Below are 144,179 nucleotides of genomic sequence, written 5' to 3'. Positions count from 1 at the left end.
GGGAACATATGTTTTAACCATTCGACGACAACGCCGCCAGTCGTGAATATGATCTGATATATGGGTAGCAGTAGTCTGTTTAAAGTTGTTCAAGAGCTCTGTCCCGGTCTCGTATCTGATAGGTAACTGGAAGTGGGTCAAAAAGGTAGTGGCTAAAGTAGTGAAGTTACCGAAAGAAGCTCTTGGTAATTCAATGTACCATTTAGCAGCTGGACCAGTAAGTGTTCTTTGGAAAAGACGAAGTCTGATTGAATCATCATTCAAACTATTGGATGACACCATAAATGAAAGGTCATAACATGATTCGATGGGTCTTCTCCAAGATTTTCATTAAACTTCAGAATATTAGATGGTAACTTATGCGGAATGATCGGCCACCAAGGTGCATATGAGATTGGATCATTGGTGAGATGGTTTAAATCTGGTAATTCTAAAGTTTCTACGAATGGAAATTGTCGATTCAAGTCAGGTTGAGCATACCCAGGATATGATGGAATTGCATGTGCAATAGGTCTTTGCAGACCAACATAGGGCATTTGCATTTGGTAACCTTGGTATGGTTGTTGAACAAAACTAGTATAAGGTGGTTGTTGATAACCAGACTGAATTTGTGGTTGTCCATAACCTGCAAAGCCTTGTTGCCCGGGACCTTGGTAAACTTGATATTGACCAAAACTAGGTTAAGCTTGCGAACCAAGTCCAAACTGAGGTTGGAACTATTGGAACTGGGGTTGTTGCAATTGCAGTAGCCACAGTTGTTGAACCAACTGTTGTTGCCCAGCAATGAAAGGTTGACCAGGTTGTGAATCAACTATATCAATGTAAGCCTGGGTCAGTCCAAATAAAGGTATACTAACCTGAGGTTGTTGCTGAACTCCAGAAACAAGTGGTTGTTGTATAACAACTTGAGAAACTTGAACCTCTTGACTTGAAACTTGTGGTTGCAAGGGAGAAGGATTAGTTTATACTGGTTGAGATACAACAGTTTGAGCTTGTGATTGTGGTACAGTAGTAACAACAGGTGTAGTAGGAATAGTTGACACAGTTTGCATTGGTTGTGCTGGATACACAAGCCTTAGTTGAGTTGGCATTGCTAGTTGCCATTGACAAACTCTAATTCCAGGTTGACTTGAATATTGTGGGAAATTACCATATGGTTGTCCTCCGGAATAAGGAGGATACGATGAATAAGTATATTGCTCTCCATATGGTGGCAATCCAATATTTAATGGATACATAGGTCTTTTTTGACCAGATTTCCCAGCCTGATACTGATGTGCAGGATCAAACTGTTGAGTTCCCATTAGAGAGAACCAGGCAAAATTCTGGTTGAGGACATGGGTGATGACCATGGTGCAAAAGCAACCCCTGAGTGGGTTCCTGACAATGATTGGTAACCAATCAAGACAGACGATTCACCATACAGGTGCGACTCAGGTGTGGTAGAAAACATCGAAGGAGTTACAACAGAAGATTCTGCTGCAATTGCATCAAATGATACAGTCTCGGATGTTTAACGGTTTTTCAACCATAGTTAACTGGCCCAAAAGTTGTCCTAAAGATTCGACAGGTACTTGAAAGGATGCAGGATCAGATGAAGCAAAGTAATCAGGAGTAGTAGGGTAAAGATAAAGCCCAGTTCCAAAGTGAAACGGGGTTCCAGGTGTGGAATATGCTACTAATTCATCCTCTATGGCAATCAAATCTGAGGGGTAACAACTTCTGAATGCCAGAATTCAAAGTCTAGATGTTTAGGTAAATGAAAAACAGTTTCAAAGGGAGGCTCCTAAACAACTTCAAGTTCAAATGTAACTTCTATTTGAACTGGGATAGATTTTGGATTAACTTCTGGTTGAACTGATTCAACTTCAGAAGCACTTTCTTGTTGAACAATTTCAAGTTGAGTATCAACTTATTGTTGGACAACCTTGGTTACTGTTTCACTAGGAACAGTGCTAATGTCCTCAGGTAATTTTGAAACTTCTTCTTTAGGAATGAATGTACCAGAAATAGTCGAAGTAACTGGAGTCTCTATAGCTACCGAAATAAATGTTTTAGGTAACCCGGATGAATAACTAGGAGTTCTTGATGTACTAGACTCAGTTAAACGAGACTGCTTTGTTCGAATTGGTGTCGCTTCAAGAGGCAAAGGTGGTTGCCTTGCTGTTCTCCGCGAACAATGAGGTTTGGGTTGATGTTCCTCCATGATTGTTGATTAATTTTATTATAAAAAAGAAATAAACAAAAAGGAGTAACTAGGCAAAGTTTTACCAGGCAACTATGAACTGCAGAATACCTCTTGGTGAAACAAGGCGTACGGGCAGGCAATCTCCCTGAATGTTGTGTTCGATGTATCACATTTGCAAGGTGACCGACTTGATTACTTAAAGATGGATAGCAACCTAGTGTTTTCCTCCCATATATATCCGAAGGTACGTGGAGGCCCAGTCCGTATAAGCGTTGTCTAATGCAAAACCACACAATGAGAGCATTCCCATATACTTTACGTACTGTAACACCGCCTTATATACCCAAAGGTACGTGGACGAGCTACGATATACTCACATACGTGGAATGAGGTATCACACTCGAGATGTATTGTAGACAAGTTAGCGATAGCTGCTTGGTTTAACAACACCAGAACACATCTCTAGCCTAGAACCACTAAATGTTTTCGTTAATGACAATGCTCCATTAGGTAAATTGATGTTTATTTTAAGTTGATCTTGCTTAGGAATTTGTCTTTCAAGTTCACCATGTGATGTATTCTGAAATTCCTAGGAATGCAACTATCATATAAGCATTCTTTCCACTCAGTTTTAACAATGAAAATCCTAGCTACTTAGGGATAGAGCAATCAGATTTCTTTTGATCAAACAGCAAAGAGCACAATCTAAATGCAAATTCTCTACACTTCGTTTTAGCACACACAAACTCTTTTCAATGCAAGATGCATGTATTTCTTTTCAATTTCCCTTAATGTGAATCATTCAAAAAGGAAAACTAATGCACAAACGATCAGTGAACTCTTCTCACAAAAATGACGATTTTGCGACAATTTCTTTTCAAGGAAAGGAAGACTCTACGACACTTTCATTTTCAAAGAAATGAGGAATTACGACACTTTCAATGAAAATACTAATCATATGCACATATCAACCAATCGATCTTTTATGAATGAAGATTTGACGACAATTCAACTTTCGAAGGAAAAGATGATTTTACGACACTTTTTTTGCTATAGATCAATCAATTAAAATTAACTTTCAACTATAGATTGAAAATGACATAGTAAATACATAAGAAACATTTATCAATCCTAGTCTAAGTAGGGCCAAATTAAGGAGATGAAAAGCTATTTTCAGAGACAAAACATCATTGACATTCAGCAACTTATTCAAACAAGAGAAAATTGGCAAAAACTTTCAGTTCCTAGATGGGAAACTGACCCTCAAGGATCAACGTAAGCAGCAGTTATAGACAGTGCGCTGAATCGCACTGGATCTATGCGAGAAGTGCATTGCAGCGCACTGTGTCCTTCATTGGACTGAGCTGGTGACAGTAAGCCATTTTGAAGGCAATTTTGACACTCAATTTTCAATGAAAGAAGACTGAAACTCAATCAACGACCACAAGTACAGTATGTAGAAATGTCTTAAGAGGCTGATAAGCTACTAAGGTGGATAATCGGTCCCCAGTGGAGTCACCAATTTGTTTTAGGAAGTTTTAGTGTTCTTGGATAAACACCTAATACCTCTAGACTAGCAGCGTAATCTAAAAACAACAGTACAAAGCATTCTCTACCTTTTCTATAAACAATAGATAGAATAAGAGAACAAAGAACCTACTTGTAGCTTCCGCTTGTTCCTTATCTCCCTTGACTGATTCTGTTGCTCCTTCCTGTACTTAAGCCACTTGAGAAGTACCTGCACACAGACAGAAACAAGAACCCTATCAAATCATATAATAATGATCTACTGATTAAACGTAGCATGGAATCAAGTACATGATAAACATATGAAAGCATCAAAAGACAATACAAGCATATGGAAAAAGCTTTGAACACTTTATTAGTGAAAGGAAGAGTTACAACTCAATTTGTTCGATTTTGCATCACTCTTCCAGTTCAATCCCATCCTCTCCTCACAACAAGCAAGACACTTTGACATCATTACAATACTTGCAATCAACTCAAATCTCATATCAACAGCGTCTCCCTACAATTCAATAATTTCCAACCCCTGATCACTTAGATGAGTGATCTTTTTATAGGTGAATAAAGGAAGTTATGCCATCAATGGTGATAATGAATGCCCTCCTAAATTTAGAAATCAGTTCCATGGAAGAAGGGATAATGAGATTGATGTTCCTTAACTCCCTTCCTCATCCAAATGTGAACTCAAAGGAGTGGGTAGTTTTGAGAAACTTCTAGAGGCACCTAATGGATAAGGAATCTTTCAAACCCTCACGGAAATTCGCTCAAATTCGCCCAGTGTAGGCCAAATAGGGACCAAGTGCGTTGCATAGCACCTTGACAGTGTATGGTTTGCATTGCAGTGCACCCTAATGAAGGCCTACCTATGCTGATCTTCTTAGAGGCAGTTTATGGATGTTTTCAGTGATGGAACTTCTTGGGAAGTGAGGCATTCTGATGTTTAACTTCTTTAGGGCATGTAACAACTGCATTAGGGGTTGATGGGCCCTAACATTATCGATCTGTAAGTTGGGTCTGATGTGCCCAAATGGATTCGTAATAGTCGAGGAGGCTATTAGAGATGCATATGTGTGACTAGCTTGTTTGCATGCATTTATTGAAAGTGTGGTAGATGTGTTCTTGCCTTTGAGGTTTCTGAGCAGTAAGATGAGAGGTAAGAACATATGCATGAATTTGACATATTGAAGTGGGCTTGGCCTCATGAGGATTCAGGGCACATAGGATTGCATTGCATGAATAGTGAGGAAGAAAAATATGGTGCCCCAAAAGAAACTAATCGTGGAACTAGAAGAAGACAAGGAAGAAAAATGAAGAATCGGGAGTTGGGAAGAGTAACATATATACAAGAGATCATCTCAAAGTTGAAGTTGAATCATCTACTTGGGGAGTAACACCTAAGAAGAAAGGATCATGTAAAGTTTCTCAACAGAGGCCAACCTCCCTTGATTCATCTGTGTTGGGTGCACATATTAAGGAGGTGGAATTTTATGAACCTTTGATCTCGTAGACAAGCCCTAGAGTTTATATCCCATTGGTATCAGTAGGGGAAGGATATTAAGGCTTAGGAGAAGGACAAGGGGATATATAAGAACATGATTTAGAATCAAGTCCAGAAAAATGACCACTTGATCAATACATCCTAGATTTAGGCAATGCTATGAAATAACCTGTTAACCATACTGTTACAAAAGGTGTTGCAAAATCATTAGGACCACCCGGATAACCTAAACAGTTCGAGCAACCTAAACAACTTGAACATCCTTATCAACCCCCATCACCAAAAAGAGAGCAAACTCCTCTGTTGGTGGAACGACTTGTAACAGTTGTACACAATCCTCAAGCTTCTAAGCACAACCAAATGGCAGGTAGATCAGTTACCACCTTTGAAGTCCCCATTAGAAATCTCAAGGGGCAGCCCCCAATGAAGAACATCTCTTTCTCTACACTGCCTACTTTTTAGGATACAATTACAAAAGATCTGGATACATTTCTCTTTGAATTCAACGTCCTCTGTAGGAGTTATGATTACACCACCAATGAACATAAACTAAATTTGTTCCTGGCTAAATTAAAGGGAGTTGCACTTGGATGGTTTATGGGACTTGATGGGGCATCCATTACTCCTAAGATGGGGTGAAGAAGACCCTTTTAGGAAAGTATCAGGACTATTATCATTCCATAGATTAGAGGGAAGAGTCATTCAAGATCACTCGAACACCATATGAAAATTTGGAAGAGTATGTTGAGTGCCTTTAGTATAATCTGCAGTGATCTCAGCATAGTAATATGGATAAGGAAATAGTTAAAATAATTTTGATCATAGGAATGTGGGATGACTACCTTCACATGATAAATCTCATGGGGAAAGGAGATACATCCAAGGAATCTTATGATGAAATTATTCAACTTTGTCGAAGGATTTATAAAGGATCAACAAGAAACAAGACCATGGCATATGATGCTTCTATCACGATTCTAAAGTGAGCTAATAATGGTTAATGGGGCAACACGAGCAAAAATTAGAAACCTACTAGATAATTTTAAAACTGAAATTATGAGTTTGTTGTCCTCTCAGCTCAATGTGTTGCAAGCAAAGCAGAAAAAATGGAAATAGAGCAATATTTGGCGATGTTATTCTCTCAACACAAGGAGAAGTATTCTCTAATGGAATGTCCAACTAATAGTTGCAATATATGTGAGAGGGATTATTCTACGGGACAATCCCCCTCATTACCTGGATTAAAAGCAATCTATAAGGAGATAGGGGAGGATACTAAAGTAGCCTATTTTATTGGCACTAAGAAGCCTTGGTAGTCTAGACCATCATATATTGTGCAATAACCCTTCTCTTCTTTTAATCCTTGTTCTAGTATGTATAGTCCTCGACAAATTCCCCAGCAATTGCAATACCCAATAGTTCCGTGGAAGCCACCTAAACCCACTTTGGTTCAATACCCTGCACCCTAACCTCAATGGCCTTAACCATGGCGAGGTATTGTTTTCCCTAACCAAATGTCTATTCAGATCCTAATGCAATAGCAACATTTACAACTTCCCTCCAATGTACATAAGAGTGGTCCTCCATTACATCCTTAGTTACATGTACAACCTAACCCTAACCCCGATAATAAGGTAGTGCAACAAGTTGAAACACCAATTCTCCCTACGTATTGTATCTCACCTATGGAATGCAATGAAATGCAATGAAATACAATTATGTTTTGAAACAGTTGATAATACTCGTGAATTTGTAACAACTGGTGATATTGCTAACACCACTTTAACATTTGATAATACCTCTGATGTCACTGTAACAATTGATGTTACCCTGATTGTGAGACCTATAACAACTACTAGTAATGAGACTTCTTTGCACCCCCCTTCTCCTGAAAGATTAATTGAAGTCAAGAATACTCCTCAGCCTGAATCTGATTTCTCAAAGGAGTTAAAAAACTTGCATGTATGAATTCCTTTACTTCAAACAATATGGGATGTTTTAATTTATGCTAATACAATTAAAGACTTATGTGTCAAAAATCCAGGTAGAAAACCTTGGTATCCCCTACTATACATGATGTTAGGGGATAATATACTTGTTAAATATGAATATCCTAGGAACACAGTAGTAGTTGTTCATATTGGAGGGACAACTCTTCCAAATACCATGATTGACTTAGGAGCAACAATTAACAAAATAACTAGGGAAACCGTTGAACTACTTTGGTTTACGAACTTGAGACCAACTCACATTATTTTAGAATTAACAGATAGGTCTAAGATCCAACCTAATGGAATATTGGAAGATGTTATTATTTCAGTAGATTCTTGGTAGTGCCCAGTAGATTTTGTGGTGTTATAGCCTAAGACACGCCTAGGGGGACATCCTCTGATTTTAGGCAAGCCATGGCTAGCGACTGCAAATGTTTTATTGGATGTAGATCTAGGTGCATGGCCAACTTTAATGGTAACACTACCAAGGATCATGTTCTTTACCCTCTAACTAAACTAAGTTCGAGATGTGAGAATCTTTTATGGTTTGAGTTTGAATTAGAAGAAGTTGATACATGTCCACTACTCATTGTAGGAAAATTCTTGCATTTTAAAAAAGAGTTTGGGTATGATATTATTAAAAACTTTATTAATAACCCTTTTGTTGTTACACTATCAACATATTGGTTGTTAAGTTCTGTGATAGACAAATCCAATGAGGAAAATACACTTGATGGCTCTGATATATAATAAATACCTACAACCCCTAGTCTTTAGGGTGTTCTAGTGTAAATAGATCTTGGGAAGACCTTAAATATTAACCATAATTTATCCCTTGTACAAAAAGAGATATTAGTGCAATTACTAAGAAATAATAAAGAATCATTGGTATGGAGTTATAGGGACATAAAGAGTATCCATCCTACTTTGTGCACTTGCAATATCTACTTAAAGGAAGGATTTGGGATTGTTTATCAACCTCGACGCGGAATGAATCTAGCATTGAAAAATGTAGTCAAGGAGGAACTTCAAAAGATCTTAAATGCAAATTTCATCTTCCTGATTTCTGACGGTCAATGGGTATCTCCACTTGTTATTGTCCCTAATAAAAATGGAAAGTGCAGAGTCTATGTGGACTATAGGGAGTTGAACAAAGCTACTCAAAAGGACCATTTCCCACTACTCTTTATTGTTCAAGTCCTAGATTCTCTGTCTGGTAAAAAAATTCTCTCTTTTTCTGGATGGATTTAGTGGCTATAATTAGATTCAGATTGTTCCGAAGGATCGAGACAAAATTACCTTCACTTGCCCCTGGGGTACATTTTCCTAAAGGTTCCTACCTTTTTGACTTTGTAACGCATGTGCAACCTTCCAACAAGTATTGTTAGGAATCTTTGTAGATATGGTCAAAACTTGTCAATAAATATTTATGAATGACTTTACAGCCTATGGGGATGAGTTTGATGAAGCCTTGCACAACCTTGACAAGGTACTTGAGCATTGCATACAAACCTACCTTTTTCTCAGTACTGATAATTGTCATATGATGATGACTGAAGGCATTGTTTTAGGTCACTATCTCTCTGTCACTTGTATACAGGTTGATCCAACAAACGTTGAGGTAATTTTGAGAATTCCCACTCCTAAGACATAGAAGGAGGTACATAGTTTTTCGGGGTAGGAATATTATTAATATTATTATAGACGATTTATAGAAATTGTTGTCAAGATTGCATTGCCATTGTTTTCCTTATTAAAAAAGGATAAATATTTTGCATGCACTAACAAGTGTAACAATGCTTTTGCAAAGTTTAAAAGGTGTATAACAACATCTCCCATTTTACAAGTACCTAACGAGAATTTGACATATCGCATATCCATTGATGCTTATGATACAACCATTGGAGCTATGCTCGCCCAACAGGAAGAGAATAAACCTTACACCATCTACTATATCAACAAGAACTTGACCCCTACATAGGAAAATAATACAATGACATAAAAACAGTTTCTTGTTATTATTCATTCTATCAACAAATTCATGAATTACATTACTGGTTACTAGAATTTTGATCCAGATTTAAACAGGAACGCAACAAATTACAGAGATAACCATATACACAAAGATGCAGCGGAAATAATACTTCATTTCATTAATGGAAAATACTGACATATGCTTACAAACAGAAATGGCAATAAACTAGCTAGGGCGATGGTAGCTTATCTCTGAGAAGAGATGTGATGGCTACATGCCTCTGAACTGTTCTGAACTGTATTACAATGAGGCTCGAAGGCCTATTTATTGTTGAGAAACAATGGAAAACCCTTCACATACCGAAACCTAACCCTAGAAGATGAAACGCCAAATTGTGGGCCCCGTTTGGGTAAATTGGTACATCAATTTCCCGGGGTCGTAACTTTGGCATACGATCTCCGTTTGACGCGTACGATAGCTCGGTTGCCCCAGAATTCCAAAAAAACGTCGTTTAGGGCCTCAAAACGGCTCCGGAAGTTCAGGACCCGAAAAACTGCTAAAAATAGTAAACTGTGCTACAATTAAGGAAACTGAAAATGCTGAGAAAGACAATGGTGGGGGTCCAGGTGGACCTGGCAGGTGGCCACCAATATCCACCTGGATCAAATTTTGTGCATATTGACCACTCTACTATCTAATTTTTAATGAATAATCTAATTATGAATGCCAAGTTTACTAGGTGGTTGTTGTTACTTCAAGAATTTGATATTACTATTGTAGATAAACCTAAGAGGGATAATGTTGTTGCAAATTTTCTTTCTAGATTGACTAATGTTATTGGTGATCTTCTTGTTGAAGATTCTTTGCTAGATGAGTATTTTTTTGTAGTATCCACTTATTCACCTTGGTATGCAGACATTTCTAATTACCTTGTTGTAGGAAAGCTTCCCCATCACCTTTCTCCCAGGGAAAAGAGAAAAATTATTCAACAAAGTGCTTGGTATTTTTGGTTGGATAGTTACCTCTTCCACACTGGTTTTGATAACAGATCAAAAGGTGTGCGAGGGAGGAAAATATTCATGATATTCTCAAGGCTTGTCATGATGGGCGTTGTGGAGGACATTTTGCAGACATGATAATAGGTCATAAGGTGCTTAAGATGGGTTATTTTTGGCCTACTGTGTTTTCAGATGCAAGGAAATATGTGCACGGGTGTGATAGTTGTCAGAGGATGGGTCAACCTACTAAATCAAATCAAATGTCATTACAACCTCAATTGGTGATGGATTCATTTGAGAGATCGGATTTAGTTTTTATGGGACCAATTAATCCTCCATCTCAATAATAGACCTATATTTTGGTATGCACAGATTACGCCACCAAGTTGGTGGAAGTTGTCATAGCTCAATCTTGCACAATTGAAATGTCAAAAGTTTTGCAGGGAAAATCTAGCAGGGGACCAAAATTCAAATGATGCCAAGTTTAGAATAAAAGGCATGGTCTTTGAAGTCTTCATAGCAAAACATTCTTGGGCAGATTCTAAGCCTTAGCTACATGGGACTTCAATTGTTGAGCCAATATATCCGACTAGTTGAATGGCCTCCCATCACTTACCAACTCGTTCAGTAAGACTTACCACCCTTTAGGGAAGGTCTCTGTGCTCTCTTGACCATATATTCTGTAGGCAAAGATGATCAAGAACTGATAATCCTTCCTGAGGGAGTTCGTCTTATAAACATGGATGGGTGTATGTCTAAACTTTGACGACTCTTTCACCCTACACTTAACAATGTCTCTTGTCTTCACATAGCTATGGGTGGCATAAAAGAGTGATTCCATGTGCTTCATCGACTCAGGAAAGTGATACATTTGCTGAAAGTCTTCTTCCCTGAAGGTAGAAAGCTTCCTCCTACTGGCACTAGTCAATGTCATAGTCTATTCATCCGTATGTTAGACAATCCAGCTGATGATGTCTGCACACAGGAAGGTAGGATATCTGCATGCAACCTTGTATAAAACTAATTGTTGGATGCTAATATAGACTTCTTGGTCCTCCAAATCTGCCCCAAAGTCTTTTGCAAAAGTATCTTTGCTCTGTTTCCATGTCAATGTTGTTCTTTTCTCAATAAACAACTGAGTATCTGCATACAAGGGTAAATCATCTGATATCTTGTCAACTACTTCCCCAACACTACTCTCGACGGTTTCCTTTGATGCAACTCTCTTGGATGCCATGTTAATTGTGACTTCTCAAGAGATGCTCAACAATTGTTGTACCTATGGGACAGAGAGGACACTCATGGAAAACAAATGTCAGTTAAAAACCAAAACAACTTCAAGGCAAGCTCAAGCAGTAAGTCGAGCTCTTGATGTGAGGGATTTTTTAGTTTTGATTAACAAGGGTGACTGACTAACTGTGGGAACTGTGCATTGCACAGTCCCACCAACCAAGGTGGAAGCCTAATGATTGGAACTGCGTAATGTGCGGTTAGGCCTGGGAAAAGGTATGGGAGAGACTGCACATTGCACAGTCTCAGTGGCCAAGTTGGGAGTATGGCTCCTGGAACTACACAGTGCGTAGTTGGAGCCATATTAGGCTATGCTTTGCTCAATTCCACAGGCCAAGCCAGAGGCTTGAGCTTCCAGGTTGTGCAATGCAAAGTGAGATTCGGGTAAGGGAAGCCCCGATCTACCCAAGGGAAGTGTGGAAAATAAGAAGATTTGAAAGATAGTGTGAATATGAGTGCAGATCTGACTAAGTGTAGATGTATGCATGTGAAACAAGTGCACCAACTGATTAATTAGAAGGAAAACAAAGAATGTGAGGAGAGTCACCGCAACGACAATCATTGGTGCAAAAACAGGAAAACTCATGCAACACTTGAGAAAGGCAATCTATAACTTGAAACAACACTTCTACAAGTTAAAACACCAACAATCATGCAGAGAAACAAGTGAAACAACAGTCACACAAGCCAAACAACAAAAAATGACAGAAAAAGCGGCAAAAGACGACAAAAACAAAACTCACCCATAAAAGTGATGACGATCGCACTGAAGGTTCCTTGATCTCCTCCTTGGGAATGCTAGAGATCCAAGATCGAGTGTGAAAATGAGCTCTAGCAACGTCGATTAAATAGATTTGGACAAATTAGGGTTTATGACGCACACGACTAAAATCAAGGAAAAAGTGACACTTGGTGGAAGTTTATAAAAATAGCAAGCGCCTCCTTCGAGATACTAAAAATAGATCCCTATTTTTAGGGATGTTTTTCTTTTCTTTTTTCTTTTTATGGGGAAACTTACCAAGCACACTAATGGGAGAGACAACGTAGTTCCGAGAACTGGGCAACTTTCCCGCTCAATGCACTATGCAATTTCCGAGATCAGTGAGGGTTGCACAATTTCTAGGCTCAGTGTTAGGATTCTCCCTCATGACTATGCATTTTTTGAGCTCAAGGCTCACTAGCAGTCAATACTGCACAATTCCTAACAACAAGGCTAATTACCCTCAAGAATTGCGCAGTTTTTGGGGCAATTCCATAACTATTGTGGGACCAAGTGGGGAGATCAACTTGTGAGTTAGAAAATTAACTAAGTAAGCAAACACAAGCCAAAATGAAAAGGATAAGTCTCAGTCGAAGCATGGATACCTTGATCAGTACAAGATGAGCTGTTGGGGTTAAGGAAGGCTCTAAAATCGAAGCATAGGCAAATTTTCGGAGGGTGTTTGTAGATGCTACAACAGACTCCAAAAGTTTACTTCTCCTAGTAAATAAAATCAGGTTGAAACTCAAAAATTCCCAAAACTCAATCCTTAATGTTGTGTTTTCAATTGGTGCCCTTCAAGCTCCAATTAAGGCACTCCACCTATCTTCTACATGAAGACCTTATCGTCTTGTCAAGAATCGAGCCATATTTTAATCACTATGCATGAACAAAAACATTGATGAGTGGAATCTGAACATTCTCTTTAAACCCATCTTTCACGGCTCATACAACTTCATCTTGAAGTTCATTTGTTGAAGACAAGCTTGACTTTCCATCTTGGAAATCAAAAGCAATACAATGCATGTCATGCACTGAAACAAATTTTGTTTTACTCTCCTCAAACTGTGCCTGTACATAAAAGTACTCTCGATGAAAAATTCAATGCCATCATTGGCTTTGCCTACAAAAACATAGCCATTTCTTGTACATTCTTAAACAAAGATTCTATTGACAACAACTTTCATCTTGAACACTTGTATCAGTGAGTACATGAAAAACTATAAACATACTTGAACAACAAACACTATACATCTCAAAATTCCTTAAACATTTGGACTTATAAACAAGCAAACAAATAACATGTCAATGAAAAACATACTTGTTGCACATAGTGATTATTCTTGGTCACTTTTCAAAATTACCCAAAACAGGTAACGACAGCAACAAGCATTTAAAATTTACAAAGCAACAAACTATACAAACAGTCTACCCAATCTTTGCCTCAACTAGACTTATGGGTTCTCTTTTTGAATCTACTTTTCTTTGAAGGTTGCCTTAGGAACGCCGCAAGTCCTCTTTGCATCATCTTGCTTCCCTTGCATTAGTTTGCATAACCTCCTTATCCTTCTTAGGACGAAGCTTTGGATGTAATTTCCAACATCTTGCATTCCCATGCCTATGCATCTTGAAATGGGTACAAAAGCACTTTATCTTGCTTGTCGATAAGGAAGTCCTCAAATGTGAAGGAGATTCATCATGCTTGATGCCAACAATATGATCCATTCTTTTGACCATTACCATGTGTTGCTCACAAACAACCACACAATGGTCAACTGCATCATAGAAAGTGCAAGGATACATGTCCCATAAATAGTCAAAATTACCAACATTTGGAAAACACCTAGGAGATTTATACTTGTCCCTTGGGCTGCAACTTTGACGATGTGGATTGGAAGATGACATGCAAGGTCCTTTAAAGCATTCACATCTCTTAGGAGACAAATGAACATTATCACCACCATCTTGGTGTGACATATCATCCTCTGATGACTGATTTGCCTCAAACCGTTTAGAGAATTCTCCAAACTCTCTTTGACCATATCCCAATCCTTGATATTTTGGTCTCTCTTGTACCATGATTGGATTAGTGATCCCTTGGCCATTGATGCCAAGGTCTCCTCCTTCATAACCCAAATTAGATAGTAGTGTCATACCAACGCCTCTAGTATGTTGTTCAAATGCTGCAAAAGAGGTGTTATGAACATAAATAAAAGGATTTGAACTTGAGATGCTTATTAACTCCTCGAACTTGCCATCCACCTTTTCTACTTTAGATTTTGATGACTACTTGGTAGATGACTCTAGCCGCCCACTCTTACCAACTGACATATTATGAGAATCTATGAGATGATTATAAAATGCACATGCATCATTTTCCTCATAAGGTCCACAACCTATGCTTGAACCATGCCCACATATTGGCTTCACTTTAGAGGTTTCCTTTGTTGTCACTGGAGTGGAACTTTCATCAAATTGTTCCTCAAGAACATGCTACAATGTAAGGCACATATGCCTCTTCTCCTCTTCATCCATTTCAAGTATTCTTCTCAATTCAATGTTCTCCATTCGAAGAGACAAATTCATCTCCTCAAGCTCTTGGAGACTCTTCTTGCCCATTCTTGCAACTTGGTCAAACCTTGCTCTAATACTAATTGATTTGAAATTGGAGGAGAACTTCTCCTTCCTAAAAAGTGATCATTCTTTGACGCTTTGCAAGGAAAAATGGGTCTTATGACAAAACAATTTTTCAAAGGTCTATTCAAGGACTATGAGTTATTTTTTCATGTAAAATTAAAACATTAGCAACATCCCATCATTTAACTTGCACATGCATTCATGAAGAGCAACAACAAAGAATTTGGTGACAGAGTTCACCCCTCTTGGGCTACATCTTCGGGCCTGCCAACATAGTTAGACCACTCCATATATTCAGTGAAAAAGAGTACATAAAGTTTGTTGATAAAACAAGTGGTTAGTTTCCCCTTTAGGGAAACGTTCTCCTGCAAAGAACTCTCATTATAAATAACGTGAAAACCTACAGTCACTCATGAAACCATCAACAATAAAAGGTGTCTCCTATAAAAACCTAGTACTCCATCTGAAAATGAGCATACATGAGCATACAAGTACTTAAATTCCACATTAAGGTACAAAAGGAGAGCTTTCCTTAACAAGACATAGTGAGAAAAGACAAAATGAGTTGCACCCTACAAGTCACAACTGTTGCAGTAAATTTATGAAGGTAAGAAAATCCATACAAGACCTTCTCGATGCTCAAACACCTTAAATAACTGCTCCAAAAAAATGATTGGTCCATACACCCATGGACTTGAACCCGCAAAAAGTCTCTTCAGCTGTGGTCCAATAAAAAAATGAAGGTCACCATTGGATCCAAAATGTCCAAAAACCCCTATCTAGACTATTCCTGAGCTCCAAAAGGCCAAAATCTCAACAAGTTATGGCTCTATTGAGCTCTGAAAACTCCCCCTTTGTTATTTATCCTACAAACTGGATAAACTATCTAACAACGCTACAAATCTACCCTGTTTTCCATTGCGGAGGCGACAAATTCGCCTACCGAAGGTGCAATTTGTTGGACCATTAAAACGTCCAATAACCCTTATGGGCTAGCCACATGGGCGCCATAGGCTTGAGAGTCAAGGCTAACTGCCCACCCCCACCGGCCTAAGCGCCATTTTTTTTTCGGATTGTTGGACATGTAGGCGGCGATGTGAATGGGGGGCGAGGCTAACTGCTTGTTCTCACCATCAGAGCACCTTCCGTCACGTGTCGAGGTTCTGTGAACTCCATATGCCCTGAGCCCAGGGCTTAACTCCCGCTCCCCATCGGTTACTCCTCGCCACGGTTCTGTGGAGTAATAAGTGACCAAGGGTTGGGTTGGCCCCAAGCCCTTTTCTCCACCAACGCTAAAACCTTCCGCTTGTGGTCTTGTGCAGAACAAGTGACCAGGAGTCGGGCTAGGCCCCGCGCCCCATACCATCTGCACCATGGTCGTATAATGTTGCAGGTGATTGGGTGCTAAGGATGACCACCCAAACCCTCCTCCCAAAACAACACAAATGAAACTTTAAAAAGAACCGATGTTATATATGGTTAAGAAACATAGTGAGAAGGATTGGTAAAGCGTCAGTGATCCAGATTTAAACAAGAGCGCAACAAATTACAGAGATAACCATAAACACAAAGATGCAACGGAAATAATACTTCATTTCATTAATGTAAAATACCGAAATATGCTTACAAACAGAAATGGAAAAACACCAGCTAGGGCGTTGGTATCTTATCTCTGAGAAGAGATGTGGTGGCTACATGCCTCTGAACTGAACTACAATGAGGCTCAAGGGCCTTTTTATTATTGAACAATAAGAGAGAACCATAAACAACCAAAACCCTAACCCGACGAGATGTAACACCAAGAGTTTATGGGCCCCGTTGGGGTGAGTTGGACAACCAACTTCTTGGGGTCGTGACTAGGTCATATTATCTCTGTTTCACGTGCATGATAGCCCGTTGGAAAGATCTCTCAGAGGACTACAAAAAAAAATAAATAATAATAATAATAATAATTTTGAAAAAATATCACTGGCGGTAGATTTCCAAAAAAAGGTCGTTTAGGGCCTCAAAACGGCTCTGGAAGTTTAGGAAACAGAAAAATTGAAAGAAGCAATGGTGGGGGTCCAAGTGGAATTGGCGAGTGGCCACCAATATCCACCTGGATCATTCCTCCCCCTTAGGAAGCAATGGTCCCCATTGCGTCGAGTTCCTCCATGAGATGAGGAAATTTCTATTGAACTTGGTCCCTGGTGAGCCACTTGCCCTGGTGAAGGAGTTGGCCTGCTTTGACAACTTGATACAGTTGGATATTCTGCTGGTGAGTGTGCTTGATCTGTGTGTCCATGATCCGATTAGTTGCAGCTTGTTCCATGCAATCTGGATTTAACTTTGTGGGTGTGAGCTATTCTGCAATGTCGGATGTGTCTAGTAATGGTGGAAAGTATGGCCGAAGGTGGTCCACATTGAACACTGGGTGCAGGCCAAGGAATGGGGGAATGCTGAGCTCAAATGCATTGTCTCCCAAAGCCTTGGTAATGGTGTAAGGACCATATCGAAGTGGTCCGAGTTTCTGATAGGCTTCAGTAAGGCATTCCTTCTGCAAATGCAACTAGACTTTGTCGCCCACCTGAAAATTGTGTGGCACCCGATGTTGATCATGTCGCTGCTTGTACATGGCATTTGATTTCTCCAAAATGTCATGGACCTGCTGGCGAATATGTTGGATGTTCTCAATGAAGTTGTTTGCCTTATCTGTTTCGAACTAGACATGAGTCGAATCTGCGTGAGTAGCTGCAAATGGCATGGCCACATCAATGGGACATAGTGGCTGGAATCCCAAGCCCACCTGAAAAGGGTTGTGGCCAGTAGAGCTATGGAGAGCCCGGTTGTAGTTGTGCTGAACATAGGGGAGGCTCTCGTCCCATGTGCGTGGATTCTTTGAGTTTTACATGTGTAGAATGTGTATGATCATCCTATTGACAACCTCTATCTGGCCATCAATTTGAGGATGGAAGGCTGTGGAATTAGTGAGTTTGGTGTCCAGCATCGACCAACGACTAGACCAAAATGTACTAAGGAACCTGTTGTCCCGATCTGAGATGATAGACTATGGGATCCCAAAGTGTACCCACACTCGTTCAAAGAAGAGTTTAACAGTGGCTTCAGCTGTGATATTCTTCTTGCAAGTCGCCATAATGGCCATCTTCGAGAACCTGTCAATGACCACAAAAACACAGTCGTTTCCATGCTTAGTGGAAGGAAGGACTGACATGTAATCCATGGAGATGGATTCCCAAGGTCGACTAAGGGTAGGTAGCGGGGTATAGAGGCCTTGCTTCTTGATGGTCGGTTTGGCAATGGCGCAGGTAGTGCATGATCTGATGTACTTCCCGACATCCTATCGAAGATTCGGCCAATAGAAATACTTCTGTAGTACTGCCACCATTTTCTCGACCCTGAAATGCCCAGTGGCCCAATTGTAGTGTGCTTCCCAAATCATCTTGGCACGCTCGCTTGAAGGAACACAAAGGTGACCCAGGTGGCATAACAGGGCATCCTGGAGGTGAAAATCTGGAACATGCTGACCCTCCAAGAGTGTCTGAGATGTGTGGCCTAATTCTAGGTCACTTTTGTAGAGAAGTGGCTAATCAGAAGTCTCGTGCCCACAAGAGTTAAACACGGTGGTTAACGCCATGATCGGTGGTCGACTAAGGAAATCTGCAACATTATTGGTGTTGCCCTTCTTATACTTGATATTCAAATGGAACTGTTGTAGGTATGTGGACCACTTTTGATGGCAATCATTCTACAATTTCCCTTGGGTCTGTATGAACTACAGGGGTCGGTGGTCCTTGTGGATGACCGTTTCCTTCCCCAAAATATAATAATTCCATTATTGGCAGGCCTGCACAATGGAATACATCTCTTTTTCATAAGCGGGATACTTCCAGACTGTGTCGGAAAGTGTCTCATTATGATATGCCACTGGATGCCCGTGTTGAGTAAGGACTGCCCCAATAGCATAGTCAGAGGCATCTGTCTCGACCTCAAATGGTTGTTGCAAGTCTGGTAATGTGAGCACTCGTGCTGAGCAGAGGCAATCTTTCAACTCTGTGAATGATTTCTGTTGAGATTCAGACCAAAAGAATTTTGCTTTTGCTCCTCCCTTGGTGACTTGACTCAAGGGCTAAGTGATATGAGAAAATCCCAACACAAACCTGCGGTAGAAGTTGGTAAGACCTAGAAAGCCGCGAAGCTCTGTCAAAGTGGTAAGAGATGGCCAATCCCGAATGACTTGGATCTTGGCTAGATCCACATGCACCCCCCTGTTCATCAATAATGTATCCCAAATACTAAACCTGGGTCATGCCAAAAGTGCATTTCTCCAAATTGACACATAACTTGTGTTGTCGCAGAGGTGCTCTTCCCAACTCTAACTGAAGATCAGGATGTCATCCAAGTATACCACTACAAATGATTTGGTGAATGGCCGCAATATGTCATCCATTAGCCTCATGAAGGTTGCAGGAGCATTTGTCAATCTGAAAGGCATAACCAACCATTCGAAAAGGCCCTCCTTTGCTTTGAAGGCAGTCTTCCACACATCGGAGGGTTCGATTGGTACCTGGTGATATCCTAACTTCAAATCAATCTTGCTAAAATATTTTGCCCCCTTCAGTTGGTCCAGGAGGTCATCAATTCGTGGGATCGGGTACCTATTACGGACAGTGATCTTGTTCAACGTCCGATAGTCAATACAGAGTCTCCAAGTCCCATCCCTCTTCTGTACCAACACGATCGGGCTCCCACAGGGCGATGAACTCGGACGGATGTGACCTTTCTGCAACAGCTCCTGGATATGCCTCTTGATTTCATCGTTCTCCAGAACGAAATGCCGATAGATTGGTCCATTGGGCAGCAGTGCACCTGGGGTCAGATCGATGGAGTGCTTGACTTGACAATGCAGAGGAACCCCTACGGGGGAGGTGAAGATGTCCTCGTACTCCTCCACAACCTTGTCCATCTGTAGTTGTCATGCGGAGGGGCCCTGTCTAAAGGTCGTGGCCACCGTCTTCTTCTTTCCTTGAGGGCATATCATCAGAAAAAAAATTTCCTGGTTTTGGAAATGAGCTTACTGCATTGTTTTGCCATAACCAAAGAGATGGCGGTAGGCAGCGCTACCTCCGATATCCTATACAACTTGTTTCCCAAAGTAACAATAACAGCACGGGGCCTTGATTCATACACAGCATGTCGCTTCCACAAGTATGGTTGTCCTAATAATACATCACAAACTTCAAGGGGAGCAATGTCACACAATACCTCATCCGTGAAGGGCTTGAGGTTGTATGGAAGGTGACACTGCTGGCTCACGCGAAGATCCCGTCCTTGGTGAAGCCACCCGATGGTGTACGGTTGTGGATGTGTTGTGGTCAGAAAGTCCAGCCACTTCACGACCCTTGTCGAAATGAGGTTCTTTTGGCTCCCGCTGTTGACAATGAACTGTAGTGGGGAGCCCTTTATCCACATCTGGGAGTGGAAGAGATGCTCCTCCTCCTTTGGATCTTCGGGTTCCTCCTGCTGGATCTTCGTGGTGGCAACGATGGCGTTGGGCTCCACATCAATAATCTGCTTCCCTTTGTCATTCCCCTTGTCTGGTTCTGACTCAGAGTCGGAACATGCATCTGATTCTAAAACCTTTAGCTCAGCCACTAGTGACTGCTTGGCCCGACACTCACTTGTGTTGTGAGTGGAGCTCTTATGGAACTCACACCACTTTCCTGTATCCTTTTTCAGTTTCACGGCGTTGTTCTTTGCTTGCAGCTTTGGCGGGTTGTCTTGGGTCGCCCTGCCTTGGGTTTGTCCTTTGTTCTACGGTTTGGGAGCAACTTTCCCTTACTTCGGATTCGTAGATCCAAAGTCTCACTTCTTCTGTTTAAACTATTGCTCGACCTTGACAGCATATCAGTATGTTGTGCCGAGCAAGGAGATGTTCAGGAATTCTATTTCTTCCTGGATGTACTTGTGCAGGCAGTCGTGGTATTTGAGTACCAAATGCTGCTCTGAATCCTTGATACCCAACTTTGTGCGAAGGGTATGGAAAATATTGGTAAACTTCGACACGTTTTGGTCCCTTCCCTGCCGCAGCGTGGTCCACTTTATGTATTGATCCTCATAACTTCCGACAGGGTAGCACTTCTCCTTGATGGCATCCCAGAATGAATTCCAAGTGGGTGTGGCTAAAAATAGTGAGCCTATAATTTCATCGTTCTGCTCGCAGTAGGTTTCCACTAGTCCTTGACGTGGGGGGCCACTTTGAGGAGAGCGAAAATAATCTTTTCCCGACTGGAAAAATCATGAACAGAAAAATAACCCTCTAGCAGGTTTAATCGTTTATTGACGGCATCTGCGTCTATCTGACCCTCGAATATGGGGATTTCAAAATTAACTTGTACCTTAAACGGTGTGGCGTTTCCAGAGTAGCTGTTGGAAGCCGATGCGTCGCCCCTGGGTAGCTGCTGAAGGATCTGGGCAAAGCTATCCATCGTCGCATTCCTTTGTCACTCGAGGGCTTCTTTGAGCAAGATTTTGATAGGATCTCCTGCCCCCTTGTCCTTCTTTTCATTCGCCATGGGAGGTCGTCAGGATTTGCGAGGTTGGTCTTATAAAGGTTCGACTAGTTCAAGCCCTAACTCCTTATATTCCGACCTCGTTGGGGATATGCAAAGAAAAACAAAGAAAAAAAAGCAAACCGCTCTGATACCACTGATCTAGATTTAAGCAGGAACACAACAAATTACAGAGATAACCATAAACAGAGAGATGCAGCAGAAATAATACTTCATTTCATTAATGTAAAATACTGAAATATGCTTACAAACAAAAATGGAAATACACCAGCTAAGGTGATGGTATCTTATCTCTGAGAAGAGATGTGGCGGCTACATGCCTCTGAACTGAACTACAATGAGGCTCAAGTGCCTTTTTATTATTGAACAATAAGAGAAAACCCTAAACAACCAAAACCCTAACTTGAGGAGATGTAGCCCCAAGAGTTTATGGGCCCCGTCAGGGTGAGTTGGACAACCAACTTCCTCGGGTCGTGACTTGGTCATATTATCTCCGTTTGACGCGCATGATAGCCCATTGGAAAGATCTCTTCGTGGACTATGACAAAAAAGACAATTTTAAACAAAAAAACGTTGGCGGTATATTTCCAAAAAAACGTCGTTTAGGGCCTCAAAATGACTCTGGAAGTTTAGGACCCGAAAAAACTGCTAAAAATAGTAAATTGTGCTATAATTAAGGAAATTGAAAAACCGAAAGAAGCAATGGTGGGGGTCCAAGTGGAATTGGCGGGTGGCCACCAATATCCACCTCGATCAGTCGGATTGTTGGGCGAGAGGTCAGGGGTTCAAGCCCTGCCCATGCCATCCGAACCTTAACAAATTTTGGCCAACCACATGGTGCCATGTGGCGGCCTTTGGTTGGGCCACATGGCATAACCTCATTGGTCAACCACTTCAAGCAATAAAAATGAGCCAATTCACACTTGTACGGGGCTGCCACTTGAAATATCCTCATTGGTTTGTACCTGTCCTATTAAACCAATGATGTCAACGATACGACTGCCCAGTAAGCAACTCAATCAACAAACTTGCTAATATTTTAATTGTTGCTCGAAAATTTCAGAACATCATAACTTTGTCATACGACATTAGATTCAAGTGAAACAAGTGTCGTTGGATTCAGAACGATGAACACTTCGACTTGACGCTAATTTCGAAAGATTCTTGGCACTTCAATTTTTGAGCTAAAATTTGATCACCAGATCAATATGTAAAGCACAGAACTGTAATATTAAATGCATAGTTGAAACAATAACCTAAACTATGAGTTATTGCTATGATCACATACCAATTGCAGTAATAGTAAAATCACAAGTTATGATGATGTTAATTAATGAGTTGCAACAATGTATATGATAGAGAGTTGTAGCAAAATAATAAACATAGTAATTGTTGGAAATAAAAGACTGTAAATGAAACTACAACTACACTATAAAGTTACAAATAATGCTTAGCTAAGGAGGGTGGCCTACCTCCCTAGGCCGGGCACCAATTGAGGAAACATCAAGGCGTTGATCAATCAACACACCATCAACTTGAATTGGAATAGAATATAAACTTGTATTGCATAATCTCAAATACCATTATAGTCCTCTTAACTAAGATGATCCTCTTCTATTAACTTCTAGCTCCCTCAGCTCAAATAGGGAATGAACTTTTATACATGATATGAAATACCTAAATAAATCAAGGATTTGATGCACATGCATGAGAATCTGGCTGTTCCATCGAGTTACAATGATTTCATCAAAAAAAATAAAAAAATTGGGCAAGTGTTGACTCGTTTAGGTCAATCTTTCCTCATTGAGCTACCAATTGCTTTTGTCACTTTCTTCATTAAGATATTCTTTAATTGTCTAATTTAGGGGATTCATTGGTGACCAACTCTATGGTTGAGGTGATGTGTTGTACCAACTATCCTAGAGTTGTAACACCCTTCCCTAATGGTCAACTATTTGAGAGTTACAACAATGATTCTTGAGTGAATTACAACAACTGTTTGAAAGTGGGTCACAACAATGATGTTGTGTGAATTGTAGTAGTACAGAGTCACATCACAAATGGAAGCACTTGGGAGTTGCAACACTACATGGTTCCAACACTCAGAGTTGTAGCTTCTATGTTGGAACATTGATTTGCAACAACCAACAATAACGAGTTCTAGCACTTGTATTTGATAAGTGAGTTGCAACTGTTGATTTGGGGTAGCATATGATGCGCTCTAGCCACGAAAATTGGTGGAGAGACTAAAGCACATGAGATCTCCAAGACCCATAAATGGTTTGGGCAAAATCTAATTGGTTTGGGAGATATTAAAATAATTAATATTTTTAATGGAGTTCCTAAGTCTAAACTTAGGAAAAATAAAATATTAATGGATATTTATATAAAACTGAGTTAGAATGGTCCAAAAGTCATGGATCAAGCCAAATCTAATCTTAGTCATTGATTAGAGATTTAATCTCGGCCGGAAAAGTATAAGAGGAGGCTTGAGGGTCAGTTGGAGAACACACCGAGAGAGATCAAGAACTTGATTTTCTAAGGCAAGGTTTGCTGAGGAAATCGAGTGAGTGGTCAAAGTTGCAGCTGAGGGGCAGTGAATACATAACAGAGAGGCAAATTTAGTACCAGAAGGATCAACGCAGAGTCGGGAGAGGGACGTAAAGCCAATTAGAGGCCACGTAGAGGCAGCCAGGAGTTACACAAAGCCAGAGAGGGCCAACGTGTGAGACACTGAGGGTCTAGAGGCTGATGCAAAGGCTCCAGAAGATGACGCAGAGCCTAGAGAGGCTGACGTTAGGCTAGAGAGGCTGACAGGCTAGAGAGGCTGACACAGGGCCTAGAGGCAACGCTGGGAGCATTTCGTGGGACAAATTGAGAGCTGGACAGCCGGATAGGGTGACGCAGTCCCTATCAGAGTGATGCAGAGCATCATAAGTTGCATTGTTGCTATGGGATTGTTCATCCGGTGTTTTAGCCAGAATATCTATCTCCGACTAAGGGTACTACTGCCAAGGGCATTCTCTGTTGGGTGAGCCATTTCTGGCACCTTGGTTGTATTTTGAAACTGCATAATAATAAAGCCCTCTGAATAGTTGCATCGGTTTTCCCGCATTTGGTTTTTTCGGGGACATTAGTCCAAAAACAACGGTGTCACTTGTGTGCTTGTTTACTTTCAATTGATGATCTGTATGTGTTGATACTGTACTTGTATTTATTTTCAGTGTTTACATGGTAAATAACTTGTTGAGTAATTGAACAAGTAGGAAGAAATAAATCAGATAGTATAGGAAGAATTTCTAATGCCTACATTTTTGTAACTTCCTTGGTGAAAATTCCATGTAAAAATATATAAGGCCACGGTCGATGGGACACATATTCGAAACTTAATGGTGGGGGAAACATCCTAATGGGTGTTGATCCAGTTTATTATTGCTAAGGAAATTGACAAAAGTAATGGCTAAGGCTTTGGAAATGCAAAAAGGTATTTTGGCACATTTATTTATGAAAATAAAGGAAATTAGGAGAAAATGAATGTGAAAGGTCACAGGTTGCATGTGAGGAGGAAAATGAAGGAAAATGATGGAAAAAAAAATAAAAAAAATAGAGGCCTCATTAATAAAAAGGCTTTTGAGGATCAGTGGGCAAGCTCTTGGTTCAACCTTTTGTCAGTTCAGTTTTGGAGCTCACTCATTATTCTCTCTCTCTCATACTCTTGGAGACTAGATCACTCTTGCAGGGTGTGGCATACTTAGATTCTTGGAGCAAGAAGGCAAAGGAAGAGCAGGAAAGCACAAGAAGACATCAATATAAACAACTACATCAGATTTTATTGCAGGTACCGAGTTGCATGTATGTTTTCTTCACTAGTTTTGGCATGCATGACACATGCATGTGGATCCTTGGTCATGATCTATCATTGGCATGGAGGATTGCCTATATTGACAGTCGATTGCCTAGCCTTGCCATTTCCTAGATATCCATGGAGTTTGTGGGTTTATTTCCTTGTTTTGTTTTGGTTGGTTCTCATGTTTCCTTAGCTTGGGTTGAGTTATTAGTTCCTGGAGCCTTGGTTGGACAAACGCTTTGGAAGCCCTGTAACGTCTTGGGTTGAGTTACTAGTCTTGGAAGCCCTGGTTGGAGAAATGCTCTAGAAGCCCTATAACAACTTGGGTTGAGTTACTAGTCCTAGAAGCGTTGATTGGAAAAACGCTCTTAAAACCCTTGGTGGGTTGAGTTACTAGTACTAGAAGCCCTGGTTCAACAAATGCTCTGGAAGCCTGGAAAATGTTGTGGGTTGAGTTACTAGTCCTGGAAGCCTTGGTTGGAACAAACACTACAAAAGTCTTGGGAGGCTAAGATGGAGACCAATCTGATGATGGTTTTGTGATGTCTAAGCGTGAGGTGGAATCACTGTTTGATAGGTTGAGGTGGATGGCCTCTAGAAGCCCCGAATGAGTTTTGATTGATGTGTTCTATGAGATCCCATGTTCATGCTTAGAATATGGCATGGGGGCGAATGGTTGAAGAGAGATTTGGCTTAGCCATTCTATGGTCGGGTGGAATGTGGAAGTCCCATCTCAGGTTTGGATTTTTCATCATCAATAAGAGGTTATTTCTCCTTGTATTTCTATGAGCATTATACTGGATTATATGAGGTTTATATGGCAGTGAGTTCATTGGTATTTATGTCCCTATTATGCTGGTTATGTATATGTTTTATGACAACAACTATGTATGGCTCTCATCATGTTTTTACTTGTAATTGAATGATCAATGTATCTATGGACTAATGGATGGAATGACAGTTAATGTGTTGAGGCATCAATGCTTCATGGTGAATCTCAGATAAGTATGAGACCCCTATGCTCAAATCTGTTCTTTACACCTATAGATTACATATTCGTGATATGTTTGACAAAATGCTTGTCATGGCTAGTAGGGGTCCAATCAAGGTCTTAAACAAGTATTTGCTTTAGTACTATCATTCCATGTTATTTTGCTGTTATGAAGAGATGGTTCAATTCTGGGAAGTGACTTGGGCTCTGAACTTGAAAAAGTGACTCAAATCATGGGGATGCTAGCATAGCACTAGTTAAATGAGTCTCTGGACACTGGCAGGAAATCCTGTAAGAGTGACTCTGGGTCTCTGGACGCTGTCATGCCTATAGCATGAGAGGACTAAGGCTTAAGTTGTCCAAAATCTCAGTGGGACCCAAGGGTAAGCTGTCTAAAGTGTTGGATTGGTTCCTGAGGGTCCTGAAGTTGATGTTAAATGTCTGTATGGTGTGTTTTTGTCAGTTCCACTTCCTTAATGTGTCTTAGGAGGTCGAATCATATCATAGTGGCCTCTCGTTGCATGTTTAACCCGGCTGGCTGGTTGCTTGGGTAAATGTGGAAGGAGGGTGTTACAATTTTGCTCTCGTCTAAAGGTACCTATGCACCTCTATCTCTTGAATAAAACTAGTTAGCATAAAAAGGTAATTATCTCCTCAAATGCACAATAATGAGGATTGAAATGACACATTAAGAAGACATTTGTCCCTTGACCAAGGTGCATCCTCATGGGAAAAAGGTGTGTTGGGATGAGATGAAAATGGGAAAATATGTGCAAAAAGGTCTTAGATGGGTGTTAAAAATATGCTAAATTGGCTACTTGTCACTTATATCGTGTAATAATAAACAATGTTTATTTAACTCAATACGTTTAATAGGAAAAAAACACATTGTGGACAATGTCAATAAGTGTCACACACACACACATATACAACTTGAGTGGGCCCAATGGTTAAGAGCACGTGTTTCCTCCTAAGAGATCACAAGTTCAAAACTAGAGGGGTGTAGAGTATGTATGCCTTCGTAGACTTAGCAGTCAAATCGCTGCGCAGAGGTGGGTCCCTTGTCCCACAAACAAGGGGGTCTCATACACCAATTTGGTGTCTAGCTTGGCTGTGACCTTAAATTTGGATAATAATAGCAATAATATCTAACATCGCGATTTTCCTAAGAAATAGAGTCAATGGAGATCCACATAGGTCAACTGCATGATGAATCAACCATGACATCAACCTAGGTCCCATGCTTAACTGCATAATGAGGTACAATCTTGAATGGGCAGGGAAAACCCTTTCCACTTTGTTGTAAAATCAAAGGCTCATGTTCACATGGACATAACATGTGTTAGTGTAGGATTTCGCTAGAGATAAAATATAGGAAACTTTGTTGCAATGTATTTGAATGTAAGCATTCTTAGTTAAACATATATTCATCATTCATGGTTGTATTTATATGTTAACACTACACTTCACTTCTTCAAGAATATATTTGAATGGACACATTCTTAAACATATTTTCATTAGGGATGGGTTTCTTGAAATCAGACTTAAATAAATAACCACAAATGAGGGAGATATGGTTTATGGTAGAATGCATCAGGGTAAAGAGTAGTGAATCTTATGATATATTTCATGGGAGAAGGTTACAGGGTATAGGGAATTTGTTTTCAAATCAATCACGGTGAGAGGAAGATCGCCCTTCCTCGTGACTGCATTATAGAAAAAGAAGTTAAGTGTTATCCCTAATGTGTTCACAACTTTGATGGAAAATTGAGTTGATTTTTTAGTCGAGTATTTTTGATCCGAAGTTGGATATCACTAGTGATCCCTCCTGAAGCATTTCTACCTAACAATCCATTTTTTCACTATATAATCAACTTAGTTATAATGAATTTTCTCGCCATGGTTGAGTTGAGTGATTTCCTAGACGAAAGGACTCTTTTGTGGAGTTGGGCACGTTGGTGGATAAGGTTTTCAACATTCATGTGGCTGATCCTTGTGCCTTATTTCAAAGAACCTCGTCAAGGGCATAGTGAAGTTGAGGTTGCGACATTGGAGGATATGAGGGTGCTATTGTCTATCCTTTTTTCCTGAAATTGATGATTTGATGCTACTGAGTCAAGCACATCTATTCCTCTCTGACTTTGGGAGTGTTTTTCTTCACCAATGTTGTCAATGATTAAATCAATTGAGTAGCACTTGGTGAATTCCACAATGGATGCTTTCCCCAAATTAAATCCATTTTTCATATTCAAAGAGCTAACACATGTCCATTCATGATTTTTTTTTGTAATTCAAAATCTTTTCACGTTTCTTCTTCCAAAAATAAATAAAATACATTTTTCATACACTTTTATAACATACCTTTTATATTTAAATAACAAAATTGAAAAATCAAAATATCATATAATTAAAGGTATAAATCATTCTCCAAAACTTTCTTTCTTATCTTCAAATAACCTTCAAGTTTACATATAACACTCTTTGCATACAATTTTATTTTAATGGTTAATAAGAAAAATACATATTTATTTAAAAAAAAAATTGATTGATAAATTATATATTTACCTCTAATCAATTTATTTAAATATTCATTGACAATTTATTATAATTCAATTGTGAAACTAATAGTGATAAGAAAATCTATTACTGATTGCTTTCCTTATTATTTGTTGTTATCTGCCAATGTAAAGTGATTCATTTTTCCACGTCACTTGGAATTACCTATTTGGAAAAGAACATGTTTTCCCTACTACTAAATGCCTAAAAATTTTGTGCCATTAGCTTGTCTCCTTCTTTCTTTATATCAAACAAAAACAGTTTTAGGTCCTGCTCTAATAATCAAACACATATTATTTTTTCATTAAAAAAAAAACATTTTTTTTAAGTAAGGGAAACGATAATTTCGAGTGATATTTTTATACCAACCTTCAACCAACCTCAACGGAATATAAGTGAATGTATGCATTATTAGTTAAACAAATATACAGTTTTGGTTCTATTTTACGCAACCGCTCTGTTGGAACGTTTAACCCGGCGAAATGGAAAATAAAAAGAAAATATTTCTCAAAACGTGATTGTGTCACAACGTTACACGAGATATTTCCTTAACTATTCTTCTGATTGAGATACTTCCGCAAATTAATGGATTCTTGGAAGCGTAGAAAGCAAGTGAACCGGAAAGGACCCTCAAATTCAATTCTCCCGCTCGCAGCTCCACATATTCCGCGCTTCCGGGCATTTGGCAGTCTTCAATTTCCTTTCGTTCCACACCCATTTAGCTCAGCCTCACTGTATTTAGCAGCAATCAAGAGCCCAATGGACGGTCCTATGGAGGCTGGCTCTGCTTCTTCGATGGGAGTGCTTGGAACCATTCACATTGCTGATGGGTTCACTGTCGATTTAACAGATAAGGTCCACCAGCTTCCTTGCTGCATCAAGTACAATGGCCAGTGCTGTGTTTCTGATTACTTCAAACCCAAAATCACAGGCAACTCTGCTCTCTCATATTCTCTTCATCCTGGCTAACATTGAAACAAGGCACTCGGTTTATAGGGCTTATGCATTCTGTAATGTCATCTTCATTACCGCGTATTTCAATGTATGTTTAAAAAGTTTCAGCAAGACTCTTTGGGGTGTGCATTTGTAATGTTGGTTTAAGTGGTGAATTTGATCAGTATGATGGTTTGGGTTGCAGGTGTTGTTGTAGACGAACTTGAGTTGAAGGAGGCTTCTTTCAGGGGAAGGAGATTGGCGGGGACAACTTTACGTATCCCCGAAAGCTACTGTGGTATAATATCCTCTTGTTGAATGAATTAACTGAACACGCTTCTTTTTGCAAAACGAATGAAGATTCGAAGGAATGAAATGGTTGGCATATTTACAACTAGGCAATGAAAAAATATATTAAGTAGAAGAAAATATTTATGTAAACATGTAGAGTTTATTATTGGTCTAGAAAAGTAATTTGGCCATTGAAGCAGGATTAGACATTTTTTAATGTCGGAAGATTAATTAATAGTCTCGAGGAAGTATTAGTGTTGTGAATCTTTGATGATCAGCAAATCCAATTTTGAGAAATTGAGAAAAGGGTTTAGCTTTTACTGTCAAATGCTCTCTGAAAATAAATATCGTAGCCTTGTCTTCTCAATTATTTGTTAAGGGCTGGTGAGAATTGTGAGACAATGCCACTGAATGTTACAGCATAGCCAGACCAGTGGGAGATTGTAGGGATTGGAAACTATTTTACACGAGTACAGTATAATTTGGGAATGTTTTGAGTTTATAAACTTAGAAATGTATGTACTGTTGGCAATGTTTCATTATTACTATAAGCTTTGAAAATTTTGTATTAAAAGGAAATATTGATAAATGTATGTACTGTTTGGCAATGTTTCATTATTACTGCTTTGAAAATTTGTAGAGATCCCTCCCCTTGTATTGTTCTTTGCCAGGCTTTTAGTAGTTTTCTGTATGGTTTCTGTTCGTGCATTCTAAAAAGGAAAAATGTGTATTATCACCCTTCAACCGGAAGGTCTATGGTAATTTTGGTGCGACAGTGACTAATTCAGTCTGCGATGTCAAAGCCCTAGCTTGAGCCTTGAATGCCCTCGTCCGCGACAACAACTCCATGGTGAAGCTTGTGAATTTACAGAATCAGGGCGTTGTTCTCAGGTTGTCCCATAAGGCATTTGTATAAGGTCGACTGCACACTGTACGTGACATGCACAGCTCAACCCCTGTATGCAGACTCATTTAGGTTTCAGATTGGCTCTAGCTTTTGTTTCTTACATGTTTATTTGTTCTTGGAGCAGCATGGAGGAATCAACGAAGGCAACCAAAATCTATTTCCCTCACAGCTCGATGACATGTCTGCTAGAATATATAGCCCCCAAAGATGTCTTGCTTTGGGCAAGGCAAAGTAAATCTCTTATGACAACTACAAATTTTGAAAATTGGCTGACAAACGTGAAATTTGAGAACTGTGCCCTAGCTTCAATTGTTGCAGATACTAAGAATAGACCAGGATAAGTGGAAGTTAACAACCATCATTTGAAACAGATAATATCTGATTTGCAAACTCAATGAGCCCTTCTTGTAGGGTATATTTCCTTGTTGCAATTTGACATTTCAAACCTGAAAAATATGTAGCATATACGTGAAACCAGCATGATTATCTTAAGCAGGAAATGAAGGCACAACATTGAAGTTATGAGCCTTTGAAAAACAAATAGAACAGATTTCATGGTTCCATGTTGCCAGTTGGGTAGCCTAGGCTAAGATCGAAGAGGAGTGTCTAAGATGTGCCAAGGAGTTGGACCTTAAGGTCCAAGGGCTCCCCCCCCCCCCCCCCAACTTTGGATCCCTTGTAGGCAGTTTTAATCTTCATTCATGATGCCTTTGATTCAAAGGATCTTGGCCCTGAGAAAGCTTGGAATGCAAAGCTACCTTGACTCTTGTTATTCAAGCCCAAGCTTATGAGGAATGGCTTTGGCCCCTTCAAGCCAAGAGATGGCTTTCCTCCCTTTTGAACAAGATATAGTTAGATGTCGATCTTATAAGATCATAGGTAGAGAAGTTCAAGAAAGCAAGAGAAAATATTGTGGCATCCATGTAAGACGGTAAATGGGTTGTTGTTTTCAATTTATTCATTTTTCAGCCATATGTGTGATTGTTGCATGTTTAGAAATATTTGTTTTTGTGATTAAATAAGTTCAATCTGATTTATTTAATTAAGAGAAACATAGGACAACAACCATCTAGGGCCTTTGGAAAATTTGACACCTTATTTGTCTTTCTTGGTATTTGACTCCTACAACTTCACTTGTTTCTCTTAAAGTGGTGGTGCTAGTGTGCTCTGTCGTGGTAACTAGGCTTTGCTTCCTTACATCTTATCCTTATTTGTCTCTCCCTTCCCTCTTGTTGACCATGCTACAATGCCTTCGCCCTCATTGATTGCCTCATCCTCGCCCCAATTTGACATGCTGTACACCACTATTCACTTTCATAGTTGACTTGATCCCTCATCCTTTGCTCTTCCATTGACACAGTTGATGCCAAGTATGACCTTCTCGCCAAAATAATTTGGGAGGTTGCACTTGGCTCTAGCTTGGTCGCACTTGGCTCTTACCCTCACTCCATCTAATGTTGAACTCATGTCCCTACACTTGGTGGTATGATGAGCAAACCCTTGCACAAGCATCTTCCTTTGTTCTATCTCATGATTCCCCCCATCCATCCCATACACTCAAATAGACTACATGCTCCTTCTCCACCATAAGTGTAAGTTTGTTGTCATGAGGAGATGTGAGCTTCTTAAAATAAGTCACTTGGAGCCTTCTCACATAGCCTCCTTCATAGGTGCATTTATTTCGCTCTTGACATAGGTCACAATTCCTTGTTCTTACCTACCACCTCTTTATGATGTTCTTGGGTAGCGTCCAATCCATATACCCTTCCTTGCCTCCTACTACTAATTTTGCATAGGAGACATTAGGAGATTAGTCAGGGTTATGAGCATAAAAAAAGTTACACACAAAGAAGTCTTTTAGGTAGAGTGTTGAAAATGTAGCAAGCAGGGTCTTCTGCCTTGTGCCTTATCTAGTGAAGACCTCGAGTTGTCCTCATGAATTAGACTTCAGTGAGGATGAGTTATTTCCAGTTTAATGGAATAATCATCAAGTTAGCACGTGTAGAGTTGGAGCTTTAGTTAAGTGGAGTCTTAGTTTGACTACAAAATGAGGTGGAAATTGGAAGTTCAGTTAGAGCGAGTTATGTCTCCAGTGTTGATTGGAGAGTGCACGAGTTAACAACTCCAGTGATGATTGGAAGGAGAGCGAGTAACACTCTCAGTTAACTCGCTATTAGAGCTCGAGTTTGACACTCAGTTAACTTGCTATCAGAGCACAAGTAAATACAAAGTTCTATGCACAAAGGTTTTTGTGACAACACAATTCATGAGTTTGTGAGAAGAGCCTCGATTGTGGAGCGCAGGAATTGTGTCTTAAAGAATAGGAGCACAAGTGCATTAAGAACTAGGAGATTGATTGTGCGCAGAGCTTGTGTCCTAAGGAGTAGGAAGTCACAAGTGTGCACGATCAAGGAGAAGAGAGCAGGGTTTGCAGAGCAAGTCAAGGAGGCAACAAAGGATCAATTGTGTGCAGGAAGTGAGATCAAGTATTGATCAACAGAGGCTAAGATCAATTGTATTAGCTGAGATTTATGTGAGAAGTAGAACACTTTCTCAAGAGAGAGAGATTGCTTTGTAATACATTCAATTGCTCCAAGGACAATCAATAAAATAGCTACATCAAGCAAGCAAGTTTTCCCTGTTGGGTTTCCTAAGAAAAGTGTGTCAGTTTATGTGATATGTTTTTTATCTCTGTGTTTTTAATCCGTTGCATATGAATTGTTAAGAACTCTGTATCTTGGTGAGAGTAAACTAGTTTTAGTTATTCATCAAACATCTATGTAGTTGTAGAGTTTCATGGAAATTTAACATAGAGTTTTGGAAACATGGTATTCTCTCTCTAGATTTTCACATTATTGAACCATTTAATAATGTTGCCAATTGCTTGTTTAGGTTTTTCTCCTTCACAGTTTCGCCATATCATTCAAATAGGGGAATACATTCAACCCTAATAATTAAAAAACCATCATGATTGGACACACTTTTGTTAAGCTTTATGCTACAATATTTAACATGTTTCTTTTTTATCATCTTGAGAGAAGGTAGTCTAGAGCTAAGGGATGAGAAGGTTTCAGTTGAGAGTACTAGGCTATTGACCTTATGTTTGCTCTTTAGATTATTATTGAGGAAGCTCTGATATTGCTCTTCAAAAATAGTCTATTGTTTTATTGACTTTTGGAAGGCTTTCAACTCTATCTCAAGAGAGACACTATTATATAGTTCATGAGACATTGGCATCTCTAAGAGTCCCTTGGATGCCATCATGAGACTCTATGAGTTTGTCATTGGTTTTATTTTCATCGTCCACAATCTCTTAGACTTCATTTGATGCTCCACAAATGTTAAACAAGGTTACCCTCTCTCTCCAACCCTCTTTGGATCTACATATGAAGTGGAGTCTTTTCTTAGGGAGGGTGCAATTGTCTTCTACATGATGTCTTGATTTCTTTGGTCCTTTTTGTTAACGATGTGATCCTCTTAGCTTCATCCCTTAGGGGATTTTAGAGGCAAATTTATGCCTTGTCCACATTATGTGATCTTAAGCAATTTTTAGTTAACTTTAGTAAAACTAATTTCATGATCTTCAATGTGTCCAAGAGCTCTTTGTTAGATTACCACTTTTGCTTTTGGGGGAGTAAGATTGAGATCATCATGATTTACACATATTTGGGCATGTAGTTCTTGGGATCTTGGTTTAGTTTGGGGCATGCTTTTTAGCCTTGGCTTAGCAAGGGATGCATTTTATTTTCTTGCTTGAGAGTATATTTTTAGCTGCACTTCCAAGACATCTCCACTAAGATGCATCCCTTGGACAAAATAGTCAAACCTATTGTTCTTCATGGTTTCGAGATTTGGGGGTTAAGCTTGTTGTTGTTTCACTGGGCTAGGATTGAAAGAGTTCAAAACTTCAAACTTTCCTATTACATCGTATGATTTGTTGCATACGAGCGTTTTTTGGTCATCATCTAGGCAAAGTTTGGGGTGCATCCTTTGTGTTTGAAGAATATCATTAGATTTTTTGTTTGCTTTTGGGTTGCTCCAGAAGTGTTTACATCATACTAGGGGTGCCTTCATTTGATATGTGGTGCATGGTGAATTTCTAAACCCTTTCTTGTATCTTAGACCTTTTTGGTTGATGACATTTGATGAGCTTCCTATAGGTGGTTACTTGACCTTGGACATGGTGTTAGATGTGCACACTCCTTGATGAGGTGGTTATCTCATGTGGCATTAAGATCTTCTACATGGCATGTGTGTTGAGGAGAGTGGTTGCTTTCATGAGTGTTGGATCTACTTTGGAGGAGCATTGGGCTCTAGGAGGGGGGCTCTAAGCTATAGGAGATATGGGATCACTTGGCATGCCTTAGGAGGATGGGCACTTGAATTAAGGACACTTGGGTTGAGGGTGTATTGCTTAGAGTTGTAGGTGGCTTCAAGGCAGATATGTTGAGGAGCGTTTAATCATTGTATGCTTATCTTGGAGAGATAGGAGCCTTGTGATGAGGAGTGTTTGACACTTGGAGCCCATGCTTAGAAAGTGTAGTAGTTGAGGAGGCTTGTCTTGACATGTGTACACCTCGGAGAGAGAGCACTTTACTTGGAGACCTTAACTTGAGGATTAGATTAGGTTGCTTGTGGACCTTGTCCACTTTATTATTGTTGGCGTCCCTCATACGTTTTATAGAAAAGGAGGAGAGAGTCTTTAGCAGTAGTAATCATGTGGTAAGAATGTGAGAGTTCATTATATCACTTGTATCTTGAAGATGGACTTGTCTTTGTACTTATCTAAGTTGTCTTTATGCATGGGAGGTGGGTGTTGGGGTTTTGTGGGAGGCAAAACCTAGAGGAGACTTGAAGTGCTATGGTTTGTATCCTTATGTGGGAAGTAACTATGTATGGTGGTAAAGAAACCCTAGAGGAGACTTGGAGCTCTTTGCTTGGAGAGCTTGTGTGAGGCAAGTTTAGTGAAAGATCAAGGGTGGACTTGGTGGTGGTAATGCTTGCTTGTTATGGTGCCTTTGGTGTGGCTAAATAACTTGGTGGGATGCTTTACTAGGCCTTTGTAATGTTATTTTGAGTTTATTATTGATGGTGGATGCCCTAGCTAGTATATGGAGGCATTGGAGAGTCCTAGATTGTGATAAGATTAAAGGAATATCTTGTATTGGCTTGTGATGAGCTGTTGGTATGTATTTGTAACTTCTTTCTTATGTTTATATGAAGTGTACTTTTCTGTCCAAACTTTGTCTTTGGTGTGGCTAAATAACTTGGTGGGATGCTTTACTAGGCCTTTGTAATGTTATTTTGAGTTTGTTATTGATGGTGGATGCCCTAGCTAGTATATGGAGGCATTGGAGAGTCCTAGATTGTGATAAGATTAAAGGAATATCTTGTATTGGCTTGTGATGAGCTGTTGGTATGTATTTGTAACTTCTTTCTTATGTTTATATGAAGTGTACTTTGCTGTCAAAACTTTGTGTACTTGTAGATCAGATTTTCAGCTTATATTCTTATGGTGGATGAGTATTTTCTAGGGCTGTTTGGTATGCTGATTTATCATGGACAAGTAATAGATTTTGTTGAGTGTTTTGACTAATATGTAGAAGTAGAGAGGATGGATTGGTAGCTGTAACAATCTGCTGTTTATAAATTATTTTCAGATTTGTTATGTGTTGGTATATTGTTATAATTTATATTTTACATTCAACCCTAATGTTTTTGGTGCACAAGAAATAGATCCATGGAACCTCAAGGTTGAGGTGAAATTTTCAAATTTGTATTAAGCAACTTCATCTAAAAATGTCCACACGGTTTTCTTCCTTCACAAGATTCAAAACTTATGGAGGGAGATGTATCTATTCATGGCTCTCGCTCTTTAGGGGATGTTGCTTTTGTAGGCTTCTTGAGACTAAGGCGTTGTTGGTTCTTTGAGGCATTTTCATTACTTTGGTGTGTTGGCATCTGTGTTGAGTACCTTGTTACCGAGCCAACTCCCACTTGAGAACAAAGTTTGAGATTAGTGCTATTCAAAGAGTAACTCTAGAGGTGTGCCAATGTCACCACACCACCTTCTTCACACTTTAGGTCAACTCTCCTTTGACACAAGGGGCTATTCCTCGATGAGGATTGCTAAGACTATGATAGGGAGGCTCAAGGTGACATGAAGTTATAGCTTAGCAAAATATAAGTTGTAGCATAGTAAAAGTATGGTGATGGAGGTCCAAGACTAGTGTCTATCCAATTTGGGAAAATGGAGCCATTGAGCAATAAAGTGGGTTGAAAGTGGGTGGTAGATGGGATTGATTATCGCTGTTACTAACATGTAGAAAATCACTAGTGGTGGCAGATTTATATGGTTGAAAATTGGATGAAAACACCCTTTCCAAAGGTGACCTTATATGTAGATGCCAATCAATAAGATGCAATCCCACTACTAGTTGGAATTCAATATGCAACCCTTCATTAAAATGGCAGCATCAACTAGGAACCAAAAACATTGAGAAACTTGTTCGTAATTCACCTCATCCAAAGCTCTTATTTGAGATACCTGATTACCACGTGTTGGAAATCCTTACTCGTAGCATAATTGAAATGATATTCCAACAACATCAATCAACATAAGATAAAAATATGGATAACCATACATAAGAAACCCCTAAAATTCCATTGTTTTGATTAGATGATATTTAATGAAGCTCTAGAGAGGAGTTCTGCCATAGATCCAACCTCAACTTACAAATGGAGAGAGCCAATCATTAAATAGAGTGACCACCCTTTCTCATACAATAATCAAGTAGTTTTTTTCTAGATCCAATAGTTTTGTAGGAATGCAATAAAATAGTACATTTCGAGCCTCTTCAACAACTTCCTTATTAAAAGTGGTAATGAGTTGTTGAGATCCACTTTGTTCTCCAAGAAGAATGAATAAATATGCTAGATACACCCTTACCTTTCACATAACCAACTCAGGTGACAAGTTAGACATTAATAAAATAATGAGTGGTTAAGGAACAACTTCCAAAAATAGCACAAGAAGATGGGAAGCATCCTTTGAATAGCTTGTTGACCAAGCAACAAGCTCTAAGAAATAGTAAGTGTGTGCCTCTATATGTGCATTCTCCAAGAAGACAATAAAATACTCTTATGGATGTGCTCCACAATGAGTTGGTCAACCATCTCTAAATAGGAAGTAGCATCCAAGGTAGCATGTGTTAATAATTGATCACATAAAACCCCATCAAAATAATAAAATATTGCTCTCCAAGTGGTATGTTCTAAATAAATGTGCAACTAACATATAAAAATGGCATATACGACCTCCAAAGTGAAACTCTTTATCAAATGGGTGCATTGGTGTGCAATAAATGCTCCATAAGGCTAGAATGCATTCCTAAATATTTCGGAAGTGCGACTTCAAAGACACAACGACCTCCAAATGCATACAATGAATGAAAAATCAACAACTAATAAATTAATCCCACATATTTCAATTCATAATGATGTCAACCAACCCCATAGAGGTGTGCCCTTGGGAAGTGTGCCAACCTTTGACAAATCACAAAGTAGTGCAATACCATGGGTTGAGAAGTAAAGTAGGGGTGAAAACCACTATTATTCCCAACTAACTCCTCTAAGTAAGGGGTTAGTTCGATTTCCAACAATAAAATAATGTAAACACTGTGAAGATGTGTCAACATGTGTGCACAATAGAGGAGTACAACATTAGGAAGTATAGTCCACCTCACCATAAACTCATTCAAGTGTGAAATCAAGCTAAAGAAGACATAGCACTCCATCAATAAGTTGCGTTCACATCATCATAAAGTGGTTTGTGTAAAGTATCCCCAATATAGTAAATATGTTCACACCTTGAAGCTCAAGCCACCCTAAATCAAGTAAATGGAGCCATTTTGAAGGGTAAAATGAATAAGCTAAGTACTCTCCAAGGAGATGATGCCAACCTACCAAGATGCAACACACATGTGGGATGGAACCCTAAAGTGCTATGGTGCACATTCGTTGGGTTCAAGTATCATCATGTCATGTAAAACTAGTCATGTGGCGATCATAACAAAAAGGGACCATGTGGAAGACTCCTTCCTAGTGATGAACTGATAATATGACATCGCCATCCATAATGACTAGGATGCTCCAAGAAACAACATTATACAAAGATAAAGCATATGAAGTAGTAGGCAACTAAGATGCATATACCAAGAATGTGATTCATGAAGCAAAAGGCATGTGGTATGAAGAGTATCTGTAATTGAATTATTAAACATGATCATCCATCAAGGAGAAAAAAATGAGTTTCCACCAAACACCAATCCAACTAAATAATATGAAGGTGCATACTCCCAATCCATCAAAATCCATAGGCACCATGCTGCAAACCCTATTTGTTGTGAAGGTGAAACCCCATGCAACATGAGGGGTGACACCTAACTCTAGCTTGGGGGCATGTGCTCTAGAATAAAGTAAACCGGGTTAACAAACTTGTTAGGCTTGGGGGCTAGATCCATGGATCCTTGGATAGGATACAAATTTGGATTCAGATCCATTGGGATTTGCACAAGATTCATCTATAAAAATGCTTAAGGTTTGCTTTTGTTGGGGGAGCATTATTAATTATAAGTATTATTTGCAATGAAATAAAGGCTTGTAGGTCTTGTCTTGTAGGGAAAAGAAGAAAATTCAAAGCATAATTTATCATGAAGTTCCTGGCATGGGTCAAACTCTCAGGCCTTCCCCATGGAGTGATGCTCAAACAAATTCTTAAGATATTTTGGTGCCCTCCTTTACGTAATCACTAAATACCTGTAAACATTCGACCATATACATTTGATCATGTAAGATGGGGAGAGGTTATTTTGTTGTCGTTGTGAATACTTCCTTTAGCACATCCCCAGTCGATCCAGAAAGTTCTTCCAAGCACCATCCATATGGGGCTAGGATCTACCCTGCTTCCTTTAGTTTGTTGAGCAAAACAACTGATTGCATTGGCAACCAAATTGAAAAAACATAAGGCAAATGCTGGAAAAAGAGAATCCTCTCTCTCAGTGATCACTCTCTCGTTTGACTCATGGATAAAATTGACTTGGTTAGTACACTGTTGCTATTACACATTCAAAAATATATATTATTAAATATAACTATATGTTATCAATTAATGTAAGTTTTGAATTATTAATACAAGTTATGTTATTAATATATACCTTATATAGTATATAACTTAATTAAGTTATACATTATTATATAATATAATTGTATTTATTTCTAAGGGAAATTTTGGGCATTAGGTACGGCCAAGTCAACCTCCCTCTCAGCCCGAAGGCAAGAGAGAGGTTGCTGGTACTAGGCCAGCCCTCAGTATAGACTCACTTAAGAGCACAACAAAGTTACTCTATTCCAAAGTGTCAACATGTCAACTTACGAGACTTGAACCTGGGTGGGGAGGATAACAACTATTCCACCCAAGCTAAACTCAATTGACTGTAATATAACTATATATTATTAATTAAGTTATATATTATTGATTATAAATATATATTTTTTTAAGTTAATATTCTACTCAACATTTTGAGTAATACATATTTCATAGTCTTGGTCTGCCTTGGTTTGCCACTAGGGAAACTAAACTAGTGGTAGAATCATAAATTCTTAACTATTTGAGTTTGATGGCCAAAATGGAAACCAAAATATGCATAACTTTTCATCCAAAGACCTATACTATCCAACCAAGTAGCTAAAACATATTTATAAACAAAAACTAGGAAAATGCACTAGAAAGATAGTAGCAACTTGTGGAGGTTAGGATGAGTTGGAGGGCTCTACCTCAATTGGCTCATTGCCATGTCACTAAGGGCTTCCCAAGTTTGGTGGGAGGCCTACATGATCTTGAAGCCTTTGCATGCGGCAATCCAAGTTCTTCATGTAGAGTTGGAGCTCATCAAGCATTACCACAATCTCCTCCTTAACCTCATTTGTATCTAGTAGCACTCTTCCCAATAGGGTCTTCATATGCCAATATAAGTCTAGTACATACATGTATTGATTTTGTCTACCCATGTTATGGCCCTTGTTGGGTATCCATGCAACCACCTTTGTAACAATATTAGTATCCAACAAAGTTACAAACATCCTCGTTCACCAACTATATTTCGTTATGCATTGTTTAGCTTGGCTTGATTGTAGGGTTTGTTCATGTAAATATTTGGCGGATGATTTTGTATGATGGCAAGCGCCTGCGTGCTTCATTTGACCTCGTAATACACAACCTCATGCTTATAATGCGATTGCTAGTGGGGCATCCTTGCCACCTCAAACGAGGGACAAGACTCAGATAGGATAAGCTACAACAAAGGTGGCAAAAACACCAGAAGAAGAGCAGGGATAGAATGTAGAAGCGAAAGTGGGCTCCCAATTGATATGCAACTGAGAGGTTGGTACATGAAGGAATGAAGGCAAGTCGGAGGAGGTTGAAAAGTGAAAGTGGTTGTTGACAAGTTGATTAGAGCAAAGATAAGAAATGAAACAATAAGGAAAAACAACAAAGCCTTTGGAGAAACCCGATGTACGTGAAGAGAAGGTTGACCATGCAAATTGCAGTGAAATCAGAGAGCTAAGGCCCATATAACCATTGAACACAGTGACATCATGACCGCATGCGAGATTTGATCACTCTTACTCCCAAGCCCATGGCTATAGCAGGAGTAAATTGAATGTGGCGTAATCGAAAAATAAACGAGCATGGAAAAATTACTAAGGAGTTGGAATCTTAATTAAACATGGGGGGGTTGGTATGTCCCCTCCCATAATTGTTGCGTGGGATGGTCAACCTGTCAATCCTCTCTTTTACTATCCCCTCTCACTCCATATGTGGAATTATTAATTATAAATATTACTTATATATTATGTAAATTTTATTTTTAAAAATTATAAAAATATATTTATATTAAATAATGAATCCATACAGGTGAGGATAGTTTTAGATAGAGGAGGAATGACCTGTTATATTTATATTGTTTGTACTTGCCATTTCTCTATTGTATATGGATATTGGCTTTTCAAAAAACTAATGGATCCATATCCATATCCGTATCCAAATCTGGATCTTGGTAATTTAGAGAGTGTGTGAGAAAGTAAGAGAAAATATCTGGTGGGATGGTTTCACGCTCACATCCCTAAATAGGACATATACATTGGTATGTCCATTTAGTCCATGTAAACACCTCACCTTAACCTTGGTGAAGTACTCACTTACTTGATTTCCCTAGTACGTTCATCTCATTGAGATGATTTCGGAGATCTAAATTTTGTCCTGATCCGACCTTTGGATCAAAAGTTATGGCCATTTAAGGCTAAGTGCCACATCATCATTTCCCTTGCCACATGGCTGTCCGTGGCCCACACGTGGCTTCCTCATGGTCGCCTAGTCAGCTTGTGTTGCTAGTGTCGCTTGGCGATGGTATAAGGGTTTTCGACTCGTTCATAGAATTGGTCCTTGCAACCCCTCTTATGTTTATATCAACTCACTCAGCCTATACCCTCCGACCATGCGTCATTACACACACACACATATAAATTAATTGACGAACTGTCAACCACTGACAACATCTTCGTTAACCGAGCATGTTACCTTGACCCTTAAGACCTTGCGCCTCCACGGTTTGCTTTGGTGTCAACCTTGCGGGCTGATGTGTTCACATAATTTGACGAATTTATTCATTGACGAAGCTTTTCCGACTCCTAGTCTCAGCTCTCCTAGCCAAAACTCCCGATGCTTACCTTGGCTAAAACTCTCAGCTCCATCCCTTCGCTAAAACTCCTAGTGCTTGCCTTGACTAGAACTTCTGGCTTCGTTCCCCAGTCGAAACTCCCGATGTGCTATCCGGTTGAAACTATCGATGCACTACTCGGCCGAAACTCCCAAAGCACCACCCGACTAAAACATTTGGTGCATTACCCGATTGAAACTCCCAGTGTGCTCTACCCGACTGAAACTCCCAGTATGCTAGTTGGTTGAAACTCCCTGTGCATTACTCGATTGAACTCTTAGAGCTCCACTTGGCTAAAACTCCTGATGCACTACTTGGCTCAAACTTTCGGGTTGCTTCTTGGTTGAAACTCCTGGTGCACTACTCGGCTCAGACTCCTGGTGTGCTACTTGGTTGAAACTCCCAGTGCACTACCCGGCTAAAATGCCTGGGTCTTGCCTAGCCGTCGGTCGCCCAAATTCAATCCTGGTCGTTCAATGTGTTGGCTTTGCGTCTGGTTATGCCTTGCGGTCTTATGGACTAGCGATCTGGCCTTGAAGCCTACAAGTACACAACCTAATGAATTCCACGCTACGACCATGATAAAGTTAAAGGTTGGAGATGGGAGGTAAGGCTCCCTCCTGCTTGACACTATGCATCTTTCTTGAAAGACTTCAACCATGGCTTAACTACGATGGTTCTACTTGGAGCTTGGGTTATAGCGACTCAACAACTCTTGAATCCAGTGGTTTTTGACAGAGGTCCATTATATGGAATCTCACCACTAAGGGGTTGAGGGAGCGTGTTATGCTCCTTTCCAGGCTCAGGAGACTCAACCAGTCTCCTCAATAGAAATTTAAGCACATAATAGTGCCATTGACAGTCATGCACACAACATGCTCATGGTGTTATCAACAACACCAGTAAATCACCAACTCCATCAGTCTCTCTAGCTTATATAAAGGTTCATTTAGCCTTAGGGCAATAAATCACTATATTCCCTACACTTACAACATAAAGAGAATTGCATTATTCTTGTACAGTCACATAGGGATTGAAGTACCCAAAACACATAGTTCTCTATCAAGTCCTCCCTGCGCTCACATGGCCACATTTATGTTTGAAATCAGTGCATGAAAAGCATGAAAACTCGACGTATAAAATCATAACTATTCATCAGAACATGAAGCTTGTGGACTTAGGGAAACAAACCATCCCTCATGCAATGTAAATTAGATTTAGGCATTTTAATTTAAATTAAAGTATGGAAACACTACTGCAAACCACAGTACTAGGGCACGTTTTAGAACTTGAAATATTTCAACACAAGGAGAACATTGTTCTTCTTACAACAATAATTAAGATGGACATTCATGCTCAAGTTCTCTGCTTGGAACCACCAATGCAACTCAAAATATACAATAACATACATCAAATATCATTTCCTTTCCATTACATGAAACCATAAGCCAATCATGCAACCAATACAACATTAATATAACAGTTCAATAAGAACCTCAATAGCAAGAACCACATTTTAATACCTATCTGGATTTAATACTAGACTTGGGAAACAACTGCAACCAAGCTTGCAATTGTCACCCCTAAGCCGAATTCCAGAGACTGAGATAGCTTGCTCGAGGGATTGTATGTCAACTACTAGTTGAAACAGGGACTTCAGAGGACCTCTTTCCTCCACCCACCAACCAAACAACAACCAACAAGTCTTCAGGGAATTGAGAGGAATATCACCTCTACCTTCTAACTGTTCAACAACTAGTGAGCTCCGGGGAATCTAGAGATTTCCCCCACCCTGAGTATATTGACAATGATTCCACTCGCTAAGGGGACTCGAGAATCCACTATAAAACCAAATGGAACAAGCAAAGAAGACTCCAAATCTTCTCCCAAGACTTCAAGGGCTAAACCTCTACCCCATGTTGTCAAGGGACTCTAGAGAAAGCCCATCTCCACCCTCCATCCCCCAGGGTATCCTGAAGTTTCCCCTCACATAGAGAAGTTGCTCCTGTACTCCAGATTCTCAACCCGAAACGTAAACAACTCCTTTGAGAGCCTAGGGATTGACCATATGTGCTTACACTATTACATTGTGTTGCTAATAAGTTCATTCTATGGTAGCAGGTGCACAAGCATTATCTCTAGTCTAGACCACGCTCTGCTGTGTCTTGCCGGTCCCGTGCTACAGTAATGCCCAGATCCTGAGCAATTCCCAATTGCTTTATGTTTTTCTGTGTTCTCTCTTTTGCTGTTGTGTCCTTTGTTTTTGAATGCCTCTAGTTTTAGAGTGGTAATCAATGGAGAACAAACTTTGTTTTGCTAGCTTGTGCGTGTGCTTTGTGTGTTCTTGGCCACACTGGTTCTTTTAGCATCACAACAATAGATGCAGGCACTCCCCTCTAATGGCTGTGTGTCCTGCTTTGTATAATCTCTTGTCCATGGTGGTTCTCGGCAAGCCCTTGTTCACCCCCGTTCTTTTTGTATCCTTCCCCCTTTCAAAACTATCCACTCTGATTCTTTTCTAGCGCAATTCTCTAAGCGCGTTAGTTCACCTCCACGTGTGCTTGTTCTCTCTTCTCCATGAGATTCGTCTTCTCCTTGCAATGTTGACGTCTCTCTGCCAGTAACCTACACTGCCTTGAATTTGTCCTCTTTTGCTTGTCCCTTCTTCCAAGCGAGCATAAGCTGTGTACTCTTGCTCCAACCTCATAAATTTGAGAAGTCTCATACCATTACAGCTCAACAACTAGCCTTTAATAGGTGTCACACTAGTGAGATTTGTCCAATTAGTAAGTAAATTGCATAACCTAAGCAAAATCCATTCTCAATCTCTGGAATTTCTGTCCCATAACTCTACCCATAATTCTTTTATGAAAATATTTACATTGCAAAATGATTGTAAGCAATTGGGGTTGTCACAGTCCATTATATCAACCATAGTTTTAAAATTCAAACTTAGATTCGGAATTCACTGAGGGTCGATGCCGACTTGGTATCGATTCAGCCTAGTTGATTTTAGTGACTCGATGTTTGCAAAAAATACATTATATATATATATATATATATATATTATTTATTTATTTTTTTATGAAAAAACATATTTTAAATTTTTTTCATTCATGTTTCCAAACTCAAAGCATTAGAATATAGAGAGAAGACAACATATGATCAAAGTATGCTCATGAATATATCTATTATATCAAAATGGCACGCAGTGCACTATGTAATACATGTAATATATAAGGATCAGAACAAAAACACATAAACAAGGAGGCTCTAAATGGCCTCTACAACAAAACATCACTAGTCACTACTGCTAGAAAAACCAACATCATTTGGCTTAGACTTTGAATCGGAGTCAGATAGGGAAACACATGGCTTCTCCTCTTCATCAAGATATTCAACTGCAACTGTAGAAGTAGTAGCACTAGCAGCAACAGCACGTTGAGATAGTCGAGCTATGTGCCTGCGTAGAAGGAAGTGCTTGTAGTTGGAGGACTTGGGGCTGGTACTTGTGGATTTGCATTTAACTGAAGTCTGTAATGCATTGTTCTCTAAATCAATATCAACACCAATGTCCTCATCAGGATCAAATTCTGTTGGTTGACTCTCCACCAATATCTGAGGATGGGTTAATATCTTCCAACACAATGGGATTTGTATCATGCTTTTGTTCAACAATTGGTAGCCGAAGGTTGTATTGGACGTAGACTAGATCATTTAACCGTTTTTGTTGTAAATGATTTCTCTTCTTTGTGTGAATCCTCTCAAAGATAGACCAATTGCGCTCACACCCAGAAGCACTACAAGTTTGACTCAAAATACAGATTGCAAACTTCTACAATTCAGGACAATGGCTATCAAGTGCCTCCCACCATTGTGTTGCAAAAAACATAGTTGTGTAATGAGTTAACTCAACAAATTATATCCAACTTTCAAATTATAAACAATTGAACAAAATAAGAATTTGAAAATTGAAATTGTTTACCTGGCTCATTTGCTTCCCTTACAGTCTGTTATCACTCTGTAATTTCCTTACGCTGAAGAGAGAAACGCAGAGGTAACAACAAAACCACTTTTAAAGTTGGGATCTAGCCCTTCCAGCTTCAGAGAGGGATCTCTCTGTCTAATTTAGATTTCTGTTTTTAAGATCTTAGGCTAGTTATTTAAGTTCGAGTTGGGTTTTTCAAAAGTTTGGTTGAAAGATGCTGGAAGAGTCCATTGGGCATGGAGTCATAAAATTTTGAGTAATCAATTACAAAAATGACAGAGGAACTGTAACAGGGCAGGGTAGGCAAACTCCTGGATCTTATAGAGTTCTTGTGGTGTGAATAGGATGAATATGATTTAAGTTCAATTAAATATAGAGCATACACAGATGAATTCTATACTTAATATCAGAAGAAAACATTGATATTGTTAACAAGCCAAAGCAGAGTACACTTAAGCAAATTCGGCCCTTAATCTTCTTGCAACAATAAGGAGGGAAAAACATATGGAAACTGAGGAAAAGAAACAATCTTACATGAAAGAACACATCACCAATTGCTTGACATGGGAATCTTAGAACAAACTTTCTCTGTATTTCTGTAAATTGATCACTTTGAGTACAATCCACAACTTACATCAATGTACAACTCTTTTCTTCATACAAGTTCCAACCTAATCCAACACATTCCAACCCTTTCTAAGTTTTATTACAAAATATTTATAGACTGTCTCGAATAAATTCAGACTTCAAATCAAACTTATTACAAAAATAATATCTAACAAAGACAGATATATCTTGAAATATAACAAGAAAATAGGATTTCTGGACAAATTTGGTTGTTTGTTCAATCTTTTAGAGGAAAATTGTTGCTCAATGTAGCTGTCTTTCGGGGAAAATATGAACAATAAACTAAAGATAAAAACAATCACTGGAAAATTGCAAGAAATTTAGAACTGCTGGAAAATATTTAGCCTTTAAAACTGGAAATTGTTTTATTAATGTTGATCCTCTGCCTTTAAATCTGGGGTGGTTGTAGTTGTTTTCGCACAAGCTATGAGCTGCCCTTTCAAACTACCACCCCCCCTTTTCCTGTGTTTCAACAGCTGCCGACCCATCCATCTGTTGATACTTCTGCATGGTCTTATTGGAGAATTTTATGCCTTGTTTCGGCCTTATTGTTTCACCAATAATCATTAGCCCCTTGCGCTTGCTCCTTTGGCCTTTATTATGTTATATAATCGGGCCAATCACTGTCGTCTTAATGCTATCGCCACCCCTTTATAACACGATTTAACGTGAATTTCCGCTTTTGTCCTGGCTCCTTTGGCTTTAGCCCTTCTTGCATTTATTCACATAGGATTGAGGCTTGTGACCATCGGCCTAGCCTTGAGGTGTTAAGGCTTTTATTCTCTATCGGGGGCCATTTTTCCTTTGTAAACTGCTTTAGGGCCTGAGTTTATTTTAGTCTTAATGACTATGCACCAGCCCCTCTATCGGAACTTTTCAATCAGAGCTTTTTAAAGTGGCTAGTTTTACGAAACGTCGATATCCCTCAACCTCCGATTTGCGACCTTTGACTATGACATCCTCACTGCCATGTGGCACCTCGTGAGTGGTGATATGTGTCACCTTGATTTGCCCCCTAAGACCCCTCAAAACGCCAAACTGCTTGCCATGTGTCTGCCGTACCGCCACGTCATGCTGATGTCAAATGCCATGTAGCTTTATCGGAACCAATCATATTCCACCACGCGTCTTTCTAGAGGAGAGAGAAAAGGCCCGTCTTGCTTTGGTTTTGCGATGAATTTCTTTGTTAATTTGTTTCGGCATTCCCTGACAATTTAACACTATCGACACTTTTTCCCGGCAGTTTAACACTATCAGCCCCTTTGTATATCGCAACATTGCATATCGACATATTTATATATCGTAACATTTGCTATTTGCACTATTCACAATTCACCAATCGTCGAACATCGATATGGTTTGGACTTGCAATTCGTCGATCACCGAATGCTGATATGCCATATGCCATGTACCTTCGACATGCGATCACCGATATCATATGTTTGCTCCGATGTGCCTCTTACGTATCCTTTCGATATGAAAACATCGGAAATTTTGCGATGTCACACCGAGTTGACACGTGGCAAAAGGAAAATACCCAAAACATAGATTTTTTTCATGTTTTTCCTTTGTTTTTTGGTTTTGAGGAGCAAAACCTCAACTTGCTCTATCTTTTGATTTAGAAGTCGATTTGAAGAATCGGAAATACCGTTGAAAAGTTGCGTCTGAGCACTTTCCAATGAAAACACTTGCAACTTGATATGAACCAGACTTTGTATGCAAAAAACCTCCCAAACTTTCAAACTTGTCTTGACCACAGGACTTCAAGAACTAAATGGCTCTTTTGACAAGTAAACCTTTAAGCTATGACACCTTAGTGATACATAGGCTAAATTGACCATCAAATTCTCGAAATGAATAACAGGAAGGAGACACTTCAACCCTAAATTATATGACCCTAACATTGGCTCCAATGGGGATGGCATCCTCCCTGTGAGGTGCCAAGAACACCGTAGATCAGTAGCCTTCTCCCTTGGGCAATGGAATAAAAACAAAAAGACTAAAACTCAACTGACTGAAAATTGATTACAAAGCTGAAAACTTTAAAGGAAATAATAAATTTGACAACACATCACCAAAGTCTTAGGGCCTTCTCCTCGGGCTTCAAACGTTGATGATGGTTGTCCACACCTGTTGAAAGTATATACACTAGGTGATCTCTTCTCTCCAATGTAGCCAATCAAGCAAATGGCTACTTGACTGAGTTCTGCTCACAGTTACCTTGAGCAGACAAAAGAAGAAAGAGAATGGCAACTCAAATCTCAAACTGAATCCAATCTTTGCACTGGTGAACAAAACAAGATCTACCTTGACTGATGATTCCAACAGGCTTGTAAAAGGATCTTCAAATGAATGATCACTGAAATTTAGCTCATCTGACATATTACAATTTTTCTCTAGGTGGTCTACATACCAGGAATACAAACCTTTATATGCATTCTTGCTTTTATGCAATTTCAACTTATAGTTGTCATGATAGGGCTGCAAATTTTCATGTGACTTTTGTAATGAAACCACTACTGGACAAAACAATGATGTTGGTTGCCAAACTAAGTCTTCATCACCCCTGTTTTCAAGTTCATAGCTGACTAAATGAGGAGAAATTTGACTGCAGAAACCATCCAAAAGATTGGCTATTGGATCATTGAAAACTGAAAAGGGCTGATGCAATTTATCGTGTATTGGTTCCAAAGAGAGTACAGGCTCCTCTCTAAGCTCACCATCCTTTGCTCTAGTGATAGTTTTAAGATTTTTCTTCAAAAACTCAAATGAACCAAAACTTGATGGCACATAACCACCTTGAATTAATTCACAATGTTCTTCATGTTTCAACCCTCCAACTGCATCTTCAATCTCATGGTTAGTCAGTTGCTGTGATTTTGAACTGAAAGAGTCTTCCATATCACAAATAACAGGGTCATCAAATACATGAGAAGGTTGTTGCCAATCTATGCTATTGTCAACTTGCTTCCCTGCTTCATTAGTAATCTTATAATTTTCTTTCAACAATTCAAATGAAGCAAAAGATAAGGGTAGAGGGTTTCCATCAACTAACTCATTATTTTCCTCATGTTCGATGTCAAGACTATGAGATTGTTGACTTATAACACTATGAAAGTTCTTTAGTAATTGAAATGAAGCAAAACACAAGGGCAACGTTTCTTCACTTGATTCAGTATCTTCTTCATGTTCTTCGTTGCTGTCTATAAGTGAATATATAAAATAATCAATATGTAGCTCATGTTGACATGAATCAACAATCTCTCCTTTTGCAAAATCTGCTTGGAAAGGAGGTCTTCTTTGTTGCTCCCTAACAGTAAGTTTGTTTTGCAAAGTGAATTTTTCCATCAACCTTTGCATGATTTTCACTAATGCATCCAACTTATTGTCTGATGATAGAGGAAACTCCTCCTTAACCGCTCCTCTTCTTTCAACTTCCATTTTGGCCCTTTTGATCAACAAATTTGCTTTTATATCAACAACATTTTTATGTGTTTCTTCCAAAGTTTCTAGGTTTCATTCCCTTAATTGATAGGCTATCTTTGCATCAAATCCATCTAGATAGTGAAGTAAAGCTAATCTTGGGGGAGGCTTTATGTTTGTTGGGATGGAATTGTAAACCTTGTGGAATCTAGTTGAGAAATTTTGGACTGATTCTCTCGATTGTCTCTGTAGATTTCTATACTCGGCCATAATTTGGAAAGGGTTCTTTTTAATCTCCCATCTATCAAGGAAAGTGTGCTCAAATTGTTGAAGATTAACAATACTGCCTGCTGCTAGTCCTATGTACCATTTTTTGACCTCTCCAGCGAGGCTTTGGGCAAAAAGCCTCATCTTAACATCATCAAAATCAATTACTTCAACATCTACAAAGTCATTCATTTTATCTATGTGTTGTTGTAGATCCAGTGCCATCAAATTTAGGCAACCTTTGACCATAGTTCTGTGGTAAATCATGTAAAGGAGCTTGCAGATCTAATGGAGCATATCGGGCAGCAACCATGACTGTGGTTTTTTGAGATGGAATTGTACTGATTTGACTATGATTATCATTTGGATCTTGTTCAGGATCACCAATATAATAAGGAGATGCATTTGCAGCTTCAAAGGAATGATATACAATTTTTAAAGGAGAATTATGTGCAGATTTTTAATCTTCGTTTGGATACAACCGATAAAGGAAAATCCTTTTGGCATTTTCAGGAAAGGACAAAAGGTACCCGATGAGAAAGAATACCCGATCCCTGATTTTTTTGAGATGTGCTTCCATTCCTCTGTCAACAAGTTTCGTTCTCCATTGGAGTCTCTAAATCTGAATGTAACAATGATTGGAATCACTAGGTGAATGTTTCAGCCTTCTTCTGTCTGATCACTATCCACCATTAGCAATAAGAGCTGAACTTTGTTGATCTTTCCGGGGAATATGAAACCTCCCCTCCCCAGTATGGTCGCTATAATGTTATCACTCCGTAATTTCCCTAGGCTGAAGAGAGAAACCCAGAGGTAACTAAAAACCCACTTTTAAAGTTGAGATCTAGCCCTTCTAACTTCAGAGAGGGATCTCTTGTCTGATTTAGATTTCTGTTTTTAAGATCTTAGGCTAGTTATTTATGTTCGAGTTGGGTTTTTCAAAAGTTTGGTTGAAAGATGCCAGAGGAGTCCATTGGGCACGGAGTCATAAAATTTTGAGTAATCAATTACAAAAATCACAGAGGAATTGTAACAGGGCAGGGTAGGCAAACTCCTAGATCTTATAGAGTGCTTGTGGTGTGAATAGGATGAATATGATTTAAGTTCAATTAAATATAGAGCATACACAAATGAATTCTATACTTAATATCAGAAGAAAACATTGATATTGTTAACAAGCTAGAGCAGAGTACACGTAAGCAAATTCGGCCCCTAATCTTCTTGCAACAATGAGGAAGGAAAAACATATGGAAACTGAGGAAAAGAAACAATCTTACATGAAAGAATACATCACCAATTGCTTGACACAGGAATCTTGGAACAAACTTTCTCTGTATTTCTGTAAATTGATCATTTTGAGTACAATCCACGACTTCAATGTACAACTCTTTTCTTCATACAAGTTCCAACTTAATCCAACACATTCCAACCCTTTCTAAGTTTTATTACAAAATATTTATAGACTGTCTCGAATAAATTCGAACTTCAAATGAAACTTATTACAAAAATAATATCTAACAAAGACATAGATATTTCTTGAAACAAAACTAGAAAAATAAGATTTCTAGACAAATTTTGCTGTTTGTTGAATCTTTTAGAGGAAAATTGTCGCTGACTGTCGCTGTTTTCCAGGAAAAATCTGAACAATAAACTAAAGATAAAAACAATCACTGGAAAAGTGCAAGAAATCTAGAACTGTTGGAAAATCTTTAGCCTTTAAAACTGGAAATTGTTTTATTAATGCCGATCCTTTGCCTTTAAATCTGGAGTGGTTGTAGTTGTTTTCGCACAAGCTATGCACTGCCCTTTCAAACTACCAACCCCCCTTTTCCTGTGTTTCAACAGTGGTCGACCCATCCATTTGTTGACACTTTTGCATGGTCTTATTGGAGAATTTTCTGCCTTGTTTCGGCCTTATTGCTTCACCAATTCTCATTATCCCCTTGCGCTTGCTCCTTTGGACTTTATTATGTTATATAACCGGGCCAATGACTGCTGGCTTAATGTTATTGACGCCCCTTTATAACGTGATTTAACGTGAATTTTCGCTTTTGTCCTAGCTCCTTTGGCTTTAGCCCTTCCTGCATTTCTTCACATAGGACTGAGGGATGTGACCATCGGCCTAGCCTTGAGGTGCTAAGGCTTTGTAAACTGCTTTAACACCTGAGTTTCTTTTAGTCTTAATGACTACACGACAACCTCTCTATCAGAAATTTTCAATCGGAGCTTTTTAAAGTACCTAGTGTTACAAAATGCCGATATCCTTCAACCTTCGATTTGTGACCTCCGACTATGACGTTATCATTGCCACGTGGCACCTCGTGAGTGGTGACACGTGTCACCAAATTTGCCCCCTAGGACCCCTCAAAATGCCAAACTGCCTACCACATGTCTGCTGTACCGCCATGTCATGTTGACGTCAGATGCCACATAGCTTTATCGGAACCAATCATATTCCGCCATGCATGCTGCTAGAGGAGAGAGAAAAGGCCTGTCTTGCTTTGGTTTTGCGATGAATTTCTTTGTTAATCTGTTTCGGCGTTCCCCGACAATTTAACACTAACAATGCTTTTTCCCGACAATTTAACACTATCGGCCTCTTTGTATATCGCAACATTGCATACTGACATATTTATATATCGCAACCTTTGCAATTCGCACTATTTGCAATTCATCAATTGCCAAACTTGATTGCCGAATGCCAATTTGCTTTGGACTTGCAATTTGCCAATCGTCGAACATCGATATGACATATGCCATGTACCTCCGACATTTGATATGCGATCACTGATGTGCTTTATCGCCAATATGCCTTGGACCTTCCAATAAGCCTGATTGCTGATTGTTGATTGCCCTGGACCTCTGTTCGCTGATGTCATATGTTTTCTACGATGTGCCTCTTACGTATCCTTCCGATATGAAAACATCTGAAATTCTGCGATGTCACAATGCGCTGACACGTGGCAGAAGGAAAATACCCAAAACTTAGAATTTTTTCATGTTTTTCCTTTATTTTTTGGTTTTCAAGAGCAAAACTTCAACTTGCTCTATCTTTTGATCCAGAAGTTGGTTTGAAGAACCGGATATACCATCGGAAAGCTACTTTTGAGCACTTTCCAATGAAAACACTTGCAACTTGATTTGAACCAGACTTTATATTCAAGAAAGCTCCCAAACTTTTAGACTTGTCTTGACCACAAGACTTCAAGAACTAAATGACTCCTTTGACAAGTAAACATTTAGGCTATGACACCTTAGTGATACATAGGCTAAATTGACCATCAAATTGTCGAAATAAATAACAGGAAGGAGACACTTCAGCCCTAAACTATATGACCCTAACACAATCCTTGCTAGGTTATTGCCAAAGGTACCTGTGGCTCTATTGAAAGAAGTGATTTGTCGGTGTATCTCCAGCTGCAGACTCTCATTAGGGACCATGCGCTCAAGGCACTCAATCAATCTATCTCTAACCTCCCCAGTCAAAGCTTATCCCTCCAGAGCTTTATAATGATACCTTGGGTTCAGAAGAAAAACCCAGCTGCATGTATAGGGCGATTGAGTTGATTGTTCCATGTTTGATCAATGATTTCCCAAATGGGCCCATACTTAGCCACTTTATTCTTGTATGTTGCCTTTATTTGCTCCTTTCCCTGATCCATAGCCTCATAAATGAAACCCATAGCCAATTTTTCCCCATCCACCAGCCACAACACCTTAACCAGTGGCTCAATAGCCTTCACAACCTCTGCTGCCTTTTTCCAAAATATGTCTTCATTAACTTTCTTTCTTACATCTCTGCCATCCTATTTGTGAGCTCATTGACATCCATTCCATTTGTTACTAGAAAACATCCTCTGCAAGTTTCTATCTTGGGAAAGCATAGATTGTGTTGACCTTGCCGCCTACACCTGCCTACAGTTAGTGAGAAAAGCCTTTAAGCCCTCAAGGTGTGGTTGGTGGCAAAGAACCTAGAGAAGGGGCTATCACACTAATCTGGACTCTCTCTGTTTAAGCTATCTTCTAGGTTAGCTAAGGGGGGTGGTCCCTAAAGGAAAATTAAGTCAAAGATTTGGAGAGTGTTATAGTGTTATGGATTACTCTTAGAGATTTATAAGCAAATGTGATATGAGCAATATGCCATCAAATAGTTATGACAACCATCAATACAAGAACATTCAACTGGCGTCTTCAAATAATATTGCTCTAAAATGAAACTATATTTGCTTAAAGTAAACGAAATACCTCCAACATAGAAAGCAAAAATAAGTTTGAAAAGTGAAACTAAAGAGCGTTAGCACAAGATATTGCAAGATACAAGAATGTTTTTGAGATAATCAAATTTATGAATCAAAACATGTGAAACATATTTTGCCAAAACCCAACAATTAGTAATTAACTTGGAAATGTGAAAAATGAAATGCTAAATGCTAAACCAAGACATCAATATGAAATTAGACTTGAAGCATGAAAAAAACACTTTTTGCAAAATTGAAAGAATTACAATACTTGTTTTTGGAATAGACTTTGCATATGAAAATTCAAACCATCAAGAGACAAGTAAAGTAAATGTAATGGAATAGTGCTCTTGGTTAATTTTATTTGTTACCTTTACAACAAGATTGCAATTGAACTTTTCAATCCTCAAACTTCACTCTCGCCCAAAGATATGGATTTCATAGTAAGGAGTCAATAGAGGAGTAGAGAGTCGCTAAAATGTCTATTCAACCAATTTATGGAGGTAAAGTTTTAGTGAGACTTGGGGCCTTTCTATGCTAATATGCCTAAATGAGATGCAAATTGTGTTAATTCTCAATTAAATACTACATGCAATGGTTTAAAGTAAAAATGAATGAGATAGTGCTCATTGCAATAACAATTTAAATTTGAAAAACTAAAGTGAAAATGAACTCATATGTGTTGCACCAATTAATGGAAAGTAGACAAGTTAAATGGAATAAATTGCTTTAAGATACAATTGTTTCAAGTGAAAGATAATGCTCCAATAGTTACCAAAACATATAGCATAAATTGACCAAATAGTGAAGCATGTGTCCAAGCAGTGATGAAACAATTAAAAGCTTGCCAACAAGATAAATTGTTTACACATGAAATGAAATTGCTCGAGTTTGTCAATGGTGAAACTTATGCATCTTAGAAATTAGATACAAAATTTAACAAAATGGAATGTGGAGTGAAGTTGTGTTAATTTTAAGCAGGCAAAAATGGAATTTAGTATGAGAAAACTAGAAAAATTAGAAACAAAGTCAATCCACCTACAAAAGTCCTTCTTCTAAATGAGGAAGGGGGATGCCACGGGAAAAATCCCAAGTTCCCACAAGCAAAAATTTATTTCTTATTAATAGTTACAATGAATAGCCAAACCTCTAAGAGGGCTGCCCAAGAAATGAAGGAGATCTTTACAAAGATAAGAGCTTAGCAAAGCTAGAGTCTCTCTCTCAAATATGATAACAAAAGCAAATGGAAAAATCTCTAAAACAAAAATTTGCAAGCTCCAAAAGGTTCACGACCTAAGTAAGTTGTTGTTGTCCTTTAGTGTTTATGTCTTCCCTCCTCAAGTGTGTGGAAGGTGGTGCATGCACAATGGTTAGTAGTTTTCCGACACTTCTTCTTCAAGATCTTTGTTGTCCAATGCTAGAATCTATGGGCTGCAAAACAAATCAAGGTATTAATGTAAGAAGAGAGCAAAAATAAACAAAACTAGATTACAAATTAATATACAAAACACTAGTTCAAATAATGGGAGTGAGCTCCCATACTTGCCTAGTTTTGAAATCACTGTTGAATAACAAATATAACTTTGAAAAATCTAAAATCAAAGAAGTATTTAAATTTGAAATGAAATAGATGATCAAGTAGCCAGTGAGTAAAAAAACTCCCTCTTGCTCTTCTTTGGATGAAAGACTTTGGGTGAAAAATCGTTAAGTTTTGAGTCGCTTTGAATCTAGGAGTGAGTTGATCTATGTGAGATTTCTCCCACGTCCAGATGGATTCTTGCACACAAATACAAATTGATCTTCCCTCATAATGCCAAGAGAACACCAGCCAAATAGCTCCAAAGTCTTGATTATATTAGCAAGTATGCAAGTACAAAATGACAGAGTTTCTTCAAGCCCAATAGCTCACAACATAATACAATATGAGAGCCCATGGCTCTATTATATAGAGTTGGGAGAAAAACCCAAGGAAGAATGCACGTGAGAATTGAACTTGGAGCAAATCCCAAGGAAACATAAGTCAAGTTTGATGTGGAGAAGATAGAGACACCAAAACAAAATCGAATTCCATATGTGTACCTCAAGGGAAATTGAATTCCATACATGGCATAGTAAACTCATCCATGAGTGAATCAAAGTACCGTGATAACTCCAGTCAATCAATGCAAACTAGAACTAAGTGATGCCACATCTGTAGATGATCCCAAGGTAGCTCTACATAGGTCCCCAAGAACTGCGTGATTCCTCCATGTGAAACTCATAGTCTGGCCAAGTGAAACTCATAATCCTCAAAAGTGGAGTGCTAAGAGCAAAAGCACCCGAGATAACTGTGAGAGGAGGCCTCACATAATATTTAGTCCAAATATTCCATAGAATATTCCTTCAGTGCATGAGCTCCTCTAATTAATTCGATTTTCTACATGTGCAACTGTTGCTTTATCTCTAGGAAATTCGATTTTATGAAATAATGGTGTATTTATGATGCAGTGTGCTAAGTCATTCTCCACGTCCCTTGACTCAACTCTTTGACATAGGATAATTTCCAAGTCATTTCCACGTCATTCTGTGACATGGAATATTTTATTTCTCTATTTTATTTAATTCTAGTCTAATTAAATGCCACAATTTTCACTAAACTTAGAAAATGTGGGTTTTGAGGGTCTAGAACACATTGTGTCATAGTAGAAAGTTGAGGGCGAGAGGTGTAATTTTTATTACTCATACCCCATACAACTTTTCTATACAACACTTATTACATTACATATACAATTTTTATTGCGATTTTTGACCTGCGGGAAATCTAAAAAATTAAAAAATGACTACTTAGACTTAACCAAATTCCACGAATTTTTTTGTGTGATCTAGTATGGTAATATACATCGACTGTAGACATTAGGGCTCACCCAAGGCCTCACCCAAGGCCTCACCATCAAGCCGTACTATTACTTTGGGGTAAATTTGGAAGAAAAAACTCGTAGGGAGATGATAATTAACCAAGTGAAAAAAACCTCCCAGAGTAATACTCACTTGTTAGCAAGGCCCCAAGCTACTTAGGCCTGTTATAGACTCAAAACTCATCATTACTAGCATCGCTTATTACAATTCCCCGTAGGGCGTGGAATCTGAGTACAAGAGAAAAGAATGAGAAGTAGAAGTAGAGTTTAAAAACTCTGGTGATCTGATGGTACAAGTGTCTTTTGGTACATTCTTGGGCATGGAGTCTTCATATAATCATCAGGTGCTACTCCAATGGTCAATAGATTGCAATGTCAAAAAATGAGTTGCAAATCTAGTGATGGAAGGCCTAATAAGATCCTTGCCCCCTGTGTTTTTCCTCATCAGGTTCAAAATCCATGAGTGATTGTAGATATACTTTGTTATGTTTATGGCGTACTCTATAGTGTTCTTGATCCAATCTATTTTACCAATATCTTCAAGCATGAGGTCTATGCAATGTGCAACACATGGGGTTCAAAAGATGGTTGTGTTTTTACCAGCAAGAACATAGTTAGAGGCATTATCTGTGATGATCTGAACGACATTAGCCACTCCCACGTGTTCAACAACTTCATCCAAAAGCTGAAACAACAAGTGTGCATCTTTCACCTTATTAGATGCATCAACTGATTTTAGAAACATGGTTCCCTGTGGGCAAAAGATAAGAAAATTTATGATGGTACGATTCCTTTGATTAGTCCATCCATATGACATGATGGTACATCTTGTTTTCATCCATGACTTTTTGAAATCTTTTGAATATTCCTCAATGGACATAACCTCTTTTTGCAAAAGAGATATCCTTAATTCATGCATAGTAGAGCCTTTGAAGCCCTTTCCAACGGCAAATATGACATCAAACATAGGTTCATAATATGGTGAACGAGAAGCATTGAAGGGGATATCAACATCATACCACCATCTAGCTATGTAATCATAGACAATTTCTCAATTCTTTCTTCCATTGGTCATCTAAAGTAGGTTGCATTTGACCTATATTAGTTTGAGGACCATGTGCACTATGAGAGGGAGAGGAGGGTGTGATTATGTAATAACATTTCATATCACCCTTCTTTTACCCTTACCCTTTTCTTTAATAAACTCCAAAGAGGGAGGAACATAGCCAAAGTGGTTGGATGCATCAGCGCAAGGGATAGATGAAGAGTCCTCATAATCAAAATTGCGGTTGGCAGGCATCATATGTTTTATACTCCTTTTCCTCCCTATTTAAGCCTCTATTTCTTTTTGCCTAGCTTTTTTTCCTCAAACTTCTCAATTTTTTCTAGCAATTCCTTTCTAATTTCCCCAATCTGTTCTACTAGTGCTGCACATGGAACAATTTGGCTTCTAATACCAACCAAGTGTTGTTTCAGCCTGTGAATGCCCCCTCCACCTCCCTTAATTCTTTTATGACAAAATTTGCAATACATTTGATTATCAATCATCTCAACATATGCCCAAGCAACATCTTTCATTCTAGGAGCCATTTTCTGATATTTGGAATTGGAAATGAAAGGACAAAAGTCTGAAAATGAAAAGGAAAAAAAAACAACTCTTCAATGTTTATTTCTTTTATAGAATTTTTTTTTTTTTTCAATTTCCAGATTTGCAAAAAAAAAAAAACAAGGGTAGATTTGAGAAGTGAAAAAAAATACCTCTAGCCTCCTCAATGTTGCTCTAATAATTGCCCAAGAACCTCTTCACTGCTGCTCCAAAAACCAACTCCAACTCTTCACAAACTCCTCACAAATGCTCACACAAATGCAATGAGATAGCTGTGAGGAAATGTGAGGGGGTTGGGTCACTTTTATAGGCTTGGGAGAGGGGTAGATGCATTGAGAAAAAAAAAAGAAAACCAAAAAAAAAAGAATTTCAAGTCCAAGTTGCCGCCTTTTTCTGCCGTGGACTAGCTCGGCGGTTCGTTAACCGGACCGGCCGTCGGACCAGTTTTTCTACCAAGCTAGACCGGGCAGGGGTCTGGCTTGGTCGACCAAGCGGAATCTGATTCAGACCGCCTTGGTTTTAAAACTATGATATCAACAATAGCTCAAAATTGGCTTTAGAAAGGTTTACCCCTTGATGTCTCACCTATGATGTAGAGTCTTCACCAAGTGAAACCTTAGAAGGCATTTGGAAAGGTTATGACGGTCACCTAAACAATAGTTTCTCTCAGTGTTGTTAAAATCGCGATAAAATCGCGATTTTTTGATAAAATCGCGATAAAATCGCGATTTTTTGATAAAATCGCGATTTTTATACGAAAAAATCGCCTACTTTTTTTTTGCCGATTTTTACTGAAAAAATCGCGCTTTTTTCAAAAAATCGCGATTTTTTTCGAAAAAAGCGCGATTTTTAACGAAAAAATCGTGGGGGCTCAGGACAGCATAGTTTTATAACTTTTTTTTGGGTTTTTTCATGCAATGTTTTTTGAAAGAAACAAATAATTTTTGAGTGGGGTAGCTTAATGATCAAGTCTAGGCCCTAGTATGGATATGCTATTCATGGTAATGTTAAATTCTTAAAGTAAAAGTGACATTCTCCTTAATCTTCATTTTCATCCTTTTACTTAAATTTTTAACATTACCATGAAATGACTGAGGATGTTTGAGAGTGGTTCCAGCCTCATTGGATTTCATATGGAGAAAGTAGAATTTTAGATTTCATTTAAAATTCAGCAGACTTATCAGTTTTTCAGGATTTCAGGATTGGGAGATTGTAATGTTTCCAGGTGACACCACCTGCCTGGGCTACCCCTGCCACCAGTAGAGGACGTGGTCTACCTCCTATAGCTCCTACTTCTAGTTCTTCAACGTCTAGAGCACATCAGACTCCACTGCCATTTCCACCTGCACGGGCACCAGCATCTACATCTAGAGGGAAAGGGAAAGTTGTGGCATTTTCTCGCAAGAGGGGCAAAGGAAATCAATAGGATTAGACTTTCATTTTATTGTATATGACATTATGACATGATGAGATACATTATCATATTTTTTTGTTGATATTTTGAGGCTGAGTTGGGACTCAGGAGTCAGGACTTACTATTCAGGACATGATTCAATGTTATGTGTGATTTTAGCGCTAGAAATGATATTAAACATCTTATATATTAGTTTTTTTATCATATTTATGTGTCAATGTATTTATTTTATGTTGTAGATGGTTTAGATATTAAAAAAATTGAAAAAAAATGAAAAAAATGAATATTTTTGTACCAAACGATTTTTTCCCGCTTTTTTCCGATTTTTTCCCGATTTTTCCGATTTTTTCCGATTCGTTCCCCGCGCCGATTTAATCCCGATCGCGCTTTTAACAACATTGGTTTCTCTTACTTTAGGATGGGTAATCTATAACCAAGAGGGGCTTCCTTGAGCACCCTAAGTCCAAATGAATATGAAAGAATTTATTTTAGGATATATTCAAATTAATATATTGTAGAATTTTTAAGTCTAGCTAAAGATGCAAAAGGTTATTAGCTCTCTAGACTCTAAGGCAAATTTGAAATATTATATTCTATGTGTAATTTTCAGATTTGTAAAACATAAATAACAATTGGATTTTGAAGTTTAATGGGTGGTGGAAAGCAAAATTAATGCCTAGAAAAAATACATTGGACATGTGGGGTCAAATGGGGTCACTGCGAGGCTATCCTAATGAAGAAAAGAAGGTAAATGAGGCCAAAACATACAAGCTACAGAGGTCCATACCTTGCTGTTTCAAATTGCAGAAAATTACTTAGGGAAGACCCAGAGTAGACGAACACTGATGCTTATGAAGATCATGCTTATCAAGAATGAAATATATGTGCACATTACCAAGCATAGAGAAATATGCATCCACATAGAACATCCCAATGATAAACATAAAAGAATTAGGATTGATGTTACCCAATTCAATGCTCCACAAACAATATGTCAAGTAATTTCCATCAAGGAAAGATAGCATTAAGATGTCCTTATGTACAAAGCACTTTATTTATTTATCCAATGTCTTATTACAATTTGCTAGACAAGAATCTCAAAGGTTTCAATATCCAAACTTCCCACATCACAAATGGAGATAGCAAACCCTTGTATAGATTTGATATCAAATCCTCAAGAATAAATAGTGATTTGTTTTCCTTGATCAATAGGTCTCCAAGTAATAGCAATGAAATGTTCATCTCAACCGCTTCTTATTAGTTGTTGAGCTCCGAAACAATAAAATATACTTGGAGTTGTCTAGATACATCCTTATCTTCAAGGAAAACAATTAAATAATGTAACTGTTCCTATGACAAGTCTCCAATTGTAATGTTCCTTACAAGAATTTCTCTGATTTGCTAATGAATTTCTGAGTTGTTTTCGGTCTAGTCTTTGAGAGATTTTGTCAAACAGTTTGGAAGATAACTGTTGTAGGTGTCTTTTAAAGGTCTGATCTCAAAATAGGTGTATACAGTAACCCATAAATGCCAAAATGTAGCATCCCAAACACCAGAACTGATTTATATAATGCTCAGAAATATCCGCTGTAAAATTCCAGAGTTTGTTGAGTTTTCAATGAGGTGTTTCATCAACAATTAGGGACCAAACTGCTATAGGTGTATTTATTTGTTTTGGCACACAAGAATAAGGTTCACAAGACCAAATAGAAAGGTTCAAGAACAACCCAACTCAAGTATGGGAACCAGCATGATATTTATCTTTTAAACATGCACACTACAGCCATTTAAAAACACTGTTCACCCTCAAATAAAACCCCGATATATGCACCAGCAAGTCTATATTCAATTGACAGTCATATGCATAAAGTTACAATGCACAAAGATACAAAGGAACCTGATTTTGGTGGATGCCAGTACACATTATCTGTCGTAATGGTAACCATCCCTCCTCTATGATGCAGCAAACTGGCCCCTTAATTGTCATTGCTGTTGCAAAATAATTTGGCCTCCATAAAGATAAGCTACAGCACTTAAATTTGACAAGGGAACGCTGACCCAAAGAGAAATTTGACTCTTGAACTGATAGCTGGACCCTTTTTCTTCAATTCTGGCCACAAGCTCTCAATCAAAATTTGAAGAGAATTCAGCCCTTCTTTCTACTGATAAATCTTCAAAAGAATTGTGCCATGCATGCCATGAAAACTTCTCCATAAACCACTCAACCTTGGGAAATTTAGTGCTGATATCATATGTAATTCGACCTCCCACTTTAGATGGCTCGGCCCTCCTCAAGGATAAAAATAGAGCTCACTGTTTATAGTATATACACTGAAAATTCTGAAATGATGGAGAAATTCGGTCCTTGGAGATGCCTATGATCTGAACACCAAGCTTAAACAATTCGGCCCTCCTTGCCTTGAAGGGATTCGAACAACAATTTGATCTTTAAACTTGTCTTAAAAAATCACTCTTCAAACCTTGATACTCGGCTGTTTGGTAGAATGAACTCGGGCCTCTTGGCAACCTGTGAAACCCTGCTATAAACACCAATGGAAGATCTGAAATGATCTTCCCCAAGAACTAACTAGGGTGGCACTTGAAGTCCACCGAAATTAGCTATTGAGTTTCGCTTGAAACTCGCTTGAGCTTCTTCTTAATGTCAAATAGAAATGATAGGAATAGAATGATTTGTAATTGAGTCCATCTTCCATTTATAATTCTCCATTGAGCCTCCTTCTAGCTTCTAGATTTTCCTTTTTCTGTATTATTTTATTGGTGGGGCCCAATTTCCACTAGGAAACTTTTTGCCACCATTTTAAATTAAATAATAATTCATAAAATATTATTTTGCTGCCAATCTCCAATAAAATAATAATTTGCCTCCATCCTCCAATAAAATATTATTTGCCCCCATTCTCTATTAAAATAATAATTTGCTTTCCTCTAATAAAATATTCATTTTCTGCCAATTCATTAAAATAATAATTTCTCCCCTTTTTGACAAAATATTTTTTTACCCTTTTTTTTAATAGTACTAAAAAAGGGAAAATTCCTTAGTGACTCCCATGCTCACAAAATTGGGGATATTACACCAATGAATAGAAAACTAAATTAGCTATGCCACATAACTCCTCCAAGGTGGTTTACCATGTCAATGTGCTCCAACATACCTTCAAAATAAACTAATCACTAGCAACCTCCATAAGTGAACAACAACTAACCCCTAATGGCATGTGTGGTCAAAATGTAGTGAGGGTAGATTCAAAATTGCCATAACTCCCTTAATATTTATTGGATCTTTATTATAACTACTTTTTGGGAATTGTCATAGCGACTTGTATCTCATTGTGTTGATTTGGTAGCAATCAGGGCACTCTATCAAAAGATATTTTCTGTCAAGCTAGCACCAAAAGTATTCTCATACATGCCATACAAAAATAGTAATAAGACCAAATAATAAGCAAGTACAAGTGGCATGTGTAGGTGCTCCAAGCCAAAATGCACTATCAAAGAGCATTATAAATGTTCCTTAAGGGATCTAATGAAGGGTCAACCCACAATGAATATGAATAAGAAGCCCACACATCTGCATGCATGCTAAAAATAGGCAAATCCTCCCACACATGCCAAGTAAAAATTCCATGATGTGGTCTCCGAGGTGTAAACATTTCGTCTATAAATCTGCAAATGAATAAGTATAAGGAGGAGGAGGTCAAAGTATCAAATAATGGCCCTTAATCTACGTGCAAGGAATAGATACATACAAACTAACTCCATGGAAGAGGTGTTGGTTCCTTCATTCAACAATAAAATACAAATAAATATGTTATGCCTTCAAATGTGTGCCAATAAGGGCAGTGCTCTACTTAACTCAATTCCCCATGTCATAATAAGCCATCCAAGTATTAATAATCCCCAAATAGGGTAGGGTGCTCACAACATAGGGACAACCCAATCTCAACCATGCCAAATAAAACCATTAAAGGACTGGAAAATATGAACACGTGAAGATCAATAATTAATCGTCAAAACTTAGGGAAACCCTTAGTTGATGGGTTCCCTATCTTGAAATGCACCAAGGTTCAATCAAATATGTTTGCAAATGCTTAGCAAAACCCTCAAACACCCCTCCTATGCTAGATGTGACCCTTCAACCTTTGAAAACATGCTATACCACCATTATGAAGATACTCATCAATAGTTACTAAGGCATTGCATCAATAAGAGCCATAACATCCCACATCACAATCATCCAATCCCTTGGGGGAAAGAACTATCATACATATCTGTAACGAGTAATACTGTGATGCTAATATAAGTCATGAAGTAGCAAGCATCATCATCAACTATCTACTAGCATGTTGATCCATCAACCAAAAATATGCAACCATGGAGAGAGAACCATTAGATGAACCACGGCAATCCATCACGAAGGAGGAATGAGTCTCCTCCAACCAAGGCAATCAAATCACCAAATGATAGCACCATCTCCAACTAAGTCAAATCTTCATGAAGGTGTCATCTTGCAAAATTCTAAAATGTGTGTTAAACTCACATGGGTTAACACTCAAATGCAATTTGATGGGTAACACATACTAAGGTGTAAGCCAACAATGCCAATGGATAGCATTAAACCTAGTGCTCATGATTGTTGAGCTTATTCATCTTGCCCTACTCTAACGTATGAAGTTAAACAAACTAAGTGAAATCATAAAGCCAATGTAACCATGCTAGCATATTCCGAAGGCTGAAAAGTGTTCCCTTGCATTTGGTAATGATCCGAAACAAGGCTACATCAAATATCACATGAATATATGTTGAAAACTTCCTGAGTGCTAGGTTGAAATCTGAAATATGCTCATGGAGATGGCAATGAACATTTAAAATCATGCCAAGGATGGTATGTACCATTACAAGATCCCTCTCTCCATCGGTGGATAGGGCTGATATAAGATTTGAAATGTGAACATTTCAACCCATTTCCTCAATCTGCAAAATGTCAATTATGTGCCTTTTCAAAAGTTGATCTGCATGAAAAAGATCATCATACCCTTAAGCATCAATTGTGTAGGCTGCTCCAATGGTAATTTGTCATCACAAGCATGAAGATGAAATGTATATCAAAATTTGAAATCTGGAAAAATATCCCAACCCATAATTTATGGCTTGTTGTCCCATTTCTGTTGGCCAAAATTTTCTGCAATACATAACAGATTAAAAACCCTACTGTTTCATAGAATTTCCAACGCTAAAAAAATATTTTCCAGTCTAAATACACCAAGATATGAAGATGCTGGCAACTGGAAAATCTTGGCACTTTTATTATTAAACATATGTTTCTTCATTTGATTTTTTTTTTTTTAACCATTCATAGGAAAACATGGCTAAAAATCAAGTATAGAATTTTTTGAATATGAACTTATTAAGCATGGTTGTTCCAAGGCAATAAATATGCATTTTCCTCCAAAATGCTACGCTTTCCAAGGGTAAAAAATTCAACATTTTGATCCCTAACATCATCACATTCAGTATTATACATGGGATCTCCATAAAATTTCCATATTCCCCTAACTAAGATTTCCAATTTGAAAAGAAGCATCATATTTTCATGCCCTTAGCTGCCCTCATTCTCATCACATGAAGGGGTAACTACATTTACTATTTGATTATTTTTCAAGGGTTTGTTTTCAAAAACATCCCTCTTCAAATCACCGACATGTACATCATTGAATTTTGAAATTTGGGGAATACCAATATTTAGCAAACCCTTGTCTTCATGAGACAACGAGATGGGTAACAATGCCTTCTTCATGTATGGTTGTAAAGAATCTTCAACAATTCATGAAGTGCTTTTTCGGTGTTGATTCTCTATGGGGAAAGTGGATGTTTGAGTACTCTTCTCACCAATATCTTTAACACTTCTAGTTGCCACAATATCTTTAAAAATCCTCTCATCTTCACCTTCATTTTAATGAGGATTTCAATGCTTGAGAAATACTATATAAAATCTACAAGTGAAGATATTTATTTTATACCAAGATTTTGAAACCAATCTAATGCCTCATCCTTGAAGGCACATGGGAATGTTTATCATCACAACATCATCAGGAATGACATTAAAATTTGTTATAAATTTCATGAAGGATGCAACATGTAGTATAGCTAAATTAGAATGCCCATGAAATGACTCAATTTGACTTTTATGACCATGCATATGGATTAATACAAATAACAAACAATATAAATAATAATAATTAATAATTATCAAAGTGCATGTCTCAAAAAGAGATGACTCCTTCCAAAAGGGCACTCCTGCCTAATATTTATACGGGGGCCATCATTGTATTCAATCATATCACTTGTACATTTAAACATTTATATATAAATATTATTTATTCTACAATGGATATTCTCATATTTCAGATATTTTGAATATTTTGTGTGATAACAAGCTTTTGTTTGTACCATTTGGTATCAGAGCCCTGTTTTTTGATTTCGGCCATTGGCCATATAGGCTTTTTAGCCATTCAACAATTTATTTTTGGAGTTTCTCCCTATTCTTCAGGTCCTTGACCACATTAAAAGCGAAAATTTCCAAAAATCTTTAAAAGTACATGCAAGAAAAGGAAGAGTAAATAAGACAATCTTGTTTCTTCATTAACTACCATTGGTGGTTTATAAGCTCGTGGTTTTAGCAACCCATGTTGATTTCCCATGCTATTTGCTAGGCACTGGCCTTGGTCATTTTGTTGGTCATCCATAAAACTTACACCTAAATGTCATTTTCTCTCCTTAAATCTGATTTTGGTCCATCAAGGATAAGTTGCTAGCTAGGGCTAGGGCATGAATCTCAAGTAGGGTTCAAGTTGTTGGTCTTTGGGAGGATTCAACACTTGTAGAAAAGGTGATTACTTCAAAATCATCTCCTTTTAGTGGCTAATCCATCCATATTAGGGCTAAAGTCTTTTGCCCTAGGCTTCAACTTGGGGATTAATGAAGGCTTCTTGTTTCATAGGTTGAAGGTACACATTGTTTGGAAGCCTTTTCTTGGCCTTGTGATCCTAGGTTGATCGATTTACCTTTCTACTTCTCAAGCTCTAGGTCACGTTGTGCCTTAGCTAGGGCTATTGGAGGTTGCACGTTACCTTTTGTGCTAGCTGAGCTCTGCTCTTAGGTTGGATCATTCTTCCTTAAGCCTATTTTGTCACCTTGTTCCCTGTACTTGATAGATCATTTAGGTGACCTACTAAAGGGAAGCCTCCCTAGTGGTGAGAGTCCACAAAAGGGCAGGAGGTAGTGGCTGTGGTGACAGTGGGCCCCACCTCATATTGTTGTCCCTTAGTCTAGTTCTTGCCTTGTGAGTTCTCCTCACAAGACCTGCTAGATTTTGAGGCAGCACTGCCTATTTGGTTGAACCTTTTACTTAATGAGAAATTTGCATATATTGTATTTTATTTTCCAAGTCTGTTATTTATATTTTGTGTATAGGCTGAAAGTATTTAATACTGGAGTTTGCCACTTTTAATCGCTCTGGCTATTATGTTCAGATTAAAATTTTACTATTTTGGTCAAAAATTTCTTTTACAATTTGGGGATAGACTACAGGGCAGCTCTAAGGAAATGCAAGTGCGTTAGGTCATAATTAATACTTCAGTTGATTCTTTAGCAAACCTAAAAGGATTTGTGCTTAGAACCTGTGTGAAAACATGGGTAGGGAAATGAGAAACAATTGCCAATTTCTGTCATTTTAGAAAAACACTGATGTTGAAAGTTGGGGTTCCAAAGGGTTATAAACAAAGAAAAAATTTCAGATCAGAACTGTCAGGCTACAACTACCTGGGACTATTCAGAAATATATTGGATATGTTAAGCCAAAATGTGTCTCTGGGCTATTTTGAGGCTATCATACGTTAATTTGGAAAGATACCTTAACCTGCTTCGCATTTTTGATGTTTCTGCTTACATTTTGCCATACTTTCAGATGACTGTAAGCCTAACATGTTTTTCTAAGGATTTGTACCTGGGCTTGGCTAAACAATGATTTTCCTTAATTGTTCAATTTACATTTGGGGAACATATTGATAAAATGTTCTGGCAAACCCTTAATAAATGTGTCTGGCCTATAGTTTATTCACTACTTTTTTCCCTTAATTTCAACAATTTATTTCCCTGAGAAAGAAGTCTGTGCAGCACTTCCCCATTCTTCATTATTATCTACTCAAGGTTAGATTTCTGTAATAGGAACTTTTAATATTTTCCTGTCTCTTTTAAGGTTTCAGGTTCCACCTGTTGCCTCAACACTGTATTTGTCATCAAATGCAAGAATTATATTGATCTACAGTTTATTACATCAGTGTACCCAACAATACCTTTCCTGTTGTGATAGTTACGGTGAATCACTGAATTTACGTTATGATCTCATTCTGATGTGGTTTATGTTGCTCAACTGGGCTGAAATCTTTTGTTCTTGTAAGAGTACAGAAAATATGACTTGAAAGTAATGTTGCGTTAAGTTCACTGACCTTGCTGAATATACATAAACTATAAACAACGGATTCATCCCAGAAGCATGTTTAGAATTGAGAGACCAAATATAAGAATATATGAGGTTCATTAGACTTTCTAATGAGGCTGCTGGCTAAGCATAACTCATCCATAGATACAAAATCACTCTTAAAAATCTGAGTAACTCCTGACTTCTAATTGTCAGAGGAGAGTAAGTTTGCTAGGTGGATAAGATTGTCTCAGCTCATGAGTTTTACAAGATTCTAACCATATGGCAGGAAAATATTTTCTGTTTTTCCACATGAGTATTTCTTAACCAACTGGAAAATATTTTCTTTCCTACAAGAACAAATAAACTGATGAAGAACACTATACAAGAGCAGAGAGGAGGTATGGTGCTGTAACTATAATATATTCCATTGGTTTCCTGAATGTATTGTTTATTTCTGTTGCGCAACATACCTAATTTGTCTCCCAGTCCAAAAGCTCTTCATTTTCATGAATCCTGTGCTGTATTTAGGTAAATATCTGTCACCTACTTTGGAAGTCTGAAATAACATTCCATTGTTTTTTTCCACCTTCGTATATACAAAGTTTTGGGATATTTGGGACAGATAGGATACCCAATTTATACATCTACTCCTAATTTATTGGGATATTTGAGAGGGATAGAATGTCCAATTTATACATCTACTTATATAATTTATTTTCCACTCATTAATCTCTTTATTATAGGTTATTTATGAGGCTTTTGCGATTTCAAAAGAGTGACGATGGTGATTCATCAAAGCATATGTTGTTATAAATTGCGTTGCTTGATGAATTGCAGGATTTGTCCTGGAAAAGAAGAATTCCAAAAGGGAAACGGTTTCTACTAAAGGCTCAACCTCAGGAAAAGGGGGGTTGGATACTTGGAATGCAACTGCATCTTTTCAGAATATAACTTACTGGAATCATGACACCATCCCATCGGAAAGTGACACATTTAATTGCTGTTTCCACTGGTTTGCAGTTGCAAATGCTGTAAATTTCTCTACCTTGTAATTCAAGTAGTTCTCTTTGGAATTTCTAGTTCTAATATGCACTCTTTACATTGCATTCCGTTTCTGTCAGGCAATGGTTACTTCCTGCCATGTGTTCTAATGTTTACTTTTGTTTAGTAGTTGATCATTTAAATTGTGATCCATTGATGCAGATTCACAAACCTATTACTGCAGCTGAGGTTGCTTCCGAGACTTGTGAAACTGGAAGAAAAAATGGTAAGATTTTGCAAGCAATGATGATTTTTTTCTTACTGGCTGAGGAATTTTAGTCTTGCTTTGTAGGTAGGCCTTGCTACAGCCTAATACAGTGTTCACACATTGTGAAAAGTTTCCGAAGTGTCAAAAAAACTCAATATGATTTTTGTTGTTCAATGGTTAGAAAAGTTCATTTCAAAATTAAGGTCTGAGTTTTGTTTGATTCTGGGCATGGTACAATCCAACATTTATTGGAAAACTAACTTTGTTGTTATATATATATATATATATATATATATAGAGAGAGAGAGAGAGAGAGAGAGAGAGAGAGAGAGAGGAATCAACAATTGAGCTGGTCTCATACTTGCGTGACACATTGCCGATTCCAACTGCTACCACTATAACCTCTAAGTGAACCATGCCGCTATGCGGCCCACATGTAAACTTGAGGGATTTGTACTTGGAACCTCTTGGAACATAATACTTTATTTTTATGGCCATTGCCAATTGAGCTGCCCTTGGGGGGTTTTTGTTGTGATATATATTATAGTGTCATGTCAATTAGGTTTATCTTGGGTGATTGGGAGGAATTATTGTTAACCTCTCCACCTAAGTTCAATTCCTGCAAGTGACATAGTGAGCTCATAATGGGTTTATTGTTGTAATATGAAATAAGATAATAACCCTTTTAATTTAATTTATAATTTTTCTACCAAAACTTCTTCAGAAAATTCCCAAAAATTATTTTGCCGAAAAATATAACAAAACTCAACAAATTTGGACAACTGGTAATTACAAATTTTTATTGAAAAAACCACAGCAAAACCCAACCAATTTTATTAATAATACTTGAGGAAGATTTACATCAATTTTTTTTTTGAAAAAACCCAAGCAAATTAACCACTGGAGATAAGTCGACCTCCCTTTGGAAATTTTCTAGCTTAAAGCTTGGCCGCAAATCCTCTGGCGAATTTGGTTGGCTCCAATTTGGCCTCTTTAGAAATTACGATATGGATGGAAAGACTTTGCCTTTCTTTGGAAATTACCTTGGCAGGTCAACCTCTAGAAAATCGCTTTGCTTTCTTCTACAATAAATTGCCCCAACTTTTATTTGTCTCCATAGGTGACTGTTCCCTTGGAAAAGCAACTCGGTCCTCTTAACTTGTCCTTTACAACTCCAGAATGATTCAGCCTCCACAATTTGACCCTTCTAGGTACCCACAATTCAACCCTCTACAAATTCGATCTTTGAAAAATATTCGACCTTATTTCTTGCCAAGTAAATCAACCCTCCTTTTCTGTCTATTTGGCCCTCCTTCAGGTTGTGCAATTTGCTGTTAACTCGGCGCCCTTGAAGAGATTCACATTGCTGCAACTGTACTCTTCTTTTGGTCACGAATCTTTAATCCTTCTTTTCTGATGAAAGCCAATGAAGAACCTGAAGTGGTTCACCCTCTTGACTAGCTAGGGTGGATGTTTCAAACTTTCACCATCAAAACTAATCACCACCAGCTAGGGTGGATAGTTTCACCACTAAAACTGGGATCTCCACAAAGGTTTCCCCTCACATAGTAAGCTGCTAGAGCTCCAAATTCAATTCTCAAATCATCCACACATAATCCTCCTTGAGCCTCCTTTCTTTATATAATTCTTTCCTCTCGAAATACCATGGGTGGCTAGAAATACCATGGGTCACTTTATTTTTATTAAGTGACTTACCACTTTTATTTAATTATTAAAATGTTGCCTTCTATTGAACAATCAAACCAGCTGATCCCTTTTTTCCCGACTATAGCCTACGAGAATTTGGGTAGGCTATTGAGTTGATCCCTTTAGCTATTATGGTTTGGAAAGGGACATTATAGTCTTCCCTTCCCAAAATTGTTTTTCCTCAAGCAATTGCAAGCTGAGATGCTGCAATACCTGTTCTCCTTGCCATGTGGCATCTTCTAATGGTGGCTCTTTCCAATGAACTAGATACTCCATGATGGTTATGCTCCTCAATCTCCTCTCCCTAGCATCCAAAGTTTCCTCAGGGATTAGGATCAATTGCCCTTTCTTGTAAAATGTATGTAATTTAGATGAAGCTTTGATCCGCTGGCCTAACACCTTCTTGAGGCACGACACATGGAATACATTATGAATCTCGCTCTCCTTAAGTAGCTCTAGCTCATAAGCTACTCCTCCAATCCTTTGTATGACTTTGCAGGGTCCATAAAATTGAGGTTTCAACTTTTCTGCTCCATTCCTCTTTAAGGAGGACTATCTATATGGCTGTAAATGTAAGGAAACTAAATCTCCCTCCTGGAATCTCTACTTGGTCCTGTTGCGATTTGCATACATCTTTTGCTGATTTTGTGCAACCAGTAAGTTTCCATCAAGGACTTTGATGATGTCCTAGTTTTCCTGCAACCAATCCTTTGCTCTTGGAACCTCCTATTCTTGAAAGCCATCTCAACAAATGAAGGAGCATCATACTCATATAGTGCTCATAATGGTGTCATACTAATGGACATATGATAAGTAGTATTGTAGCAATATTCCCCCAAATACAATCACCGGATCTAGGTCTTCTGTTGCCCTGTCACATAATTCCATAGATAACATTCCACCCATTTGTTTACAATTTCTGTCTTTCCATCTATTTGTGGGTGATATCAGGGTTAGTTTTGTACCTACCAATCTAAACAATTCTTGCTAGAAGGGACTGAGAAATCGACTATCCCCGTTGTTGACTATATATTTGGTTACTCCATGTAGTCTAAAGATCTCCATGAAAAATAATTTTGCTACTTGGCCTACCTTGTACTCTGATGGAATTGCCATAAGGTGTGCAAACTTGGTCAATTTGTTAACTACTACCAAAACGCAATCTTTGCCTTGTACTCTCGGAGGCCCCGTAATGAAATCCATGAAAATACTTTCCCATTTTTGTTCTGGAATGGGTAATGGTTGCAACAATCCTGCAGGATGAGTATGTTCCACCTATTTTGTTGGCAAGTAGTACATTTGTCAAATGTCTCCATACATCTTCTTCGAGGCCCTTCCAAGAGAAACTTTCCCTTACATGCTGGTATGTTTTGAAGTATCCCTGATGACCTGTTAGAGGTGCATCGTGGAAAACCTTTAAGATTTTTCATTTGACAATCGATTCAAGGACTAGATAAATCTTGCCTTTGTAGAAAATGATGTTGTCTACTACCATGTACCTGTCATCTTGGACTAATCCATCCATCAACTTGCATGCAATTTTTTTTGAATACTCCACTAGTAAGAGTGCCTTCCAATTGGTAGTGATCTCCATGAGAGAATATGTTGTTGGTCTCCTTGAGAGGGTATCTACTACTACATTTTTCTTCCCTTTTACATATTTAATATCAAAATCATAGGCTTGTATGTTACTAAACCTTTTTTGTTGCTTCTCGTTTATATCTTTCTACTCTAGGAAGTACCTCAAATTGTTGTGGTCGGTTTTGACAACGAACCTTCCACCCACCAAGTACTGCCTCAATTTTTCCAATGCATGCATGATGGCTAGCATTTCTTTATCATAGATGTAATAAATTCTCTCTGTCTCCTCGGGCTATTGGGTTCTTATCTTGCATCAACATGGCCCATATGCCTTCTCTCGATGCATCGCACTCTAGTACAAAAGGGTGTAAGAAGTTAGGAAGTGCTAAGATTGGGCAAGTGCTCATCACCTTCTTACACCATTCAAAAGTTTGTTGTGCCTCTTTTGACCATATGAAAGCCCTCTTTTTGGTTAAATTTGTTAAGGTTGTCACCATCTATGAATATACTTTTACAAAACGCTTATAGTAGTTGCATATGCCCATAAATCCATGTAGCTTCGTGAGAGACATAGGCGTGGGCCAATCATGTATAGCTTGGTCTTTTATTGGTGCACCTGTACCCCTTGCACACTGATAATGTGCCCAAAATACAAAATCTCTATCATTCCAATTTCACATTTGGACTTCTTTGTGAAAAGGTATTGTTGCTCCAATATACACAACACTTCCTATAAGTGTCTCAAGTTGCTCGCAAGGTTTGCTATATCTGAGGAGATCATCAACAAATTCTAGCAGAAATTTCCGCAATTTCTTCCAAAAGACATGGTTCATGCATGACTGGAAAGTCGCAGGTGTGTTGGTCAAGCCAAATGGCATGACCAAAAATTCATAAAGTCCATAATGACATTTGAAAGCGGTTTTATGTACGTCTTGCTCGCGTACCTCGATTTGGTAATAACCTGACCTTGGATTGATCTATGGAAAATAAACTGCCCCATGTAGCTCGTCTAATAACTCGTCTATTCTAGGTATAGGGTACATGTTTTTGATCGTCTTCTTGTTCAAGGCCCTCTTGTTGATGCACATCCTCATAGACCCATCCTTCTTTTTGACCAGCACAACTAAAGAAGCGAATGAGCTCGAGTTAGGCCTTATGTTGCCCATATCCAATAGCTCCTTGATAGTCTTTTCAATCTCTTCCTTAAATTTCTTGGGATGTTTGTAAGGAGTTATTATAATTGGGTTTTGTAACAAACATAAATATATAATATAAATAATAATTAATAAGTGTAAACTAATAAGTTATGAAAGGACATGTTTGCTAGTTGAGACATGACTATTCGTGAAGGGGCACCTTGTCTAGTATATAAGTAGGGCCCTCATTTGTAATCATAAGATATCATACCACTTGTACATTCAACATTCTTATATAAATATATTATTTGTCCTATTATGGATATTTACGTATTCCAGATATTTTGAATAATTCACTGCATATACAAATTCTGTTTCTTGCATTGGTATCAGAGTATCGTTCTTCGATCTTGGTCTTTGACCATCAATTCTTTGCCAAGTTCGTTGCCGTTGCAATTGAGGCTTTTAGCCACGTAAAGTTTGTTTGGAGGTTCTCCATTCTATTGTAAATATAAATATTATATAATAATTAAAAAAAACTAAAAAAGAAGTTATTAAAAAGAATGAATTAAGAAAAGAAGTCAAAGTGAGATAGCCGCTGGTGCTATGACCGTACACAACCGACGATACCACTGTTGTATATAGCCACAGAGTTGTTGGAGTTTTTTAGCTTCGATTGGTCTTCATAACTAATTTGTTTAGCCCTCCAAAAATAAAATAAAAATGACAAACATAAATTGTATTTTAATGCAATTTCAAAAGAGGAAAGGTTAAATTTGAAATTCAAATAAATTTAAATTTTGCCTCCAGACTAAGGAGTATCTCAGTCCTCGGATGTTGTTTGCCTTTTTCCATAGTTGCATATTTCATGATCTCTTCCTTTCCTTCTTTCTTCACACATTTTTCCTCTAGGAACTTCCAGTCATAGTTCCTTCAATTTTTGTCAACCACCTCATATTTCATATGAGGACATATTATGTTGATTAGACAATGTGTGGCCCATGCCTTCTTGCATCCTTTCGAGGGAGGAGATCCTTTCTTTTGATCATGCTCTCGATATAGAGAATTTATTCATGTTACTTGCAACCATATGACATGACTCTACAATATTGAACACAAGCATACATACCTCATTTTCCTTTAGGTCATCTAGACTTCCTTCAACAACTTTCTTGATTGAAGGAACTTCAATCCCATGATCTGCGCAGTGTTTTTAAAACCGTTTTTAAAAACCGGTTATCGGTCAAACCAGCCGGTTAGCAAGGCTGCCGGTCCGAACCGGCCAAAAAACCCGGTTTGATAGGGCATTTCGCCATTTTTTAGCCCTAACCGGTGAAAATCGGCCGGTTTAGGACGGAACCGGCTGGTTTGTATCAAACCGGCCGGTTCTGTCCTAAACCGGCCGATTTTAGGCACGCCCAGTGAAAGATGCAAAAAGGTGGATTTTGACTGTGGTTTAGGGGTTTTGGGGGGGGAAGTAAAGGTGTTTTCCATCCAAAAGGCTATATAAATGAATGTAGGCTGTCTGAAAATAGAACTAGCCCAAAACACCATAGAACCAATACCAACACAATTACACAACAAAGAAAGGGGGGCTTCTTGAGGAAATCTAAAAGAGAGACCGTTGAATTAGTATGGTCAACTATAGGAGCACCAAGCAGCAAGATCTGTTGATGAGAATAACACTGCCACTGAAAGTACATCCGAGAGAAACCAAGAGAATGATCTTGTAAATAGTATGTCCAAGAAGGAAAAACATCAGTGTGGAAGAGAACGATCCACACAAAAAGCTAATCCATTTTTAAAAATCTCAGAAGATGATAAGTCCTACAGAGCTTAGTAGAAACTTCAGCAAAAGCATTAAGAGGAGTCCCCCTTTTCAAACAACCAGCCATACGTGTGAGAGAGGTGGAGTCAGTACCAGGAATATCATCTTCTAAAGTTGTTACAGCCCAATCTGAAAATTAACTGTCATAGAAATAGTCCATCCAGTCCAACAAGAGGTCAGTCTCTTCGAAGACTTCAAGACAGCCTGCTAAAATGTGGCCAGAAGGAGGGTTTGAAACCCTACAATAAATACAATCTAGAAAACCTAGTTGCACAAACATTAGGGAAAATGCCACTAGTCAACAGTCTCTTGAGTCACTTGTATAACACAAAAAATTATGCTGCCAAACAATCCATCAGATCAAATATCATAGGTGGATCCAGTTCAACAAAAGGTCAGTCTTTGTGAAGACTTCAAGAGAGCATGGTAAAAGGGCCAGAAAGAGGGTTTGAAACCCTACAATAAAGAAAATCTAGAAAGCCTAGTTGCACAACCATTAGGGAAAATGCCATTAGTCAATAGTGTCTTGGGTCAATTGTATAACACAAAAAATTATGCTGCCAAACAATCCATCAGATCAAATATCAGAGGTGGACCCACCTAGTGGCTGTAAAGAAGAAATTTTAGTTGTGACTATTGGCTTAAACAGAAAGAAAGATATGGTGCACCTTAGAAGAGCAACAAAAGAATACTTGTAGATTCCAACAGTACCCATAACTGTATAGACATCAACTAAGCTAAGCAACTGAACCTAATTGTGTACCCTACTCCATAGTTAAAATCATTGATCGATAAAAGGTCAAGACAGTAAAAAGATTCCATAAAGTCATGGTTCAAATACAAGAATTGGAACATTTAACACAACTCTATGCTTTTCAGCTCAATGAGATGGGTAGGGTACTAGCCTCTAGGTGTTGAATAGTTGATGCAGTGGGGTGCTTATAACATTAACCTTGAAGAATAGTTCAAGTAATTTAACTAGAAAAGACAACATTATGAACTATATGGGTTGAAAGTTCCCATCACAAATGATCTACAACTAATAGAAAGGGGGCAAGAAACACAAACAACCATATAACCGCAAAGAAAGTATGTTACCATGGATTATCAAGGTTTCACATTGAATAACTAGGCCAAAAGACTTTAGAATATGATGTGCACACTGCAAAGGAACCTCACCATCACTCAAATCAAGAACTGAGTCAAACTCCCACAACCAAATAAAGTTGATGCTACCAAGAAAGCATGCTCAGCAAGAGAAAATCTCATTTACTATGCTTTGAGGACAAAACATTCTTAAGAGGGTGGCAATGTAGTAGGAACAGTACTAATTATGCCAATGAAAGGTCAAAGGCCACACACCTCGTGACCAATCACTGTATATCTATACACAGTCAAGAGGCCCAATGTTGATATCATTCTTAATAAATTCTTATCAATCAATCATTATCCAGTATTTTAATTTACAATTGCAGATATACTCTATCAATCTTAGTAATAAACAAGGACTATTTATTCCAGTCTCCATCCATGAGGTGGTTATGGGACCCCACATCAGTGCTTACAACAACCTTAGTCACCTAAACTAATTTAAAATAATGGTCAGCTCTTAAACCATAGCAATACAAGTAATGACGGTGCAAAAAGGTGGATTTTGACTGTGGTTTAGGGGTTTTGGGGGGGAAGTAAAGGTGTTTTGATATATTCACCTTTACATGGTATATAAATGAGCAAACTTTGCATATTTTGTTTCTATTGGCTTGGAATCATGGTTTTACATCTTAAAAATAGTTTTGTTTCATTAAAAATTAATTATTTAATGTATTTTTTTAAAACCGGTTCGTTTAGACCAAACCAGTCCCGGTTAGACCGGTTCCGGTCGGTAAACCGGTTCATTAGGTGGACCGGTCCGGTCGCCGGTTCCGGTTTTAAAAACATTGGATCTGCGTTACCTCTTTTATCATCATACCATGAACTCCACAATTTGGAATTCTTGATGAAACCCTTGCTTCCTTTTGATTGGTGAACCTTCCGACGAAGATTCCAATAGAGGATCCTGAGTGTTCTCATCTAGCAGATGTTTCCTTTTGACAGATCGATGATGAGCCTTGTACTAGATGACCTTTTATTTCTTTTCCCATAAGTACCACCTATGTTACTAATAAGGTTTCCAAGAACTATATCCTTCCATGGGTGACTGCCATGGACTTCAATTTCAACCATCTTTCATGCTTCTCTGCAATGATGTCACGAGTTCTTGCTTTCAATGCTTCTATGATGCCATGATGCATCCCATTGTTTTTCTTAGTGAATCATGATAGCCATATCTTACAACAAAAAACCTTGAAAACAGGAACTTGAAAAGGACTTAGGTGAGGAAGATTATCTCAGTCACAGTAGAGATTTCTTACTTCCTCTTTCTTGGACTTCTTCTTTTCAGCTTCTTCCAGTTCTTCGGTGATATGGGCTTCTTCTCTACCTCTTTTATTATTGTCCTTTTTGAGCTTAGGACAATCCCTTTTGTAATGTCCATATTCTTGACATCCATAACATTTAACCTTAGCTAGATTCTTCTTCTTTTTCTGAGGTCCAAACTTTCCTCTTCTCTTTGTCATAGTAGCATATGCTTGATTTTTCTCACTTGACCCCACATCAATTTTAGCCTTCCGCCTAGTTTCTTCGATCTTGCACAGAGACCATAGATCCTGGAATGGAGTAGCTTCTTTCTTCCCATAAATACTTGGAAGTAAAGTTACCCCACTCCTCTGGTAGTGCATTTAGTACTACAGTGGTTATCTCCTTGTCAGACATTACTTCTCCCAGGTCTTGAAGTTGATCCCTTATTTAAGATATCCTCATAAAGTATGAGACTATTCCTTCTTCTTTTGATATCCTTAGCTTGTAAAGTTCTTGCCTTAGAGAGATAACTTCTCCTGCAGTGCTTACAGAAAACAACTCTACCAATTTGTCATATATTTCTTTTGAGGTGTCTAGTTTAGATACATATGGGATGAGGGGATCCTGATAGATTCTGTTAGGGTCCTATAATAATAGGATTCATAATTTTGAATTGACTATGATTAGTCTTGTAATATTGTATATACTTTTGCTTTCTGCAAAATGTTTTCCCATATTAAAAATAAAAAATGTAAAGAGGGTGAAGTCCTAAAAGAAAAATCAAAGGACTAATAAAAGAAAAAGATAAAAAAAGAGTATAAAGTATAAACCCCACCAAAAAGAGATTAAAAAATAGATTCTGAAAGTGATGCAAATTCAAATGCTACTACTTTTTACTTTGCAAAATAAGATTGTGTGCAGCTTGTCAAAAATGCCACAATCCATGATGGTCAAATAGTTTAATCTTGATTCATTCATGCTTTAAATTTCATGCTGATAGATAGAGAATAAAGATCTAGCCAAACTGTTTAATCTTGGCAGATCAGTAGTTAGGTAGAGAATAATAATGAGCTCAACAGTTTAATCTAAGCCATTGGAAAGTCATAAGGTTAGAATTAGATAGTTTGCTTACAAAAGAAAAAGAAATAAAGGGTCAACAAGCTCAAATACACCTAGTAAATGAAGAAAAAATGTTAGGGTAAATGATGGGTAGGTAGAAGCAGTTTTCACAAGGCATGGAAAGCATCAATTGGTTTATTTCATATTACTAACTTCCTTCCAAACTCATTTACCCCTTGTAAAAATATCCCTTCCCCTTCATTTTACCTTTTCCCTTATTTCATCTCATTTTCCCTTGTAAAATAACCCTTTTTCTCTTTATTTTACGCCCTCCCCTAGACATTTCTTTTAAAAAAATCATTCTCCCCTTATCAATTTCCCTTTTTTTTTTCATTTTAACCCACTAAAACCCCCTTATCCTAAGTTTAAATAATTAAAATGTATTAGGCCCCATTGAAAAACCCTCCCCGATACCCTTTTAACTCATATCCCTAGTATATTTTCCTTGCATACCATTTTATTAACCCTCATCGCATAATTAATTCCCGTATTTACATTTTAATTAACTACTTTTAATCAATTCGACCCCACACCCCAACTCATCCCTCACAACTCCGCCACCCGATAACCCTGCGATCACCCACCTCCAGATCCAACGGCCTGCATTCCATATCGTATGCTCCGACGTCTGACTTTTAACATCACAAAAGTATGCGAGATAAGTTGTTTTCCTCGCCCGCATTTTTGCTACGTGGTAGCCCCATTTTATATCGCATCCTCCAAAATAATACCACCATACCACTTTTAAGCGTGCGATAAACCACCTTACCGCCTCCTCGCGTCAGATGAAACTGCCCTGCTATTTAAATTTAACCCTGTGCCCAAAGATTAACCATTGTTGGTTAAAAAACGAAAAAAACTGCCCTTTCCAATCTTTTCACTATTATTATGTTAAGGATTGTAGAAAAGAACCTTTGCCGACCTATTCTAAAGCGCCATAATATCTGTTGAACTATTTTAAGCCATTTACAACTAGAATTCAAACTTTTACTACCAAAAGACACTGCCGACTCCGACTTGAAGCAGTATAAAGCAACGTTGTGAAAATCGCGATCGGGATTAAATCGACGCGGGGAACAAATCGGAAAAATCGGGAAAAAATCGGAAAAAGTCGGGAAAAAATCGTTTGGTACAAAAATATTCATTTTTTTCAATTTTTTTAATATCTAAAGTTTAAACCATCTACAACATAAAATAAATACATTGACACATAAATATGATTAAAAAACTAATATATAAGATGTTTAATATCATTTCTAGCGCTAAAATCACACATAACATTTAATCATGTCTTGAATAGTAAGTCTTGACTCCTGAGTCCCAACTCAGCCTCAAAATATCAACAAAAAATATGATAATGTATCTCATCATGTCATAATGTCATATACAATAAAATGAAAGTCTAATCCTATTGATTTCCTCTGCCCCTCTTGCGAGAAAATGCCACAACTTTCCCTTTCCCTCTAGATGTAGATGCTGGTGCTTGTGCTGGTGGAGATGGCAGTGGAGTCTGATGTGCTCTAGAAGCTGAAGAACTAGAAGTAGGAGCTATAGGATGTAGACCACGTTCTCTACTGGTGGCAGGGGTAGCCCGGGTAGGTGGTGTCACCTGGAAACATTACAATCTTCCAATCCTGAAATCCCGAAAAATTGATAAGTCTGCTGGATTTTAAATGAAATCTAAAATTCTACTTTTTCCATATGAAATCCAATGAGGCTTGAACCACTCTCAAACATCCTGAGTCATTTCATGGTAATGTTAAAAATTTAAGTAAAAGGATGAAAATGAAGATTAAGGAGAATGTCACTTTTACTTTAAGAATTTAACATTACCATGAATAGCATATCCATACTAGGGCCTAGACTTGATCATTAAGCTGCCCCACTCAAAAATTATTTGTTTCTTTCAAAAAAAATTGCTTGAAAAAACCCAAAAAAACGTTATAAAACTATGTTGTTGTGACCCCCGGCGATTTTTAAGTTTTTATCGCGATTTTTTCATAAAATCGCGATTTTTCTAGTAAAAATCGGCAAAAAAAAATACCAGCGATTTTTTCATATAAAAATCGCGATTTGATCGGCAGAAGGAAAAAATAGCGATTTAATCGTGATTTTCACAACACTGGTATAAAGAGCATTGAAGCCTCATAAAGCCTCTGCTGCCCCCAGAGAACCTTTTTGCATACCAAAGCTTCATTTTCCAGGTATTCTTGAAGTGCCGAAGGCCTGTACTTAAGCTTTGCACAACATTTCTAATAGGTTAATCAATTGAACCAATTTAAAAGCCTTTCCGACCTAAAGAAAGCCATTGTTGCATCCAAAACCCTTTTTGTAGACTGTATTCATCTTTTCACACTATTCCAGAGGTCCTAAGCCTACTTCTTAAGCCAGATAGTGATAAATTGAATAAAATAAACAAATCTATGGCTTCCCAAAGCATTCTGAATGCAAAACCCTTGCAAACTCCTCACCTAGATATTGACCACCTCCCATTGGCCGATAGAGATTTCCAGATCAAAGACACAACCTCCCCTAACAATCTGTTAAAACTCCACTGCTAGAGCAAAGATAAATTCCTCAACCAGAATGATGATATTCAACTATGGGAGTCAAATTTACCCAAATACTTGTTCCCACATGTATACCAGTTCCCTGAAATCATCCACTTATGCCAACTCTGCTATTTCCCAAGTCAAAGAGCCATAGTCTCTCCTAACCAACAAATTTTGTTCACAATCACTGCAGGATCAATAAATGAAATGTTGCAGATCCAGCCAAAGCCTAATGAAGCCCCATTTTCTATTGGAAACTTAATTTGATTTGTACTTAAAGCTAGACCTTCCCAAGAGATCCCAAATTTTTCAGACTTTCCTCCTAGAAAAATCTCAAGTTCCTACAGACAACCCTCCATATTTTGCCACCATTTTCTCTGAGAGAACCAGACAGATTGTAACCATGCTGTCATGTATTCTAGGATATACTACTGATGAACATGTAGATGAACCTATACTTGGTTTCCTTTCTATTTTTTGTGTAGGCAACCCTCCAGCTACAGTTTTCAATTTTGCCAAATTCTTAGCGGGACAGAATCCATGATCAATTGATCAAATTGCCAGATGAAAGAGTATTCAAATACTCTTCAGTATTATTCCATATGTTTCTATATTTCCAATCAGAAAGGTTTACAATTAACATCCAAAAACTGGACACTAAGGGCAATCCTAGATCTGTTATCTTTTGGACACCCTTAATCCGAAAATATTCCACTGATTTCAGCTACAAGGATTTCATTGATTCATTTGTTCACCCAGTTGTTAACATGCTAAGCAGTAGCAATCAACCCAGGGTCAGTGATGAAATAAAGAAAGTTTTACAGTTGTCAAAACACAATAGAACAGGAGACTAGTATTTATACCAGAACTACACTGAAATTAGGGTGTATGGATGTCAACTCACTCCATATAAGCTGCCCAAATATCTCCCCATGAGGATATTTGCACTAGAATATATCAGGCAAATCATAAATTCAGATGATGTTAATTTTCTATCAGCCAAAAAAACACAGTTTAAAATCAAGAACCAACTTGGTCCTTTTATCTACAATAATAGGGATGCTGGAGAGGAAGCAGAAAGATGTTTACAAGAAATGAAGTTCAGTGATAGTTTCAAATGGCAGTATGATCCTTTGGGTGTCATAAACAAACTAAGACTCAAGTTTAAATTGAGCCCTTTTATGCATGAGTCCAAGCCAGAGATTGAAAGATATGCCAACCAGTCAGAGTGGTTGGAAAACACCTTACTGGATATGGAGGAGCAGATGGATACTAGTTCCATTCTACATACTCCAACCCTACAGGATAGAAATGCAAAAAGGACTAGAGAAGAAGGTTCTTGCTCAAACAAAGATACAACAAAAACAAATTTGAAATGATATATAGAAAAAGAACAAAGCCGGATGCAGTAAATGAGCAAGAAGAAGTAATTGATACAATTGAGATCATTGATACAGACACTGTAATTAAAGAAAATGCACTTCCATCAGTTTCAAAGGAAACTCATCAGCCTTCAACTTCTAGTGCTCAGATCATCAAGAAGCAACATAGTGTTGAAGTCTCTTCTTCAAGTAAACCAATGGACAGATAAATAGACATCAAAGAAAGATACAAAGATATTAAGGCCAAAAATGAAGAAATAAAAGCTGAAATATATTCACAGTACTTGAAGCAGACTCCTGGCAGCCAGAACAAATTACTTTACGCATTTGATTATAAGATAGGAAAAATGCAGATGACCTTTTTGTAGCCCATAGTACAGCATCCTAAGTCATCAACAGATTACCAAAAGACAGATTATGAGATTCCTGCGAAAGATGTTCATCCTATAGACCAAATAGAATTTCATAAGCAAGCAGGAGAAATGCTATACTCAATTGTGACCAACAAAGCTATGAGTGTACAAAAACTACAAAACTCTCTAGAGAATATCAAAGCACAATTAAAACTAGAGAAGGCATCCTCACAAGCAAAGGATAACAGAATTAAATCACTGGAAGACTTGGTTATTGAAATTGGCTATAATCCAAATGACATTAAGGCAGCAGAAAAACTCATAAAAAAGAAGAATGAAGACATTGCTGCATTGAAGAAGCAACTGAAATTACCTCCTACTGAACATCCACAAGCAAAAGAAGTTTTGGAGAATGAAGCCCAAAAAGATGAAATGATGAATCTCATCCTTTAGTTGACAACTCAACTGAAAGAAATGGAGAATGAGATGGACAAATTGGTGCAGGAAAAAAAGGTCAGCATGGAAGCAATTACTGTCACTACTATTCCTACAGTTACTACAACAGTTCCTTCTACTTTAGCAGCTTCAGTGGCCACAACAGTTCCAGTAGCTACAACACTTCCCACTACATCAACAACTACATTAGTTACAGAATCATCTACAGCAGCAGCTCATCCTAGTGATGAAGCAGGTAAATTAATCAAAGCTATGCAGGATATGTCCATCCAAACAAATGAAATAAATAGACTTAAAGATCAAATAAAAAGTCTAGAAGATGAAAAGAAGTTGGTACAAATCATGCATAAAAATGAAACACAAAAGTCAAACAAATTGACTGAAAGAATACAGAAGTTAGAGAAAGAATTGACATTGAAAGAACCACTTGCCCAAGCAAAGCAACAACTGTGGGCCAATATCATTAACTCTGTTAATGATATTTGGCCATCCATCCAAGTCATCTTTGAGCAGAAGGATTTAATCAAGGAAGCAATTGAAGCTATTCAAAAAGTTAAGGAAGAACTTGGTAAGAAGCCAGAGGAGGCCAATGAAATCATTAAGTTTCTTAATTCCAAGAACAAACAGGAATTGGAAGAGATTGGCATAAGTGACAAGACTGAAACAATTCTAGAAGTGAGAAAGGTAATTTCTAAGAGGAACTTGATGGTACAACTTGAAGACAAGTGTCAAAACATGGAGCTTGCAATAACCAGATTTATGGTGAAATTTGATGTTTTGAGGCAGAAAGGCTTGCCAAATCCTTTGGTTATCAATGACAGATTGATGAAGCATGAAGACTATGATAAGAAAATCAGAGAAGTGGCAAAGGAACAAGCAAACAATTTAGCCATGAAAGGAATTCCAACAGGAAAAGTGCTCTATCAGACTTTTGAGAATCTCTTTTACCTCCAACATGAGGTAAAATATCTCTTTATCAACAAACCTACATTTGCAAAATACACAGAGGCTGATGAAATCTTCAGAAGAATGGTAAAGATTAAATTACCAGATGCAGAGTCTTGGGAAAAGTTGAATGATTTACTGTGAAAATGAAAGGTAAAACAGTGAAAATAGAGCAGTCAAGAGTAGTCAAGGTAAAACAGTAAAGAGTAATAGATTAGTTAAGTTAAAGAGTATCAAATGAAAGACAGAGTTTAAAAGTCAAAAACAGAGTTTAAAGATAAAGCCAGTGTAAAAGACACTCAACATCATAAAAAACAGCCAGCGTAGAGCAACAACAAAAGAGAGAAAGCAACAAAAGATCAAAACAACAAACAACAAAATCAATAAAAGCAGGGACAACTAGCCTTTAGTCTCCTAGGTGTCTCTATCTTCTTGCATGAAGATATTTCTTTTTCCTTGAATAATTCCTAAATCAGTTTAGGATATTTTGTAATAGTTTTTTGTATAAATACTTCATAATTTGAAGTATTGTGTGTGGATTTCTGAATATGGTTGTAGTTGACTGATCTATTACCTAAGGGTTATTGTACCAAAATTCCAGTTGACAGACATGACAAGTTATAAAGAAACTTCTTTACAGGATTCATGTGTTGAGCTATCTCAGTGAAGTACAAATTTCATTTGTTCATGTTCTTTTCTAAGTATTCCATAAATTCATATGTGTTCTAATTCTAAATGTTATAACAGGGATGTTACTGCAGAATTTGCTTAAATATTACACTCTGCTTTTATTGTTATACATTTCTATGTTTTCTTCTGATATCTGGTTTAGAGAACTCTTAATTGCCCTCTGATCCCGATTGATTCTCTTCATCCTTCTTCATTGTTTGGTTTAAGGAATTCTTAATTGCTCCTTGATCCCGATTGAAAAGTCATTTCACCATCTAGCCTTGAGATCTGCTATTGCTCACCTATCTTGCCCTGTAACATTTTCTCTATAATTTGTTGTTGTTCTGTTTCAAAGCCTTATTGACTCCATAGCCCAATGGAAAATGGAAAAGCACCTATTCCTATAAGTCACTAATTCCACCAACACAATCAAAATCAACCCAATTAAGCATACATAACTAGCCTAAAATCCATTAAAATAAACAAAGTTAAATCATATAGAGAGAGCCCTCTCTGAGTTTAGGAAGGCTAGATCCTAAGCTCCAAAGTAGGTTTGTAGTTTCCTCTGATATTTCTTTTTAACACATTGAACAACCCTTGGAAATTTTGGAGTGATAACAGATTCTATGAGAATCCTTTGAGCCCTCACTTCTCCTCTCATAAACTTCGCAAGTGCTTGAGCATCTTCTTTCGTTTGTTTGGTGATAGATCCTTTCTCATGTTCCATAACCTCATTTTTGATGAGATTCAGATCTGTCCTCTTCTTCCATGCACGATAGTTTGAGGCCCCAACCAATTTGTTGCTTTCCTTGCAAAAATGACATTTTTCAGACATAAATATACTTACTTGAGCAGATGCTCCTTCCGCGTAATGCCTCCTTGAATTTGATGATAGTATAGATGATAGATAACTTCTTCTTGATGAGGATAGATCTCTTTTAGAGTGATCCTTGATTTCACAAAGACAAAGATCACTTTAGGTCCTTTGATGGAGATGCCCTTGTTGATGACGATCAATGATGACTTCTTGATGCTTCTTAGATGATCTTTTATGATGGTAAGGTCCTTGCTTCAACGGGAGGAAACTGCCTTAGAACTTCTGAAGATGATGACAACGTCCTTGATGTTGCTTCTCTAGAAAGAATCTTGATGTATAATTCCTTCAACTTGAGTAGGGTCTTTGTGGTCTCTTGAGATTACTTGAGGATTCCAAGACTTCTTGTTGGTGTAGACTTTCTTATTTGATCTAGGGTTTTGACATTTCTTTGTAGATATTGATTCCAAGATGATTTTCTAGATTTGCTTTGATGCCTTTCTCGAGATTTGATCCTTGAGTGTCCCTTGATAAGATGCCCTTCCTTGACTTTGTCACCTTAGCTCTGATACCATGTTGAGAAATATAGCGCATAACAGTTAGGTGATTTCTCTACTTACTGATAACTGCTTGTGAATGTTTTTTACTTCAATAGATTAGGATCTTCTCTTTAGTTAGATTATTATAGTGTTATTCATCAAACAACTAACAAAACATAAACAATAAAGAGACAAAAGACACAAAATGTAGGCTATCAACTAGGGCCAAAACCTCTCCCACTTGAGAGGAAAACCCAAACAAATTCTTCTTTTTATAGAGACTTCAATTGATGAATACCAAGACCAAGACCCTTGACCTATTTGCCACTCCAAGACCAAAACACAAAGCTTTTTTGATTAGATCCTTCTTGCTTGAGTCATCAATAGTTGTTAAAATTGGCAACTAGGGCCAAACTCCACATGGGTCATCGTATTTATGACAATTGACATTTTTCTTGGATTCCTCTCTCTGAGAGGTGTAGGATTGATCTAAAGATCATTCGATTATGACATGTACAAATGAAGTTATGAATTTATTTTGATTATGGTCAAATTGTCAAGGTCGGCCAACAAACTTACGTAGGCTCAGAAGCCCAACAGTCACGTCTATTCATCCTCAACGTTGCATATAAATAGAAGGTGACTTAGCCTCATTTGGGCACACTCAGTTTCACACTTCTCTCTCTCTCCTCATTGATTGGGTACGGATTTCTGGGCCTCTCTCTCTCCACATGTCCAAAATTTCAGGAGAGCGAAATTTCAAGAGGCCGAAATTTCAGGAGAGCGAAATTTCAGGAGGCCGAAATTTCAGGAGATTGAATTTCTTGACTGTTGACTAGTGTCCATTGCAGCTAGGGCTGATTGCAGGTGGGTTGTTTGACCAAATTTTGACTGGGCTGATTTTGGATTGTTTTGAGGGTTGATTCATCTTGTTGTTTGGAGGCTGAAGTTGACTGAAGTTGACCAAATTGTTGAGGGTCAAATCTGCCCTGTTGATCAGTGTTGACTTTTTTGGTTAGGGCTCTTTTGCTACTGTTATAAACGATCAGATTTGTAAATTGTACTATCTCTCTCTGCTGAACTATTGAAGACTATAAGAAGAATTGATCAAGGGTTTCCCCACATTGGGGTTTGTCCTTGGTTGGTGCCACATCTTGTGTCCTCTTGTATTGGATTGTCTTCTACTGTTTATGTTTATGTTCTATCTGCATTTTATTATCATGTTGATGTGATTGCTAAACTGGATATTTATATTGGGCTAATTAAGAAATTGAAGTAAAATTGCTCTAAAGCATAGAACATACCATTATTGCCTAAAATTAACAATAGTCCAACCTTTGCTTCTTCCTTCACTTGGCTACCCTTAAGAATTTCTCTTCCTTTTTCTCTGCTTCAGACCTGCAACCTTTTCGGCCCTAATTCAGAAACCCTTAGCACATGAGGTTGACCAACTTTGACCCTTGATTATCCTCGCTCTTGGTGGAGGTTGCTTCCTTGACAACTTGGCTTGAGATACTCCTTAGTCTTCTCCTTGACTTGACCTTCAAATGGGATTGCAGTACTTCAGTGTCTTTTGCAATAGACAGTGTATATACTTCACACGTGTGGAGTGATTCAACCCAAAATATACCCAAAAACAATGCTAAAGACTTCACTCTTCCTTTCCTCCTCTTTGCTGGTTATGAGGCTCCTTTCTTAGTAATTTTCACACCTTTTATTGCAGACTTCTTGATCGAATTTCTCTCTCTAAAATGAGGCCGAGTTACCCTATTTATAGTAGTTTCCCCATCAAATAAGCCGACCTAAATTGTGGGTGAGCCGACATGTCTTTTGGTGTAGATCTATTACTCCATCTTGAAGCTGACTTGAAGGAGATGCTTTAGCTTGGTCTTGGAGGGCCTTTTTAATCTTTTAATGACTCATACAAATATGTAACATGCCCAGGAAGGGTCCTTCATACATGACATTGACTCAATTTGACTTTATGACCAATCCTAAGGGCTCACAATGCGAGCCTTTCCTAAAAATAAAATTCCTTGCTCATGAAATCCATGAGGCAAGCATTACAATATTTTTTTTCTTCTTTGCATCAATTACATTAAATCACAATTACACGTCATTATGAAGACCGAGCCTAGTTACACTTTTCAACATATACTACAAAGACTTGATCATTGGTTGACTAGAGCTTAATTCTCTACAGTAGTTCGAAGTAAGGTCAAAAGCCACTTACAGACTGAGGGTATCTTAATTGGAGGGTGAGAATATTTCTTTGTTGTGGATCTAGTATTAATCCTTTAGGAGAGCAAGTACATGAAGCATATTATAATACCCTTGAATAAGTCAAATTTTGAGCATACATTCACAAGAGGGAATTAAGGAAATTGGAATGTCATACCCTCTTTGAGATTTATAAATTTGTAGGTGAGATCTGCAGTAAGAAAGTGGCTACTTGCTACTGCCTACACTTGTTGCTACTATTACAAAGGTTGCTAAAGAATGTGTGGAACCTTTGAGCCATGTCAGTGGTCTCTACCAAGGCATTTCGTTTGCCTGGGACAAAAGTTCATTGGCAGAAGTTCATTGGCTTATAGTTAGGTTTAATGTGTTGATTGTAGAAGGCTGTAGCATAAATTAGCTACGACTGTAATTGAAGGCAAGGTTTTGACTTGTGAATATTGATTCTAACAGTCATACAAATAACTAGAGTTTAATTTACATTGATATATTGATTGCTTAGGCTATAGAGATAGTTTGTGTAAGGAGATTGTGAGCATGCATAGATCTTTATGTATTACTACAACATGTTGAGTATGAACAAAGGAATACGTTGTTGTGTCTCGTTGACAATCGATAATGTGCAAAGTTGTTGAGAGCATTATTGATGAAGCTTGAGTGTAAATGCCATTAGGTTTATTGGTAGTATATTGAGCTAGGGTTTTGCAGAGAAAAATTCTCAAATTATGGCTCAAAGCTAGGTGTTGCCATAGATAGCCCTTGCTAATATATGTTGTTGGTATCAAGATGTCATTAGTTGTTAGTATATAACAGGATTCTCCTTGAGCCATAATTCAAGGAAGTTGCTCTAGAATTTAGGGGTCGCTGAGAAGAGAAATTAGAACATTTGTGTGCCATCTGATAGTCCTAGGGTTTGCAAACCCTAGGTAAGTCTCAAACAATATGATTAAGGAAGCTCTAGGGTTTGTGGACAAAACCCTAGAACTAAACTTAGATCGATGTTTTCGTTGCATGAAGAAACCCTTTTAAAGACAGTAAAGCAACATACTTATGATGAAAAAGGATGAAGAGTTTTGCAATTGGATGGTTTCTACAAGATGGAAAGGATCTAGAGGGAGCTAACAAATTCCTCTTTATCCTCAAAAGATAAGTATCTTATATCTCACTTCCTTGATTACTGTTGTTGGTATTTTACTATTAGTTAGCCTCTTATCTTTGTTTCTTTTGTTGAGTTGTAATTGTTCTTCCATGGCCTCCTAGTGAGGATTGCAGGTACGTAGTGAAGGCTACCAAGGCTTTGGCAACAAATGGAAGAACAAAGCAAAGCGTGTGACAAGAGGATTCATAGTGAAGGCTACCAAGGCTTTGGGAACATATGGAAGTATTGGAAGAACAAAGCAAGTGTGTGACAAGAGGATTCTCCTTGGAAATATTTGTGTTTAAGAGGGAGAAATTGTGTTGATATCTGGAATTATGCAAGAAGGGCTTCTTGTTCAGAAGAGAAAGCCAATAAAGGATTCACGTGACAGAGGGAGCAACCCAGATTGTTTTAGCAAGATTTGTTTTAACATTAGAATGAATGGAAAGCAACTATGGCGATAGATTCAAATTAGTCAGTTTTTGGTTGAGCCAAGGCATGTGGCACAACATGTATTGAGATACCAGTATGGTACTATTGATTGAGATGTTTCTTATGATAAAATACGATTGTTGGAATATACAAATTCAAAATGGTCAGAATATATTGAAGTAGGGTAGTTTTAAAATTGTTTGATGTACAAAATGAGCAGTAATCCTCCGATGTATTTCTTTGGTCGAGTTGGTCAAAGCCTCTATCCTTGGATGAAGTTGGTGTATTGCTGGGACAAGCTTGGAGAAATTGAGAATGCCCTCCTTGGTGAAAGGAAGTGTTGATGTTGCAACATCTATAAGCATCAATCCTGGATTGCTCCCTTGGTCATGGGGTTTGGCTTGGAAGCCATGGAGTTTGGCTGGGAGATTGGTCAGGAGATTGGATCTATATGAGTATTGAGGTCTGGAGTACTCCCTTAGGTCATTGAGTTTGACCGGGAGACCATTATTTATGGTTGGGGAGATTGACTTTATTGACATCGAGATCAATATTCCTCCCTTAGGTCAAGGGGTTTGACTGGGAGACCATATGATCGGGGAGATTGACTTTGGTGTTGGGATTCCTCCCTTAGGTCATGGAGTTTGACTGGGAGACCATTGTTTATGGTCGGGGAGATGGACCCTAAGTACTCTCTTAGGTCATGGTGTTTGACTAGGAGACCATTATTATGGTCAGAGAGATTGATCTTGGTTACTTTGTTAGGTCATAAGCGGTGGCCAGGAGACCATTGTTCATGGTCGGGGAGATTGACTCTCATTAGTCTCTTAGGTCATGGAGCTTGACCGAGAAACCATTATTTATGGTTGGAGAGATTGGCCTCATGAACAACATAACATGCTCCCTTGGTCAGTGGGTTCTAACCTTATTGTCATGAAGTTTGGCTAGTGAGTTGAGGTTGTGCTTGATGTTCATGCGGGATGCTTCCCACATGGTTGTGGTTTTGAACATATGGTGGATGGATTCATTCAACCTTTTCTTGGAATAGAGAAATTTTCAACAAGAAAACATCTGTGGAAGTTATTATGAATACCTCCCTAGCTGAAAGGAAGTGTTGGCGTTTTGTAGCTTCTGTCGATCTTCATAATTGATTTGTTTAGTTCTCCAAAAATAAAAGAAAAATGACAAACATAAATTGTATTTTAAGTTTGCTTCAAAAAGGAAAGGTTAAATTCTGAAATTCAAATAAATTTAAATTTTGCCTCCAAAATTTGTTAAGTTGGCCCAACATGAAGTCAAGTCGGCTCTTGCCAAGGGTCACACCCATTCTGATCATGTAACCTCTATATATTGCCAATTCGTCTTTCACTTTTGGGCACCCATTTTCTGATTATCTGAGGAACAATTAAGATCATCTGAGGCAATATTCGGAGGCAGAGAAGGACAAATCTCTGAGGCTTTTTAAGGGCAATTTGATTAGGTTTGACCTGGGTTTGGTTATTGGTCAATTTGATTTGTTTTGACTGGAAGATTCAGATTGTATCTCTTGTTAAATGGACAAATTTCTCTAAGAAAAGGTTGTTGGTTTTTTTCCCTGGTTAGAGTAAGCAAGTATCAATTATATATTGAAGACATATTGATGTAGGTTTTTCACACTTTCTACATTGATTCATTACAAAAGATATATAAGCTTCAAAATCAAACTATCTTTTAGCAAAATTATCGACAAAGCAAAATGGAATCAATCACTAACGAGAAAGGAATGGAGTCTAATTTACAAATGAAGGAAGATTTTCAAAAACTTCATATAACTATGTTTCAGCGCTATTTAGAAGTAAGGGGACTTTGGCAGTAAAATATGTTAATATTTCTATCTTGCTCGCTGAAGATCAACATTATATAAACCCTAAACTTGCAAACCGATTGGTGATTCTTGTTTGCATGTTTCTGTGGGTAGAATTGGAAGAAGAGAAGTCCAGAATATGCTCCACAGTTACATTTTCAAGTCGATGTTTCATGTCCATACTAGGACCCATCATCAAGACAAGATGCTTGAGAGAAGGCGAAGGGATGAAGGAAAGGGAAGAAGGATAAACATTGACTAAACTAACCCTAATAACCTAGAATCCTTAAAAATATAATAAACAAATGAGGGAAAATGTAAGGTTTCATAAAATTTATGATTTTAGGTTTAAGAAATATAATAAAATATTAATAATATTTAATGTAGAATATACCAATATATGACTAGTAATATAAAATATGGATTTGTTAATGAAATATAACCATATTAATATAATATAGCTATATTAATAGATTAGTAAATTATTAAATTTTTATTAGTTTATAGGATAATAATATGTTAATATAATAATATTAATATTAATGAATGATATTTATGTAATATAATATGTATTATATTAATATAGTGAATTTAGTGTACTAATATCAAGGTTATAAAGTATTAACTATGGAAATATATTAATCATTGTCTTAAAATTAATATGATATACTTAATAAATAAGTATATTAATATTAATGTAATATAATAATATTAATATATTCATGCCATATGGTACATTTAGTAATGCAATAAACCCTGAAAATGCAAGGGATGATTAGCTTTAGAGATGAGGGATGAGAGGGAGCCAACTTCTACTTACCTCACCTCCACCATCCTGGTTGAGGTTATTAGGATGCTTCATTATTTGGAGCCCTTCTCTAAACTTTCTTTTAAAGTATTGATCTTCTCTGGAGATAATTTTAGTGTCTTCAAGGCAAATATGATGCCTAGAACGGAGGGAATGTTCAACAAGAGTAAAGGAGTGAGTGCGTTGATTCTTAGTATCTGCTTGATGCTCCTTAATTCTTATTTTAAACAATCGTCTGGTTAAACTGATTTAGCTTCTTCCACAGGAACAATTGATTTTGTAAACCCCTTTAAGCCGTTGTTGGTCAATTCTGTCCTTTACTGATTTCATATTGTGCCATATTATAATCAAAAAATTAGACTAGTGGGACAAAAAATGATATGACATAATCGATTTACAATTAAACATTGAGGATTATACATTTATATAGCAATTCTCTATTTGATCCCTATGGAGTGATCAAGGTGACGTTATTTTGGGTTTGCCCTTGATGGAAACTCTAGGGTCTTTCATCCTAAATACAATGAAGTTTTTAACATTTTCCTACACGAAGAAAAAAATAACACTACAGGATGCTACATTGAAGTCAGATTTTGTTAACACTAGAAGACATACAAGATATCTCAAAATTAATGCTTTAAGAAAGTCAAATGTTGGTGCAGCGTATGAAAAATGAAGTTGACAAAATTATCGCTGACAAAAATGTAGAATTTTTTTCGCTTAAGGACCACAATGAAAAATTAGATACACAGATTGAGAAGCTTAGAAGGATATGTTGTTGGTAAGCGAAGTACAACAACATATTGAGAAGGAAACATCAAAATCTTTAGATGTAAAAATGCAAGTTGGGGGAAAATGAACGAATACCGATGCAGTCAATATCATGACTCAAGAAGATGACAAACCAATTGAAGTAAAAGCATATGTAGATGTTGCAGTTCAAACGATGGAAATTTCAAGTGAAGATCCAACACGTTTCCAAGTAACTTCTGTACATGGAGGAAATCAGATACTTCAAGTAAATCAATAAATCACCACAAACAAGATAAGAGGAAATCAAATCACAAGAACTCCTTATCAACACCCAAATCATAAAAGCAAACATCTCAATCAGTCTGCAAATCCATATCACTTAGACTAGAAACAAGTGACTTATGTTACAAAGAATATCAATATGTAATCTAGTCTTATGATAACAATTCATCCCAAGTTTTCAGTAACAACAAGATTCCACAAAAGGTTAATTTGGGATGGCAGATCATTTTACTATGCGACAATTTTGTACCACATTGAGAAGTTCATATTGTTTTGTTGTTGATATGAGTAGCATCGAAAAGTCTTATACAATTACTTGGTGTCTTAGCATGTGGAAGACATTATTTGTCTCTTCAAGTAATTTACATATTCTTTCCTAAGTTTAACTTGGGAAAAGTACAATAATTAAAGCCAATTAATTATTGTGGACTATTTGGTTATTATCTAAGGATAAATAATTTAATTATTTAAGTGACTTAGCAATAATCTTAACCTTTGATCTTCAATATGTTTCTAGAAGGAAGATTCAAGATGTTCTAGAAGGAATCTTCAAGATGTGGGGAGATTGGGGTTAGAGATTTTGACTCAATGAAGATTATACATGGAGGCTAGTGATGGAGGTGAAGACACAACGAAGAGCACAAGTGTGTGAGCGAGTCATCATGAGAGAAAGTGATTATCTCTACAGTGCGAGGGGCTCAACAACGAAGAGCACAAGTGTGTGAGCGAGTCATCACGAGAGAGAGTAATTTTCTTTGTAGTGTGAGTGGCTTAGCAACAAAGAGCACAAGTGTGTGAGCGAGTCATCATGAGAGAGGGTGATTCTCTCTTCAGTGCGAGTGGCTTGGTGACCAGTCTGCAGAGAGGAAGAAGTGCGAGTGGGCTTGTGCAAATCTAGGAGGGTTGAGTTGGAGGAGATTATAGGGTCGAGTTGCTAGAAGAAGATTGAGTTTGTCGAGAGGAGGCCAAGTTGCTGGAGAGCTAGTGTTTTTCTAGTGCGCATTAGTGGTTGGGCGCAAATCGAGTTGCTAGATGGCGCAAATTTGATCGCTGTAGGCCGATTTCTTCAAAGCAATTTCATCTGGAGGTAGATTTCCTTAAGGAGGTTTTACGTGGGCCGAATTCATTATGAGGGATCCAAGTTACAAGTTCTTGATTGTATTTCTCCTTGTATCTTTATGGGTCAAAAAACCTAGATTTTCCAGATAATGAAATGACGGAAAATCGTTTTTGGGTTAATTAATTTTGCAATGTGTGATTGATCTCTATGGTTTATTTCCGATGCATATTTTTGATTTTGGATGTTAAAGATACTAGTGATTTTATTTTTTTGGTGATTAAGTTATTATTTGGGTAATTAAATAATAAACTGGGGATAAGTTAAATTTCCGTTAGAAAATAAATTTGGTTGGTATTTGAAATTTTCATTGAAGATGACAATTTTGAGACAAGAAGACATTCGAGACAGAAAAAGATATCAAGCCATTTCATCAATAGGCTTTGAGGACAAAGCTCTTCTAAAGGGGAAGGCAATGTAACAAACATTAATATATAACTTAAATAATAGTTAATAAACTAATAAGTTATGAAAGGACTGTTGATTTTGGGTAGCATCGAATGTGCCCTAGCCATGAAATTTGGTGGAGAGGCTAAGGCACATGAGATCTCCAAGACCTAGATATCGTTTGGAGAAATTCCACTCGGATGAAGAGTTATTAAAATAATTAATATTTTTAATGAGTTCCTAAGTCTAAACTTAGGAAAATAAAAATATTAATGTGTATTAATAAAATATGGGTGAGAAAGTTCTAAGTGACGAGGATCAAGCTAGTTCCAATCTTAGCCGTTGATTAGGGACTTAATCTTGGCTGCTGATTTTTCAACAGGAAAAATATAAGAGGAGGCTCGAGGGTCAGTTGGAGACACACCAAGAGAGATCAAAGAATTCGATTTTCTGGGGCGAGGTTCGCTGAGGAAATCGAGTTAGTGATCAGAGTTACAGTGAGGGGCAGTTCAACAAGGGATTTTCATCCCAGGCTCAAGAATACGTAGCAAAGAGGCAACGTAGTGCCGGGAGAGATAACGCAGGCCTTAGAAAGGTTGACGCAGAGGCCAAAGAGCTGACGCATAAGGCTTACACAAGTGATGTAGAGGGCTCACGCAAGTGACACAGAAGCTGTAGAGGTTGATGCTGGGCCTCAGAGGTAGCACTGGGGAGATTTTGTGGGGCAAACTGGGAGCAGATCAACAAACTTTGAGTCGGGAGAGGGTGACACAACTCCTGGAAGAGTGACACAGTTCTAGAGCAGTGCTTGGAGCAGCTTTCGCTGTCCAGCACAAGGAATAGCTAGAGTCGCTATGGGGTTTGATCATTCGGTTGCTGATTTGCCAAAATATCTGTCTCCGGATAAAGGAACTACTGCTGAGGATATTCTTTGTTGGGTGAGCCATTTCTGGCACCCTAGTTGTATTCACGAAATTTGATTAATAATACAAACCCTCTATATGCTGCACCGATTGTATTCTCGAATTGGTTTTTTTTGGGGACGATTGTCCAAAAATAATGGTGTCCCTTGTGTTATTGTCTCAGTTTATTTCAGTGCATGATCTGTATACTTGTGAAGGATGCAATAGTGTTTACTTTGATGTTTATGCAATTAAATAACTGGTTAATGTAAAGAAAAAGTAGGAGATTGTAAACCAGTCATTGCAATAAGGGTTTCTAATGTGTTAGATTCAGGAGTTTTCACATGGTATCAAAGCGATTGCAGATCATAGGCGATTGAAGACACCAATCGAGAAAATCTGGGAATTTGCAGCAAAGAAGCAACTGTCCCGAGAGACAACGCTGTTCTAGAGTTGAAGAGGCAAGAGGAGTGACGTAGTGCAGAGAGTGACGCAGAGGCTCACGCAGTGCTTGCGTCAGCATTTTGAACTGGGAGAGGAAGACTCAGTAGCTGGGAGGAGCCCACACAGTAGCTACGTCAGCCATCAGGGCTAGCACAGAGGCAAAGGAGGGCAGAACAGGCTCACGCAGACCTACGTCATCCTTCTGAGCCAGGAAGGATTGACGCAGTTGGCCGGGAGGAGCAGATTCAACCCACGCAGAGATTGCGTAGAGCTTGAAGGGCTCAGATTCTTCGAGTTGCTGGGGCTAAGGGAGCTGTGCAGATTTTGATTTGTGGAGTTGGTGGGACACTATTTCTGTCGGTGCAGAATAGTGTCTAAGGAGACTGAACCAAGGTAGAGGGAAGCACTACCTTGACAGATTTCTAGCCAAGAAATCTAGATCTGGGTTGCAGCGGCAAAGGAGGATTGGAGAGGAGTGATTCGACAATTGGCCGAAGGATTTCCGAGAGGGAAATCAGGACTCAGAGGGAGTCTAGAGAAGAGGAGCAGAGATGGCAGTGAACAGATTGAGGGATCAAGACAGATTGGACGAGGCTTCCAATTTTGTCATCTGGAAGGCCATGATCTTGGCAATCCTAGATAAACATCGCATCAAAGACTATGCCTTGAGAACAATAGCTATCCCAGTTGACCCTAATGCAAATGCGAAGTATGAGGAGGCCCAGGCGAAGACGAAATGCATGATCCTAGATGGGGTCGAGGATCATGCCATACCACATATTGCTGAGAAGAACACAACAAAGGGAGATGTGGCAAACGCTGACCACCTTATACTAGGGCTCTTTCGTGTAGCGAAAGATGTTATTGGAGAATTAACTGAGGTCATATCAGATGTAGAAAGCAGAGGAGATAGATCCATTCCTTCTCAGGTTGCAAGGGATTTGCGACCATCTTACTTCTGTGGGGTCTACACTGGATCTAGAGTTCATGGTCAGGACTGCTCTAAATGCAGTCTCCGAGGACTGGGAGACGTTTGTCCAAAGAATTTTGGGCAGAGCGACTCTCCCTAGTTGGGAGGAGATGTGGCCAGCTCTTCGACAGGAAGAGCTCAGGAGATTGACCAAGGCATGGAGTAGCAGTAAGGGAGTTCGAATCAAAGAGGAGGAGGAGGATGCAACTTTCGCATCAGCTGGACAACAGGGGGTACACAAGAGGAAGAAGAAAGACATCTCCAAGGTCAAGTGCTTCAACTGTGGGGAGCTGGGACATTATACCTCTTAGTGCCCCAGGAAGAAAGGCAAGGGAGAAGCTTCCGACTCTAAGGCTGCTTCAACAAAGGTGGAGAAGAATGTTGAGACTGATGATGATTGTGCCATGAGTGCTCATGCACCTCTAGAGAAGAGGTGGGGAGACATAGAGTTGTAGTCGAGAGGACTACATGTAGGGGAAGGATCCTTGAGGTGCCCAAACTCTTGGATCACATACAGCTACGGGAGCCCTTAAAGATAGTAACATGACGATAGGTGTTGGGTGGAGTTAGGTGTGATAGAGCAACAGTGGCAGAGCTAGAGTGCCAAAGTCTGTAGCAGCGCATTGGAGGTTGCAGCAGTGCGAGAGGCACAAAGGTGTTTGCAGCAGTGCAGTGGCAGCAGGCCAAGCATCAACAGAGAGGACTGATGCGGAGGATCAGTGTGATGCTTGTATGCTGAAGCATTGCTAGAGCACATTCCTCGCTAAGAGGGAATGTTGATTTTGGGTAGCATCGAATGTGCTCTAGCCATGAAATTTGGTGGGGAGGCTAAGGCACATGAGATCTCCAAGGCCCATAAATCGTTTGGAGAAATTCCACCCAGATGAAGAGTTATTAAAATAATTAATATTTTTAATGAGTTCCTAAGTCTAAACTTAGGAAAATAAAAATATTAATGTGTATTTATAAAATATGGGTGAGAAAGTTCTAAGTGACGAGGTTCAAGGTAGTTCTAATCTTAGCCATTGATTAGGGACTTAATCTCGACCGTTGATTCGTCAACAAGAAAAGTATAAGAGGAGGTTTGAGGGTCAGTTGGAGACACACCAAGAGAGATCAAATAATTTGATTTTCTGGGGCGAGGTTTGTTGAGGAAATCGAGTTAGTGATCAGAGTTGCAGTGAGGGGCAGTTCAGTAAGGGATTTTCATCCCAGGTTGAAGAATACATAGTAGAGAGGCAACATAGTGCCGGGAGAGACAACACAAGCCCTAGAAGGGTTGACACAGAGGCCAAAGAGCTGACGCAAAGGATGCTGAAGGCTGACGCAGAAGCCGTAGAGGTTGACACTGGGCCTCAGAGGCAGCGCTGGGGAGATTCTGTGGGGCAGAATGGGAGCAGATCAGCAGACTCTGAGTCAGGAGAGGGTGATGCAGCTACTGGAGGAGTGACGCAGTTCCAGAGTAGTGCTTGGAGCAACTTTCATTGTTCAGCACAAGGAACAGCTAGAGTTGCTGTGGGGTTTGATCATTCGGTTATTGATTTGTCGGAATATCTGTCTCCAGTTAGAGGTACTACTGTCGTGGATATTCTCTGTTGGGTGAGCCATTTCTGGCACCCTAGTTGTATTCACGAAATCTTCTTAATAATACAAACCCTTTATATGTTGCATTGATTTTCCCGAATTGGGTTTTTCTGGGGACGATTGTCCAAAAATAACGGTGTCCCTTGTGTTATTGACTTAGTTTATTTCAGTGCATGATCTATATACTTGTGAAGGCTGCAATAATGTTTACTTCGATGTTTATGCAATTAAATAACTTGTTAATGTAAAGAACATGTAGGAGATCGTAATCCAGTCATTGTAGTAGGGGTTTCTGATGTGTTAGATTCAGGAATTTTTACAAGGACATGTTTGTTGGTTGAGACATGACTATTTGTGAAGGGGCACCTTGCCTAGTATATAAACAAGGTCCTCATTTGTAATCATAACATATCATATCACTTTTACTTTCAACATTCTTACATAAATATATTATTTGTCCTATTATGGATATTTACATATTCCAAATATTTTGTATATTCCGTTGTGTATACAAACCCTGTTCATTATAACTTCACTCCTTCCTCTAGTTCTATAGTGTGCTCAAATCCCCCGTTAGGAGGCCTTCCTGATGGGATCTCTCCAAATACTTTTTGATGCTTGTTCAATAATGCTTGGATGTCCTCTAGGTAATTCCTGCTGCCAACTGAAGGTTTTTGTGTTATCACCAAGCATTTTGTAGCCCAAGCTATATCTCCATGTCGAAATATGGCCTTCCCTCTTTTTGGCAGTAACAACTTTGGGAGAAACATTGGTCATTCCTCTTCAATAACACTCATTTTCCATCAACTTTGACAAATTCCATTTGCATAGTTTGATAGTCTTTCGAGTGCCTTCCTATAGAAGTAAGCCACAAGACTCCCAATACAAGATTGGTGTTAGCTAACTCCACCACATCGATGTCATGGAATAATTCCCCATCTTGAGCTCCATCTGCGGGACCTTCCTTGTGCATGCCAGGTGACGATCCCATGCTACTTCAGCATCAAATCCCTCGAACTCCTTTGTAGTCAGATGCCTTTTGGCTACCAAGGTTACATTTATGAAATTGTGGGTGGACCCACCATCAGTAAGAACGATGACTCGCTAGCCCTGCACAACACCTCTAGGCTCTAACTCTAAAAGTGTTATTCTTGGGGACATGAGAAAGCTTGGCTGTAGTGACTCCCTTTGTCTCCACCCGTGGTGGTTCTTTGTTGCTACTGCTATGTCCATTTATGGAATTGCTTTTGGTTCCTCCTCTTCTTCACTGTCAGATAATACCTCTATATGGTGGGCCTTACCTTTCCCCATACATCTATGTCCTAGTACCCATGGTTCCTTGCAGCTGTAGTAGAGCTTCTTTCTCCTTAATTCGTCACTTGTCTATTCTACTTTGCTTTTACCCTGTCGCAGTTTCTTCTCCTTGTTTTTTTGAGGGGGAGTGAATTTAAGTGGGGCCCTTTTAGGAATTGCATCTTCCATGTCTCTGGTTCGAGATATAACATTGTGCAATGTGTTTGGATTGAAAGTCTTGACCCAACCATGTAGTGGATCGGACAATCCTTTCATGAACAACATTACCAACTTGATTTTGGATATATTTGTAACAATCATTGCCAATTTTTGAAATTCTGAAATATAGGTATCTGAAGTACATGTTTGTCATAGTTGTGCCAACTCCCTGAGATGCAATTTGGGATTCTTCTTGTCAAAGTGCTTGATCAACCTCTTCGTGAATTCCAAGTAGGAAGTGATACTAGAGTGACCTAAAGTGGTTAATCCATGGTACCACCATTCATGAGCTTTGCTTTCTAGATTTAGCGTAGCATACTGTATGGCTTATGTTTTTGTCATAGGGTTAAGTTGGAATTATGTATCCAACTTCTATACCCATGCTATGGCTGTGCGACTGGATGAGCCATCAAGAGAAGGAATTGTTATCTTCCTTGTTTTCTTTAGAAGGGTAGACATCCCTAGGATAAAGGTCCACTTTGGTGTGCCTTGAAACACTTCGACTCTTGCTAAGTCACAAGTTATTGGTGTATTTGGCTTTTGGGCTGTTGAATATACTCTTGGGTTATAGTGGCAACCAAGAGACTTGATCTTGGGTTTAGCCCAAATTACTCTAATGAGTTATTGCCTCCCATGATTAAAAAACATATACAATAAATAGTACAATCATGATAACCACCATATAATAGTTAATGTTACCTAATCAAGAAGTTAATATTGTCATCCTAATACTTATTTAAGTTTATGATAACTAGAATAAAGACTATATCCACAATTATACATAAGGTGGTTAAGGACATAGGATTAGATTCAATAGAGTTTATGGATTTTAGTATGTTCCTAAAGAGTATAATATGATAAATGATAGGAATAAGTTCCTAAAGAGTATAATCTTCCACTGCCATTAAAATTTTTGGTCCATTGGATAAATAATATGAATAATATGCAAAAAGTAGAGTAGTGACGGAGAACAAGGAGCGGGTAGATCTGAAGGTTGACCAGCTTAGAGGGAGTCGATCTTTGTTAAATTTTGCAATTAATTATCTTAGATCTTCAACCTTTAAGTGTAGACAATAACCAATAGCCATAAAGAAGACAATCAATGAACAATAAGACAACATATTTGGTCCAAGACCAGGGAAAAACCCCACTGTGGGGGAAACCCTTTAAGAATATTCTTCTATTAGATCTTAATCAAATGTTCAACAGAGATACATAAGCAGAGTACGAAACCCTTCTCTCAATGACAACAACGTTACCCACTTTCAAACTAGGACAAATCTTCTGAAGTGTGAGATTTGATCACAATTGTAGAATAACAGATCTTTCAATCCTTTAGCAAAGATTACAAGTGCGAATAGGAGATCTACAATAGGTCTCCCAACAAATGACAAATAAGCCTCAATGCAAGTTAAAAAAAAGGCCTTTAGTGCGAAGTTATCTAGCCACATATATTAAAAAAATCTCTTCCAAAGATCGTGCTTTAAGATGAGTGTTAATGAATTTAAAATCAACTTCAAAATTGCAAGTGTGAGAATAAGATTAGCTTCCACGAATGAGATAGACAAGTCTCTAGGTACGTGCTAGAAATCCAAGACAATATGCTTTCGCAATAAGATGATCTAGCCACAAATAATATGTAAATATCCTCTAGGAGAAAGAGGATGAGTCTTGTAATACGTGATCTACAAAAATTGATACAAGGAGATTTGCCACCAATGATAATACAAGACAGAGATCTTGCCAATAATACGAAATATGGCAAACAATAATGCAAGAAAGAAATTTGCAGAAATGCGAGAGAGAAATCTCCACTAGATTTGCCAATGATGAAATGAAATAACAGTCTTCCAATAAATCTGCTAACAGTGAGAGAGGTAAAATACTGATGCAAGGGCTTTATCACGAATGCGAAAGAGATCACCAGTGATGATAAGAGATCTGCCACTAATAATCAGAGGCCTGTCACTAATAATAAGAGATTTGCCAATGATGATAAGAGATCTACCATTGATAATCAGATATCTGCCACTGATAATCAGAGATCTACCCATGATGATAAGAGATTTGCCACTGATAATTAGAGATCTCTCAATGATGATAAGATATCTGCAAATCTACAATAGATCTGCTAACAATAAGGGAGATAAATTGCTAAGGCGAGGGCTTGATCACCAAAGCAAGAGAGAGAGAACTCGATGTGTTGCAAATGAAGGCTTCTCTTCAATATATAGGAATCTTTTGAGACAAAATCCCTAACTCGAATTAGGCTTTTGGAAGCTCCTAGAGTGATCCATTTTTGCACATGTCAAATTAGATCACTTAAGTGATTTTATTTTGCACATATCAAAATAACTTTATAAAACAATTTTGAAATAACTTTTGCACTTGTAAAAATAATTTGTACTGCTTCAAGGGTGAAAGGGGTTTAACTCATAGAGTGTTTTTCTCGAGAAATTTCTCCCTTAGTTGCGTGAAATTAAACACTCCCTCTCAACTAGGGAGGAATTCCCATCAATAGTGTCAAAATTGTTGTACTTATCAAATTGTCATGGCTCATGCTGAACTTTCTCCAATCTAAAGAACAATACTCATGGCAGGGGAGCCTCAACTACCACCATGAATCCAAGCTCAGCGAAATAAAGGCTAAGAAACCATTATCGGGGAGTCTCAAGCTCCAACCCAACCTAAATATCATCGGGGAGCCAAATGCTTCCACCCGACATCAGGGAGCCACATGCTACAACCTGGAACAAATACTATCGATGAGACTCATGCTACCACCCAAAATGAATACTGCTCAGGCATGAAGACTAAAAAACCACTGCTCAACCATTGAGGCTAATGTTGCAAAATGTAACTAGGTTCGGTCTTCATAGTGACATGTAATTATGATCTTTGAAAATGATGAAAAGAAGTAAATAAAATTATTTTTGTAATGCTTTGCTTCATGGGTTTCATGAGCAAGAGGTTTATTTTAAATGGGTCCCATTGAGAGCCTTAGGATTTGTCAAAGAGTCAATGTCATGTATGAAGAGCTCTTCTTGAGCACGTGTCTATTGTATATGAGTCTATATTAGCCCTCCAACGACAAGTACAAAACTCTCTCTTCATGTCGGCCTCAAGAAGAAATAGAAACTCATGTTGGCTCACTTATTTTGGAGACACATTCGTTTAATACATCATGTCGGCTTATTTATGGAGACAAACTACTATATATACACGGCTGGGCTGCTCGCATTTCCACAGAGAATTTCGGATACATTTCAGAGTTTTTCGGATGGATTGTTGAAGGGACAAGTGTGGATCTCTCTGGGATTTCGGGTGGCATAATGCAGAAGCAAGCTCGGATATCAGTGCAGTGAAAGGAACTTCTGATGGGTAAGAACAACAAGGAGATCTAGGGACATATCTTCATATATCCTTGTGGTCTCCGGATGGGTAGCAACAGAATGAAGTTTTGATACATATCTCTGAGATTTCAGTATTAAGTACAGTAAAGGCTACAAGTTCGGACCTATCTAAAATGCAGAGTTCAGTTCGGATTGGTAGTGAAGGAATTCTGAAGGAAGAGTCTCGGTGCCACTATAGAAGATCCTTAGATGATGAAGGGTATAGATACTATGGAGATGATCTCGGTATAATCTCTGTCTCACAGCGAAGAGGATTTGATAGATGATCATAAGCATGTGGCAAGGTCTCAGTACTATCACAAAGAAGATCGAAGTTGGAAGAGAATCGAAGAAGAAGTTTGACTGTCAAGAGAGCTTATGTTTTGTCTCGAAGAAGCTATTAGGTCAAGGGTCTTGGTCTTGGTATTCGTTAATTGGAATCTCTATAAGAAGAATTTGTGCTGGTTTTCCTCTCAAAGAGTGAGAGGTTTTGGCCCTGGCTTATAGCCTACATGATGTGTCTCTTGTGTATTTATGTTCATGCATTGGTTACAGTTTGATGAAGAAGAATACTAATAATCTAAACAAGTAAATAACATTCACAAGCAGTCACTGATAGAAGAGAAATCACCTAATAATAATGCCCTAGATTTCTCAACATGGTATTAGAGCTAAGGTGTAAATGTCAAGGAAGGGCATCTAATCAAAGAGACACTCAAGGATCGAATTTCAAGAAAGGCATCAAAGCAAAGTGAAAGATCTACATTGAAGAATCAAACCCTAGATCAAAGAAGAAGGTCTACTTCAGAAGAAGTCTTGGGATTATCAATTAAATCCAAAACCTTATTCCTACTCAAGGTAAATAGATCGACACATAAAAGAAGCTAGAAGTCTACACCAGCAAAAGTGTTGGATCCTATTGTCATCATCAAAAGACCTCAAAGATCCTCATCAAGTTATCTACAAAGCAAGGCAACCCAAAGTATAGAGAAGCATTTCTTGGACTAAGATCCCATCATCTTGGATATCCTAGAAGCATTTATGATCTGTATTTATTCACTATCAAAGAAGTCGAAGTATCTTGAAGGCGAGAAGGCATTATCATCTTCAAAAGCTATAAGGAAATCTCCCTATCATTACAACAAGGATCTCATCCTTATCCTTGAAGAAGATCATCCGAGGAAGCATCAAACATCCTCATCAATCATCATCAACAAAGGAAGCTAGATCTAAAAGTGTTGACATCATAAAAGGAGCAATCTCCTTTATTGAAGAAGGGATTTTTATTTGGAAGAAGATCATTCAAAAGGAGCACTAATACATCTTCTTCAACCACCATCAAAGTGATCAGGTTGAAGATTTCATCTTCACTTGTCAAGCTTTCATTCTATAATCAAATTTAGTAAAATGACTTTATTTTGCAAGGAGATCTATAAGCTGGTTGGGTCATTGAAATTCCTTGCATGAAAAAGGAGGATAGACATAGTCCTCGAAGAAAGTGAAGTCATTGAAATGGAGAGGTCTCCTCTAATTACATGGAAAGGGATTGTTATGAAAGGTCCCCTCATCAAGCAATATTGGAGACATCAAAGAGATATATATGATAGGCTGGTAGAGCTATAAAGAAGGTCACATCACTTAGATCTGATCTACTCAAATTGAAGGAATCAAAGGATAAATGGTTATCTTCATAAGATCTCAAGATCTGGGAGAGATAATCCTCATTGGTCTAAATGCACTAACTGATGAACAAGGTAAGAAATGTCTATGAGGATAAGAAGGCTATCCCATTCAACAACTTGTGGGTTCTATGCAAGATAGAAGAAGACAGGTTGAGGGCAAAAGTATTCAGACATTTGTCAAAAGGAAAGAAGAACATAGTTAAGATTCAATGCTTTGAGCACTACAGGAAAGATTATACTAAGTTCAAGGGCAATGACAAGGCGAATAGAGAAGAAGTCCATTTCACCGAAGAAGTGGAGTAAGCTGAAAGAAGGAAGTCCAAGGAAGAGGAAAAGTATTAGAAGTAAGAGCTCGTGACATCACCATAGGAAACATGAAGGATGTCTGATAATCAACTATGAAGGATATAGCTCTTGGGAACCTCATTGGAAAATTAAGGAAAGGAAGAAGTCATCCAGGACAAGGCTCATCATGTTGAGAAATCTAGGGCATTGATAGTTAAAAGATTTCTCTACTTGATAATTGCTTATGATCTACTTTTACTTCTTAGCTTATAGTCTTTTCTTCGATGTGTTATTATTGTGTTCTTTTCATCAAGAATTACAAATATGTATAGTAAAAGACAAGTGACATAGTATGTAGGCTTGTTAGTCAGGGCCAAAATCCCTCACCTCTTGAGAGGAAAACTCGATCAAAATTCTTCTTTTAGATCTTCAATTGACGAATACCAAGACCATGACATAGACCCTTGAGTCTAGTATCGTCCCAAGAACCTTGTCACTAACCTTGATGCTTTGCCTCTTCCCTTCGTTGACTTTCTTCTTGATCTCGAACTGCTCTCCTCAACTCCACCTAGAGAAAATCGGTCTCTATTCTTCACATTGCTGCTTCTTGGCTTCCTCTAGAGAATCTCGGTCTCTAGGATTTCACTGGTCTCCTCTAGAAAAACTCGGTCTCTAGATCTCTATCTCGGTCACCTAGGAGAATCCTTCTTCACTGCCCCAGAAGAAACTTCTCTTTGCTTCCCCAGAAGAAACTTCCTTTTTTGCTTGCCCAAAAGAAACCTTCTTCTTCGCTTGACCAAAAGAATCATCTTCCTCACTTCTTCGCACTTCTTTGTAGCCTTCTTCTTTGCACTTCTTCACCGAATGCTTGACGAGTTTCTTGCCTTCAAGTGAGGCCGAGTTAGGCTTTATATACACCTCATCTCATGTCCTTTAGTCCGACATGATCACTAGAGGTTAGGTCAACTTCTTCTAGCATGTTCTTTCATCGTTGTAGGTCGACTTGAAGAGGATAAGTGACACGGTCTTGGAGGATACTTTATTACATAGACAAATTTTACCTCTTACAAAGTGTAACATGACTTCATTACATGACAATGACTCTATCATTTTATGACTCGATGACAAATAATTCCTAAAGACTCTCAATGGGAGTCTTGACTCAAAAATAAAATCTCTTGCTCATGAAACCCATGAAGCAAGTCAATACAATTATTTTATTTTTCTTCTTTACATCTCATTACATAAAATCATAATTACAAGTCATTATGAAGACCGAACCTAGTTACACTTTTCAACACCTCATACATCAAGTCAAAAAGGAAACATTTGCTGAATAAAGATATGCGAGATCCTCAAATGAAATCCTCATCAGAGGGCTTACCAATCTAGAAAGGAAGCAAGTGTTTCATCAGGAACTCCAACTTGTGGAATTCATGGGATGATGGTATGATGACATAAAAGATAAACAAATCAAGGGGTTGAAGATCTTTTCAATCAAGGAAGCTGCTGAAAGAAGCCTAAGATGACCTAAAGGAAAATGAGGTATGTATGCTTATATTTGATTTTATAAAGTCATGTTGTATGGTTGCAGGTAACATGGATCACTGCTCGATCTTGAGAAGCATGATCAAAGGAAAGGAATCTCCCTCTATGAAAGGTTGGCGATAGGCATGGGTCACTCTAAATAAAATCAACATAATATGTCCTCATATGAAGTATGAGATGGCTAACTACAATTGAGGAACTCTGATTGGAAGCTCATGGGAATGAAATATGCGAAGAAAGAAAGGAAGAGATCGTGAGATATGCAACAATGGTAAAGGCAATCAACATCTGAAAGACCAAGAAGATTTGACTAGGAAATTTCTTGGAAAGATATGAAGACTTTAATAGAAGTTTGAAAAAGATGGAGACCCTTGACAATGGATATCTTTGGGAGATATGTCAACATGTATGCAAGATGTTGATGCACACTGGAAGATGTCATGATGAAAAACCATCACACAGGTAATTTTGATTTAAGTGTTCATTTCTTTATTTTTGAACAAATAACTGGATGGGCTAATGCAGGACTGCCGAAGGAAGAATTGTGGATGTCTTCCCCAAGGACCATGTAGAAGGATGTAAGATCCTTCCAAAAGAAATAAAGAAGGCAGCATGACATGAAGCAACGCCAGATGAAGACGACGTGACTGACTCATGGATGGAAGTGATGGATGGTCTGTGCCTTATTAAGAAGCTACGAAAGATGAAGACTCCTTGACAAAGAAATTCATGTCATCGAAGGAAGGAGCTTCCCAAGCAGTTGATTGAGGAGCTGCTATAGGTCCCTAATTAAGAGGGAGCTTGAAATTCCTAAGCCAAGAGGGAGCTTAGGTACATTCCTTTCGTAGGAATGAGTACATTCCATTATTGAAATTGATATGTCCTCCCTAATTGAGAGGGAGAGATAGACACAACATTCTTGTCTTCACTTGGGAAGAAAGAATAGAGGATTGGGTAATCATTTGGCATTCGATACTCTTTGAGAACGTGATAGGGCAGTCAAGATAAGAGTAGTAGTGGACCGATATTCTTTGAGGATTAGCCACCCAATAGAAGAATAGTCCAATGGAAGGTCATACTCTGTGAACACTTGGAGTATGTACCTTGAGAGACAATGATTTTGGTGTCTATGGATCATTGATCTCACCAGCATTGTGCTTTGATCATGTGGATAGAGTTGTTTGATATGATGCTAGACAAATGGGTTACTAATCCGAATCTTCTTATGAGAAATTTTTCAATTTGAGAATGACAAAGTACCATTATGAATACCTCCCTAGTTAAGAGGGAGTGTTGTAAAATGTAACTAGGTTCGGTCTTCATAATGACATGTAATTATGATATTTGAAAATGATGAAAATAAGTAAATCAAATTATTTTTTTAATGCCTTGCTTCATGGGTTTCATGAGCAAGAGGTTTATTTTAGATGGCTCCCATTGAGAGCCTTAGGATTTGTCAAAGAGTCAATGTCATGTATGAAGGGCTCTTCTTGAGCATGTGTCTATTGTATATGAGTCTATATATAGCCCTCCAATGACAAGTACAAAGATCTCTCTTCATGTTGGCCTTAAGAAGAAATAGAAACTCATGTCGGCTCACTTATTTTGGAGACACATCCCTTCAATACATCATGTCGGCTTATTTATGGAGACAAACTACTATATATACATGGCTGCGTTGCTCGCATTTCCACATAGAATTTCGGATACATCTCTGAGTTTTTTGGATGGACTGTTGAAGGGACAAGTGTGGATCTCTCTGGGATTTCGTGTGGCATAATGCAGAAGCAAGCTCAGATATCAGTGCAGTGAAAGAAACTTCAGATGGGTAAGAACGAAGAGATCTAAGAACGAAACCTCGTATATCGTTGGGTCTTCAGACGGGTAGCAACAGAATTAAGTTCTGATACTATCTCTAAGATTTTGGTATTAAGTACAGTAAAGACTACAAGTTCAGACCTCTATCTAAAATGCGGAGATCAGTTTGGGTTGGTAGTGAAGGAATTCTGAAGGAAGAGTCTCAGTGCCACTATAGAGGATCCTCAGATGATGAAGGGTATAGATACTATGGAGATGATCTATGTATAATCTTTGCCTCACAACGAAGAGGATTTGATAGATGATCATAAGCATGTGCAAGGTTTCAATACTATCACAAAGAAGATCGAAGTTGGAAGAGAATCAAAGAAGAAGGTTGACTGTCAAGAGAGCTCGTGTCTTGTCTCGGAGAAGCTATTAGGTCAAGGGTCTTGCTCTTGGTATTCATCAATTGGAATCTCTATAAGAAGAATTTGTGCGGGTTTTCCTCTCAAAGAGTGAGAGGTTTTGGCCCTGGCTTATAGCCTACATGATGTGTCTCTTGTGTATTTATGTTCATGCATTGGTTACAGTTTGATGAAGAAGAACACTAATAATCTAAACAAGTAAATAACATTCACAAGAAGTCACTAATAAAGGAGAAATCACCTAATAATAATGCCCTAGATTTCTCAACAGCAAAGAATCCATAATAGTTCAGCACATAGGCTAAGAATCCATAATAATTCAAGAACACCAGTATCTTCGAACATGAGCGAGATACTACTTACCATGATTGGTAAGGATCACAATCCAATCTCAAGTAGGCAACATCCATTGGCCAGATGGGTGGGAAACAAGAGGCATGACTGGGGCATACTCTTGATTAGAGGCCCCTCATCCCCAGGAGCTCACTAGCTGAATTCCTCATCCCTGGGAGCTCAACCACGGGGGAAGAGCACACATCTCAGTATTCTTGATCAACCGGTTCTTGGACCCAGAAGGGGTACATCCCTTAATCCAAACATATCTATGAAGACTAGAAATTTGATCTTCGGAAATGCTTTGGTAAGTATATCAACAATCTGCTCATGAGTCTGAATATGGTGGAGTCTCACTGCTCCTCTCTGAACCATGTCTTGAATGAAATGATAATTGATTTCAATGTGCTTGGATCTGTCATGAAATATGAGATTCTCAGACAGTCGGATCCCAGTCATATTATCACATAATATCATTGTGGTATCCAGGACTTGCTCAAATAACTATCCAAGGAGTTTTCTTAACCAGACAACTTCACAACTAGCTAAGCTAGCAACAATATACTCATCTTCAACAGAACTGAGAGCTACTGATTTCTTTTTCTTGCTCATCCACGAGATCATGGCGGATCCCAAACTGAAACATCCTAAAGTGCTTTTTCTGTCAATAATGTTGCCTGCCCAGTCAACATCCATATGAACTTATAACTTTATATTGCTAGCAATATATTGAAGACCAAAGTTAATTGTCCCATATTGATATCTAAGCACATGTTTAGCAGTAAACCAGTGATTATATAAAGGCTTGGTCATGAATTGACTCAAGGTGTTTACGACATAGCGAATATCAGGACGAGTGTTCAATAGGAACATCAATGCTCCAATCAACTGACAATACTTAGATGGATTAGATAAATCAGGTCCAACTTCATCACCACAAAGTTTCTTGAAGTTCATCTCCATGGGAGTGCGCATGGATTTGCACTCTACCATTCCAAACCTTTCCAATAGCTTTACAACATACTTTCCTTGGGAAAGAATAATTTCACCAGATCTCTGCTAGACCTCTAGGTCCAAAAAGAAGTGCATCATCCCAAGGTCTTTCATTTCAAATTCAGAGGCAAGCTCCCTCTTACACTGAATCATCAAAGGTTCATTACTTGTCAAAAATAGATCGTCAACATATAATACCAAAATCAAAGGCATACCTTGTACAACTTTGAAGTAGAGGTTTGGATCAACACTGCTCCTCGTGAATCCCAATTTTACAAAGTAGCTGTCAATGCGAGAATACCAAGCCTTGGGGGCTTGCTTTAAGCCATAGAGTGCTTTATTCAATCTGCATACATGGGTTCTTCTGTCATGTACCTCAAAGCCTTGAGGTTGTTCACCATATACTTCCTCCTTAAGAGCACCATGGAGAAAATCTGTCTTGACATCCATTTGATGGAGAGTCCACCTTTAACTAGCAGCTAAAGCAATAATAGAGAGAATGGTGGTATAGTGAGCAACAGGAGCAAAGATGTCTTCATAATCAATTCCCTCTTTATGAGAGAATCCTCGAGCTACAAATCTTGCTTTATATTTTTCAATACAACCATCCATGCCATATTTTATTTTGAACAACCACTTTTTAGTCACAACTGATTTGCCTGGAGGTCTAGGAACAATTTCCCATACATCATTTTGCATAATGGATTCATATTCTTCTGTCATGGTATCCTTCCATACTTGGTGCTTTACTGCTTCTTCAAATGATTGAGGTTCACTCTGTATGATAGAAATCATAGCAACAACATAGTTTTGATATCGACTGGGCTTCTTGCTTTCTCTAAAAGTGACCTTGGGAGCAATATATTTTTCAACATCTTGTAGAGTATCACGAAGCCATAGAGGCCTTTTCCTATATGGAGGAGGATCTAATGGATCCATAGGCTGAATAGGTTCATCTAGGTCCTCATGATCAGGTTCATGAGTAGAGAGATCCACATCATCATTTGTTTCTTTAGAAGAGATAGAAGGAGGACTAATTCTTACTTTTTCAAGAGCTGCATTTTCATCAAATGTTACATCTTTGCTGAAGTCTATTGTTCTTTGACCAGGTATATATATTCTAAATGCTTTAGAATTTTCACAATAGCCCACAAACATGCCTTTCTTACTTGAAGCCTCAAGCTTGTTCCTCTTTTCTTTTGGTACATGGAAATAAACAGGACAACCAAAGATCCTTAAATGACTGATATCAGGTTTCTTCCCTGTGAATACTTCTTTAGGAGTCTTGTCATATAATGCTTGATGAGGAGTCTTGTTTTGTACATATACGACAGTGTTGACAACTTCTCCCCATAGGAACCTTGGCACATTTTGATAATGTAGGATGGCACGAGCAACCTCCAATGATAGTTCTATTTTTTCTTTCTGCCACACCATTCTGTTTAGGATTATATGGTACAATGGCCTCTTTCCTGATACTGGCTTCTTTGCAAAAGGCAATGAATCCATTTGAAATGAATTCTCCTCCATTATCTAATCTGAAGACTTTGATTTTCTTTCCAGTTTGGTTTTCAATCAATGCTTTGAATTTTTTAAACATATCAAAGGCTTCATCTTTGTGCTTTGGAAAGTATATCAACGTTTTCCTAGAGAAATCATCCACAAAGGTGATATAATACAAATATCCACCTATGGATGTCATTGGCATAGGTCCACACAAATTTGAATGAATTAGCTGCAGGATGTCATGAGTTTTGGTATTGCTAGAGGGGAAAGGCCCTCTCGTTTTCTTTCCACTTTCATAACCAGGGAAAACACCATCATGTTTTGATTGGATTTCTGGCATTCCATAAACCATCTTCTTTACTTTGGGCAGTGCCTTATAATGAAGATGAGCAAATTTGCGGTGCCATAACTCGATTTGATTGAAATTGCATTCGTGAGCCATAGATTTAATAAGTCTCCCGTTGACCTTGTAAAGCCCTTCGACTCTCAATCCAAGAGTATATGCATTTTTCATGTTTGTTTTCTCTAGCCAGGTTAACTCCTTTCCTTTTATAAAAGCCACCTTCATTCCTTTATCTTCTAGAGCAGATATAGATACAAGATTTTTCTTTAGACTAAGTACGTATAAAACATCTTGAAGGTGAATAGTTTCTCCAAGATCCAAATGAAAAGAAACTGAACCAAACCCTTTTACAAGGTATGTAGTGTTATCTCCAAGGATAATGTTTAACTTTAAACCAGTCTCCCTCTCAACCAAATTAGAGATGACTTCTTTATAACTAGAGAAGTGCCTAGAGGCACAAGTATCCACTAACTAGTTGTCTAAAGAATCTGGAGGAGAAGCACTGGACAAAGCTGAAATAAAAAAGTGCTCAGATTGAGAGGCAACAACATTATTTTCATACCTTATATTTTTGTATCTCTTTTGAGTACGAGGCTCTTGATCATGGTCATTGCGACCATCCTCCATAATTCCTCCTTTTTCGATCAAGAGACTGCTTATTGTAGTTGCTGCTACTCCTTTGATTATAAGAGGATCTTCTTTCTGGACAATCTCAAGCATAGTGCCCATGCTTGTGACAGTTAAAGCATTTAACATTCCTCATGCTCTTCTTGAAAAACTTGGATTTGGATTTTGGCTTAGAAGATTTTCCCTTTCCTTTCTTCTTCTTTGCTTGTGCAATGAAGGCAGATGGTTCTCCTTCTTCATGTCTCTGAATTTCGCCTCTTGAAATCATCCTTGATTCTTCCTGCTTGCATCTTCCGATCAATTCATAAAAGGTTGGCTGAACATTGTTATTGCTGATATTAGTAATGAATACTTCCCAAGCTACAAGAAGTCCATCAAGGGTTGTGTGTACTAATTCCCTATTAGATAGGGGCTCGCCAACAAGCAAAAACTGGTCCTTGAGTTCAGTAATCCTTATAAAATAAGATTGAATAGATTCTCCTTATTCAATTTGATATCTTTGAGCTATTTTTTCAGGTCAAGGACGTGATTTAGATTTTGGACTTCAAACATGCCAACAATCTTGTCATACATTTCCTTAGATGTCTTTAATTTGGAGATACAGTTAAGAAAATTATTTTTCAAAGAATCAATGATAATTTTGTGGGCTTTGATCTCACCTTTCTTGTATCTTGCTTTAGCAGCAACAGGGGCATTTTCAGGAGGTTGGGGTACACCTCCTTGGACATACTCTAGAACATCTTCTCCATCCAAGTTGGTGTGCAGCTTGAGTTTCCAAGCTGCATGATTTGAAACCCCTGTCAATTTCTTGCTGTCCTTGAAGAGGGATGTAGCCATCTGAACTGATCTACTGTTGTATTTTGAGCAACAAATAAGGTCTTTTAGCAGATAATTGCCTTCAACTTACTGTTCTTGAGCTTATCTTCACCACAACTCTGATACCATGTTAAATTTTGCAATTTTGAAATTAATTATCTTAGATCTTCAACCTTTAAGCGTAGACAGTAACCAATAGCCATATAGAAGACAATCAATGAACACTAAGACAATAGATTTGGTCCAAGACCAAGGAAAAACCCCACTGTGGGGGAAAACCCTTTGAGAATATTCGTTTATTAGATCTACATCAAATGTTCAGCAAAGATACATAAGCAGAGTAGAAAACCCTTCTCTGAATGACAATAATAGGACAATCAAACTAGGACAAATCTTCTGAAGTGTGAGATCTGATCACAAATGTAGCATAACAGATCCTTCAATCCTTCATCAAAGATTACAAGTGCGAATAGGAGATCTATAATAGGTTTGCCTACAGATGAAAAATAAGGCTCAATGCGAGTTTAAAAAAAACAAGCCTTTAGTGTGAATTAATCTAGCCACATATATGAGAAAAATATCTTCCAAAGATCGTGCTTCAAGATGAATGTTAATGAATTGAAAACCGGTTTCAGAATTGCAAGTACGAGAAGAAGATTAGCTTTCATGAATGAGATAGACAAGTCTCCAGAGGCGTGCTAGAAATCCAAGACAATACGCCTTCACAATAAGATGATCTGGCTACAAATAATAAGTAAATATTCTCCAGGACCAAGAGGATGAGACTTATAATATGAGATCTGCAAAAAGTGAAACAAGGGAGATCTGCCACCAATGGTAATACAAGATAGAGATCTTGTCAATAATACATAATCTACCAAACAATAATGCAAGAGATAAATCTCCAGAAATGCGAGAGAGAAATCTCCACTAGATCTGCCAATGATGAAACGAAATAACAGGCTTCCAATAAATCTGCTAACAATGAGAGAGATAAAATACTGATGCAAGGGCTTTATCACCAGTGTGAAAGAGATCATCAGTGATGATAAGAGATCTGCCACTGATAATCAGAGACCCGCCAATGATGATAAGATATCTGCCACTGATAATCAGAGATCGACCACTGATAATCAAAGATCTTCCAATGATGATAAGAGATCTGCCAATGATAATCAGATATATGCCAATGATGATAATAAATCTGCAAATCTACAATAGATCTGCTAACAATAAGAATGATAAATTACTGATGCGAGGGCTTGATCACTAAGCAAGAAAGAGAGAACTTGATGTGTTGCAAATGGAGGCTTCTCTTCAATATATAGGGATCTTTTGAGACAAAATCCCTAACTTGAATTAGGTTTTTGGAAGCTCCTGGAGAGATCCATTTTTGCACATGTCGAATTAGATCACTTAAGTGATTTTATTTTACACATGTCAAAATAACGTTATAAAACAATTTTGAAATAACTTTTGCACTTATAAAAATAATTTGCACTTGAGAAATATTTCGCTTCAAGGGTAAAAGGGGTTAACTCATAGAGTGTTTTTCTAAGGAAATTTCTCCCTTGCATGAAATTCAACAATCTTCAGGTTCAGGTGGGGAGTAGCAGTGAGCATATTCCTCCAAGTATGTTAAGAAGGTCTCTTGGTATGAGATGACCTTATAGGATTTTTAGTAGCAAAAGGATTCTAGGAACCAGTTCAAGGGGAGCAAGACTTTGAGGATGTTTCCAGGCTAGGTGACAAGGAAAGTTTCTAGTTCAGAGGGAGCAACCATGGCAGCGGATGAAGTTCCAAGATCAAAGCCTATTCCAGGGGGTAAAAGTACCTCCCTCACTAAAAGGGAGTCTTGATGTTTTTTAATGCTCCCTTAATAATCTTATTGATTTGATTTGCAAAAAAGCTCCCAAATTTCCTTTCACGAATTTCAAGAAACACTTTGTAAGCATATGTTAATTCAAATATTTTGTATGCAAGTATCATGTAACATAATTAAGGAACCACTACTAATAAATTTCCACCCAGTAATTTTACTCAGGTAAAACACCAAAAACTTTATCCAAGTTTTATTAGATTATATCATGGAAATAACATGAAAAAATAGATTACTAGAACTTGGAATCTTTCTTCGATAATATCATGGTCTGGCTCCACTTGAACTCAATTCGACCTTCAAGGAATAATTTGACCTCTTTAGGAAACTAGCTAGACCTCCCAATATTTTAGCTTTCCATGGAGGAATATGTCTAGTGAATTAATTTGATGTTCTTCAATTAATTCTTCCTCCCAAATAAAATTTGGCCCTCTTAGGGAAATTTAGCTGCTTCTAATTAATTCAGCCTTCTAATGTAAAATGATTTAGCCCCAAAAAATATATCGCCTTCCACAAATAAATTTTCCTCCCAAAGGATAATTCGGTCCACACAATTAACTATTTTGGTAGAAGAGAACTCAACCTGCATAAGGGAAAATTTGGCCTTCAAACCAATTCGGGCTCAACAATTGAGTCGACCTTTGCAAAAGGCAAAACTCGTCTACAAATTAATTTGGATTTGAAAATAAATTGGTCTCCCACAAGGAAACTTGGCCCTCCAGAATTATTTTGTTTTCGCAACAAGAAATTTGTCTTCTCCTGTCAAATTTGACGTGCCCATAAAAATCTCAGAACTGCTCTAATGGATAATGTGATGTTGTCTTTTGGCTCTACGATCTCTAGAAAATTTTGCCTTCTTCTCGTTAAATCCTTATGGAGAACCTAAGTGATCCTACTCCTAGATTGGCTAGGGTGGATAAGTCTTAGGTCCCTATAATACTAGTGTAACCCCCATATTGTTATTGTTGTACCCCATAGAAACCCACTATTGTTATTGTTGAGCCCTTACATTATTAGTGTTATGTAGGCCCTAATTATATATTGACCCTTTAGACTCCTATATATACTAAGGAGGTCTTGCCATTTGAATCATCTAAGAATTGTCCATTTATGTGATGTAAAAAGAGGTTGCTCCCTTGAAAAGGCTTATTTTCAAGTCGTTGATCTATCTTTTCTTTTGTTTTGTGATTTGGTTACATAAAATTTGGTACTAGAGCTCTAGATCCTAGGGTTTTATTGCTTCAAATAGGTCATCTTGGCGTTTTAGCTATAACTCTTTTTATGCGAGACTTCAAAAGTTGAAATTTCGACCACATGGAGTCAAAATCTTGATGAACATCATGTAAAAATTTCAGAGCTTGTTTAACTAAATTTTCATTGATATGGTCCAAAGAAGTTAGGGTTTCTGCATGTTGCTAAATTTAGTCTAAAACAAGCGCTCAAAGGAAAATCGTCATAAGTTTCTGTTGGGTCCCTATAATACTAGTGATTACCCCATTACTATTGTAGTTATACCCCTTATTAATATTGTTGTGCCCTTATTGCCCCCATATTGTTATTACTGTGCCCCATAGAATCCCTTTATTGTTATTTTTGTGGCTTTATATTATTATTGTTAGGTCGGCTGGGTTATATTGTGACTCCTTAGACTCCTATATATAGAAAGGAGGTTTTGTCATTTGAATCATCCAAAAATTGTTCATTTATGTAATGTAAAGGAGGTTGCCCCCTCGAAGAGGCTGAATTCTAAGGCGTTGATCTATCTTTTCTTGAGCTGGTTTCATAACATTTGGTATCAGAGCTTTGGATTCTAGGGTTTTGCTGCTCCAAACAGGTCATCGTGGCATTTTCACTAGAACTTTTTTTCTGTGATGTTTCAGAAGCTAAAAAAAACCCATTTGAGAAGACATCGCCCTGAATCTCGGGTCCGAATTGCAGAGCTTTTTGCGCTATATTTGCGGAGATATGATCTGAGGAAGTTGGTATGTTTGTAGACTCCTGAATTACATTCCAAACAGGTGACCTGGGGAAAATGATCATAACTTTTTCCCTGAGCATTGGATTGAAATTTCGTAAAAAGGTGCAGAAAGAGGACGAACTGTAGTTTCTTGTATATATTTTTCAGAGCCAAAGGACGAAACAGTGACTCTTGGCACATCGTACAAGTTCGCTCTACTGAACTAGTCTATAATCAGGTCACTGTGGGAGATTTCGCATAACTCTTCCTTGGAGAATCCAAATTGGATCAGACTGGTGGAATTGGAAAGAGGACACAGAGGGCTACCATAGGCTGCAATTTCAGAACTGGATGATCTGAAAATACAGAGATACATCAGAGGCAATATCGAGCTCCTACAAAGTGAAAAAAAAGGTGTGTAGTTTCTTTTAAATTTTTTGTTTAAGAGTGGTTTGAAAATTTATTTTGAAGGAATTCAAAGGGCTAGTAGAGCATTATTATCGGTAATTGATGCCCCGAGGAAAGAAAATGCAAACACCTAGTAAGGAACCTGAAAGCTCTAGCATGATTCATGAAGAAGAAGAAGAAATGCTATATGATATATCAAAATTACAAGAACAAGTGCAACAAGTGTCACTTGCACACAAAGCAACATAATCTAAGATGGATGGTTTAAGGAAAGGTGTAGAAGCTAAGATGGATTGTTTAAAGAAAGGCGTAGAAGCTAAGATGGATGGCATGGAAGCTAAGGTGAATGGCATGGACGCTAAAATTGATGGCATGGATGATAAGATGGAAGAATTGACGATCAATATGAATAAGTTGCTACAAGGAATGATCACTAATGGTGAAAGGGTACTAAAGGAAACTTATGACGAGAACAAAATAAATGTTAATCATGATTCCATAGACTCTAATGTTGGATCGAATACTCACCATATTCCAAAAATCGATATGAGGAAGTTTGTTGGCAAGGATCCCGCCACATGGATATTACAGATGGAGCAATTCTTCGATCTCAATAATGTGCAAAACACACAAAAGGTACGTATGGCAACTTTATATTTGGGACCAAATCAGTTTGTATGGTATCAATGGCTTTGCTCTCGTAAACAATTTATCACTTGGGCAATTTTTACGGAAGAATTGATAGCACATTATGAGGATACAAAAAGCAACACTTTTTTTAGCCAATTGATAAGTCTCAAACAAAAAGGTTCAATAATGGAGCATATTGAGGAGTTCCAAAAATTGAACATAAGGGAAAAAGATATTCCAGAGGAGCATAGGATTGATGTGTTCATAGGGTCTTTAAAGGATAGTATCCAACATGATGTTCGCCTTTGGGAACCTGATTCATCAGAGAAGGCATTCAGGTTAGCAAGAAAAATGGAAAGCAAAATTATGGCAACCAGGAAGCATACCACCCACAACTATAAAGACGGAAGTGTTGTTGCCCCTAGTCTTCCACAACCTATAAGGTTGACACCACAACAATTGGAAGAAAAAAGAGCAAAAGGGCTTTGTTACAGTTGTGATAGCAAATACACTAAAGTTCATAAGTGTGCTGAGAAGAAATTATTCTACATAGATTGTGAAGAGGAAGAAGAAAAGGAGCAAGAAAGGTCAAAAGAAGAGGATATACTCCAGGAACAAAGCCTAGATGAAGAACAAATAAATCCGACCATATCTTGTAATGCATTGGTGGGAATTACCACTCCTCAAACCATCAAGATAGAAGGACAAATCAAGAAGAAAAAGGTAATAGTGTTGATTGATTCAGGAAGCACCCACAATTTTATTCATTGTAAGGTAGCAAAAGAATTGAATTGCTTCATATATCCAGCACCAGAGTGTCAAGTGATGATTGCAAATGGAGGAACAATAAATTTCTCTGGAAAGTGCCATAATATCAAGCTATCCATGGGAGAATATGTATTGACTAGCCCAATGCTTTCCATTCCAATGGGAGGTGCTGATGTTGTACTAGGAGCCCAATGGCTACAATCCTTGGGTACAATAGCTTTTAATTTTCAAGAACTTTTCATCAAATTTTCTACGGAAGGAAAGGAAGTTGAATTAAGGGGTATTGCAGGGAAACCAAGAAAGATAATCAACTCTAATGGTATGACAAAGCTTCTAAAAAAGGAGCAAAGAGGTGTAATTGCACAATTATGTTCGCTAGATGTTTCCACATCGGAATCATCTATTTCTCTAGATCTCCAAAAAGTCTTGGACAATCATTCCAAGGTATTTGAGACTCCCAAAGGTCTCCCACCTATGCGTGATCATGATCATGCTATTCATCTGATTCCAGGAAGTGTTCCTCCAAACATCAGGCTGTACAGATATCCCTATGTCCAAAAGAGTGAAATTGAACGTATGGTTGCAGAAATGCTAGAGGCTGGTATAATTCAACCTTGTCAAAGTTCTTTCTCTGCTCCAGTAGTATTGGTGCACAAGAAGGATGGATCATGGCGCATGTGTTTGGATTATAGGGAGCTCAACAAGCTCACTATTAAAGATAAGTTCCCCATTCCTGTCATTGATGAATTACTGGATGAATTGCATGGATCAATTTACTTCACCAAGTTGGATTTTCGTTCAGGATATCATCAAATCAGAATGAAGACTGAAGACATTCTGAAAACAACATTTAGAACTCATGAGGGTCATTATGAATTTTTGGTCATGCCTTTTGGCCTTACCAATGCACCTTCAACATTTCAAGGTTTGATGAATTCAATTTTCAAACCATTCCTTAGAAAATTTGTGTTAGTATTTTTTGATGATATACTAATCTACAACAAGTCTTGGAAGGATCATGTTGAACATGTTGACAGGGTGCTACAACTATTGGAGGAGAAACAATTATATGCAAAAAGATCCAAATGTTTCTTTGGAGTCCAGGAGGTGGAATATCTGGGTCATATTGTATCTCATGAAGGAGTTAAGGTAGACCCTAGCAAAATTAAAGCCATTAAGGAATGGAAAATCCCCACATCCATAAAGCATCTGTGAGGATTTCTCGGGTTGACAGGGTATTATCGCAAGTTTGTTAAGAATTATGGGAGAATAGCAGCACCTCTAACAACATTATTGAAGAAAGATGCATTTTCATGGACTCCGGAAGCAACAAAGGCCTTTGAACATCTTAAAGAGGCAATGTGCCAAGCACTGGTTTTAGCTACATCGGACTTCACAAAAACCTTTATTGTGGAATGTGATGCTTCAGGAAATGGAATTGGTGCTGTTCTAATGCAAGATGAAAGACCCATTGCTTTTGAAAGTCGTCCAATCAAGGGAAAGTTTTTAAGCAAAGCTATTTATGAGAAGGAAATGTTGGCAATACTCCATGCACTTAAGAAATGGCGACCCTACCTAATGGGAAGACACTTCAAGGTAAAAACGGATCATGATAGCCTTAAATACTTTTTAGAACAAAGATTATCCTCTGAAGAGCAACAAAAGTGGGTCACAAAGATGTTGGGTTATGACTTTGAAATCATCTACAAAAAAGGGAAGCAAAATGTGGTGGCAGATGCACTCTCAAGAAAGGATGAGGATGTGGAAGCATTGTTGTGCGCCATTTCTATTATCCAACTAGATTGGATAAACGAAGCAAGGGAGGAATGGAAGAATGACGAAGAAGTGTGGGCACTTATTCGAAAGTTACAACAAGATTCCAGTACATCTGATACATTTAGCTGGCAAAATGATTTGTTATGGTACAAAGATCGCTTATACCTCTGTAAGAATTCCCAGCTAAAACAAAATATTCTTATGGAATTGCACACTTCTCCCTTAGGAGGGCACTTAGGATTTTTAAAAACTTACCACAGGGTTAAGAAGAATTTTTTTTGGGATTGCCTTAAATCAGATATTCAAAAGTTTGTGGCGGAATGTTTGGTTTTCCAACAAAATAAAGTTGAAACAATTAAGACACCGGGTCTATTACAACCTTTATCCATTCCAAGCCAACGTTGGGAGGAGGTTTCAATGGATTTTATCACAGGTTTACCCAAGTCTGAGGGAAAGAGTGTCATCATGGTGGTAGTTGACAGACTTACCAAGTATGCACACTTTTGTGCATTATCACATCCATTTAAAGCCAATACAGTTTCTATTGCATTTATGAAACAATTCAAAAGCTACATGGAAACCCAAAGATTATTGTAAGTGACAGAGATCCCATTTTCACTGGAAATTTTTGGACAGAATTATTTTCTTGTCTTGGTACTCAGTTAGCTCATAGCTCATCTTATCATCCTCAATCTGATGGGCAAACTGAGATAGTAAACAAATGTTTGAAAGGATATCTTCGTTGCTTTGTATCTGATAAACAGACACAATGGGTCAAATGGTTGCCTCTGGCTGAATGGTGGTATAACACTTCCTTCCATACAGCAACAAAAATGACCCCATTTATGGCACTTTATGGGTATCAACCACCATCCATCACATCATATTTAAGAGAAAATTCTAAGGTTCAGGCAGTGGAACATCACATCGAACATCAACAACAAGTCCTCCAACTCTTAAAGGATAACCTCGTGTTGGCATAGAATAGAATGAAACAACAGGCAGATCAACATCACAGTGAAAGAAGTTTTGATGTAGGTGATTGGGTATTCCTACGGCTACAACCATATAAGTAAATGTCCCTCAAGCAAGTTAAGAAGGATAATAAATTATCACCAAAGTATTATGGTCCGTACAAGGTGTTGCAAAAGATTGGTACTATGGCATACAAATTGGAGCTTCCTGCAGCTTCTTGATTGCACCCAGTTTTCCATGTTTCATGTTTAAAGAAGGTTATAGGCGACAAGCTCCTAGTTCAAACAATATTGTCAGAACTTGACGAGGAAGGAAAAATTATATTGGAATCGGAAGCAGTCACAGAAACAAAAACTCGACAGCTACGAAATCAATCAATTTCAGAGTATCTTATCAAGTGGAAGAACTTATCCACTGAAGATTCCACATGGGAGGATGAGAATTTTATGCAGAAGTATCCAAAACTACTCAAGCGTTGAGGACAACACTTTTTTGAAGGAGAGGGGCATGTTGGGTCCCTATAATACTAGTGATTACCCCATTACTATTGTAGTTATACCCCTTATTAATATTGTTGTGCCCCTATGGCCCCCATATTGTTATTACTGTGCCCCATAGAATCCCTCTATTGTTATTTTTGTGGCTTTATATTATTATTGTTAGGTTGGCTGGGTTATATTGTGACTCCTTAGACTCCTATATATAGAAAGGAGGTTTTGTCATTTGAATCATCCAAGAATTGTTCATTTATGTAATGTAAAGGAGGTTGCCCCCTCGAAGAGGCTGAATTCTAAGGCGTTGATCTATCTTTTCTTGAGTTGGTTTCATAACAGTTTCTCTTCGTGCATCGGATTTGAATTTAGTAAAAATTGGCAGAAAGTGCACAAATTGAAGTTTCTTGTATAGCATTTTTAGGGCCGAAGGTCGAAACAATGACACATGGCATCCCATACAAGTTTGCTCTATTGAACTAGTCCATAATCAAGTCATTGTGGGAGATTTGGCATAACTTTAGCTTGAAAATTCCAATCTCGGTCTAACTTGTGGTGTTGGAAAGAAGACTTAGAGGGTTATCTCAAGACACAATTTCAGACTTTGGAGAGCCACAATTACAGAGATACAATAGTTTCAAGATCGATCTCCTGAAAGCAAGAAAAACATGTGTATTTTTTAACTTTTGTGTGAAAAAATAAGTTTGAAGTGATCCATAGGGCATATTGAAGCATAGATATCATTATTTGGTTCTAAAATGCCTCGAAACAAAAAAATGGATACTATCAGTAAGCCAATAGAAAGCTCTAGTATGATGCATGAAGAAGAGGAATAAATGCAACATGATATATCAAAAGTACGAGACCAAGTGCAACAAATTTTGCTCTCGCAAAGAATAACCAAAAATGAATTGGAAGCGATGATTAATGTTAAGATGGATGGTTTAAAAGGGGACATAGATGGTATAAAAAGAGACATGGAAGGTTTGAAGGATGGTTTAAAAGCATAAATGGAAGGTTTAACAAAGTTGCTACAAGAAATGCTTCTTAATGGTGACAAGGTATTCCATGAAACTCATGATGAGAACAAAAGGAATGCAAATCATGTTTTTCGAGACTCTAACTTTGTGGTGAAGACCAACCATATTCTGAGGATCAATATGAGGAAGTTCGATGGCAAGGATCTAGTAACATGGATACTATAGATGGAGCAGTTCTTTGATCTACGCGATATGCAACACACACAAAAGGTACACATTGCATCTTTATATTTAGAACCGAATCAATTTGTACAATATAGATGGCTTTGTTCTCGTAAAGCACTAGTCATTTGGACAATTTTTGCGGAGGAATCGATAACACATTATAAGAATACAAAGAGCAATACCTTCTTTAGCCTAATGATAAATCTCAAACAAAAGGGTTCAGTTGGAGAGCACATTGAGGACTTCCAAAGATTGAATTTCAAAGTAACTGATATTCTAGATGGCATCTCATTGATGTTTTCCTAGGGACTTTAAAGGATAACATCTTGTTGGAAAATTTAACCTGTTTTGGTCTTCATAATTGTCAATGTATTGAAGTCTTTATGTATATCTTATGTTTCAAGAAAAAGAAGAAAGAAAAAATATTATTTGTGAGCATGGGTTTCATGCTCCAGTTTTATGGTCATCTAGGTCAAGCACGTTCTTCATGCTTCTAGGTTTTGTCATGTCAAAAGAATATTTTTCTTGAGTCAAGAGAGTCCTTGTCAATTGTATAACACTGTATTGGGCAAGTTGTAACATGTAAAAGATATTGATTTTGAGACTAGAAAGTTCTATGGGCCTCCAAGCACAAGGACATTGGCAGTGAGAAGTCGACCTAAAAAGAGGGTATTCGATTCCCACAAATGTGTATAAACAGAAGCAACATTGACCTCAATTAACGCCAATTCGATCTCTCTCAAGAAGAAGTTCTATTTGAAGCTATGAACAAGGAAAAAGCTAGAGTGAAGGTCTAGGAAGCAAGGAGAAACCAAGAAGAAGAAAGAAAGTTTGTTTTTCTGTTCTATTATCTCACACGTGTGAAGGTTAGGATTTTTGCAGCTTCTGGAAGGTCGAAAATTGTAGGTCTGAATTGCAGGTTGAAGCCAGGGGCCAAAGTTGTAGCTGGAAGCTAGTTGAAGTAGAATTAATCCTTGTTGATTTGGTTGATTTTTGACCTAATTGGAAGGGCTTCTTAGAGGGTTGAATTGGTGCTTGTAGGAGGACTTGGTCTAGGGGTTAGGGTATTGGTTTTCTCATTTGAAGCAGGTTCTATAAGAAGAGAAGAGATTCTTTCCAGGTCTCCCCTTGGTTTGCAGCCTAATTTTTGCGTCCATTGTCTTACTTGTTTTTGCTCTTGATAAATATTTGATGAAAAGATCTAATAAAGGAACATAAGAAGATAACTAAAGCTCACAAACAATTTGTTAATGTTAAGGAGAATTTGAATTAATAGTTGCCCCACTACATTCTCCAACATGGTTTCAGAACTAAGGTGAACAAGAAGGCAACTGGGAGATCATAAGAAGGGTTTTCTTGTCAATAAAAATCATTTGCAGAACATAAAGAACGAAGAAGAAGACCTATTGATTTAGAAAGAGGATTGCTACATCAAGCATTCATTGAAGAAGACCTCATCATCAAGTTCTCATTGAAGAAAGAACAATTTTTTGTTGGAAACTCTCTAGTGTACTTCATCCTCTTGAAGAAGGAAGCAACAAAGAGTCTTGGAATCATCGTTCACTCTATGAAACTGTTTGAAGGCATCATTATCGAAGGCAACCTAGAAGCCATCATTCTAGGGCATCTCTTGAAGTCTCCTTATAGGTCTTGAAAACATAAAGATAATTGGAGACATAATCAGGGAGGACTCTTGGTTAACAAAGTAAGAACTATATTGTCTTCTATGTCTCAATCTACAGATCATATGGCTACATTTCACAAGGAAAGCAATAAGATCGTTGGATCAACAAACTTCCTAGCATGGAAGAAGAGGATTGACTTAGCACTTATAAAAAATGAAGTCACGGAGTATGTCCTTGGAGAAGTCGCTGTACTTGACAACGAGAAGACTCAAGAGTTAGCAACATACAAGAAGGGAGAAGGGCACAAAGGATCATTGTTGAATCATAAAAGATCATCTTGTTCCCTTTATTACTGATTTGAGGACATCCAAGGCTATGTATGATAAGTTAGTAAAATTGTACTCGATAAGTACATCAGGTCAAAAGATTTCCTTGAGGAATCAACTATATAGAATAATGAAATTAAAAGATGAAGGCATGGCCACCTGATGAAGATATCACAAATAAGAGATTAGTTGCAAGAGCTTGGGGACACTGTTTCCGACTCTGAAATAACTATTTGTGTGCTAAATGCTTCGCCACCTAATTGGAGTAGTTTTGCAATTAACATCTATTCAAAGAAAGATACTACACCTTTTGTGTTAGGTCCCTATACTGCTAGTGTACCCCCTTATTGTTATTATTGCAACCCCCTTGTTGTATTGTTGTGCCCATGTTGTTATTATTGTGTCCCATAGAAGCCCACTATTGTTATTGTTGTGCCCCTACAATATTATTGTTATGTAGGCTCTGATTATATTGGGACCCCTTAGACTCTTATATATAGAATGAAGGTCTTGTCATTTGTATCATCCAAGAATTGTTCATTTGTGTAATGTAAAAGAGGTTTCCCCCTCGAAGAGGCTAATTTTGAAGTCGTTGATCTATAATTTCTATATTTTGTGCGCTGGTTGCATAACATTTGGTATCAGAGCTTTGACTTCTAGGGTTTCGTCGCTTCAAACCTGCCATCGTGGAATTTTCACTATAACTTTTTTTCTACGCAGTTTCAGAAGTTGAAATTAAAAGCCATTTGAGCTGAAATCTTGATGAACCTCATGTTCGAATTTTAGATCTTGTCTCACTATATTTTCAGAGATATGAACTAAGAAAGGTAGGGTTTTTGCAGGCTCTAGAATTCCATCTCAAACAGGTCATCATGGTATTTGCACTATAAATTTATTTCTACAAAGCTTCAAACGCTGAAATTAAAACCCATTTGAGTCAATATTGTGCTGCACCTCGTGTAGAAATTTCAGAACTTGGTTCGTTATATTTGCGGAGATATGATCCAAGGAATTTAGGGTTTTTATAGGCTCCCGAATTCCATCTCAAATAGGTGACCTTGGGAAAATCGTCATAACTTTCTCTCTGAGCATCGTATTCAAATTTTGTAAAATGTGTCGGAAAGAGGACGAATTGTAGTTCATTGGGTATCGTTTTCAGGACCAAAGGTCGAAACAATGACACATGGCACTTCGTACAAATTCACTCTACTGAACCAATCTATAATTAGGGCATCTTAGGAAATTGGGCATAACTCTTTCTTGAAGAATCCAATCTCTATCAGACCTCTGGGGTTGGAAAGAGGACTCAGAGGACTACCACAGTGCGAACTTTTAGAACTTGGAGATCTGAAGTTATAGAGTTACTGCCGTTTCAAGATCGAGCTCCTAAAAGAAAGAAAAAGAGATATGAGGAAGTTTGATGGCAAGCATCCAGTAACTTGGATACTACAGATGGAGCAATATTTTGATCTACTTGATGTGCAACTATTACAAAAGGTACATATTGCATCTTTATATTTAAAACCGAATTAGTTTGTATGGTATAGAGGGCTCTGTTCTCGTAAACTACTTGACACCTGGTCAATTTTCACGGAGGAAATGATAGCACATTATGAGGATACAAAGAGCAACACCTTCTTTAGCCAATTGATAAATCTCAAACAAAAGGGTTCAATGGTAAAGCACATTGAGAACTTCCAAAAATTGAATATAAGGATAAATGATATTCCAGAGAAGTAGAGGATTGATGTCTTCATAGGGACTTTAAAGGATAATATCCAACATGAGGTTCGCTTTTGGGAACCTGATTCATTGGAGAAGGCATACAGGTTGGCAAGAAAAAATGAAAGCAAAATTATGGAAACAAGGAAGCCTACCACTCATAACTATAAAGATGAAAGTGTTGTTGCTCCTAGCCTTCCACAACCTACAAGGTTGACACCACAACAATTGGAAGAAAAAAGAGCAAAAGAGCTTTGTTACAGTTGTGATAGAAAATACAGTAAAGGTCATAAGTGTGCTGAGAATGAATTAATTTACATAGATGGGGAAGAGGAGGAATAAAATGAACAAGAAACGTCAAAAGAAGAGGATATCCATCAGGAACCAACCACAGAGAAAGAAGAAATGAATTTGACCATATCTTGTAATGCATTAACAAGAATTACCACTCAAATTCTCAAGATAGAAGGACATATCAAGAAGAAAAAGGTAATAGTGTTGATTGATTCGGGTAGTACCCATAATTTTATTCATTGTAAGATAGCCAAGAAATTGAATTGCTTCCTATATCCAGCACCAGAGTTTCAAGTAATAGTTGCAAAGGGAGGAACGATAAATTGCTCTAGAAAGTGCCATAATATCAAGTTATCCATGGGAGAATATGTCTTGAATAGTCCAATGCTTTCCATTCCAATGGGTGGTGCCAATGTTATATTAGAAGTCCGATGGTTACAATTTTTGGGGACGGTAGCTTTCAATTTTCAAGAACTTTTTTTGAATTTTTTTTGGGAAGGAAAGGAAGTTGAATTAATGGGTATTGTATGGAAACCAGGAAAGATAATCAGCTCTAATGGCATGACAAGGCTTCTAAAGAAAGAACAACGGGGTGTAATATGTTCACTATAGGTTCAAACAACGAAATCATCTATTTCTCTAGATCTCCAAAAAGTCTTGGACAATCATTCTAAGTTTCAAGCGGTGGAAGATCACATCGGGCATCAACAACAAGTTCTCCAACTCTTAAAGGATAACCTCACTTTGGCGCAAAACCGAAACAACAGGGAAGTCAACATCGCAACAAAAGAAATTTTGATGTAAGCGACTGGGTATTTTTACGGGTACAACCATACAAACAAATGTCCCTCAAGCAAGCTAAGGATAATAAATTATCACCAAAATACTATGGTCCTTACAAGGTGTTGCAAAAGATTGATACTATGGCATACAAATTGAGGCTTCTTGCATCTTCTTGAGTGCACCCAGTTCTCCATGTTTCATGCTTAAAGAAGGTTATAGGTGATAAGCTTCCAGTTCAAACAATATTATCGGAACTTGACGAGTAAGGAAAAATCATATTGGAACCTGAAGCAGTCATGGAATCAAGAACTCGACAACTACGAAATCGATCAATTTTAGAGTATATCATCAAGTGGAAGAACTTACTCGCTGAAGACTTCACATGGGAGGATGGTAATTTTATACAAAAGCATCCAAAACTACTCAAGCGTTGAGGACAACACTTTTTTGGAGGAGAGGGGCATGTTAGGTCCCTATACTGCTAGTGTACCCCCTTATTGTTATTAGTGCAACCCCCTTATTGTATTGTTGTGCCCATGTAGTCCCCATGTTGTTATTATTGTGCCCCATAGAAGCCCACTATTGTTATTGTTGTGCCCCTACAATATTATTGTTATGTAGGCTCTGATTATATTAGGACCCCTTAGACTCCTATATATAGAAAGGAGGTCTTGTCATTTGTATCATCCAAGAATTGTTCATTTGTGTAATGTAAAGGAGGTTGCCCACTAGAAGAGGCTACTTTTGAAGTCGTTGATCTTTCTCTTTCTTCTATTTTGTGAGATGGTTGCATAACATTTTGATGAATTATGGGCTCAATGAACCTTAGAAGAATCTAGGATCAAGGCAAATGATGACACTGAATCAAATAAAAGGTTTCAAGCCTTTATTGCAAGGACCAAAAAGTTGAAGAAAGGGAAGTTTGGAATGTCCAAGAAGAAAACATATATGTCCAAGATTCAATGCTTTGGATGCAATGAGTATGGACACTTTAATAGGGATTGCCCAAACAAGAAAGATAACAAAAGAAAGGAAAGAAGTGAAGCTCACATAGCTGAAGAAAAAGGAGAATCCGAGAAGAAGCAGAAAGGAGAAGATCCAAAAGATCTTTATTATTGAAGAGAGTCTCATCTCTTTTAGGTTTTTTATGAAATTTTTATTTCTTTTATTAAGTAGGAAGTAAAGTAGCATGCATTGTTATATACTCTAGAAGAGTCTTGATTTTTGAATAGAATATGGCATCATGGAAGAAAGCATATGATAGTAGAATTAGAATCTACATGATTAAATTGTTTTGAAAAATCATCTAGCTATCAAAGAATGAGAAGATTGGGACCATTTTGCATATGATTGTTCATCCAAACATTTTTTAACATCATGTTAGAGGTGGTCATGTTGTAAAGAGGGATCATCAAGATCCTATAAGAATAAGAACCATCATTTTGGAAGGTTCTTAGAAATGGCATTATGACATGACTAGTATTTATTCCATCTGGTATGGAAACAATACTTTTGAAGGATGAAGGAATGAAAATAGGCAAGTTGTATTTTGAAAGGTGTTGAAGAATTAGGGCAATTAGGTGTAGTGTGATTCTTCTTGGCTTGATAACAATTTGTGGAGTCTTCTTACTTTTCTTGTCAGCTTAATCTTATTCTTCTTATTAATGCATGTATGTGTACTTCATCAAACTGCTACAAAAACATAAGAACAAGAACACAAGATGTTGGCTCTCTGCCAGGGCCAAAACCTCTCCTCTTGAGAGGAAAACCCTTTAGCAAGTTTCTCTTCTTGAAGCTTCTTATTGATCAATGCCAAACCCTAGACCCCTGACTAGATTATCTTCCAAGCACAAGTCAAGTCCTTCCTCCTTCCTGCACTTCGTTTCCCTGACACTTTGTCATTTTCCTTCTGGCACTTTGTTCCCCGACACTTCGTCCTCCTTCTTCAGGTACTTTGTTCTTCTTTCAACTTGTTGATAGTCCTTAGTATACTAGCTCTAGAAGAGACTCCAATCTTTGATCCTTAGTGAGATCCTTCACCAAGAGGATACCTTCTTTCTCTTGACCCAATCAAGCTTCTTCTTGATGTATAGTGCAGACTTGATATAGTGGCACTGCAACCCTAGTTTCACGTACGTGCGAGAGGTTTTCCTTATGATTTTAGCTCCTTTCTCCTTCGCTTGAGAGACCCTCTTCTTTGTTTGAGTATGAGGCCTTATAGGCCTAAGTTACTAGCCCAAACAAGGAGGAATATATCACTGTGATATTGTTGCTGTTATATCCGCAGACTGCCCTTCTTTTATAGCACGTGTGACTGCGTATCTTCCTTAGAACAACCCTATAAACTTTGGTTTATGTCTCTCCTTCATTGCTGCACTAGAGGCTCCTTCTGACTTGACATATGTAATTCAAATTGCTTCTTTGTAGGTGTCTTTGCATGAAGGAGACTTGTTGACTTTGCTTGGAGGTATTCTCTTGACTTTGATACATAAACATACAAGGTGTAACATGGCCTTAAGGTCTTCAACCTTTTCTTTTGACTCCTTAACTCACCTATAGCACTCTAACATGTGCTAGACCTATTTCAATGAGCAAGAAACTCATTGACATATATAATAAAATTAATATTTCTTTTCTTGGATAAATACAAATATCAAAAATACATTTATGAAGACCGAATCTAGTCACATTTCCTTCAACACTCCCTCTTAACTAGGGAGGTATTCATACAACATTACAAGGTGTTTGGCTATGTTTCAATCTTGAAGAATTCACATAAGAGAAATCATATTTGCAATCCATCTGTTATAGCATCATAATAACCAACATTGTTTCCACATCAAGGCCTTGAATGACAACTCTATCTCTCAATAGATCAGAGCACAATGTTGGCGAGACCAATGACTTATAGACACCTTAGTCATTGTCTCTCAAGGTACATATGATGCAGGTCTAGCCATAGGGTCTGTAATAATTAAAATTATCACACACAACATCAAACTCAACTGAAATCCACACACCAAGTATGTGCATATAAAATATTTAGAAATATTTAATTAATAAAATAATTACAAGAGAAATATTGGCCTTATGATTGGCTTCTTCATTCCTCACACTCACACAATACATACATGCCTCATGTGCTCACCTCAATTTATACAGAAGGATTAGAAGCCAAGGTAGGTTCTAGATCCCTAAACTAACTCCCAAAATATCTCTCATATCCATAAAATCTCTCATCTAATCCCTTATCCCCAGATAAGAGCTAACTAATCCATAATCTTGTCAAACCTTCCACAATACTCTCGACTCTTCTCCTATTTACAATAATCATCATTCTCTCTTAAAACTATTTGAAAAATACATTAATTAATTAAATCCTAACTTTACAAACTAACTCCTCTAATAAACGATTGACCTAGGTTAGATGCACCTGTATCAACATACCCACTTGGGTGTTCTCTGAGTATGACCTTCTAGGACTATTCTTGTCTTGGGTTACCAACCCTCAAAGAATATCGGTCCTCTTGCCTACTTTTGTCTTCGATGCCCTACACATCCTCAAAGAGTATCGGATGCCAGATGATTACCCAATCCTCCCATTCTTCCTTCCCAAGTGAAGACAAGAATTTTGTGTCTATCTGGTGTCTACATTTTCATTCATGGTCTTCATCTAGAATTGTTGCTTTTAGTCTTGGTCTAGTGCGTGATACATGAAATGGAAAAACATAATTGTCACTCCTTTGTAATCAGGGGTGATCCAAAACTCTTTCGTGATCAGGGACCTGTCAGAGCTCCCTCTTAACTAGGGACTCTTTCATTCATCAACGACCTGTTCATCGTGGGTCCTTCAACTGCTTGATCTCCTTCCTTTCTTTGATGTCATGAAGTCTTTGTTTGAACTTCTTCTAGGTAGGGCAACATCCATTGATCACTTTCCTTCTTGGTTTGTCATGTCATTGCTTCCTTTGTGGAAAGTGGCTTTCTTGTCATACATCAAGTTTTCTTGTCATTTGGCTACTCCTTTGCCATTTGTCCATTCTTCGAAATACTCTTCTCATGGATACTTCGTCGTACTTGCTTGTTTACATGCTTCGACCTAGTAGCCCATCATGACTTCATCCTGATATGGCTTCAACATTGCTTTTGCTTTTGTTGGATGGCTTCTTTATCACGACATCTTTTGTAGAGTAGAATCAGTGATCTGTACCTTTCATATCTCCAAGGCCTTCATAGGTGTCAAGTGTCCTTCATTTCTTTGTCAGAGTTGCCCTGCCTTCTTTCAGGAGATATCTTCAATGGTTCTTTGTCAGATGGTGATTCTTTGTGATCATGGTGTTCTTCACATGCTTGATCTCTTTCTTCATTTGCTTCTTCTTAGATAGATTGGTCAACCACCTTATGCTCCTTGTGAGAGCACTTCTTTATTGCTTGCTTCCTGGACTAGTCAGCATTTCTTCTTGCCTCTTAGTCAGCAATCTTATACTGCTTATGTGAGCATATCCTTTTGTTGATCTTCATTTCATTGTAGTACATTTCTTTCGTACTTGATCATGTTATAAAACTATTCCCATTATTCAATAATATACATATGATCACATGACTGAACATTGATGCATATATACTTCACCTTGATTCTCCTTTGATCATCTTGACTTTATTTGATTGTTCATGGTCTAGCCTTTATTGCTTCATCTTAGCTTGCTTGCACATTATCCTTTTCTTGAATCCCATGAATGGGACTTCCCAATGAGACATCTACTTCTTATTCATGAATTTTCTTTTGAAGATTCCATCATAGGATCTTGAAGATCCTTACCTTGCAAATGTTTCTTTCCTTTTGATGATGGAGGTCTTCTAAGATTCTTAATCATGATCAATTTTCTTTTTTTGTAGATGAGGTCCTATACTAGGTATGCTCCTTCTACATGAATATTTTGAGCTATATCTATCATGCTCCTATATTCTAGAAGATATTTCTAACCTTGCAATTTTGTTCTCTTCCTACATGCTCCTATCCTACTCAAAGTTTTGAAAGAAGACTTGAAGTAAAGAGTTTGACTTAATCATAGTAGAGAGCTAGAGGATCTTCCTTCTTTTGCTTATTTTCTTCTTCTTTCACCTCCTGAGTCATGTGAGCTTCTTCCCTCTTTCTTTTGTTGTTGTTGTTCTTCTTAAGCTTAGGACAATTCCTTTTGTAGTGTTCATATTCCTGACATCCATAGCATTGGATTTTGGACATGTCTTTGTTGTTTGTTCTTCGTGGACCAAATTTGCCAATTTTTCTCTTTCTCTTGGCCATGGTAGCAAATGCTTGCTCCTTTGATCCCACATCTTCCTTGTGTCTTGCATAGAGACCACATTTCACTGAGTGTGGTTGCTTCCTTCTTGGCATATATGCTTGATGTGAAGTTTCCCCAATCCTCAGGTAGAGCATTGAGTACTACATTTGTCATTTCTTTGTCAGACATGACTTCCACAAGCTTTTGAAGTTGGTCCCTCATCTCAGAGATCTTCATGAAGTAGGGAGATATTCCTTCCTTTGATATCTTCATCTTGTACAATTCATTCCTTAGAGATATCACTTCTTCGGTTATGGATACTGGGAATAGCTCTACTAGCTTATCATAAATTTCTTTTGATGTCTCAAATTTGGAGACATAAGAATGGGAGAGTCTTTGATGGATTCTATTAGAATCCTTTGAGGTCTTGTCTCATCCTTATTATACTTGGCTAAGGCTTGAGTTTGTTCCTTAGCGGGGATAGTGATATTCCCTTTGATGTGTTCTAGAAGTTCATTCTCCTTGAGAAGTAGATTAGTCCTCTTCTTCCATGCAAGAAAGTTATTGGTACCTACCAATTTGTTGCTTTCCTCGCAAAAAGACATTGATGTATATTCAGAAGGGGACATGTACTTACTTGATAGATTTTGAAATAGTTGACTTCTTTTCTCCTTGAGGTCTTGATCGCTTGCTTTCCTTGAATCTTGATGTTCTTGAAGATGTCTTCTCCAAGTGGACTTGATTGCTTGATGATATGTAAATTGATGTAGGTCCCTTCTTTGATCTGCTTTTCTTTGTAGGTGCCTTTATATAAGGCTCTTCTTCTAGCTTTATAGTCTCCCTTGATGAATGATTGATGATATACCTTCTTGTCCTTGATGTGATAGAGACTTCTTGGCTTGATGCTTCAATTTTTGTAGATGTTCTTCCTTGATGAGTGTTCTTGAGATGCCCTTTCCTTGATGTGTCACGTTAGCTCCGATACCATGTTGAAGAATCTAGGGCAATTAGGTGTAGTGTGATTCTTCTTGACTTGATAACAATTTGTGGAGTCTTTTTACTTTTCTTGTCAGCTTAATCTTCTTCTTCTTCTTATTAATCCATGTGTGTGTACTTCATCAAACTGCTACCAAAACATAAGAACAAGAACACAAGATGTTGGCTCTCTGCCAGGGCCAAAACAGTTGAAGGAAATGTAACTAGGTTCGGTCTTCATAATGTACTTTTGATATTTGTATTTATTCAAGAAAATAAATATTATTTTTATAATATTTGTCAATGAGTTTCTTGCTCATTGAAATAGGTCTAGCACTATTTAAAGTGCTATAGGTGAGTCAAATAGTCAAAAGAATAAGTTGAAGACCTTAAGGGTATGTTATACCTTGTATGTATATGTATTATGGTCAAGAGAATACCGCCAAGCAAAGTCACTAGCATCCTCCAAGCAACGAGATCTTAAAAAGAAGAAATCTGAAGCATAAGGGCAGTCCTCAAGTCGACCTACAAACAAGTTGACAAGTCAGCCTAAATGGAGGGACAATCCTCTATATATAGAGGCTGTCCATTCCTCTATAACGCATTCATTCAAGCTCTGAAATCAGCGAGGAGATAAGCCGAGAAAGGAAGTTAAAGGGAAGTCTATAGGGTCTCCAAGGACAGCGAGGAAGAAGAGTATACAACCGAAGTTAAGGAGACCGTTTCTAGGGCAGCTACAACCACACGTGCGAGGACAAGGCTGCCTGCGTTGATGACAACAGTCACTAACAACTCACCATATCTCATTGTTTAGGGTTCAAACCAAGCCTACAAGACCACTCTCTCAAGTGAAGGATCAAGGAAGAAAAGCGAAGGTAAGAGGGCTGTTCTAAGGTCCATTACAGTCACACGTGCGAGGGAAAGGGAGGCTGCCTCTGTTGTTGTGACTCGTAACAACCCTCCCATTATAGTCATACATGTTAGTTGATTGGTGAAGAGAAGAAATGAACCATCATAGGAAAAGGGTCTCATCAAAGGTTTCTCCTCTAGAGCAAGTGCAACAAGGTTTACTAACAAGTTGAAAGAAGAACGAAGTGCCGGAAGGAGGAGGAAGAAGTGCTAGGGAACAAAGTGCCGGAAGAAGGAAGTGCCGGGAACAAAGTGCAGAAAGGAGAAAGGGCTTGACTTGTGCTTGGAGGATCTCTTTGTCAGGGGTCTATGGTTTGGCATTGATGAATAGAAGCTTCAATAAGAGAAATTCCCTACATCAGGATATGCTCTTCTATTCCAAGTAAGGATAGACTTGTGCCAAGTTTTATTTACGTCTGCTGGGGAAGATTGAATTTTGGGTGCTGTTTGTATATCCTCTTCAAAATACTCTTCAACCTTTTTCATTTTGCAATGGCTGAAAGAATCTCGTTTTCAGTTGTTCATCAGGATCAGCATTTTACCTCCCATGATTTGCATCCAATCATGGTTCTGCCTCCTTCCCTGGATGAAATATTTCCAAATCCGAAAGTTTGTTCTAGGTTTGGACCTTGGTTTTTGGGACCCACTTTGTCGTTTTGTGGGAAATTTTATTTCTCATTCCTGGGTGATTTCCACTTCTTCGTAATCTCCAGAGGGCTTTTGCAGGGACAAAGCTTCAAGATGGTTGTATTCATGGCTTGATCTGCATATAAAAGGTAGGGTTTTATAATCCAGGCTTTGATCATGAGATCTAGGCCCATTATTACAAAGTAACTGAATCTAGGAGAGGTTTTTAAGATCCCTATTTATGCAGATCTTGGCATAGTTTGTTATTTCAGTGACCATACATGTTCCAAGCCACTCCGTAATAGTTTTGAGGGCTCTTTCACTACAAAATTCCAGGGGAAGAAGGGTTAAATAAACCCATATTGGCACATTTCCTGGAGAATCTCTGGATTTGAAACGTGTCTCCAAAATTTCGTGTGGAGAACTGCCATTTTCAAAAACCATAGGTCACCTTCAAAATTTTAGTCTGCAATTTTAGAAAGGAAAAGTTAACAGAAAGAATACTCTGCTAGTGAGAAACGGAACATATGCTAGTTAGAACTTTCAGTTAGTAGTGATCTAACATATGATGGTTATTGTTTGAGGATCAAAGCCCCGTGATTAGACATGTCAAACCCTTAGTTTCAAAATCAAAATATCATCTCCCAAGATCCAGGATTCAGATTCTATTGTTGGCTTTGACTGATCTCTGTCCAGGGAATATTTAGAAGCGGTTTATGAGTTCCTTTTTAGCTTCCTCCACTAAAACTAATTCCTATATGCATCTATACCTCTATTGATATCCATGTTATCTATGTAACTGAGATTTGGTGGATTTATTGTGTATTGTGTAGGTTAAATAAATAGAACAGGTGGGGCCCACTAACTTTCAGGGTAGATGACTTAATCAATTCTTAATTGAGCAACGGCTTGATAGCCATTTAACTGATAAAACTGAAATGAAACTCCACTGATTAGGCAATTTATATTTATAGATGGTGTTGTCTCAAGCCAGTGATGCATCTTCAACATATTAATGTTTTAAGATTTATTTTTGTGCAACTGTTAGGGCTGAAAAAGGACAAAATGCTTTTAAAAACCTTTTTCTCCCGATTTTAAGTAGAACACAGTGGGGGATGCCCTGACATCCCCATTTGTAGGGGAAATCTTAGGGATATCCTTTGGACAGCCCCCAAGGGATGCCTGTGGCAGTTCCTCAAAAAGGGATGTGATGGTAACTAGAACACACGGAACGTAAATAATACATCTGACGCTGGAGAGTGTCCATGTCATGTCATTTTCAACTTTTCTTCCAGTGTATGAACATAATGTTGGATGCCAAAAGATAAACTTCTTGAGAAATAGGCCATTTTGGATACAAAGGGATGAAAGTTTGTAATTTGAAAATGAAATAGTTATCTAATTAAGCAGAAGCAGAGTCTGTCTGTCTTCATGCCACGCATAAGGTACTTATGTAAAATTTCAACTTTTACATCTGTAGCATACAAATGCATTTCTGCATAGGATGCTTATAACTTCAGATGTTGGTTACTGGAAACATCATAAAATGTCAACATTTTATAAAATGTTACTTGAAGGTTTATGCTAGGTAGTAGATGCAAGAATATCATTTGACCTGAAATGTTCTTTGGTTCAGGTACATGTTTATACTAGAAGGAACATTAAACTGTAAAATTTTAATTTGGAAAGAAACATGACCTAATGGTCCTAAATCATTTTAAGCTTTGGCTTCAGTAGTATTATTCTCCAATATTCTTGTTTGATGACTGCAATTTTCTATTCATGGTTTCTTATCAACTCTCTGATCCACTCCTTCAGGAGCTGCATGCGGGCAAAAGAGGAAATCCAATAAACGATGCTGATATTGATGAATGTGCTTTGCAATTTCAAAACACTTTTTGGCAGTCTACTCACCTTTCCCGAAGGGATCAAAAACATTTTGATTACTTAGCTGTATTTAAGGCCCAATTTTTACACTCTTTCTTATCTAAAATGGCTAGTAAATCTTGATATATAATCTGGCCTATGTAATATTTATGGCAAACAGATATCAGAACACACTTTTCACCAATATTAACGTATCTGAAATACTGACGTATGCACAAGTATAATGCTGCAGGAAGTGCTTCTATGGTAAAGAGCCTCTAAAACCGTGCAGGTTTTCTGCATGTCAAGAGTGAGGAACTTGGCTCTATTGATGTATTAATGTTATTGGAAAACCGGATAAAACAATATTACCAGTTGATTATTTCGCACTGTCTGTAATGCATTGTGACAACTGTTAACAAAGTAAAATTGAGAGTCATCACCTATCTATGATCAAGAGGTATTGGATAAGGTGAATTAAATAACGAGCTAACATTATCTACCACATGTAAAATGTGGACAGATAAGATGGTAATTATAACTGAACTCAACCGAAATGAAAATTTATAGTATTACTAGGTAGTTGTAAATAACATGATGTAGAAAAGAATCCCAATGAACCAGCTTTGTACTAGCTCATATCACGTTTGTATCTGAATTACTAGGATATCATTATGGATACTACTGTGTTCACTTATTAAATGGTGAAGTAAAAATTGAGTCATATCTATATGATCTAGAGGTACCAGACTAAGTGAGATAACGAGCTACATAAACCACCACATGAAAGATGTAGGTATATAAGATGGTAAAGATCATGAATGAACTCACATGAAAGATGTAGATAAATAAGATGGTAAAGATCATGAATGAACCCACTTGTATAAAAATATCTATCTTTTTAGATAGTTGTAAATAACATGATGTAGAAAATAGTACCAATAATCACATCTACATATAATTTTTTTTTAATGTCATTTGAATAAGAAGAGTTTTTTGAAAGACAGCCTTATTCAGTTATTATGAAATTTGAAACCATTACAATAAGCGAGTTTGTTACTACAACCATCACTTTATTTCAAATTTAAAATTTCTGTTTTGTGCATTTAGACATTGCGACTGACATGAATTTAATTATCTTGCACAATGCGAAAGGAAAACTCTTAATTTCTATTGAAAGAGATGCTATATGATTAGAGATGAAGGATATGAACTCTTAAATTAGCTTTATTTTTATTTGCAAAGTATTTATGTTATTGTTTGGTAAGTGATCTCTCTCTCTAAGAAAAAATCATAATTCTATTAAAAAGAAAATTAATTACATTTTTAAATGCAGGGTGTGCATTCACTGAGCTGATTCAAAATAGGAACGTCATTGTCTTAAAAACAGTTCACAACCTTACCATACCTTTATCACTTATAGAGCTTCATTGGACATGAAAAAAATTAACAGCAGCCTCATTTTCCCGAATGAATCACTGTTTGGCATCAAAGTATGCCAGCTTTAGATGTAAACAAAAGAGATACGGCTGAAAGTCAAACATGCAAATTTGATATCCTCCATCAAAGATTTCAGAACATAATTTGAGCCTTAATATATCCCATTCAGCCAGTTGATGATACGTTGGAAATCCTTAAAGATTTGAATATTTGGAGTCCCTTTTCAATTGCCAATATCAACAACAGTTTCAATGCTATTAACTTGGCCATATTGTTAGAAACATGACACAGCTGTGCTTTGAATCTCAAGAAATGTGTTTTTTTTGTTTTGTTTTGTTATTTTATTTTATTTTATTTTTCAAAGTAATGACCCAATGACTAAACAAGAGACCATGGACGGAGTGAAAACTCTTTGGGGCCACATACTCCTTAAGCCCAATCATTACAAGCTAAGCAGGCCATTTCAGGGAATTGAACACAGGCGGTGAGAGAGTTAACAACCCACCTCAACCACTCAGTCTACCCTTAGGAAATGCGTTTTATTAATGAAAGAACCATACAACACTTGAAGGAGGATTCCCTTGACTAGTGCCATCAAAATATGCCCAAAGCCTTCCGTCATCAATTTGTTCCTCATGAATAGCCTTGGATATTTTGATGATATTAGGTGGTGGATGAAACACATGTAAAATAGCGAATTTTTGAACATCACATTGAATGAGAGAAACTACCTTATCCTCAAAAAGTAGGACATTATGAGCTATCCATATTCTCTAGGCAACTATCAAAGGCAAAGCTTTAAACTTTTTGACATACATATCTCTAGACATCCCCTCCTAAAAAATAGATCTAGACTATCTCCCTCCAATACTAGTGTATCAATCTAATTCCTAGACTTTAGAAAGATGAGGACATGACAAAACAAAATGATCAATAGACTTGAAGCCTTACACAATATGCTAGCCAATGTTAGCACTGCCTCTTTTTTGCATAGAATCTTAAGTGAGCATTTTTTGGCATAGAATCCTAAGTGAACACTTTTCCTGTGAGTAAGCCATACAAAAATGCATGTTTTAAGAGGGCACTTGAACTTCTAGAGGAGTTCTCACCACTTGATAACTTGCATGACCCCCCTAGAAGCACATAAGAGTTTGTAGCCTACCTTTGGAGTGTAATAACTATTGATTGAATTCAAACCCCATAAGAGCTCATCTTTAATTCTTATGTAGCTTGCCCACAAAGATGAAGTGAATCTCCCCCATCTTGCTGACTTCTCATCTATCATGTCCATAATATTTGCATCATGCCATCCTTGCCTGCAAATGGTGGCACCCTTTGAGTAAGTAGCCTAACTCAAGAAAAAAAAGTCTAGGTCCATGCAAAGATTCCATCACACTCTTAGATAATCTATAATAGTCCCTACTTTAACAAAATCTATCATGCGCAAAAGTGTAGAGTCCCAATCACCAAGGCATTAGTTTTGTGCAACTTAGGAAGGATACCTATGGTCACCTCAATAGCTCTCCCTCTCTCTTTTAGTTGGCTTTCCCCTACTCAACGAGCTTTCCCTAAGACTAGGATTATCAAGGCTATAGAGTGGGGGATCAATGTGAAAAATGAAAGAGTAAGCCTTAATAAAGCAATGTAGTTATAGTAATAGTA

The 144,179-nt window shown here is 37.9% G+C and overlaps 1 protein-coding gene across 1 annotated transcript; it reads left to right on the top strand.

The window, feature by feature from the left end:
- Positions 1–29,279: 29,279 nt before the first annotated feature.
- On the top strand, positions 29,280–141,459 carry LOC149191372 (ribonuclease H2 subunit C-like protein). The gene is made up of 5 exons (XM_089406224.1): positions 29,280–29,758; positions 29,966–30,058; positions 70,530–70,723; positions 70,896–70,959; positions 141,030–141,459. The coding sequence occupies exons 1-5, from the start codon at positions 29,413–29,415 to the stop codon at positions 141,071–141,073; spliced, it is 741 nt and encodes a 246-aa protein (XP_089262350.1). The 5' UTR covers positions 29,280–29,412; the 3' UTR covers positions 141,074–141,459.
- The last annotated feature ends 2,720 nt before the right edge of the window (positions 141,460–144,179 follow it).

Source organism: Pinus tabuliformis, chromosome 2_2, assembly GCF_031772625.1.
Source record: "Pinus tabuliformis cultivar Carrire ecotype Pingquan chromosome 2_2, CPIR1, whole genome shotgun sequence".
Taxonomy (NCBI): Eukaryota; Viridiplantae; Streptophyta; class Pinopsida; order Pinales; family Pinaceae; genus Pinus; species Pinus tabuliformis.
Note: the sequence above shows the minus strand (reverse complement) of the source record. Positions and strands in the feature narration are given on the sequence as shown.

Bases quoted from the DNA above. Each gene is read 5' to 3' on its own strand.
- LOC149191372 (XM_089406224.1), top strand. From the start codon at position 29,413: ATGGATTCTTGGAAGCGTAGAAAGCAAGTGAACCGGAAAGGACCCTCA. The intron at 70,724-70,895 runs GTAAATTTCTCT...CCATTGATGCAG, and splicing joins GGTTTGCAGTTGCAAATGCT to ATTCACAAACCTATTACTGC. The intron at 70,960-141,029 runs GTAAGATTTTGC...CCACTCCTTCAG, and splicing joins TGAAACTGGAAGAAAAAATG to GAGCTGCATGCGGGCAAAAG.